The 144,179-nt window shown below is 39.7% G+C and overlaps 3 protein-coding genes across 12 annotated transcripts; 1 reads left to right on the top strand and 2 right to left on the bottom strand.

The window, feature by feature from the left end:
- Nucleotides 1–23,790: 23,790 nt before the first annotated feature.
- On the bottom strand, nucleotides 23,791–36,059 carry LOC127653263 (tumor necrosis factor ligand superfamily member 6-like). The gene is made up of 4 exons (XM_052139890.1): nucleotides 35,485–36,059; nucleotides 33,801–33,840; nucleotides 33,570–33,647; nucleotides 23,791–26,548 (listed from the first exon to the last, which is right to left on the bottom strand). Exons 1-4 carry the CDS (start codon nucleotides 35,686–35,688, stop codon nucleotides 26,157–26,159), a joined length of 714 nt encoding a protein of 237 aa, XP_051995850.1. The 5' UTR covers nucleotides 35,689–36,059; the 3' UTR covers nucleotides 23,791–26,156.
- A 17,722-nt stretch (nucleotides 36,060–53,781) lies between these two features.
- LOC127653151 (dynamin-2-like) lies at nucleotides 53,782–126,299 on the bottom strand. 10 transcript variants are annotated; one of them, XM_052139708.1, is made up of 21 exons: nucleotides 125,884–126,299; nucleotides 107,042–107,115; nucleotides 104,755–104,904; nucleotides 104,457–104,660; nucleotides 101,025–101,123; nucleotides 97,075–97,235; nucleotides 96,579–96,721; nucleotides 89,466–89,601; nucleotides 89,230–89,297; nucleotides 87,959–88,097; nucleotides 82,404–82,490; nucleotides 82,251–82,321; nucleotides 79,611–79,659; nucleotides 78,322–78,333; nucleotides 73,388–73,498; nucleotides 70,303–70,412; nucleotides 70,107–70,218; nucleotides 69,228–69,392; nucleotides 67,333–67,556; nucleotides 64,520–64,756; nucleotides 57,265–61,816 (listed from the first exon to the last, which is right to left on the bottom strand). In XM_052139708.1, the coding sequence occupies exons 1-21, from the start codon at nucleotides 126,042–126,044 to the stop codon at nucleotides 61,747–61,749; spliced, it is 2,583 nt and encodes an 860-aa protein (XP_051995668.1). In that variant the 5' UTR covers nucleotides 126,045–126,299; the 3' UTR covers nucleotides 57,265–61,746. The 10 variants fall into 10 exon arrangements, with proteins under 10 accessions (XP_051995667.1, XP_051995665.1, XP_051995663.1 ...); XM_052139712.1 differs by lacking the exon at nucleotides 78,322–78,333 and adding an exon at nucleotides 78,090–78,122; XM_052139707.1 differs by lacking the exon at nucleotides 57,265–61,816 and adding an exon at nucleotides 53,782–54,967 and having other exon boundaries at nucleotides 70,107–70,412.
- Nucleotides 126,300–128,200: 1,901 nt separating this feature from the next.
- On the top strand, nucleotides 128,201–143,381 carry LOC127653152 (queuine tRNA-ribosyltransferase catalytic subunit 1). The gene is made up of 9 exons (XM_052139715.1): nucleotides 128,201–128,480; nucleotides 128,579–128,647; nucleotides 133,750–133,888; nucleotides 134,000–134,194; nucleotides 137,174–137,312; nucleotides 139,749–139,824; nucleotides 140,126–140,235; nucleotides 142,949–143,033; nucleotides 143,140–143,381. The coding sequence occupies exons 1-9, from the start codon at nucleotides 128,244–128,246 to the stop codon at nucleotides 143,290–143,292; spliced, it is 1,203 nt and encodes a 400-aa protein (XP_051995675.1). The 5' UTR covers nucleotides 128,201–128,243; the 3' UTR covers nucleotides 143,293–143,381.
- The last annotated feature ends 798 nt before the right edge of the window (nucleotides 143,382–144,179 follow it).

Below are 144,179 nucleotides of genomic sequence, written 5' to 3'. Positions count from 1 at the left end.
GATGACCAACATCCTAATGCACATGGTTTTAAAATTAGGGTGACCATACATCCCCTTTTTCCGTGGACATGTCCTCTTTTTAGGACCTGAAAAAGCCTTGCGGCTGAAATTTTCAATTGGTCTTTGTCTTCATATTGATGTGCTCTTTACATATAGGACTGTCATATTGTCACGAATGCTGGTGAAAGCTCCCCAAGCGGCCACCGGAGATCTATCTCTCCCGAATATTGACTCAAAGACTACATTTCCCATGTGCCCACATTCCTGGTCTGATTCATCCACAGCTGTTTCCTATTATCTTCCTCTATTTAAGCCCTGTTTGTCGGTTCTCACATTGTGAAGTCTTGTTTGCCCCGGCTACATTTCTGAGCGTTATTATCTACCTGCATTACTCATCTGTGTTTTTGACCCTGCCTTGTACCTCCGATTACGTCTGATTGCCGCCTGTCTTTGTTTTGTTTTGCCTGGATCTTTACTATTGCTGTCTGCTGCCTGCCCTGAACTTTTGCCTGTCTGACTACGATTCTGCCTTGTCATTGATAACACTGTTTGCCTGGTTCTCGAACTACGCCTGTTCCACTGAGATTGTTCTTGTAATAAAACCGCATATGGATCCCAAGACTTCGCCACTTACCGATCCAGCGATCTTCGCACGTGTGTCCGAAGAACTCTCTGCACAAGCAAACTTACTGGCATCTCACCAACACCAGCTGGGCCGTCTTACGTCGCTGATGGAGGAGGTGATGAGATCCGTACAAAGTCTCCGCCTGCCCGCACCGGAACCCATACCTGCAGCGGCGCAACCCAACCCATCGCTTTGCCTCACAACACTGCAGTCACCAGCCCACGTCTAGCATTTCCAGACAAGTTTGACGGAACTTCTTCCAAATGCAAGGGCTTTCTCATGCAATGCTGAATGTTCTTTACCCAACAACCCGTGTCCTATCCTTCTGACGAAAGTAAAATTTCCCTACTGTGCTCGTTACTCACAGGAAGAGCGCTTGAATGGGCAGCAGCTGTCTGGTCTAACCAAGGATTAAACCGAACCACATTCGAAGCCTTTACTCAACGTCTGACAGAGGTTTTCGATCATTCTGAAGGAGGAAGGAGCGCCGGGGAGCAACTGCTAACACTCCATCAGGGAAACCAGACAACAGCGGATTTCGCGATATCCTTCCGCACTCTTGCAGCACAAACAGTTTGGGTAGAGGATACCCTGAAACTGCTTTTCCGCCAGGGTTTGAACGTGGAGGTACAGTCCGAGCTAGCGTGTCGTGATGAGGGCATCACTCTGGACCAATTCATTGACCTAGCCATTCGAACTGACAATCTCATTCGCTCCAGGAGACCAGGTAGATGGACCAAACCTCTCAGCCCTTTGCATCATTTCAGCGAAGACACCAAACCTATGCAAGTCGCCCGAACACATCTCTCCCAGGAGGAGCGGGAATGCCGCATTAACAACCACCTCTGTCTATATTGCGGTCAAGCGGGACATCTGAGAGCAAACTGCCCGACGCGACCCTCTCAAGCACACAAGCATGGGGTGAGTTTACCAATTCTCTCTATTCAATCCACTACCTGTCTAGAAGTACCCGTAAATATAACTTGTGCAGATGGAAATATTATCACTAAAGCTTTGTTGGATTCAGGGGCGGCCGGTAACTTCATTGACGATACATAATATTCCATGTAACCCTCCTTTGACAGTGGCAGCGTTAGATGGACGTCCCCTAGGCACCAGCCAGGTGCTTTATTCTACAACCGACCTCTCATTATGAGTTGGGGTATTATACACCGAGAACATTCGTTTTTTTTTATTCATTCTCCTCACAATCCAGTCATTCTTGGTTTACCCTGGCTGCAAGTTCATAACCCACAAGTCTCTTGGCGAGACAAACAGATCATACGATGGGGATCGGACTGTTTAAATAAATGTTTAGAACCTGTCACCCCTATTTCCGTGCGAATTACCAAGGTATTGGAAGAAACTGGCGGAACTCCACAAATACCTTCAGAATACGCAGACCTGAGTGAAGCATTCAGCAGATCCAAAGCCTCACAATTACCGCCTCATCGAGTGATTGCACTATCGATTTGATGCCCGATGCTTCACCGCCTAGATGCATAATTTTTCCCCTATCAGAACCCGAATCTAATGCCATGAAGAGGTATATCGAGGAAGAATTAGCCAAGGGATTCATCCATCCATCCACCTCACCAGCAGCAGCAGGATTCCTCTTCGTGGGTAAGAAGGACGGGGGTCTCCGTCCCTGTATTGATTATCGCAGCCTGAACGATATCACAATCAAGTTCCGATATCCATTACCTCTGGTCCTCGCAGCCTTAGAACAACTACGATCTGCTAAGAATTACACTAAGCTCGACCTACGCTGCGCTTATAACTTAATCCGCATTCGGAAGGGGGACGAGTGGAAAACAGCCTTTTCTACCACCAGCGGCCACTATGAATACTTGGTTATGCCGTTCGGCTTGTCCAACAGCCCTTCTGTGTTCCAGTCCTTCGTCAATGACGTGTTTAGAGATATGTTGAATCAGTGTCTGATAGTTTATATCGACGACATCCTGATTTATTCTAATTCACTGGAGGAGCACGTCAAACAGGTCCGGGCAGTATTAAAACGACTCATGAAACATCAGTTATATGCCAAAGCGGAGAAATGCGAGTTCCATCAGACATCAATTGCCTTCCTCGGATACATCATCAGTCCTGACGGGGTGGCTATGGATGAGAATAAAGTACACGACGTTCTTAACTGGCCTCAACCCTCTACCGTGAAAGAACTCCAACGCTTCTTAGGATTTTCCAACTTTTACAGAAGGTTCATTAGAAACTTCAGCACCGTCGCCGCTCCACTTTCTGCCATGCTAAAGGGGGGAAACACCAAGCTGCATTGGTCTACCGATGCCCTCCAGGCCTTCAGCCAGTTAAAAAAATGCTTCACCTCGGCTCCGATCCTGCATCACCCTGACCCCAACACTCCTTTTGTGGTGGAAGTTGACGCATCTAACACAGGCATTGGCACCATCCTCTCCCAACGCCAAGGTAATCCTCCTAAGCTTTTTTCATGTGCTTATTATTCGTGCAAACTTTCCTCCGCTGAACGAAATTATGACGTAGGCAATTGCGAATTACTGGCTATGAAATCAGCATTTGAAGAGTGGCGACACTGGCTGGAGGGGGCAAGACACCCGTTCCTAGTTCTCACTGACCATCGCAACTTGGAATATTTACGTTCAGCTAAAAGACTCAACCCCAGACAGGCCAGATGGGCATTATTCTTCACCCGATTTAATTTCTCTATTTCCTACCTCCCTGGATCAAAAAATGTCAAGGCTGATTCACTTTCCCGCCAACACGATTCCCCTCCTCAGAATTTTGTCTCAGAACCCATCATCTCTCCAGCACTAATTCTAGCCCTGGTTCAGTGGGATATTATGGCAGAAATCTCCCAGGCCCATACACATGACCCACCCCCATCTGGATGCCCACCCAATCGGACGTTCGTACCACCAAACCTGAGGGAGAAGGAAATTCGCTGGGTACATTCCTCCACAAACTCTGGACACCCAGGCATCACTTCCACGGTACGCTTATTAAGGAATCGATTCTGGTGAAGACTCTGCAGGCCGATGCCAACACGTTCGTGAACGGATGTCACACTTGCAACACTGCTAAAACCCCTAGACAACCTTCGGCAGGCCTGCTTCAACCTCTACCCATCCCACAATGAGCATGGTCTCACATCGCCATTGATTTTGTAACGGATCTACCAGTCTCTCAAGGTCACACCACCATTTTAACTGTCATAGATCGATTCTCCAAGGCATGTCACCTAATACCCCTGGCTAAGCTCCCGTCAGCCTTTGAAACCGTGTGTTCCGCTGTTATGGGCTTCCAGAGGACATCGTCTCTGACCGGGTTCCCCAATTCACCTCCAGGGTTTGGACAGCTTTCTTCCGATTGTTAAATGTCAACATTAGTCTCACATCAGAATACCATCCTCAATCTAATGGTCAGACGGAACGACTAAATCAGGAAATAACCAGGCCCACGTCCATCTACAACGGGCCATAAACAGGTCTAAGGAACAAGCGGCTCGCCATCAGAATCCTAAATTCTCTCCAGGACAGTGGGTGTGGCTCTCAACCCGCTTGCCCTGCAAGAAACTTAGTCCCAGGTACGTAGGTCCCTTCAAAATCCTAAAAGAAATCAACCCTGTGTCTTTTCGCCTTCAGCTACCTGCTAATTATCAGATCTCTCCTACTTTCCCTGTCTCTTTGTTGAAACCTGCCAGTGGTCCGAGGGCTGAGGAGGAAGGCGTTAACTCTGGCCCCCCTCCCATGATAGTGGATGGCGAGGAGGCGTTCCTGGTGCGAGATCTACTAGATTCCAGACGTCAGAGACGTCAGATCCAATACCTGGTAGACTGGGAGGGGTACGGTCCGGAGGAGAGATCCTGGGTCAGAGCTGATGACATCCTCGACCCCAATCTCATCTAGGAGATCCATAGGCTCAATCCGGAAAAGCCGGCCCCTCAACGCAGGGGTAGACCTCGACGTCGGATGTGTCCTCGTGTCAGGAGCCGCTCGCAGGAGGGGGGCTCTGTCACGAATGCCAGTGAAAGCTCCCCAAGCGGCCACCGGAGATCTATCTCTCCCGAATATTGACTCAAAGACTACATTTCCCATGTGCCCACATTCCTGGTCTGATTCATCCACAGCTGTTTCCTATTATCTTCCTCTATTTATGCCCTGTTTGTCAGTTCTCACATTGCGAAGTCTTGTTTGCCCCGGCTACATTTCTGAGCGTTATTATCTACCTGCATTACTCATCTGTGTTTTTGACCCTGCCTTGTACATCGGATTACGTCTGATTGCCGCCTGTCTTTGTTTTGTTTTGCCTGGGTCTTTGCTATTGCTGTCTGCTGCCTGCCCTGAACTTTTGCCTGTCTGACTACGATTCTGCCTTGTCATTGATAACACTGTTTGCCTGGTTCTCGATCTACGCCTGTTCCACTGAGATTGTCCTTATAATAAAACCGCATATGGATCCCACTCAACCTGAGTCTATGTTACACATACATTCTGATGGATGAGTGGATGGATGGATGAGTGGATGGATGGATGAGTGGATGGATGAGTGGATGGATGGATGAGTGGATGGATGAGTGGATGGATGAGTGGATGGATGGATGGATGGATGGATGGATGGATGAGTGGATGGATGGATGGATGAGTGGATGGATGGATTAATGGATGGATGGATGGATGGGTGGATGAGTGGATGGAAGGATGAATGGATGAGTGGATGGATGGATTAATGGATGGATGAGTGGATGGATTAATGAATGGATGGATGGTTGGATGGATGGATGAGTGGATGGATGTATTAATGGATGGATGGGTGGATGAGTGGAAGGATGAGTGGATGGATGGATTAATGGATGGATGGATAGATGGATTGATTGATGCGCTTGCCACATGCTTTACAGACATTTTTATCTGGAAATGTTGACTATATCTACATAAAATATACTATGTATCATGGAAAATGTAACTAATATGATGGATAAAAATTGACCATGATGGAGGTTGTATTTTTAGTCCACTAACAGTTAGGTTTAGGGTAAGAGTTTGGGTTAGGGGGTAGAGTTATTAAAATACACATTCTTGTTGACTATTACATAATTTACAATTAAAAACACACTTCAAAATATAGAGCTTCGGCCAATTCACAGACCAGTTTAAGCAGTAGAACCGAATTTAGAGTGTGATAAATCTGTTACATCGTTACTTTTTACAAAAATGTACGTGTTAGATATTTTAGCGTAAATTTTTCTCACCATCAGCAGGATGAGGTTCTCTCTGTCCAAAACGGTGGCTTGATACTACGACTTATATACAGGTAAATTTGTGTTTTATTAGGCACAAAGGCAACATAAATGTAAAGACAGGAATATAAAATGTGGAGAACCATGCATCACATTATTGAATGTAACCATTTTGACAATATGTTGCCTTTTGTGGTCTGATTTTGCTTTGAATTTCACTGGGCACAGATTGATTTCAGCAGCAAAACTTTTGACCTCCTGTCGCCAAATTCACAGTGTGATCAGTCTGTTCACAAAGATGATGCAGATGCTTTGGCGGGCCTGAACCCTGTATAGGCACCTCATGAAAATGCCAGAAGAGGTTTAAGGGAAGTTGACATATGTCTATGATCTTTTGTTTAGTCAACATCAAGATTGAGGGTTAAGAGTGTAAATGAATGTAGAGAAAGTGTGTCGTTTCTGATTATTATTTTTTGTTGTTCCCTAATTTAATTGCCATCACTACTGTAGTTCATTGTCCAGAACATTAATTTCACATCAAACTTCACCCTCAAGCTGGCATTTACAAACTTGACGTAAAAGGAACCATATATTAATAGCACAATATGTGGGCTAACACTATTGTTTCCTTTGTTATATGGTTTATAAAGGGCTGCAATAATGACTAATAATTAATGTACACATTCATGTTAAGTCATTAATATGCGGTTATAACAACATGGATTAAAGGTTGACTTTCATGGAATACCTGCCAAATTGTGAGCTAGTTTACCTCACTTGTTATAAATGCTTAATAATACTTATTCAACATAAGTAACCCCTCCTATTATTGCGAGATTAATCCTGAAGTTTAATGTCTCTGTTATAATATATTTTTGCTGCAGTTTTCAAATAATGAATAGATTGATTTATATAAGTATGAATAAGTGAATTTATTAAGCATTTACACTACCGTGCAAAAGTTTAGGGTCACTTCCTCATTCTTTATTTAATTTTTTTTTTCTTTACATTTTAGAATAATAGTAAAGTCATCACTACTATGGTATAACATAAATGGAAATATGGAAATTATGTTGTGACTAAAAAAATCCCAAATAAATCCAAACTGTGTTGTATTTTAGCATCTTCAAAGTAGTCACACTTTGTCTAGAATTTTTATCTATTATAGCGACTATAAAAGTCTGACAGCAAGTAGGAGGGCTGATCCCTCCCCAATCGAGAGGTGTTTCATATTGCTCATCACCCATGCTTTAGGGAAAGTACAATTTAGCACTCCACTAGGACATCTGCTGAGAAACCCTGAACAGGAACACAGCCACACACTCACAGAGACAGGAAGCTTGACACATTCTGAGGTTTCTCTACGGGCCAACCAGAAGTCGAGGAGAGTGGAGCAGCTCTTCCCTGCAAAACTCGCTGGTGTTTTCGACTCAGTTAGCTCACTCTTCTTTTGTGGCTGTTGGACATGATGTCTCTTTCTGCTGAGTACTACAAAGAAAAAACAGGAGTTAGGGATGGTGGTGCCTTGGTCCAGCAGAGGAGGCTGGTCTGGGGCTTACTCGTTTGGTCCACCCTGCTTACTCTTATTCTGGCTGCGTCAATAACTGTCCAGATCATCCATGGAGCATCAGCGCAGGTACCGTCACAGGTGTGGTTGAGATTTACTTCTCTATGATCTAAGACAATGTTCTGCATTTTAAATGAGATCTAGATTTGAACACACCTCATTCATTGTTAATACTGTGTTCCACATGTGAATATAATAGTGAAGTCATCAAAACTATGACATGATATAAGTGGAAGAATGGGAATTATGTAGTGACCAAAACTGTTGGACACAGGTCAGCTGCTTTAACTTCACTATCTGGTCCAACTCATCCATTTAAAAAAGTTTTGTTTAGAAATTCATACATATAGTTTATACTGTCTACAAAACATTTAGCATTTGTGCATAAGGCTTTAGATCAAAAGGTTCTTAGACTCATAAAATATTTTTTATCAAAAATGTCCAAACATTTCACTGATAGTGTTTTGTGTAAACTGTTATTGTATTATTTGTTCTATGAGGTTTTCTGGCTTTAATCCGCCCAGTATGTATTAATGTATGTATTGATATAGGTATTGAAGTGACCCCAAGACTGTCACTGTGTGCTGAGTACTAAATAGGTTGACTATATCTCATAATGAGTATGCAAAAACACACATTTGTTTACGTATCACATATTGTACCCAGTATTGGTGGGATACAGTCAGACCGCAGTGGGTTGATGACTCAGGACTGCAGCTGTTAGTAAACCCTGAAGTGTGTAAATAGCCTCATATTGACAGATAGGTAGGGGCGGAGCTAGGGGGTGGCCACCATGGGCCGAAGCCTGGCCACCCAGTTGGCCACCCCACTTTGGTAATTTTTTGTCTTCGGCACAATTTCCCCTCCAGGCTGTGGCTCAGGTGGTAGAGCGGGTTGGCCACTAATCGCAGGGTTGGTGGTTCAATTCCCGGCCCACATGACTTCACATGCTGAAGTGTCCTTGGGCAAGACACTGAACCCCAAGTTGCACCCAATGGCAGGCTAGCACCTTGCATAGCAGCTCTGCTGTCATTGGTGTATGAGTGTTTGTGTGAATAGGTGAATGAGATGCAGTGTAAAGTGCTTTGAATACCACTAAGGTTACAAAAGTGCTATATAAGTGCAGACCATTTACCAAAAAAGAAAATGAGATCCGCTTTTGATGCAATTTAATTCTAACATAATTTTGAAGTCATCGTTTTGTCAGGTGTATTATGAAACTCATTATAAAACTCATATAATTTTTCAGGTTTTGGTGGAAGAGTTTTACCTCATTATGTTAAATTAACTGGTGGTTTAATTCAAAAGTAACACCAATAAGATATGAGAAGCCAAGGCTGATGTTTGAAAATGAAATTGGTTAAGTTATGAAGTCATACTTTCTCCTTTTTTCTTTTTTTTCACAAACGCACACAAAAGGTTAGAGCGTATCAGACTAGTAAAGACAAAACAGTAACCGCAGAACAAGACATTATGACATCATTCCACTGAGGGGAAATGCCACTCTGACCTCTCCATCCTGATGATGTTTGTCATTCTGTTTATCTGTCATCAGAGCACTGCCAACTGAATTTGAAATTCTTATTTGAAAAACAAAAATACATGAACAAAAGGAGATTAAGTGTGTTCAATATCTATCTATCTATCTATCTATCTATCTATCTATCTATCTATCTATCTATCTATCTATCTATCTATCTATCTATCTATCTATCTATCTATCTATCTATCTATCTATCTATCTATCTATCTATCTATTTATCTATCTATCTATTTATCTATCCATCCATAACTGTCTGACTGTTATATACTACCCTTTATATATCTGTATAGATATTAGTAAAGTAATCAAGTATACAAGTAACCTTCAAGTCTTCAAGAATTTATCTTGCCTCAAAAGTCATTAAAGGAATAGTTCACCCAAAATTATATAATTTACTCACCCTCATGCCATCCCAGATGTGTCTTACTTTCTTTCTTCTGCTGAACACAAACAAACATTTTTAGAAGAATATCTCAGCTCTGTTGGTCCATACAATGCAAGTGAATGGAGATGTATAGTAAAAATGAATTAAATATTGATCTGTTTCTCACCCACATCATGTCACTTCTGAAGATATAGATTTAACCACTGGACACTTATGGATTACTTTTATGCAGACTTTATGTGCGTTTGGACTTTCAAAGTTCTGGTCACCATTCACTGGCATTGTATGGACCTACAGAGGTGAGATATTCCTCTAAAAACCTTTGCTTCTATTTAGCAGAATAAAGAAGTAATACACATGAGGGTGAGTAAATGGTGAGAGAATGTTTATTTTTGGGTGAAATATCCTTTTACCAAGCAATAAGTCTTGGTGAGCTTTCCTTTGTTTTCTTTATTATATGAACTGTAATTAAACAATATGAGTTAGATTAAAAGCTTTGATGTTACCAACATTTTTCTGTCCCCACAGGAGCCAATAAACTTCATACACACCCAGAATGACACTATGCCCAGTAACCCCCAATCTCCTCCAAACAGTTTAGTCACATTTCAACCTGATTGTAAGTTGAAACCTTCACCATTAAGCCACACATCTTAATGTGCTTTATGAATTACTATACATGCAATGATTTTAAACACAGTTGTTGGAAGCTTTAAATGACTTTAAATGAAAAATAATATTCTGGGTTCAAGTTAAACTCATTTGATAGCACTTGTGGCATTATATTGATTACCACAAAAATGAATTTCGACTCGTCCTTCCTTTTCTTTAAAAAAGTGAATGGGGCCAATCCATAAACAGAAAATTCTCACTATTTCAAAAGTATAACCACAAGACAATGGATATGCGGGTAAATATGATTTTAGTGTGATAAAATCACTTACTAACCTTTTCTGTGAAAAATTATAGCCAATTTTACAACTTCGTATCCATGACGATGTAATGTACACAAACCCAAAAATGACTAAAAATGACAATTTAAACAACATAACAGCTCAAATAATACACAAGTTTTAACAGAAGAATTAATGTAAGTGCTTTTATAAAATTATAAGCTTCACATTTCAGTTTTTAAACCCTCCAAAAATGATCCCCATTCACTTGCATTGTAAGTGCCTCACTGTGACCTTGATTCTTGCTTTTTTTCAAGAAAAGGAGGAACAAGTCGAAATCAACATAATGCCACAAATGCTTTCGATTGAGCTTATATTGAACCCGGAATATTCCTTAAGTTCAATATGCCAAGAGGAACATTTTATTTGCTTAGAGGTTGCTCTTTCATATCTCATGCGTCTTCATATCTCAGAATATTTTATTCAAGGATCAACTTTGTCTCAGTCGTTTTCCAAAATTCCCCAACTGGATATAGATGGACTTATGATAAAAAAATAAAATAATAATAATAACTTTTGATGTTCTATGTCTTATATTCTGTACTATGAGGTTGTCTGCTTGTTTATAAGCATCATATAAACCTAAAATGATTTATCTGCTGACCTTTCCACAGGGGAGCACATCGAACAGGTGGAGCAACTCCGATGGAAAACAAATTTGCCGGGTTTCATTGAGGGAAAGAATCTGTTGAAGATTGAGGAGGATGGACTATATTTCATATACATGCAGGTTACCCTCGACCCTCGAGAGCCAGAACAGAACTATAATGTAAAAGTACAATTGAATAACCATACAAATGAACTTATTTTAATAGCTTATGTCAATAGACCAACACTCTCAACGGGCCTCATGGGTAAAGGGACGTTTTTGACTAAAGGAGACACTTTAAATGTAATATGCACTCCTAAAGCCAAAATCAAAATCTCTGCTTTTGAAACCTACCTGGGTGTGATCAAACTATGATCAGCCTGAATCTAAGCCCTTTCAGATGAAATGGACTGATGACAGTAAGAATGTGAACTCCCTTTCCAGTATGCAGGGAAGCACTGGTCTGCTGGGTACACTGGAGGGAGTATATGACAAGCTAGTTTTTATAAAAGGTGTATTTTCTATTTATTTATTTCTTCAAGAGACATTTGCAAAGCCATATGCCTTTACTGCAATATATTTAAGCTTTTCTCCACTCTGTGTAAACAGTGTCCTGTGTCACTTTATGTGCGTCCCTCACTGCCTTGGCAGTCAAGGCGCAGTGCTGTTATGTCGTATGATCTAAAACAAATGCAGGTGAGCTTTAGAGAATCAAATGAATATCTAGTAACCACAATGATTATTTCTCATTTGAAATGCAGTCATAAGTTGAAAAAAAAAATGAAAGACTGGACATTGATTTACTAATTTACTGCTTTCGAGCACTCCTTTAGACACCATTTTTATTCTTTCACCCAACCACCAAGATTGTGGGATATCATAAGCGGCGAAGGATACATTTATGCTGCTTTCAAAAACTGACCAGATGCAGGAATCGCAATAGACAGGATATGATGTAAATATTGGATTCAGACATTCTTTGATGCCTTACTACCTCTACCGTATTTTGCTTGTGGAGGCATTTTCTAGCATTTGATTCCACCCACGTGTGGAGCAGAATTCAGATTGTTCCTAATCAAGAATGTCGATGCACTATGTGAATATTTATTACGCAGTTGCTGGTTAAAGATTATTGCAGAAGTTCAGAAAAAAGATCAAACATAATTAGTTAGTAGATGCCACTTGTTCTTAGACTCATAACATCTGCCAACATGTTTGAAATGTTGTTATCTGATGCAATGAAATGGAAACAGTATGTCTGTAATATTAGTCATTTTAACAGAAAAAGAATGTAAGAAGTATTTAATCTGTTAGCTGGTTAACTGTGTTACCTTACCATATCCAGTGAAAAAATATATTTCTCAAGATTTAATTTTACTGTAAAATACAGGAAGTAAAATGGATGAATTATCTCATCATTTACAGTGAACATCAATTTTATATTTAACAAGTCTGTACATGTGTGTAACAGGGGGTTCAAATGGGAAAGTAGGAGGCGGGAACCGGCTAAACAGTCAAAGTAATATTTCATGTAAAATTAAAGCATAAAAGCACAAACACACGCGGCAGCTGCGTGTGGCTCTCTCTCTCCCGAACTGTCGCATCCGGCTGCCTTAATCCCTCTCCTCGGCTGATTAGCCTGATTGGGGGCCGGTCATGCTTAGTAACCCCACCCTCCTCCTCGTCACACTCCTCCCTCCCTTGCCTCAGGCCGGAGACCCTCGGCATGATGTATACCCCCCTTCTGGGGTGGGTCGTTGCCCTTCTGGCTACACCTGCCGGCAGGCTTGTCCCAGCCTCTCTAGAGCTGGGGAGGGGGACAAGGGGAGGGAAAAGAAAGAGGAGAGGGAAGGACCAAGACTAGGTGGCAGTGAGAGAGAAAATATCTGGTTTGCCGCCTCCCAGATACGCTGTCGTCCGGCCCTCAGCCACTCCTCGCCCATTTGGCGGACGACAGCCCGCTCCTGCCCCGGAGGACGGTAGTGGGTCCTCCGGCCCCGGGCAGACAGTCACGCTCCTCCTCCTCTTTTCTCTTGTTCTTTTATTTTTTCTCCCTTCTTTTTTTTCCAATTGGGGGACGGCAGCGTGCCTCAGATCCTCGGAGGCCGGCAGTGAGGCTCCGTCTCCTGGCAGAAGGCTGTGGCTGCTGCTCGGTCGGCTGGTAGTGGCGAGGGCTACACGACAGCGCATCCCAACTCCTTCCCGTGTTTCGGCACCAATGTAACAGGGGGGTTAGAATGGGAAAGGATGAGGCGGGAACCGGGTGAACAGTCAAAGTAATATTTAATGTAAAATTAAAACAAAGACACAAAAGACAAACGCACACACGGCTGTTGCGTGTGGCTCTCTCTAACTGTTGCATTCCGCTGCACTTATCCCTCTCCTCGGCTGATTAGACCGATTTGGGACCAGGCGTATGTAGTCACGGCCCAGCCCCAACCTCCTCCTTGTCACAATGTGCTTTTAGGGTAAAATATTGTTGTGGACTTGCTTACTTTTGAGTACTTTATAATTTTCTGTAAAAAACATTAAAAGGACATTCCTAGAAGTCCGTGTGATGTATCACACTCTTAAAGTTTTACTTAAATAGTAGTACTTTCTGATTTATGTAATGAGTTACGTGCATTGGATTCAAGGATTTTGGGGTGTTTTTTGTTACATTTTGTGTTGTTTATTAATGTTTATTGGATTAATTTGTGTTTGTTTGTTTGTTTTTGTTTTTTATTGTTGTTGTTTTATCTTGATCTTGACACTCAGTAATGAGGGTCTTCTCTGCTTTATGGTTTTGTGCATTAAAAAGCCGACCTGCATGTTAGATCATTCCAAACTACTGATACCAACATTTCTTTTTCAAGAATTTCAGCTTTACTTTACAGTCTCTGGATTGTTACATCACTTAGACCATTTTTACTTGAAGCCCCAGAAAAAATATCAAAATGACTTTGAACTCAGAAATTGACATGATGTTCATCATGGTAGAGCTGGACCAAAATTGTTTTGTTGTAGTTTTGAATAATTGAATAAATCTGGACCAAAACACAAAAACATATGAGTGTCAAGTCACTGACCGTATAAAAGGTATATACACCAAAATGTCATCCCATAATGCCTGAAACATTGTTGTTGCATTTTTACGGTGCTTAATTGGTATCTTCTTCTTTTGACTCTCCTCTCAAATAAAGTTACTCATATTTCTGTATATCTGATATATCTGCCTAAAAAACTATTTATCTTTTCTATTTACAATCAGACTAACTTCCAACATTGTTTCAATAAACAGCTTAAACCTTAAACGTTTTGACATTCTTTCAATTCTTCTCATTTTTGTGATGACTCATTCACTCTGCTGGTAGATTGGCTGATATTTTTTGCGAGAACCAGGCAGACAATGATAAGACTTTCCATGGAGGTGGGAGTGAGGGGGCAGAACCAAAACAGCACGCTAGTGACTCATTTCCATGAATCCATCGCAGTGCTAACTGTAAGATATGCAGTTAGCTGTGGGTTTAATTGCTGACATACTTTTAGTAACAGTAAACTTATGTAATCAACGTAACAAATGTAATCTTTACAAAACACACAAATAAACTACCTCCTTTTTCCATTGGGCTTTTAGTTACGGCATACTGTAGATCTTTCTAGATCTTGGATATTGCCATGAATTTTTGTTACTGGGACTGTCATCATGCTTCAGTGAACCAAGAGCAAGACCACCTGGATATCTGAATTGAAACTGAAAGAATGTGTAAGCACCTCTTTCTCACCATAACATCACTCGGCTTTTGAGGAGCCCCTTATGACTCAGGACCACTCATCACTTTTCAATGTACAGATTTGTAGACCTAAATAGCAAATAACCATTTCATTCAAGAATATGCCTCCTCAACAAGTAATAGGAATGTATTTTTAATTCCTGCAGGTTCCGTTTGGTTCAACAAAGTTGTCAAAACTATGATATAACACATATGAAAGTATGGTCATTTTGAGCTTCTTCAAAGTAACCACTCTTTGCCTTGATCAGGGGTTTTCAAACATTTTAGCCCCCAAATGGTCCCCTAAAATATAAAGGTAGCTACATAGGTAGCCAAAGGTCAAAGGAAATTTATGGAGGATTTAGCTCTTTTGTAGAATTATTATTAATGTTGTTTTGTAACAAATCATTTTTTGGTGTAATTTCACCATTAGGATGATCCGTGTCCCCTTTGGTCAAGTTGAACCTAAATTATCCTTGTATTATGCATTACTGTTGATAAATAAGTTTAATGATTGACCTATAAATCAATTCTATTCATTTTTATTTAAGCTGTGTTATTGAGTGACCTTGTCATGATCCTGCCATTTTGGTCTGGTTTTATTCGTTATGAGGCAGGATTGTGACATTTTCCTCCACTTCTATTAGGTTGTCCATGTGCTTTTGTTTTCCTTTTCCCTCATGTTTCTCACTGTTGCTGATCACCAGTGCAATCAGCGTTGCTATGCAACACTTATTTGCTCTGCTCGTTAGTAGATCAGCAGCACCTGTCGATCTTTCCTACCCCTCTATATTTTCCCTCCTTTGTTTCGTCATCATTGTAAGATCATCTCGCTGTATTCAGTTTCCAATCAAGTCATGTTGGTTCTTGTCTATTTTGCACTGTCGGTTAGTTTTCTCTTCCTGTTGTTATGGTATCTTCCCCCATGAGAGTTTTGTAGGTTTTTGTTTCTCTAATAAAACATCTTTCATTACCATCTTGCACCTTGGGTCCCACCTCAAATATTCCGTGACCAACTTTGGACCCAACGGAGGAATGAGGGGTGTTTTATTGAATCCAGCTCCGGTCCTTGTGATATTGGTCTCCCACTGACTCGCCTGGTTGCCCGATCCCTTGGACAGCTTTCAGCACAGTCATCCTGTCGATGTCTTTGCTGAGGAGTTAGCCGAGGTGGCCTCCGAGCAGGGTATTAATGGACTGTCCTCAAGCAAATTTTTTGGTAGGTCTGGACAACCCAATCTGTCCAGAGGAGCTGGACCACCTCTGCCGGTTGGTAGAGATGGAACATCTGCTGCGAGGGTACAACAACAAATCCCCAAATTCCCCTTTGTCTGTGTCTTTGGAGAGGCCTGTTATTGTCCACCAGGAGGCGGCCAAGTCAACAGCAGCTCCTTCGGTCACCTCTCGGGATTCTCAACGCTGTCCCCAGAGGAAGCATGCTTCTGACCGCCTGAAGTCGGCTGCCGTTCCTGCTTCCGACCGCCTGAAGGCGGCTGCCATTCCCGCTGTAATTATCCCGCCATTTTGGTCTGGTTTTATTCGTTTTGAATAGTCCATTCAATTGAAATTACTGCACAGAAATAACATTTAAATAGCAAATATAAGTCTACTTGCATATAAGTAATTGCATCTAGTTACCTTAACTGAAATGGATAAGTTAATTCTATATGATCATCAAGTTAAGTGAACTTAAGTACACAAGCCATTACTCAGTTCAATTGATCAAAGTAGTTTACTTGAAAAAATTGAGTAATGTCTACTTATCAGGGTTTAGGGTTTTCCATTAGGGTCAGGCGAATGTGGGAAAGGCAGTCTTTTAATTAAAAGAGCCACTTGTTACCAAATTTACAAGACTTCTTTTTCCGATTTGATTCAATTGGTTGGCAGAACAGAACTGACTGGGCATACAATGGTAACAGCGGTTTCCCCCTACGCTAAATCACACGCACAGAGTCCTACTTAGCTGAGAAATACTGATATGTTGTTAATTTACAGTTGTTTTTATTGTAATTTTTAATTCTAGGCCCTACAGTATTTATTTTTTAGTTTTTATAATTCTCTCCAAGTTTAAAGGAGCTGTACTTGTGTGACTAGAAAATAGCTGCCCGTGGACGCTGTCAAAATGGTGCCGCATGAACTAAGTTTCTCAATCAGCTACCTAGTTCAGTAGTCGACCATTTTAAGGGCTGTCTCAATCGCAAAATCATTCCAGCGCTCTGAAACATTCGCTCCCTAAAAAATCCCAGAATGCATCCGTAAAAAACAGAATGCATTGTTGCTCACTATGTTCCCTTTATGGAAACATCGCCAGGTCTTCTGAAGTCTCTCAAGTCATCAGTAGATGAGCACAAGTGTAGCATTATGAAGTCAAAGCCTTATTTAATATGCATGAAATGCAAACAATCTTTTAAATATTAGAGATTGGCATTTTTTACATTTATTTTTCATAATAAAACTCTACGATTGAATATCTACAACAAAAATGCCTGAAAGTGTCTTTTATACAGCAATGTTTTTGGTTAATACCAGTTGTCTTGTAATCATGTCACAGGTGATTTAGTCATAAGTGTCCCAATTTTCAGTGGATGAACACCCTTGCCAGTGCCAAATTCATGTACACGATATACAGATTCACGACTCAGGGAGCTAGTGAGCAAGATGAGATGCACCCTTGCTTAACTGACTTCAAATTCACAATTGTGGATTAAATAGTAATTTTGGTCAGCACGTTATTTGATAGCCCTACGCTAAACCCCGACTGATCTCACTGTGAATTCGGCGAAACTCAGTCTCAGTCTACTGAAATTCGAAGCACTGCCCCCAGTGGTCGAAGTTTGAAGGGTTTGTGAGCAAATGGGCGAGCCCCAGTTTCCGTGTGAAATGTCCACAGATTGCCCTTTTCCACCGAAATGGCGATGGTTCATGTGCCGAGCCTGTGCTCTGCTGGTTCACGGCCGGGGCAATCTGGAGCCTTTCGTAAGTTTTTCTTCTGACTTCAGAACCGAACAGTGATGTAATGGGTCACGTTACTACTTTACCTGCCCATAAATAGACCTGGCATGTCACAACAATGTTTGTGTACAAATTTTACTCTTGTTTTTGACGTATTTAAATATACGGAGTAAAGAAGTCCAAAGTTATTACATTGCTTAACAAGATTGTCAGAGACGACATCTACGCTAAAGACGACAGGTAATGCAATTAGATTATTTTGTTTGAACTATGGCTTAACTTTGACAGTACAAAACTGTAACAGTGTTTGGCCATAGCATATAATATTAAGTTTACTTAACAGATAACCGCAATCTTCCGAAGTATGTGAGTAGCTGGTCGAAAATCCCCTTACTGAACAAAACAGTGCACACACTTTCAATTTGTTTATGATTTGATCAATTGTCTGATTGAAGCCGGCATGCATCATTTCATGCTGGATCTTCTCAAAGATTATTTTTTACCCCCTTTGCGATCTCTCTAGTTTATCTCGGATCTCTGCAAAGACCATATCGCAAGTAGAATAATCATTTCGTACACGTTGCAGGTTTTTTATAGAGTGAAGGAGACCTCGTCGCTTCAGACTGTAGCAACTGTTGTTGTTTGGGAAAAATTGGTGACAAAACATTATCTCACCCTCCGGCCTCTGATGCAATCAGTTCCTGTGTGGAGATCAGCAGGCTTTTGGGGCCGGTGTTGAACAAGGTTTTTTGGCCTCAGAACAGGCTATTCTGTGTTGGAAACACATGGAAAAGTTCAAGATTTCTCCTCGACTCAGGAACCCACCCCCGAGCCATGTCGGTGGAAAATGGCTAAAAAAAAGGAAGCTGTTTTTGGTTGAAAATAATCTAAACACATAGACAATCGGGGAAACTAGTAAAACTCCACCAACTCACATCCCGTCTTTCGGGTGCGACTTTCTCTTTGTTTCTTATTTTCATGTCACTTTTCTTCCTAGATCGGAAGAGAACAGTTATTCATCACCCTAATATTAGCTATTATTAGGTCCATGATGCTAATTTTACAGCCCACTCCATTCAGAATCAGCCGTTTTCCACCTCCACAGGATGGAGAAGACAGCACAGTAGCCGAGAAGGGGCATTTCCGCTCGATGACTGCGTCAGAGACAGGGAGGCCGTGCTTGCTTCTGTAGCTAAGGGGAATCTGTAGTTCAGTCACGCAGTTTCTTTTCAATCTCCCAATCTCTGTTTTTATGAGATCAGTTTTCAGTCTCTCAGTCTCTCTTTCCATCAGCCTTTAACGCAGCCAAAAGTGAAATATGCTAATGTTGATATACTCTTACAGTATATCTCTTAACTTGATCTGCGGTGTTAAACATATCACACGTCAGGGTTATTGTAGTTATGAATTTAGTTTTTATTTTCATTTGTGTCCATTACAATTTAGTGATTGGCGAGTTTTTTCCAGTGAATTCTATTATCAGTTCTATTAAAAGTATATTAAAAAGTTAGTGTATTAAAACTCAAAATAATTTGTGCTGATTTTAGTTTTTTAAACAAGTCATAAAAAATCTATTAGCCTTTCGAATTATGTTTTTATTTTTATTTAAGTTTTCATTTATTTATTTATTTTATAACCCGTATTTCAGCAACTGTCTTCATCATAGTCATCCGTCGCTTTCTCCCAAACAACAATAGCCTACAAGAGTTTATCTCTGATGGACCACTGATGCAGCTGACAGCTCCCATCTTACAGCAGCAGGGGGCGCTAGTTTACCTACTGATCAACACTGTGAACCGCTTGACTCTTCTGTACTGTGGAGAGAGAGACATCCAGTAACATCCGATTCCCGGAAGTACACGACCACCCGCTTGCTGCCATCTTTGCTCATGGGCACTCAGCTGGACACAGAAGGTTTTTAGCCAGTCAGAGTCCCAAGCCCTTCTATTTATTTAGTCAGAATACACTTCTACTTTTGAATGGCTGTCAATAGAGATTATTTGCACCCCAGAATAGTGTACCTACATCATCTACCTAAAGGGGCTCTCTGGCCCACTCTAATCAGCCGAACCCTGACCCATTAGGTGCTAACTAGTCAAACCCTAACCCCCTGCTGCTCCCTGGGATGTTCAGATTCAGCCTTACAATGACAAATATACTATTTATAAATAGTTCATGTCTTTCTCTGACAGAAGCTATTTTAAATTACAGTGGTAATGTTGCATTTTCCCCTATTTCAAGAGTTTCGTTTTCACTGTTATCCACATAGATAAAAAATGTTGGTTAGAATCGGATTGTTTGCTTAAGAATGGAAAATGCTGATTTGGGGGGAAATTGTTTTGTCAAATGATTCAAATGAGAGACGCAATTAGATTTTAATCAATAATAATGTTTTTGATTCATGAAATTAGCAACATTTCAGAAGTTAATCTTCAGTGTGTTTTAAGCAGAATTTCTTCACACATTTGAGAGATACTATAGTGTGGAAACTGAAAGGGCAGGAAAATCCATCAAAATAAAGGTGTAACTTTCAGTTTCAGCCCACCACGACCAGAAGAAATAATGATTATGCAAAGGGGAACACACATATCACGTTCCCACAAAGGAACTATACACAACACACACATGCACCAAATCAACAGACAAAAAAATGCACATACACCAGCATGATCACACAGAAATTGGCAGGTTGTTTCTGAAAGTTCATGTACCCTGAAATCAACCACATTCAGCTGAATTCCTGACAAGCGTCATCCCCCATTAGACATTTTTGCTTCAATTTATACATGAACACATTTGCCTCTAGCACTAATGATAGAGGTTTGGGTTAGGGAGTAGTGTTAATTATACACTCACCTAAAGGATTATTAGGAACACCATACTAATACTGTGTTTGACCCCCTTTCGCCTTCAGAATTGCCTTAATTCTACATGGCATTGATTCAACAAGGTGCTGAAAGCATTCTTTTGAAATGTTGGCCCATATTAATAGGATAGCATCTTGCAGTTGATGGAGATTTGTGGGATGCACATCCAGGGCACGAAGCTCCCGTTCCACCACATCCCAAATATGCTCTATTGGGTTGAGATCTGGTGACTGTGGGGGCCATTTTAGTACCGTGAACTCATTGTCATGTTCAAGAAACCAATTTGAAATGATTCGAGCTTTGTGACATTGTGCATTATCTTGTTGGAAGTAGCCATCAGAGGATGGGTACATGGTGGCCATAAAGGGATGGACATGGTCAGAAACAATGCTTAGGTAGGCCGTGGCATTTAAACGATGCCCAATTGGCACTAAGGGGCCCCCCACACCATTACACCACCACCACCAGCCTGCACAGTGGTAACAAGGCATGATGGATCCATGTTCTCATTCTGTTTATGCCAAATTCTGACTCTACCATCTGAATGTCTCAACAGAAATCGAGACTCATCAGACCAGGCAACATTTTTCCAGTCTTCAACTGTCCAATTTTGGTGAGGTCTTGCAAATTGTAGCCTCTTTTTCCTATTTGTAGTGGAGATGAGTGGTACCCGGTGGGGTCTTCTGCTGTTGTAGCCCATCCGCCTCAAGGTTGTGCGTGTTGTGGCTTCACAAATGCTTTGCTGCATACCTCGGTTGTAACGAGTGGTTATTTCAGGCAAAGTTGCTCTTCTATCAGCTTGAATCAGTCGGCCCATTCTCCTCTGACCTCTAGCATCAACAAGGCATTTTCGGCCACAGGACTGCCGCATACTGGATGTTTTTCCCTTTTCACACCATTCTTTGTAAACCCTAGAAATGGTTGTGTGTGAAAATCTCAGTAACTGAGCAGATTGTGAAATACTCAGACCGGCCCGGCTGGCACCAACAACCATGCCACGCTCAAAATTGCTTAAATCACCTTTCTTTCCCATTCTGACATTCAGTTTGGAGTTCAGGAGATTGTCTTGACCAGGATCACACCCCTAAATGCACTGAAGCAACTGCCATGTGATTGGTTGATTAGATAATTGCATTAATGAGAAATTGAACAGGTGTTCCTAATAATCCTTTAGGTGAGTGTATATGCATACCTGTTGACTGTATGAAGGTGTGGTCACATTTACCTTCACACGGCAAAATTCCGCTGGCATTCACCTCAATCGGAATCCATGTGATCGTGAATTTTGCACGATGGACTTCCGGTGGCAAAGAATTTCCCCTCACGAAGTTCAAGTTTGCTGAACTTTGACAGCCCATACAAATAAATCGAATATAGCTGCAAACTTGCCACAAATTTACATGAAAATTAGCTTTAGATTCACCGCAAATATTTGCCAAAAGTTTGCAGCTCTTCGTCGGTAGGGATGAACCTTCGGGAAACCTTTGGCAACAATGGACAATTTGCAAGTTTGTAACAAAGCTCATTTGCGTGTGAAAATCATCAATTGCAAATTTACGGCAAGTTTGCTGCAAATTTGCCATGAACTCTCGACTTTCTTAAGGGAGGTGAATAAACCTCTTGACTAATAGGCAGATGCTTGGTTTGGCAGTGACATCTGTGTGGGCGGTGTTTCATTTTAGCGGCAAGCTTCTTTTTAACTTCAGTCTCACAGAGTATGAAGTGCAGCATTAAAAAGAGGATTCTTGGCCATTTTTGCTAGTTGCACATGCGTTACACCTGTGGAAATTCACCCTGCAAAGTGTGGCAGAGTGAGCGAGAGACAGACACAGTGGGTGTGGCGTCAAGCCACAGAGAGTCATTTATTGGTAATAATAATAAACATAAAATGTCCAAAAGGGCTGATAAAGTCTCAAAGGGATAATAGTGTTCAGAATAAAGAGGGAGTCTGGCATCCTCGTGGTGAATGGGGCTCTGTGAAAGGGCAGGGTAGTGTCCATAGGAAGGCCCAGGCACGAGCTGGGTCAATCGGCCACTCACGCTCCCCTCCAAGGTCCACGTCACGAGGGGCGGCGGCATCACTGGTGGCTTGTCTTCCTAGGCCAAGCATGAGGGGTAGGCGGACCGGCATCTAGCCCATCGGCGGCAACGTGAACTGTTCAACCCCAGCGACTCTTCAACTCGTCTGGGGGTCCGAAGAACGGATGGTAGCAGGCCATCTGTTCGGCTCCGAACCCTCACAGCTCTGGCCAGGGCATGCGAGGATGCCAGTTTGTGCACACATGGAGATTTGAAGCCGGCTCCCCGAGAAGAGGTGCGCTATGCGTTTTAAAGGCAGCGGTGATGAAGCATTATCCCCATGAGGTGTGCTTCATTCATCGCTGACCAAACGATGCTTATTAATTATGCACCTCTTCTCGCTCTCCCGCCAAACTCCCGTCGTGAGCCTGGTGCCACTCTGTGGACATTTTACATGGAAACTGGAGCTCACACATGCCCATATGTTTAACAACACTTCCTGCTACCAGCCACTGGGTGTTTTCGGTATGTACAGATTTCAACTGTGTGATCACAGTGTTATCAGTCTCCATACTTAAAGAGTTTCCTATTCAAAATCAAACTTTTGACTTGAAGTGGATTAAATGTATCCGGCACATATGGTTTGTGCTCGTTGGAATCTTCCATCATGCCTGTTAGGGTAGACTTCAGATTCAGTAATTCAAACATATCTGAGTCAGCGAAACTTGAAAAAAAGATGTTCTCAGATATCTATGCATGTGGTCTGCGCCCCCCACCCCCACTTCCTCTTCAGTTTACTAACATGTAACCGCTCTGCTAAGAATACACAGAGCGTTGGCGTTCACAAAGGAATGCTTATGAAACACAATAAAAAGACAGTAATGGTTTGTGTTAGAAATAAATGGTACCTGATACAAATGATAAATGTTGACACGCAAGTATGTGTGCATCTGTGTGCGCAATAGGCTCAGGAAAACATCTAAAGGAAATTGAATGATTGTGCATAGCTTTAAAATGATTTACAGAAGAGTGATCTTTGTAGTGGCACACCGCACACTGATGTTACACATGCAAACAAGTAGCATCTTAAAAGACAAATGACTCACATATCTCTTCTCCAAAGAGGTTGGTTGAGTCAGAAAAGAATTTGCATTATGAATAAAAAAATCATGCAGGGTTAAAAAAAATCAAGTGTCAGTCCCATGGACGAGCAAAAAAAAGGTGAAACCACATATTTGATCTCAAATGACTAAAAGGAAATGCATGTTATAACACACATGTAATAACTTGGAGCAGGCTGAAGTGTTTCAATCATTTTATTTTGAGTGAAAAAAAATTATCAAAAATAGCCAACAACACTTAAAATGTTACAAACATTCATGTTCAATTATTTGTTCTGTTCCAGTTGAAGTTTACAACAGATTAATGATGATGATGTATAAAAGGATCAACATAGATAATGGCCACTGTGCAGTGCTTACAGCCGAAATACTGTACGTGAACACAGGACTCCCACACCTAATGTGAGATATACATGTGTATATGTAAGAAACATCTACAGAGAATTACATATAGTTTAATTAAATATCAGAATAATTTCAAATAGTAAAAAATAGCAATATAAAAGACAATACAAATCAAGGTGCAAAAGGAGCTGTAACTTCATGTTTATGTTTTCTTGATTCTGACTGCCGGCGATGCATGAGGTAATAATAGTTCCTAGTTTAAAGAATAGTTCACCTGAAGAAAAACAAAACCTTATTTTATTTATTCACCATCATGTCATATCAAACCCATATGACTTTTTTCATATGCGGAACACAAAAGGAGTGCAGCAGATTTAGCTCTAAAAACAGCTCACGTTTTCAACCTAGTTACATAGAATGAACGTTACTATAAGAGCATTTTTGCAAACTGACTTTTACGTGCCAAATTCTATGTTTCATGGCAGTTTTTCTGGTGAAATTAACACTTCAGATGCTACAACAACAGTGTGTTATATTTAAATCACAACTACAATAGCTGATTATGACTTTATAAACATATTGTTTGCTCTGTTACTCACATACTGCTATGTTATGATATCAAAAATCTTTACTTTTATGCCTCATTTGAAAAACTTTGAAAGTTTCAAAGTTTCAACTAATATGCACCTGAATACAGGTTGATTACATCTGATTACAACATCATTTCACTCGCCTTTGGAGCCCCCTGCTGGACAGTTTACTGGAAACCTGCAGTTAAACATGTAATGAAGCACATCATTTTGTTTTGCAAAAATTTTGCCACAGCCACGAAGTTCATGAGACCAGGCGGCAAGTTCTCGGGTGAACAAGCACTGTGAAAGTGCAATGGATGCCAAGATTTTCACTGAAAATCTTACAATTTTGGGCAGTTTTCACCAAAAACTATCATATGTCTTCAGAAGACTTGGAATATGTCGCACAAGCTGCAAGTACTACGTTTATAATACTTTAAAGTGAGAAATAAATTATGACCAAATCTTTCATTTTTGGGTGAACTAGTCCTTTAAGGCCATTATTAGCCGTTTTGCACTGACCTTCAACCTTGTAATATTAGATCTTGATACCTTCTAATTGTAATGCTGTTGAATGGTCACTGCACAAAATATTTTTGGAGAGAGAAATGTTTTAGGTTATTAATTGTTCTTCAAATATAATGTGTGATTCAGAACAAGGCACAATGAAAATGTGAGATGCTGCTTGAATTTACTCTGTTTTTTATATTTAAATGATAAGTACCTGTATATGAATTCCTGCGGGGACTGCAGTTCATTGCAGAGCAGCATTATTTAATAAATAAAGCAAACTAAAGGTGCTCTAAGTAATAGTTACAGTTTCAATACTCAGTAAATTATGGTGTATAGGTCTATTAAACATAAAGAGGTCTACTCTTATAATATTTCCATTCATCTCAATGGCATTTACTCGGCTGCTGCCTTAACCAATGGAATAATTTTTTATCCATAACCTGAGCTGTAACTACCATATCAATCATTAATAATTAAACTTGAAGCCACGGAAAAATGCCGTTACAGCGATGCTGATTGGCTGATGGCACCACAAGATCAGTACCAACCCTTCACTAGTGGCTATCTGGAGCTGTGACATCAAAGTCCATTTCATACTTTTAAGAGCCCTCCAAAAATCGGGCTAATATAATTAAAGATTTGCAACTGATTTTGAAATGTTGCTTCAGCACACAGTACATGGCAACTTTTGAATGATCATTAATGGAGAAATATGCTGTATGGTTCCAGCTGGTGTAGTTATAGCATCTACTGCACCAGCAGGGGCTAACTGGACCATGCATTGGAATTTTCTGGCATTTATTCTAATACCTGTCAGCATGAATGCATGAAGTTTTTGTTGATTAACTCTGTGGAGTTGCAAGGCATAGCTGTTCGTGTGATCTAAATATGCCGGGCAACATCATTGACTCTAATGTAAAATGAAATGGCTTGTTCTAAGCCTCTATTGAAGACAACTCATGTGAGTGTACACCATTTTAAAAATATAATTTAGTTTAGCTGTCATATTTATTTTTCCCAAATTACAAGTAACATAAAATGATCAAATTTAGTTTATTATCAAATCTAGCTGTGAAATTCCTACACGTTTGCCGTATTGTAACACTTTAACTCCAGAATACATCTAAATCATAAAGAGACCGAAGTAGTTAGCAGCAGAATTTGACAACACTAGTGTGCAGTTTTTAACCCTGACAAAAACAGCATCACCTTTGAACAGGTGGAACACCCCACTGAGATAGCTGTTGTCTATGGTTCCAGGCCTCTGGGGTTTAAGATGGGACCTAATGGACTGGAGAAGCAAAATTTCTCCCCCTGAGTATCGAGGTGTGATCTGGAGTACAGAATGGTTGAACATGAAGCTATCCTCCTTTAAGTAGATCTTGGAGTAGACAGAATAGAAACCTTCCTTCTCTATGATGAGCTGGCCCTCATTGACCTTGTGTTTTATATGGTAAAGGATGGATTCCTGATTTTCCGTCCACAGCAGGACTCCATGATTAGGACGCTGACCAGCTAAATGGGAAAGAACAGCATCAGTTCTTAGGCATGAGATACTGGTGTGCTGGTGTTCTTAACTTGATAAACCCCCTACTGATTTTTTTTATTTTTAAGCTTAAGTTGGTTGGCTGGTTTCATTTGAGCATTTAGCCCTATTTTTATGTTTGGGTCATTTTTGACCCATGTAAACGTTTATCTTACATGTAATAGTTTAATCTTATATTAGATACATTTTAAGTTCATTTTTATCACAGTGTTTTGGGAGGTTAGGGTTTTGCTAGGGTGTTGCTAATGCTAGCTACACTAAAAAAAGATTTTTGCTGCTTGTTTGTTAAACTAGGAAACACAATTGTAGAACATTTTGTCACAACTTGATTTCACTGTGTTCTGCACATTTAAATTTGTTTATTGGATGTTTACTTAATCAATTTAAGTTGGGACACTTGTGGTGTTAATGTAACTGTCATATTCCCTGTTGTCTTTTGTTTTTGTGCTTTTATCTTGAAATTCTTGTTTAGTTTCCTGTTTCCTGTGTTAGTTTTGTAGTCCTTGTAGTTTTATTCCTTGATTGGTTCTCCCTGATTGTTTCCCCAGGTGTTCCTTGTTTTCCCTTATGTATTTAAGCCCTTGTTCCCCGAGGGAGGGAACGACACGTTGTGTCGGAGAAGCGACACTAGGGGTCTCTCTTGAGCGCCGATATTCACCTCTGACCTATTGAAAAGGGCCAATGGGAGTTGGCAGTCAGTTTTTGCATACCCCACCCCCGGACATACAGGTATTTAAGCGGGGCAAATACGGAAGTTTAGTCAGAAAAATTTCTTCGGAGCCGATGGTCTGTCTGCAGTTTGCTGCGAGTTACACACCACTCAAACTTTCCTGTTTTCCTCTGACGATCTGCATGCTGTTGGATCTTGACGGCGCACAACAGCGGCTTTCTCCTTCTCATTGCACGGCGTGCATTGTTGCCCCTAAGCGCTTCGACAGCACAGACACATACACACACACACTGTGTATTAAAAGAGTTTTTACTAAAAGAGTAATTTCCTCTAAAAGAGCAAACACAGCGGCGTTGAACGTCCTTTTAAGGACGCGTCTTTTTCAAGATGCCTTTCCGCCCCTGTGTCGTTCCTGAATGCGGTAGAGTGCTCTCCGCTTCAGACGGCCACAGGCGCTGTCTCGTGTGTTTGGGCCGCGATCACACCGAGGCGGCGTTTGTGGATGGTTCAAGTTCTCACTGCGAGAACATGACCATGACCACGTTGCGGTCGCGGCTTGCTTTCAACAGGCTTGCTCCTTCTTGAGGACGGTGCGGTTGGCGCTGGGGGCGATTTGGGGGCGGCAGCGGGTGCAGTTTCGCCGGGTAACCCCCCTCAAACCTCCCGTTCCTCGACACGCTCGCTGGTCTCCGTCCACGCTCGCGGCGATAGCAGCTCGCCTCATGGCCTGGCTGTCTATCCTCCCGAGTCCGAAGCAGATGAGCTCGCCGCTGCATCGGAGAGTGCGGTGTCTGATGCCGAGGACTCCCCTGGACTGCCGCCTTCGGGCCAGCAGGCCCAGGCTGAGGCCGACGCTCAGATGTTCGACATGCTTGCCCGGGCCGCCTTGAGCGTGGGGTTGGATTGGAACCCTCCATCCTCCCCACAGCCTTCTCGGTTGGATGATTGGTTCCTGGGGGCAGCGCCGCTCGTGGCCTCGCGATCCCCCGGTCCCTTTCTTCCCGGAGGTGCATGATGAGCTGACGCCTACGTGGAGAGCCCCGCTCTCCGCTCGTCTAGGTGCCACCCGCTCCACTCTCTCCACCCTCGACGGCGGAGAGCCCACGGGTACGACGCGATTCCCCAGGTCGATAGGGCAGTTGCGCACCATCAATGCCCCGGTAGCCCTACCTCCTGGCGGGGTCGCCCCGTACTCCCATCCAAGCCCTGTAGGACAACATCCTCACTCAACGCGAAGGCCTACACTACGGCTGGACACGCTGCCTCCGCCCTGCATGCGATGGCCCTCCTGCAAGTCCACCAGGCCAAAGCTCTCAGAAACATGCACGGGGGTGGACCTGATCCTGATGTGCTGCAGGAACTGCGCTCAGCAACTGACCTCGCCCTGAGAGCGACGAAGGCCACAGCGCAGGCACTCGGACAGACGATGGCCACCCTAGTGGTCCAGGAACGCCATCTTTGGCTCAACCTGGTTGAGATGCGTGAGGCTGACAAGAACCGCTTCCTGGACGCACCTGTCTCCCAGATTAGCCTTTTCGGTGACACCGTCGAGGACTTCGCCCAACAGTTCTCCGCGGTGAAGAAGCAGACGGAGGCCATTTCGCACATCATGCCCCACCGCAGACCTGCCGCTACGGGCCCTGCCCTGTCTGCCCGCAGAGGGCGTCCCCCTGCGAGGAAACCAGCTCCTGCTCCGCCTCAACCCGGGCCCAGCTCTCAGCCCCAGCTCTCAGCCCCAGCGTCGAGCACTCCGCAGGCGGCGCACGCCCCCTGTCTCACGAACCCCCTCCAGGACCCGGAAGGCTCCCAAGCCGCTCCTGAGACAGCCGACCCAGAGCCGAAGACGCTAGCTCCGGAGGTGGTAAGACTGCTCCGCCCCCGGTGGAGGGCCGGGAGGAGAATCCTTTGTTTTTTCATTTGCCACACCCCTGACGGGGCTGTGGTACCCACATTCTCAATAAAAGAGATATTTCCTTTGCCTCTGGGTCACCTGGCTCGCAAATGCCGCTTTCACGGCAATGTGCTTTCAGATCACAACAGTCCCGGTACACCGGACGCCGGCGATCCCGCCTTCAGCCTGCCCACGACTGTCCTCTCGGCCGGCCGGTTCAGACGAGTCCAGAGGACGCCAACATCAGACCTCCTCCTCAGTCAAGAACCCGCCCCTGCCGGGCGCTGGAGCAAGGTAAGTGCTTTGAGTCTATTCTCAGCACCTCAGCCTCAGGCCACAACGAAGCTGCCCGACGCTGCATTACCTGTTCCGCCCGCTGCGAGGCCCCGCCGGTACGCCCAAAATACTCGCCCCTTTGGTGCCCCTAGCGCAGAGCTGGGAAGCATGGCTTTCGCTTCCCAGCGCATCACGCTGGCTGCACCGACCATTCGACTCGGTTACGCAATTCAGTTTGCCCGCTCCCGCCCCTTCAGGGGCGTCCGCTCTCGCGAGTACACGCGCGAGCATGCCAGTTCCCTGCGCGACGGAAATCGCGACCCTCTTAGCCAAGGGCGCGGTAGAGCCCGGCCCCTCCAACCGAAATGAGGAAGGGTTTCTACAGCCCTTACATCATTGTACCCAAGAAAGGCGGTGGCTTACTGACCAATCCTGGACTTGCGAAGTTTTCAATCGGGCCTTGTTAAAACTCCCGCTCAAAATGCTCACGCAGAGAAATATTCTGGCTGGCGCTCAGCATCTAGATTGGTTCGCAGCGGTAGACCTGAAGGACGCCGTACTTCCACGCCTCAATTCTGCCACGACACCGACCCTTCTTACGGTTCGCGCTCGACGCCAGGCGCTTCAGTACAAAGTCCTCCCCTTCGCCTGTCTCTGTCCCTCGCGTCTTCACGAAAGTCGCAGAGGCGGCCCTTGCCCTGCTACGAGTAGCCGGCATCCACATTCTCAACTACCTCGACGACTGGCTCATCCTAGCACACTCTCGAGAGTTACTATGCACACACAGTGACCAGGTGCTCCGGCACCTCAGCCGCTTGGGGCTTCAGGTCAACTGGGAAAAGAGCAAGCTCACTCCGGTTCAGAGCATCTCTTTTCTCGGGTTGGAGTTAGACTCAGTCTCAATGACAGCACGCCTCACGAGCGAGCGTGCTCAGTCGGTGCTGGACTGCCTCGCTTCCTTCAAGCCAGGCACAGTGGGGGTGCCGTGTGCAGCGGGCACGCAGCAGCGGGCCATTGGAAAGGGGCCCCGCTGCATTGGCACATCAATTGCCTGGAGTTGTTGACCGTCCTTCTTGCTCTCAGGAAGTTCCTCCCGTTAGTTCGGGACAAACATGTCCTCGTGAGATCGGACAGCACCACGGTGGTGGCGTACATAAATCACCAAGGCGGCGTACGCTCCCGCCACATGTCACAACTTGCCCGCCGTCTCCTCCTATGGAGCCAGCAGCGACTCAAGTCACTGCGTGCCACTCACATCCCCGGCAAGCTCAACGTCGTAGCGGATGCGCTATCACGACAACGCCTGCCCGGCGGGGAGTGGAGGCTTCACCCCCAGTCGGTCTAGCTGATTTGGGAACGGTTTGGCAAGGCCCAGGTAGACCTGTTCGCCGCCCAGGAAACCTCCCACTGCCCGCTCTGGTACGCCCTAACAGAGGCTCCCCTCGGGACAGACGCTGCTGGCACACAGCTGGCCCTCGGGGCTGCGCAAGTATGTTTTAACAACCTCCGCGTTGAGTCGGTTGCGTCTCGTGTTTTGTCAGGTCCGAGCCCGGTAGAACTCGGTAACACGTAGACCGACCGGTCGGGTGGATCGCTTGCGCCCAGCGCCCTTTTCCTGAGGTCAAGGTAAAGTAGTGCGCCTTCTTCCCAGGGCGCCCCACTCCGAGTCGGGCCCCTGGTTGATTCCTCCCCAGCCCTCCGGGTCCGCGGTTCAGCGGAGGAACTCGCCAACCCAAGCCACTGCGGGTACCTAGATGGCTACCCTGTACTGGTATAGGTGCTCCACAGGTAAGGTCTCCTGCTCGGACTCCCCCTGTGTGTAATTCCACGGTTCTGTCCCCTTACGAGCGGACCCCCGTGTCTCCCTTAGGCAGTTACAGCTGCCTCGGTCGCAGTGCTGTAGCAACTCCCCCCTTTCGAGGCTGGATCTACCACCGCACCATACTTTCCACACGAGCCCTAAGACGGCCGTGTGACGTGTCTACCACTTTTCCTCCCCAAGAAAAAGGGCAGGTGTGGTCTCCGCGAGGGTCTGGGTAAGACCCCTTCCCTATATGCATGTAAGGGCCCCGGCCGTGATTGCTCTATGCGAGAAACATAGAGAGAAAAGAGGCCCAGCCAGGCTGGCCCGTTCCCATGTTGGCAAACATCGCCTTGTTCCCCTCCCAGGGTAACTAGAAGGACTCCGATGTTCTTATGGGGCATTGGGGAAGGGTACTTGCAGCCAGGTACAGACGATGCGCGGCACTGGATGAAATCCCTGCCCGCCTCTGTATCGGCGGTTCACGTACATGGTTCAGCACATGGCAAGATTGGAATGGTCCCCTAGTGTCGCTTCTCCGACACAACGTGGAGAGAGCGACAGAAGGGGAACCTTTGGTTACGTATGTAACCTCCGTTCCCCGAGGGAGGGAACGACACGTTGTGTCTTTCCTCCGCCATGTCACTGAACCGAGCCACTGTTGTGGCCGGACCATTCCGGCTCCTCAGAAAAATCCTGACTAAACTTCCGTATTTGCCCCGCTTAAATACCCGTATGTCCGGGGCGGGGTGTGCAAATACTGACTGCCAACTCCCATTGGCCCTTTTCAATAGGTCAGAGGTGAATATCGGCGCTCAAGAGAGACCCCTAGTGTCGCTTCTCCGACACAACGTGTCGTTCCCTCCCTCGGGGAACGGAGGTTACATACGTAACCAAACGTTTTCCCAGTTTCTTCATCAGTTTTTGCAAGTTTTGTCTATGCTAGGGTCCCTGTGTTTTGTGTTTCCTTTTATTCTGAAGTTAGCGTGTTTATATTTGCAAGTTTTGTCTATGCTAGGGTCCCTGTGTTTTGTGTTTCCTTTTATTCTGAAGTTAGCGTGTTTATTTTTCAGCTTAATAAAGCTGCGTATAGATCCTCATTCCTTGCCTGCCTCGTCACAGTAACATTGATGAAACTGGACAAGGGATCTCCATTTCCCAGCATTCTTTGCACAAGACTTGATAGGGAGAGTAAATGTTAAAATTAAGTGTTATTTTATGTGATTTTGTCAAATATGAATATGATGGGGGATTCTCATTGATGTTTAATGTGCTGTTATGTTGAGTTTTAGGGGTTACCATTATGGTGAAGAGTGGAGCTTGAGCTAATGATGAGGACAGGTAAATGTTAAACATTATTGATTAATTGCTTTGAGCAATATCTATGCTAATCTTAACATAGTTACTAAACTACCCTCTGTAGTTCTTCCAACAAACATGTATTAATCATTTTGACATTCAATTTCAACTACTTAGAACATGAAGAAATAACATATGTATTTGAGTTACATTGCCACATCTAATTTTGTTGGGTTTACCCATTTTAACCAGCTTTTTCAAAACAAACACTGTGTTGAGATTACGTAGTCATTTTAAGTTAAGAAAACTAATTTTAAAAAGGGAACAACTGTCCACAATTGAAGCTCCGCCAAAGAGCTATTTTTTGTAATGTAGATGGTTGCTAGGGATTACTAAATGGTTGTTAGATGGTTGCTTATTGGCTCAAGTCAGAGGAGACCATCCCTATGAAAATCTGATCACTAGATATATGTGGGGACCTTTTCAATGGAAGTTTATGAGATTTTTCGCTAATTATTCAACCGACTAGTGGACATTTATATTCTTAAAAATATTTTTGGTCTATGACCATGATTATGCATTTGTTTTAAACAGATGCAATGTATAAATGTTATAATTATCACTTTATATCTTGAGTAAAAGAATAGTACTACCAGGAATGTCAGTGGTCATGTTTAAATCAAAGAGTTTGTGTTGAACTCTACCTGATCTTTTTTGACCCAAACAGAATGGTTGTTGGGAATTTTCTCCAAAACAGAACGGTTATACCAGCTAAGACCAGCCAACCAGATTATAGCAATACTTCCTTGGTCAACTAGTTTTACCAGAAACAAATATGCTGGCTGACCAGGTTTTGCCACTGGTGAGCAACATATGCTTATCCACCGGCCAGATCAGCACTTAAAGGAATATTTCGGGTTCATCATGAAGATTTATGCAGATCCTTTCAGCAGGGGGATTTCCACAGTAAGTCAACCAAACCAGTGTGCCCAAATGTCCTTACACACTTGTAAAATAAAGAAGAAAAAACTAATAAAACAGCTCAGAACTTACTTGTCAGATGTGCCATTGGTTTTGATGGCTTCATGACTCCATTTGGTTTTGGCTTGAAGGACACAACATCGTCTTTCTCTACGATATGTCAAAAATACATTGTAGTAGATTTAAGTGCAATGCGATATTGTTCAAATTCCATGTTGATGTTGAAGAAAGAATTGATTAAGTGCAAAAACAATGTTATTCACAGTAAACACAATACTGAATGGTAGAACATGTAATATTTACCTTGTTTTCTCATGGCAGTCTGCGGATCATTTTCAGAGGTCTGCAGAAGAAAACGGAGCATGATACATTTGTGTGTCTTTTACCTTGAGTCTATGATCACTAACATGCATTGGGAGAAAAGGCATTGAAGGAGCTGTATTTAAGTCAAATGTATTTTCAGTTGTGTATTATATATCATGCATTGCCGTTGATTGTGTAGCTTGATACAAGAAAAGCTACACAACTTTAAAAACTAATGTCATGCTACTGAAAAATGCACTCTAAAAATAATTAGTTGACCTTACTTTGTAATTTATTTATTTTTTTTAATGAAAAGCACGTCTTATACAGTATGGGAAATTATGTCTGGATCTCAGTTAGCCACACTGGATTCTCCTCGGTACTTTATTGTGCACTTAAATCTGCACTTTTGTGAAGTACAATTGAGTAAAGAAGAATGGTTAAAATTAACAGGCTCCATGTTCACCAGAGGTAACACTAATCACCCTCATGGTGACTTCACACAAATCACAACCATCAACCAACTACAACAAAACAACAACAGGAGTCATAAGAATTAAAACTATATTCATTTTGCTACACTATACACTATTTTCTACATGAGTTCTTTTGTTTTGACCAAACATACATAATATATTTAAGTGCAACGGCTTTTGTCTTTATTCCACACAGCTGCAATTTTGTACTTGATAATTTTGAGTTAGTTGTACTCAAAGCCACAGTTTAAAGAACATATATATTTGAGCTATGATTCCAAAATGTAACATTTCAAGTACTGTTTAATTAAGTCCACTTAAATGTGTTTATTAATGACAACTTTAGGATTTAGAGAGTAACGGTAACTCAATTAAAACAAATGTTTACAATTTGAAGTAACTATTAGTATTTACAGTTAGTTATTCCCAAACACTGAATATCATTAAATAATAGAACTATGGGTGTCCAATCAAGTTTGTAAAAGTAGCTTAACTTGTGTCATACTGATACTCTGTTGCAGGCTGGTTACAAACTGGTTTCTCGTAATCAGGTCTTTAAGACCAAGCTATAGGTCAGGTAACCACAGTACACCATGTGGTTTCAGCTCCGGCAGGTAGGTCCAGCTGCAATTCTGCAAACTGCAAGTAAAGGGAGGAGTCTAACAAAAACCTTGCACCTAACCAGCATATATTCATATACACATGGTGGGTCACAAAAATTCTGAGACCACAAGTGAAAATGCCTCTATTTTACATTATGTTCTAATGTAATACAACATCTTCTGTCATTTATCAAATTATATTATCATCAAACAAATTGAGTGAAAAGTGTAACTGAAAAATGATTTGATTTTTAGATTTCTTAGTATTTGTTTTAATGACAGCATGCATTTGAGCTGAAATGGAATACAAAACAGCAACTATATTAATCTTTTGATAATGCTATAAACCACAACGTGGTCATTACTTAACAAACTAAACCTTCATTTGCCACTTTTCTTTGAGTGAAAGGGAACCATTTTAAAATTCAAACCTTAATCTTAAAAGAAAACAGATGAACAAAACCATAAATATCGCCAATAAACTCTAAAGAAAAGACTAACATGAACGGGAGGGACTGATACTGATGCTGAATGAAAGTACGAGACATGGAGAACCCTTCCAATGCTCCTGTGATGCTTCTGAATGTTTGACATAATGGTACTTACTGGCTTGTCTTTGGATGAGTAAAGATGGTAGATGAAACAGGCCTCCACAGCCATTCCACATAGAGCCACAATGACCAGGACACCCAGCAGTGTGGCACCCACCCCTTGCCGCTGTCTACGGCCCGGTTTGGGGGGCAGAGGAGGGGGTCTGGCGTTGCTGTCCACCACGAATACTGAGGGATACTTAATACCACCCTGAGCCATGTCCACACCGTCTCTGGCCAAGATGACAACTTAACATCCAGAAGAGAAGAGGCTGTTCTACAGAGCGAGAAGACACGAGACCCACTTTGAGCGTATGAGATAGCTATCACTCATAAAGATCTCAGGTGGGCGGACAGTACTCCACTGAAGAGAAAAAACTCTCGGACCAGTCTCACATATAATCTGCCAGGACAAACTTCAAGAAGTGTGGCAGGAAAAATAATGAAAATCAAATCAAATAATCCAATGATCCAATTAAAAAAAAAAGAGGAAACATGTCATCAGTGATGAAAAGGAAAGCTCTTTTGTCTTCTGCATTCAGATCATGGAAGGTAATCTGTTTTGATCTGGGTAGGTGAAGTGGAATCTATATTAATGGTAATGAGTGAAAAGGATGTTAAAAAAAACGTGCATATTTATGGCCTTGCAATGAGCCCAACAATTCACACCATACTCTCCAGTCTGCATCCCCTCTCACCACTTCCCCTTCTGTTGACACCTACACTCTTTGCTACTGTGTAAAGGAACTGTTCACACAAATCTTAATTTATTTACCCTCACATTGTTCTGTGGAACACAAAAAGAATATCTCTGTACAGTGAAAGAATATAGTGGAGCAGCTGTTGGGCAGTTTTAGATGCTCAAAACTGTAGCTAGCTAAATTACTCAACAGAAAACATTTGCTACAATAGACTGAAAGTTTTCATTTAGAGATTGTGTGTGTGTGTGGTGAAAAAACAAACTGATAGTTTTGCTGTTTGTAGTGACACTACTGACGAACACAGTTGATGATTTGTGTATGACATTCCAAGTCTTCTGAAGATATCAGTGTTGGGTGTAATGCACAACTAAGTAATGCATTACTGTAATTACATTTTTCCTTGAAAAAAGTACAGTAAGGGATTACTCTTAATCTTTTACAGTTTAATTACAGTTATTTCGGATGTAATTGCTTTACAGACTATAGAACATTTCAATATAAAACGATAGTGAATTTAAAATCTAAATGCATCGTCTAATGTTAAAATGTATGTTTTTTTAATTTAGCACTGCCCCTTAAAATTCTTTGGCCTGTTTATAAATTATTTATCTGAAAGAACTAAAAGAACAATACAAGAATAGACATGAAACTGTTCATCTGGTCGAGGCTGATAATGGTTTTAGAAAGTAAATAGTAATATGTAATGCAATTACTTTTCAGACAGAGTAATTAGTATAGTAATCTAATTACACTGTAGAAGATGTAATTAGTAGTTAAGAATTCATTACTATTTTAGAGTAATTTACCCAACGCTGGAAGCCATACAATAGCTTTGTTGCACAGATTACAATTTATGTTGTTAATCACTGAAAATCTTCCCCCGTCGGTCTAATCCAATATGGTGCCTATGGTGCAGATTGGACGTCATTGATATCCATTTGATGTCAAACATGATGGCAACTTTCTGACTAACTACTATATATTTTCAGTGAGTAACGGCTTAATAATAATGGCTTATGAAAGGAATATGGCATAATGTTGATTTACACAAAAATATATTTTGACTTGTCCCCCTTTCTCTTTAAAATATAATCTGGGTTAGAGTGAGGCACTTACAGTGGAAGTGAATGGGGCCAATCTGTAAATGTTAAAATACTCTCTGTTTCAAGTATAGCCACAATAAATTTGTTAACATGATTTTAGTAAGCTAAAATCACTGACTAACATTTTCATTGAAAGTTTTTTCCAATTTTACAAATTTGTTGCCTGACAACGTAACAACGTAAACCCTGTAATCCTGAAAAACGACATTTAAACAACTTTACAGCTCAAATAATACACAAGTTTTAACAGAAGAATAAATGTTTGCTTTTGTAAAATAATAAGCTTTCTGTCTATAAAGGGATAGTTTACACAAAAACGTATATAAATGATATTTTATATAATAACAATTTATTATCATATATTACAAATCTATAAATTCTCCTCCTTGTCCAGTAGGTGGCAATATGCACGAAGAATGTGAATCGCCAAAAACAAAAGAAGAATGTAGAAGTGAAAGTGGAGATTTATTATATTAAAAAAGGACTTTAAATATTTATCTTCTCACCCACACTTATATCGCTTCTGAAGATATTGTTTGAACCAATGGATTATGGATTACTTGTATGCTGCCTTTATGTGATTTTTGGACCTTCAATGTTCTGGCCACCATTAACTTGCACTGAATGGGCAAAAAGCGCTGAAATATTATTTTAAAAATCATTGCAGAAGAAGGAAAGTCATACACATCTGGGATGCATGAGGGTGAGTTTTCATTTTTGGATGACCCATCCCCTTAAACCCTACAAAAAATGGCCCCATTCACATACATTGTAAATGCCTCACTGTAACTTTTTTTTTTTAACACTGTAACGCTGTACGAAAAAACATGGATGAGTATAAAGTCTCTTTATTTTTGTGGTAATAAACATTATATCACAATTGCTGTCAATTTAGCTTTTCTTGTATTTAACCTGGAATAACTAGTGTATTATACTTTTGTGGCACTTTGTTGTCCTTTTAGGAACTTGACAATCGTGGAATTATGAACTGCTGCTCAATGGAAATGTGCTGCGTGAACATTCTTCAAAAATTCTTCTTTTGGGTTCCACGGATGATATAACAGCATTAAGGTTTGGCACAACATGAAGATGAGTAAATGATGACCAGTGTTGGGGGTAACGTGTTAAAAATTACATGCATACCGTAATCAGATTACTTTTTCGAGTAGCAAGTAAAGTAACACAATATTTTTTAGATCATAATATTGGAGTTACTTTTTAAATAAAGTAACGTGTAGCTTTTGTACTCCACTATTGTCCCTGTATTGTGAGAAATCAGGAGTCAAAGAGAAAAAACTTCGGGGAGGAGACGTAGTGCATGATGGGCATTGTAGTTCTATACAGTGTGAGGACAGAGACTATTTAGCAGTGAGAGACAAGTCACTTCTATTTAAATTAATGGGAGTAATTGGAAAACCCAACCAAGAAGCTTTAGCACCCAACAGTCAATGGATGTAGAAAGGAAGTCCCGACTTGCAGGTAAAAACTTTTTATATACAGACATCGCCTGTCAGTGAACTCGCTAACGAGCATGCGCATTTCGCGTTTAACTTTATATAAGGTCAACATTGATTCATGTGTTAATACACACTGCATTAAAAATTCAGTAAACACGTGTAGGCAGAGGGATTATAAGACTAGTCTTCCTCTGTCCACAGCATGATATACAGGGTGAAATACTCGCTCGTTTCACTGACTTATGCAGCCGAACTGCTCTGTGATACAGCTCCCCCGTAACTGGGAGAATGGGATCAGAAAAGCTGACTGGATCAATCGATTTTACATCGATTGTGTAAGCACATAAAATGTCTTAATTTCTTAAATCATTCTACATTTTTGTTTTATTCCAAAAAAGTAGTTTGATTCATGAAACAAACCGTTTAATGACATTTTATGAGCATTAATACGATTCCATTCAAGTTGTATCAACGTGCGCCTTTGAAGTTGTGGCGTCTGTACTCACTATGGATCAACATAAAACAAGCATGCACTGAGTTTACTTCAGTCATCAGACTAATTCATTGAACATGTTAGGTTGGCATTCCCCACTTATCGAGGGAGCAAATGGGAGTCATTTAAAAAAAATTAAAAAAATGCTTTAGTTATAGAACAATGAAGAACAAGTGACATGCACAGGCTGCTTTACTACTATTTACTGTATGTAGCCGATATATTTATGTAACAGAGTCTGCACATGACAGTAAGAGAGGAGGAATACGTTGGGCTATATTCAGCCCAGACAAAACAGAATATTCACTCAAATACTCATAATATTCATTCAATCAGTCCTTATCTACTATTACATTTACTTATTGAGTTGACTATATAACATGTTTATTTACCTGCCTGTCTAAAGGTGACTTACCTTAGACCTTTATTATTTAAAAATAAAGGTCATTTCTACTGTCCACAACCCTATCCCTAAAAAATTACTTATGTTTATATATTTATGAACCACCTTTCACTTTCAAGACACCCACAGAGGAAGTTTGGTACATTATCTAACTTTAGTATGGGGACATTTTAATACTAATTTGTCCCCAGAGCAGGTTACAAATAGAGACACTTGTGCGCTCTACTAACATTAAAACATTCAATATATTTGTCTATAAAATGCTCTTATCGAAGCTGTCCATTCTGAAATAATGTGCGCTTTAATTCAAGCTGTTGAATCTTGACGACAGAAGAACACAGTTGACCAATCAAAGCCTTTGTTTATGTGCTTTGTTTATAATTAGACTCAAACATTTAAGAAGGAAAAAACACAACATATATACATTGAGACAACATTTAACCCCCCCATTATTACCCCTGGCCCTCCCGAATCACCAGCCCCACCTGACCCCCTTCGAACACACCAAAATAGAATACACAAACACACACAAATAAAAATTACACACTTTTAAATCCCCCCAAAATAAAATAATCATATATAATTAGAACTAAACCTTTCTCTCCACAGCCGCTCCCCAAGAGTCCCCCCAAAACACCAAATAACTGCCACACTTCCTAGCAAACAAATCTCGAACCCCTAGCCCTCTGCTCGACATCTCCTCAAAAGCCGACACCCTCCCCATCTCCGCACACCACTTCGGAATGAGGGAGCGCCATCTTAAAATAATCTGCCTGACATTAATAATACTGGTCAGGACCTAATTTTTTATGTGTTTGTCCCCCACATTTATGACCGCCCCATCACTCAGAATGCAGAGATTGGGGAAAAATGAAATTCGAGTGCCCAAAACATCACATATGACACTCTGAACCTTCAACCAAAATTCTTGGATCTTAACATACCCCCCAAAAAATGGGTTGTCTCCATCTTCTGATTGGCATCGCCAGCAGCTGGGTGTGTCTTTAAGACCAAGCCTATCCAATCCAGAGGGGGTCCAATAGAATCGATGTAACACTTGAATTGTATAAGGCGCACCCTTGCATCTCTAGATGTAGACTTGAAGTTTTTAGAATCCTAGCCCACACTACCTTCTCCAATACCAAGTTTAAATCTTTCTCACAATATCTCTAGAGAGAAGTTAAAGCTCCGTCCCCCAGACTCTGAATTAGCAGGAAATTTTACACTGATGCCTCAATGACCTTTTCCAAAAGCAGTAATAACCACTCCCAGAGTATCTGCTGCTTTAGGGGCGCGTGAGCTACTCCCAAAAACAATACAGAACAGGTGGCACAGCTGTAAATACCTAAAGAATTGAGATATTGGAATCCCAAAATGTTGAACCATATTCATAAAATATCTTAACACTCCACTCTTATACAGGTCACCGAGTGTAGTAACCCCCCTCACAATCCACTCTGACCAGTAGAAAGGGAAATTGTTCATATATAATTTAGGGTTCAGCCATAAGATGGAGGAAATATTTAAATAAATGTCTGAATTAAACACTCTGGACACATTTGTCCATACCAAATGCAAATGTGAGATAACAGGGAGTGACTGAATTTCTCCGGTTAGGTTGATAGAAAGGCTTTGCAATGGCGAAATAGGGGCAAGAACTTCCTGTTCAATACAAAACCAGGGAGGGGTTCTCTCAGGTGGAAGTGACCAATGAGACAAATGTCTGAGACCGAATGCATGATACTAAAACAAATTCTTGCATAGGCCTAGCCCACCTTTGCCAATCATTCTATTTAACTTATTGAAATGTAATCTGGGAAGTTTACCATTCCAAATGAAGGAATTCGATATGCTATCAAATTGCTTGAAATAAGAGAGGGGGACATCTATAGGAAGAGATTGTAGCAGGTAGTTGAATTTTGGCATACCATTAATTTTAATAGCATTAACCTTCCCAATCATAGATACATGTAATGAAGTTCACCTGCCCACATCGCTCGAAAACTTTGTCAAAATTGACTAAAATTTGCTTTGAATAAAATGCCCAAATACTTAATGCCCTGTTTAGGCCTCTGGAAGGCACCCAGCTTAAAAGTCTTTACCGGGCAGAATGTTGTCAGAGCCAAAGCTTCGGATTTAGACCAATTGACTTTGTATCCTGAGAATAATTCTCAGGCAAGGCATAGATCTAATGGGGTCAGACGAATAATAAAATATCATCTGTGTGAAGCAGAAGTTTATGCTCCACACCTCCCGCCATCACCCCTGGAAAATCATCTTCTTTTCTTATGTACCTGATCATGAAGTAGCACTTTCCTTTTTTAGATGCACGTTTGGTCAAAGTGCATTCATAAGTATCAAGCATTGAACTGATACTGACGAAATAGGGGCTATTATTCACAGGTAAGTCAATTGCATACTTAGAAGACTCCTAGATATTACACTTACAGGACATTCAACATTTGGCATTTATTGCAGTACAGTCCTCAGTGTTGTGACCGTGTCTGGGGGCTTGATTGTGGAGCCATCCTGCTTTACATTAAAAACAGGCACAGCTGCAGAACAGCTGACCCGAAGCAAAGCTCCAGAAAGATCCCTGTGTCTCAGCTTGTGCTGCATGCCACGCTTTTTCTCTTGTAACAGCACACTGGCTGCTCGTTGGACTGCTTTATCAGTCAGTAAAAAATAGAATAGAATTGAAATAGTGAGAAACAGGGCAGATATGGATAGTCAAAAAGAAAGTCTTTAGTCGGTTGCTCAGGTAAAAAAATAAGGTGAGAACTGTTAAGCGTGACATGTAGGCTTTGTTCTCAAACCTAATGAGCAGAAGATGGGTAAGAAACTATCTTTGGGCCAAATTCTAAGGAATCATCAGAACCATTTTTCTTAAAGAGAAGCCAACCCCACAATGCATTTCAACTGGCTCAACAAGAAAAACATCAAAGACTGCAGTTAAAGCAAAAAAGATATAATGTGTGAAAGTATTTAGCACATAAAGATGTTTCACAAAAACATTTGTCTTAAGATGGTTATTTTATATCTTCTATTTTAGTGTGTCAATAGGTAATGTTTCTTTTGCAAACAGAATAGAATAGAAGTAGAACACGGATTCCTGCAACAGCTGGTATGGCCCCCACAGAGCACGGATCCCAACATCATAAGGCACTTTTCCTTTGTACGTTACGATTCGACTCATCTCATCTCAACTCTACTCGCGTTACTTTTCTGAGCTTGCATTTCCACTGCAGTTTAGTGCCATCTCAACGTGGGTGGTATTATAGCCTGATCGTCATAGTTGCGCCACCTCTACTGCCATGACATCATCTTAAACAAGCCACAAACTGACCAAAACAATAACACAACTGTTAGCTGTTAGCTACTAGCTCATTGTGCTGCATAAAGCAGTTGTTGCATGGTGATTTTACACAAGTGTAACAGTTAAATTGGCCTAGTTGTTTTAGAAGCAAGCTTCCAGTAGCTGGTCAACTAAATAAAGTAAAGCTTTCAAGCAGAGTATAGAGTTAACGTAACAAAACATACCATCCTCCATCGTGACTAGTCCAGGGCACTCTCCCTCCCATTGATCGCCGGTTTAAATAGTGTCCATTTGGTCGAACCACTTCCACTTTTCCTTGATGGTTCTGTAGTCACTTTAAAAAACATTGTACTTTTCCCTACACTGTTGGTAGGTCTGGCGGTACCCGTGTGCGGCCAACAGCTGCGACACTTCCTGAGAGACTTTCACTCATCGCTAACGAGTGGACCGTCTGCACCTCGTTTATTCAACATAGTGTGGTTTTGCACACAGCCATTTCTTTTTTCACAATTCGAAAGTCGTGTGAACAAATTATACTGTTATCGCTGTTGCTTACTTTAAAACTAGCGGGTTGATGTTGCATGTCGGAAATCCAGTGACGCTGGTAGTGACGATTCTCCCTGACAAATCAGTGATCTGCAAGATTTTGACATCACATTTACTATCGGCTCGGCTCGCTTGGAACCCCAAAAAAGCGAGCAGAGTTGAGTTGAGCCGAGTTGTACCATGCAGTGGAAAAGCCCCAATAGAGTCAGTCTGGGATTTCATGAATAAATAGAAGCAATTGAGTGGCAAGTTGTCCAACATACTTGCCAACCACCTTGAAAAACTGCACAAGTGTACCTACTGTAGGTGAATTAGTGCTGATTTGAAATCATTGGATGGTCACACCAAAGATGGATTTAGCCTTTTTATTATGTTTACTACAGTTTAAATAAAGTTAAAGATGCACTAATTCATTTTTCCCTCATTTAAAAGGTTTAACGCCTGAAGACATGTTTTCTTTCCTAAAATGGAAATAATTACATTTTGACAGGAAAAGAAGTATATATAGTGTCAAATTTCAGCACTTTCAAATGTGATTAATCATGATTAACTAATAAAAAATTATGTGATTATCCCAATTAAAATATTTAATTTACTGACAGCACCGATATACATACAAATATATATTAGTGCTGTCAGTTGATTACTTTTCTTGTCAAAAATCTGATGTTATATTGATTCATTGTGCAGCCCTGAAGGATCGTGAAGTTAGTCTAATGATATGCTCTTCAGGAAACGATTAAAATAAAATAAAAACATTTGAATGGTGTTATGTATATTTTGGTGTCCCATTGGTCACACTGTTCTCTAGATATGCATGCTCAGGACTTCAAGTCACTTTGATCTCCCCCCGTGGGTACAGACTGGTCTACGACTTCAGAAAATCAGACGGTATCCACGCGTAGGATTCACATCCCAGAGTGCACAGAGCTAAACCTTCACTAATTTATTCATGCACTCATGTTAGTTTTGGACCGTCATAACCAACCTTATATAATATCCTCTGCTGCAGATTTGCGTGCTTTCAGTGCTTTTACACAGTAGCCAACTGAAAATGTGTAAATCACCAGTAAAACAGATGCATTGGTTGCCAGTAATTTACCATAAAAAATACAGTTACTTTGTTTCAGGCTTTACATTTTGACTTAAAGGGATAGTTCACCCACAAATGAAAATTCTCTCATCATTTACTCAGGCCATCCAAAATGCGTTTGACTTTATTTCTTCTGCTGAACACAAACCGAGATATTTAGAAGAATATTTCAACTCTGTATGTCCAAATAATGCAGTAATGTATTTTAATATGCATATAAAGACAGCATAAAAGTAATCAATATGACTCCAGTGGTTTAATCTACATCTTCAGAAGTGATATGATGTGGGTGAAAAACAGATCAACATTTAAGACTTTTTACTGCAAATGTTCTGCCCTGTAGATGGTGATATGCAGAAAGAATGCAAATTGGCAAAAACAAAAGAAGAAGAAAGTGAAAGTGGAGATTTAAACTTAAAAAGTTTATCAAGAGTGGTCCTTCAAGGAGCAGTAATGAATACACATGTAAACACAATGCACAGTGTTACACAAACACAAAACACCATCAGGGTAATACATTTGAAATTAAAACAATGCAATAAACATGAACTAAACAACATTATAGATAACACTGAACACCCCAAAGTACATAACTGAGTTTAAAAATAAGAAAAAACATAACTATTCCAATAAAATATAATGAAATTTGATGAGTCACGCTGGGACTTCTGGGAATGCAGATTATTATTTTCACCATAATTTTAACAATAGATTACTGTAAAAATGACATATATTCTGTTGTTGAACATAATGTTTTTCCCAATAATTATACTGTAAATCATACTTTTTACATCGAAAAAAAATACATAAATACAATATTTTACAGTAAAATTACATGTATTGTCTTGTTAAATATATGATCATTTTTAACTGTAGCCTATATGTTAAAGTAAAACTGACTCTCAAACCTTTTACCAGGCCTTTGTACCTCTTTTTGAATTTATTTATGATAGTCCTAAAGACCTTATGCAACTACATTTTTGCATTGAAAAAGCGTTTTCAAGGAAATTTTACTATATTAAAAACCAAATATAAATTTTTTTTTTTTTTTACTCTTTTATTTTGTAAACAATGGCAGAAACGCCAACTTGTGGTGTTTCTGGTCAAAAATGACCGGCCCATTAAAATATATATAAATGCACTTTATGTGTGCAAGAACACATGCACATAAGTGACTTCACAACTTTAAGCAATACCTTCAAAATCAACTGGCTCAGACAATTCTTTAACAATCCAACATCACATGAACTTTATTCCAAAATTTTCTCTAAAATCGGTGGCTTGAATTTTCTGTTATTATGCAATTATAATATTAGCAAAATCCCAATCAAACTGTCCAATTTTCATAAACACATGCTTTTGGCTTGGTCTCTCTTATTTAAACATAACTTCTCACCTTATCGTTATTACATTTGGAATAATAAAGACATTCTCTACAAAAACAAGTCTTTATTTTTTGAAAACTGGTACAGGAATAATATTGTACTTGTTGGCCAACTCTATGACACAAGTGGCAGACTGTACAGTTATTCAGATTTCTTGCGGAAATTTAAAATTCCTGTTTCAGTCAAAGAATATGCAATTGTCTTTGATGCAATTCCTTCTGGTATCAGAATGCTGATGGGAGGCATTGATTTACCATGGCCACTGATTCACAATATGGATTTATCTGATACTGCTGTGGGGAGTTTATGCTTTTCTGTGGTGCACCACATTAAAAATAAAACTATTAGGACATTATACCAGAGGGATATTGTTACTATTCCTTATATAATCCCATATTGGAACAGGATAATAGAGAATGTCCCTTGGAAAAACGTTTGGTCTTTGCCTTTCAAATATATGCTTAATAATAAAGTGAGAGAAGTTACGTTTAAATTAATTCACAGATTCTACCCAGAAAAGTGTGTGCTTAAGCGGTATAAACCAGATATTGAATCTGAATGCTCTTTCTGTAAAAGGTCAGATGAAGATATTTGCATTTATTTTGGAAATGTTCGTACACAGAAAAATTCTGGTCAGATGTCCTTGAATTTATACAAACCCTTTTCGTTACGGATTTCTCATTTTGCTTTAAAGATGTTTTCTTTGGTGTGTTCGACCTCAAGACGGACAAGGAAGGAAAGTATTTCATTATTAATCTTTTATTTCTACTCGCTAAATATCACATCCATAAATGTAAGTTCAGGGGCTCTAAACCCTTCTTTCCTTTGTTTGAGAGTGAAGTCAATGAATACTTGGACTCCATAAGATATTCAAAGAACTGTAAAGCTCTGAAGACTGTGCAGACATATTCAAATCTTGTGACATCACGTGACTGAATGAAATTGGAACTTATAACTGTAAGTGATGCTATGAATTGGACTGCTTGTTGATTAGCCTTCCTGGACTTTGCAGACCCCACTGGATATGATTTATTTATGTATGTACTTTATTTATTTATGTATAGTTTATTTATGTATGTATTTGTATGTGTTTGTAACTGCAATTGCTGTCAAGAAATAAAAAAAACACATGCACATAAGTGCTCATCAGATGATTGGCAGGCTCCTGAACACTCATATGTTTTTTTGCTAGCCCCGTCCATTTATTTCCAATGACCAATCATGTTTGACCGGGAACACAACAGGGCTGCGTTCAGCGCCGAGAAAACGTTGCACAACGTTTTTTAAACAGAAACGGTGATGCGTTGAACGCACTGTTCTGATGACGCAAGAGTTGCAACTATGGCAGCTGAGAAGGCCATTCTTTGTGAAGAATTTTCGGAGCCTGATGAAGTCGGTATAAATATGTGTTTAATACTGCAAAATATGCCCGATGTTACAGTTACTGCACTTGCCGCCCAGAACACGAGAGAACTTCCCAATCGAGTGAAGGGATTTGTGGAAACTGAAATGGAAGCACACATCTTACCTAATTCAGACTAAAACATCTATTTAGCCTCACATACTGACTTGATTTGTAGTTCATACTGTTTTAATACCCTGTATTTTCTTTCTCATTTTTAGGAAAAGCACTTAATTACCATTGTTTATTTCTATACCAAATGTCATACACTTGCAATGAAGCTAAAAATATAGCCTAAACAACTACATCATTATGTTGATATCCTATATTTACAATAAAACTTACGACAAACATGTCTTCTAATATCCTCAGTTGATGCGTAAACCGAGCTGCATCGAACACATTGTGTGAGGTCACTTTAATTCCGCGTGCTTTATATACATGTTGCTGCTGATTGGACTGCAGTTCTGACACACCCACCAAACAAGAGAAAACGCATCTCAAACCCCGTTGCACACCGGTGCACGCCGTTTCCAGGAAACATGACGTTCAACCCGGAAACCGTAGCAAAACGTTGCGCACCGTTTTGAACTTGAACGTGCCCCAGGTGTAACAAAGTTAAATAAAACCAATGAAATGTAAAGAAAATTGTCAAAATTTTTTTGTGTGTTTTTAGATACCATATGCCAACAAAGTCAAGGAATTTTATTCCAAATGGAACATTTAAATAAAAGTTTGTCCGGGTCGAAATGACTGGAACACATAATTTGAAATGTGCCGGAAAATACACTGTGGTGGGAATTTTCATGACTTCCGAAAAAATGACAGAAATCTCCTGTGGTGTATGTACATACACATTGATAGTTCTCAAATGTTTTGAGACTTTATTTTTAAGTTCAAGATGAATAAACACCTTTTTATGTTTTATTTTTACACTTGAAATAAAGAAAAATACTGAACTGATTTTTCTGAATTACAAAAGCAGTGAAGACAAGCAATTCAACCCCAAGACAACAGTCGCATGTGAAATCAGGAGTTAACGTATATACAGAATGTTATTTGCATATTTTAATACAGGTAAACTAAGTAAATAATATCAAAATAAGAGAGATAAAAATGATTTTATCCCACAGAAATACATTAGAATGCTTCACATCGACCATTTAAAGCTTTACAAGGTATCGTGTTATTCTCAACATTATTCATCATATTTTAGCTGTTGAAACAGTTCACTTAATAATCAATATTGATGTAGCATTCAGTTCACTCTTATATATTATGACGTTGGTTACATTTTACATTTAGTTATTTTGCAGGTTTAATCTGCAGGCTCTGTAGCTCCACTGGAGAGGACACTCCAGCGCCATCGCAAGATGTCGACTCAACACGGGAGGGGGCAGTTACCGGTTATAAGCTCGTCCGATTGGCGAAGGAAGCGAGCGCCAGGGGTCCCCTTTGACGGTGGGAGAGGTCATCGCGCCTCATTGGACAGCCACCGCCCGCCTTAAGCTGGGCAGCCCCCAGCCAGTAAGGTGCCGTCCCGCCATGGCTCACCTGCCCCACTGGGTGCGTGGGGATTAGAGAGGCATCTCTCGAAAAGTGGGCCACTAAACACTTGCACCAGGCAAGTCAAAGGAAGAACCAAGAAAGAAGCCTCCAGCTCTTCGTTTCGCTAGCTGGAACGTCAGGACTATGTGTCCAGGACTAACCGCAGACCTTCTGCAGATCGACGACGCTAAGGAAGACGGCCGTCATTGACAGGGAACTATCACGCTTGAACGTCGACATTGCCGCCCTACAGGAGACCCGGCTGGCTGACAACGGCACCATCAAGGAAACAAACTACACTTTCTACTGGCAGGGAAGTCCCCAGACCAACCCAGGCAACATGGTGTTGGCTTCGCTGTGAAGAACACACTTGTCAGTTTCACCGAGCTCCCCACAGCAGGCACAGAGAGGATACTCACCCTCCGGCTGTCAACGTCTTCTGGCCCAGTCAACATTCTCAGCGTGTACGCCCCAACCCTCTGCTCCACCGCCGAGGAAAAAGATGAGTTTTACCAGGCCCTAGATGAAGCGATATCCAGGTGGCCCAGCACTGAAGGCCTTTTCCTCTTAGGAGACTTCAATGCAAGAGTAGGAGCTGACCACAAGGCTTGGCCCACCTGCCTCGGAAGCTTTGGGAGGGGGAAGATAAACGAGAACGGCCAGAGACTGCTCGAGCTCTTGTGCCACCACGGCCTGTGTGTGACCAACACCTTCTTCAAGTGTAAAGAGATCCACCAGGTGTCATGGAGGCACCCCGATCCCGCCACTGGCACCAGCTTGACCTGGTCATCACCAGAAGAGCGGATATTGGTTGCGTCCTCCTCACCACGCAGTTACCACAGTGCCGACTGCGATCACGGACCACGCCCTCGTAGCAAGCAAGGTGCGCACTACACCCAAAAGGTTGTACCACTCCAAGAAGAAGGGTCGCCCACGCATAAATGCCTGCTGCGCCAGCAATCCTGAGAAAACCCAGCAGTTCATCAGCAGGCTGGAACACGCCCTCAGCGAGGAGTGTCAGCAGATGACACCATCGACTCCAAGTGGCCCCGCCTCGCGACGCTGGTTTACAACGCCGCCATTACCGCCTACGGGAAGAAGGAGCGGAAAAATGTCGACTGGTACGAGGCACACTGGGAAGAAATGGAGCCCGTGACTGAGGCAAAAGGAAAGCCCTTCTGGCCTACAAGGCCAATCCAAGCCCTAGTATCTTACAATCCCTCCGGACTGCCAGGAACAAAGCCCAGCAGACCGCCCGCCACTGCGCCAACACCTACTGGCTAGACCTCTGCAGCAGCATACAAAGAGCTGCCGAGACAGGAAACGCAAGAGGGATGTACGAGGGCATCAAGAAGGCAACAGGCCCAACCCCCTCCAAGACCGCCCCCCTCAAGTCCAAGACGGGAGAGGTTATCACCGACCAGGAAAAGCAGATGAAGCGATGGACGGAGCACTACCTTGAGCTATACGCTAACGCTGAACGTGGTGACTGACACGGCTCTCAACGCCATCCCAGACCTACCAGTCATGGAGGAGCTAGATACCCCACCAACCATGGACGAGCTCAGCAAAGCCATCGACTGCCTTGCCTGCAGGAAGGCGCCAGGGAGCGATGGAATCCCTCCCGAGGTTCTAAAGAGCGGGAAACCAGCCCTGCTAAAACCACTTCACGACCTCCTCTGTCTCTGCTGGGAACAGGGCTACATCCCCCAGGACATGCGAGACGCTAACATTGTCACCTTGTACAAGAACAAGGGAGACCGTAGTGACTGCAACAACTACCGGGGCATCTCCCTCCTCAGCATTGTAGGCAAAGTGTTCAGCCTGCGTCGCTCTGGCCCGCCTGCAGACCCTCGCCTCCAGCGTCTACCCCGAGTCCCAGTGCGGCTTCAGGGATGGCCGATCAACAGTAGACATGATCTTCTCACTACGCCAGCTGCAGGAGAAGTGTCAGGAGCAGCATATGCCACTCTACATCGCCTTCATCGACCTCACAAAGGCGTTTGATCTGGTCAGCAGAAGCGGACTCTTCAGGTTGCTGCAGAAGATTGGTTGCCCCCCGCACCTGCTTGCAGTGGTCACGTCCTTCCACGAGAATATGCACAGCACAGTATGCTACAACGGCGCAACATCCGAAGCCTTCCCAGTCAGCAGTGGAGTGAAACAAGGCTGCGTCCTTGCGCCCACACTCTTTGGTATCTTCTTCTCCATGCTCCTCCAATACGCCATCAAAGACTGCAGCGAGGGTGTCTACATCCGCGACTAGGTCGGACGGCAAGCTCTACAACATAGCCCGTCTCCGTGCCAAGACCAAAGTCACAGAGGTACTCATTCGTGAGATGCTCTTCGCTGATGACGCATCCTTGACTTCACACACGGCAGACGGACTCCAGCAGCTTGTCAACTGCCTCTCACACGCCTGCAAGGAGTTTGGATTGACCATCAGCCTGAAGAAGACCAAAGTCATGATGCAGGGAGCAGAGACCCCTCCAAACACCGCCATCGACGGGTACAGCCTGGACGTTGTTGAGAACTTCACGTACCTTGGGTCCACGATCTCAAGTTCGTTATCCATCGACCCTGAGATCAACAGCAGAATCGCCAAGGCAGCCGCAGTCATGGCCAAGTTAAATCAGCGAGTGTGGAACAACTCTAGCCTCACTGAGACGACCAGACTGCGCGTGTACCAAGCCTGCGTGCTCAGTACGCTCCTTTATGGCAGCGAGTCATGGACCACCTACGTAAGGCACGAGAAGAAACTCAACAGCTTCCACATGCGGTGCCTGCGTCGCATACTGCATATCAAGTGGCAGGACAAGATCCCCAACACCGAGGTGCTGGAACGAGCCAACATGAGCCGTTTGTATGCAACGCTCAGCGAAAGACGGCCGCGGTGGCTTGGGCATGTCAGGAGGATGGACGCAGGCCGCATCCCCAAAGACCTCCTCTACGGCGAGCTGGCTGAAGGCACCAGAACCACAGGGCGCCCAAATTGCGCTTCAAAGACGTCTGCAAAAAGGACTTGAAGCAATGCGGCATTGCCCCCAGCGCATGGGAGAGACTGGCTGATGATCGCTCCGCTTGGCGACAAGCAGTCCGGCAGGTAACAATCAAAGCAGAAGCGGCACGAAACGACACTGCCGTGGCAAAGAGAGCTAGGCGGAAGCAGCGGCAACAGCAGCCTGACCAGCCATCCCCCTTCTGCGCCCAGTGCGGCAAGGACTGCCACTCTAGAATTGGTCTGTACAGCCATTCCCGGCGGTGCAGATAGACGCACCGAGCTACACCATCGTCTCCCGAGACGGACGGTTGCCGACGACGACGACATTTTACATTTAGTTATTTTGCAGGTTTAATGTTGGTTGAAAAAATCCCATCATACAGAATTTACTCATTTATTTTACCTGTAAAAAAAGTAATAGACATGCGTTTAGAGCATTACTTATCATCTTGAAAAAATTATTGCCCTCGTGATATGAATATGCCAAGAAAATATATTTTTAGTAAAATGTTTTACTTGAAAGTTTTTGGGGAATAAGAGATTGAGCACCATTTCGAGCACGTGTGTCAGTTGATGACACGTACTGCACTAGTCGCACTGAATTGCCTCTACTGGACCAAAATACAAAGTTAAAAATGCAAGAATGTCTCCTCTCATCACACAGAAGACAATGGATGCTGTGCACAGGAACATGGAGCGAAGCGGGCAGATCCAGACGACGTTGAGGGCGTCCATGGCTCGTGATCGCGACCTGCTGGACGGTAATCTATGACGTGTTTCCTTTTTGTCCAGAGACAATTAATGTTCAGGTCGTAGATGGATCTGATGGTGCTGGCACTGTCTAGAGAAAATGTATGATTACAGCTGCTGAAGAAATAAATAAAAGTATGCACTAATGTATACAGGAAAACAAGACATTGAAGGGATAGTTCACCCAAAAATGAACTTCTTTCATAATTTTCTCACCCTCCTGTCGTTCCAAACCAATATAACTTAGTTGTTTTTCCGTTGATCATGAAAGGAGAAACTTTTAAAGAATTTTTACGCAGGTCTTGCTTTACAGCTACAGTAGATATTACCACATCTGTTAAGCTCCGAAAAGGACATGAAAAAAATGTAGTCCATACAATGAATGTGCTATATTTTAGGCTTTGGCATAAACATCCATATTCCAAATACAGATTTTGTCACTACACAATGGAGATACAATGTTGTTTTGCCATTACAGATGTTGACGTGTCCAAGGTCAAAACGTGAACTTTGACGGAGGTGAAGATTATCAGTGAATACAGACTTATATTTCTGTTACATTTTGCAGACAGAGCTGTTGTATGGCTTCAGAAAACTTGGAATATAATGCACAAGTTACATGGACTACTTTTGTGTTGTTTTTTGTCCTTTTTGGAGATCGACAGACATGGTCACTATAAACTGTTGTTGAATGGCAGGAGCTGTGTAATGATTCTTCAGACATTTCGACTGTGGTGTAGTGCAGAAAAAATAGGGTTTGATACGACATCTGGGAATCTTCATTTTTAAGAAACTCTAACATCTTTATGTCAAAAGCCTTAAAAAAAATCACTGATTTCTTTGTCATTATTTTTAATCAGATTTTGGATTGAATTTCTATTGTTAGGTGTTTATTTTTTAGAGCTCAAACACTGTTAAACACCATATTTATTTGAAGTAGAAACATTTTGATTATAGCTTGTTTGTGAATGTAATTTTTGTACAGGACTTTTAGAACATTATGGTTAAAATGATTTGTGAGATTTGTGAGAAAAATAAATAAAATTGTATTAAATTATGACTAACACATCTCTTTATTTATACATGTTCTTTATGGCAGTAAAGTAAAACTCCATGGGAACTTTTTTCTCTTAATGGTTTTATTTTACAGCACATTACCATCTGGGACAATTCACCTCATTCATTTTGCAAGCACAATTTGAATTTAAACTGACCTGTATTAGTAACATTGACTGCATTGAAAAACATAAAGATAAGCATCACATTGTTTTTTTAAATAATATTCTCTAGTCTGTAGCCTTGATTTCATATCGGTTTGTTTATGAGTTCATTTTCAATATATTTTATAAGATTAACATTTTTATTAAAATACAGAAAAGAAAAGCAGCAATACACGGAATCAACTTTAAACACCCACCACCCCTCAACAAACACCCCTGTGGTCATATGAGCACATACTAGAAAACAAATCAAAAATATATAAAAATCACACACATTAACAACTACCCCGCTCTTTCAGTAATATTTCTAACATTCTTCAATCACCCAACAACAATACACAAATATTTTTATTATAGCCAAAATAACATGTCTAGGAATTGATAATAATAATAATAATAATAAAAGCTATTTACAACCATATTTATTAAAGAGATAGTTCACCCAAAAATGACAATTATCTCATCATTTACACTTATACCATCCCAGATGTGTTTGATTTTCTTCTGTTCAACACAAATATTTTTTATATATATATAAATCTCCACTTTCACCTTCAGAATGTTAAAGTGGAGATTGATAGTTAAAAAAAAGGATTGGAATATTGATCTGTTTCTTACCCACACCTATCATGTCACTCCTGAATACTTATATTAAACCACTGGAGTCATATGGATTACTTTTATGCTGCCTTTATGTGCTTTTTGGAGCTTCAAAGTTCTGGCCACCATTCACTTGGATTGTATGGACCTACAGAGGTGAGATATTCTTCTAAAAACCTTGGTTTGTGTTCAGTAAAAAAAAAAAAAAACTTTCTGCAGGAATTTAATGTTAGGTTATTTCTTTAAATACATTGCAAGATTATCAATTTATTGGGCTTCTGTAGTGTTTTTCTTTTGAATGAATATGGTTTCAAAACCGTAAAACCAACTGGACATTTGTGTCATATTGTGTAGTTTGGATTGGAATCATGTCTCCTGTATGTTCCTGTCTGTATGCAGTACAGCAGCAGCCTCCTGGTCTTCCTCCACAGCTCTGGTTTATCTTCACCACTGGTTCTCTGGCCGACGAGGTGGTGGACGTCTGTTCAACAACAAACCCGCAACCAAACCATAGAACAGCAGTGAGAACTTCATTTATGTGCTGTACAAAGTGAAACGTGTACATTTACAGTCAACTAAATAGGTTCTGATGAGTGAAACTGGAATACACCAATTAAATAAATATTGATTTAATTAATATATATATATATATATATATATATATATATTTATACACAGGCTGAAATTTGAGTCTGTATTCATTCACTGATTACATCTCAGTACTCAGAAACCCAACCAGGATGACTTAATGCCTTGTTTTTTTTGTGTATGTGTTTTTTAGTCCACTAAAGAAACTTGATCATGACTCGTACTTTTAAAGAGGGTTTATGACCTTATTCACTGCAGCAGCATCTTTAATTTTTGATGGTAATGACAACAAGGCTGTGAGACATAGACGTACTCTCGTACTGTCTCCTCAATGGGTTATAAGTTTTTTTTTTCACCCTCATTTTGAGGGACGACTTCACCTCCCGTGCTCTCCCATCTGCCGCCTCTATCTGAAGTTATGAGGGACCACACGAGGCACGGTAGGGCAGAGAGGTAAAGATGGAAGAATCTGAGGATCTTCCCACACAGCATCCTAGCGAGTACAGTATTGATGAACTCCAGACCTCTATTGGAGATCACAGTCTGGTCACATTCGGAAACTGGTGCATGCCCTAGTCGTCTCGTATCCAGATCAGAGGAGCTGCAGTTGTAACGAAAGTGGACCATGTAGAGGAGAAGGTATATTTAACATCATTATTCAATCCATGGTCTGACAACAGGTCACTCGATCTCTGCCCATGATGAGCCTGGCACAATGCCTCCTCGTGTGGCGCGAGCAGCATCACCTTTCCCCAGAGCGACATATGTCCCGGGCTGCTTTAACTGTGGAGTAGACATGCTGTCGTGCCAGGGACGAATTGGGAAGTATTAGGGAAAGCTGAAATTGATCTATTCACCTCCGCAGAGACCGCCCACTGGCTTCTTTGGTACGCCATTACCCAAGCCCCACTGGGTGTGGACGCCTTTGCTCACAAATGGCTGGCGAAACGCAAATATGCATTTCCCCCAGTACGTCGTCTCCACTCTGTCATCTGCAAAGTCAGAGAAGACAAGGAAACGGTTCTGTTGGTCGCACCGAAATGGCTCAACCAGTCCTGGAATTGATGGAGATATTAGACGACCCTCCATGGGAAATACCACTGAGGAGGGATCTCCTCTCTCAAGTGCAGGGCACGATTTGGCATCCCCAGCCGGAGCTGTGGAACCTACAATTGTGGCCCCTGAACGGAGCACAGCCAACGAGACAGAATTGCCTCAGTCGGTAATAAACACCATTTTACAGTCTAGAGCGAAGTCCACAAGACGCCTCTCTGCACTAAAATGGCGCGTTTGCAGATTGGTGCTTCTCACGTGGCAACGACCCATTGAATTGCTCCATAGCGGAAGTTGTTAGATTCAATCAATTGCGGCTGGACACAGGTCTTACTCCATCAACGCTTAAAGTCTATGTAGCGACTATCTCTGCATTTCATGCCCCAGAGGCTGGCTCATCTAGAGGCAGACATGATCTGATCATAAAGTTCCTTGGGGAGTGAGGTGCTTGAACCTCCCCTGGAACAGTCCCAACGTGGGATTCAAATCTGATGCTGAGGGTGCTCACAAGCCCTCCGTTCGAACCATTAGAATCTGTTGAGTTGCGTGTGCTTTCTTTAAAGAACGCACTTCTGTTGGCTCTGGCCTCAGTTATCGGGTGGGTGATATACAGGCACTTTCAATTGACAGTTTATGTCTAGAATTTGGACCGGGGCTTTCATAGGTCACCATTAAACCCAAAAAGGCTGTGCCTAAGTTGCTTTCCACGCCATTTAGGCCATTACACAATTTCCTGCCGTTTAATTCGGATGAGGAGCAGTGAGCACATTTATCATGCCCTGTGTGGGCATTACACAAATATGTGGAGCACACCCGCCAGTCAGATCAGCTCTTTGTTTGTAATGGAGGACACATAAAAGGCATGTCCGTATCTAAGCAAATGCTCTCTCACTGGATCGTTGATGCGAAAGCCCTCACCTATAATTCACAGTGCGCAAAATGCCCTATTGGTGTGAAAGCACATTCAACTAGGAGGCATGGACTCTCATGGGCATGGACAAATGGTGTGTCCCTGCTGAACATAGACCTTGCAGCAGGATGGTCTTTGCAAAACATGTTTGTTTGGTTTTATAATCTAGACGTGGCATCTATCTCTTCCTGAGTCCTCTAGACTCATGAGAGCGTACTATCCGCAGCCATCTACGAGAACTCTCCAAATAATTTTTCAACAACAGAATCTGATAAAAGTTTACTGTTTGCAGTTTCTGCCACCACTGCCGTGTGTGATGTAAGCGGTGACGTTGCCAAAGGATTGGCCTATAGCTGACTGCATATTAAGCAAGTATTTCAACATTGAACAAAATTTGACACTTCACCTTTAAGAAAAGTTTCAAGGAATACAAGGTTGAAACTGTTACAGCTAAAAGTAATATTAATTTATTTAAAGACATAACACATTTTAATATGAGTTTAGCTAGACATTAAAACTTACATCAAGATGCATTTTTATAAGTTGGTAGTAGTCTTACTTCACACTCAATAGTATGGACTTTCCCATCAGAAGCTAAATATATACTTTTCGTGCACAGAAGTATGCAAATTGTGACAACAAAGTGCAGCAGTCTGGTTCCAGAAGTAAAATTCCATTCATTTTCTCCATAAGAATCTTTTTTTTTTTTAACGATAACTTATAAACCTTTAAAAACCGACCTACCGTGAGATCTTTGTTTATTGAAGCATATGAAATGTAGATAATTCAGTTGAAGATATCAGTCCAAGTTATTTCAACTTCATTTATAAAAATCATGTTTATTAGTGGAATTCCTGGTGAAGAACTACACCAATTGGAGAATCGCAGCAAACAATGTGAATCAAAAGAGCCCGCAATAGCCACCGCACTGTGACTGATGCAATCGCATCGGGCTTCATACACCCTCAAACTACTTACATAGGCTATTTGTGTAAATCTGAAAATTTGGAAATTAAATGATTTTTTTTTTATATATTTGCAACCAACAATTTTAACTCAAAACTTGTATATTTTTCTATCATTTTTATTCACTCACAGCTTTGTACTATTGTCGGAGCTGGTTGGTTTGATTCATAGCTAAGAACTCTTTCATGATGGATAATATGAAATCCCTGAGGAAAACATGAATGGGAAAAATACTTAAAAGAAAAGTGGATGGGCACTGTTGCGCTCTATTGTGTCAGATTGGAGAGACTGTGTTGGGGGCCTCTGGGAGGTGGGATTGAAAAATACTGGTTGACCCCAAAGGAGTATTATCACACTACATCCGTAACCTTTGATTTGTTTCTGAGAGTACAAAAGTGGCAGAGATGCATGCAGGGAGAGACATATTACAGTACTGTGCAAACGTTTTAGGCACTTAACATGTTTCACAAAAGCATTTGTGTTAAGATGGTTATTTATATCTTCAGCTTTATTGTGTCGATTTAGCTTTTTTTATGTTTACTGGACTTTGTATGACATTAATTGATAAATGAAAACTATTTATGTCATTATTTTTGAAGACATCCTCACTATGCAACATTTTTCACTAGTGCCTAAAACTTTTGCACAGTACTGTACATACCGTGAACAGTACTGTAAGTCATAGAGACAAGTGAGAAGACACAAGAAAACACCAACCACCAGATCTTTATTATACACATCACCTTTTATTATCTCACTTCACCATTCTCACTGTGCATTCTGCTCCAAGTCCATTTTAATTGCTACACAGACACTTGACAATGATTTGTTACTCCAAAAGCATAAAAAAGAATGCTAAATATGTCCTCAGTCCCCCTCTATTCAAAAGGAGACAGACAATGAGGGAGGAATGGGCAGAGACAGGGACAGGGTCACCATAACCTTAAAGACTACAGGGGGTCAATGGAAGCTATGGCTACAGTGATTTGAGCTTTATCCAGTCCAAAAATATTACAATTTGAAATATAATTGAAAAATGCACACAAGCTCAAGTCAAGCCTTCAAATCAGGTGAATTGTGTTTTGTGGAGAAGAGGGGCAGTCGCAATCACTGTAGCCATAAGATAAGCGAATTCAAGACCTCTGTCCGGGAAAATTGTGGAGAGGAAATCTGGAGAGATCTCAGATAGTTTTAAAGGCATAGTTCACACAAAACAATTTGTCCCATCTCCCTCTGATCAATACAAGCAAACTACAAAAATGTCAGCTGCTGCAAATCAAAACAGGATCAACAGGAAACCAGCTTGACCGTTTTCAGTCTGAATTCTTTACGCCCTTATCAGTATCGTTCAAAAGGGAAGAATGTATTGTTCTATTTAAAAAAAAGGGAAACAAACAGTTAATGAAATGCAAATCAACAAAAAGTCAAATGCCCAGGTTATAAATAATACACTCAGAAAAAAGATAACCCTTTTGCCCAAGCCACACCACCAACGTTTGTGTTAGTAAATCTAGTATGATCTCTGTTAAAGGGATAATTCACCCAAAAATAAAAATTCTGTCATTATTGACTTGCCTTAATGTCGCTCCAAACGTATGATTTACTTTCTTCCATAGAAATACAAATGGAGACATTTAGCCGAATGTTAGAGCTGCTCTTTTCCATACAATGAAAGTGAATGGTGACCAGAGGCTGTCAAGTTCCATTAAAGGTGAAAAGCACCATGAAAGTAAATATATGACGCATACTCTCTACTCCAAGTAGTAGCGTCTTCTGAAGAAACACAATAGCTTTGTGTGAGGAAAATACTGAAATTGAATCTGCTACTCACTGAAAATCTTTTCGCATAAAGTCACGCCAGGTTTGAAATCAATGATGCAATACGTCATTCATTCTTGTGTTTCGTTACAAACTGGAATATGTGCATATTCAAACCATACATGTGAAATTTGAGAGCTATGGCGGAGGGGAAGATTTTTTTTTATTGAGTAACTGCTTAAATTTCAGTCTGTTCCTAACACAAATCTATTGTAGGACTTCAGAAGACTTCTCATACAGTTATAAGTTGTATGGACAACATTTATGGAGTTTTTTTGGTATTTGTAGGAGATGAAAGCCCCTGGTCACAAGTCACTTTCATTGCATGAAAAAGAGCAGTGTGAAAATCCAACCTAACATTTATTTTGTGTTCCATAGAATAAAGAAAGTTATAAGAGTTCGGAATGACATCAGGATGAGTTAATAATAACAGAATTTTCATTTTTGTGGTAACTTTTCATTTAAAGGTTCATCATTTCGCTCTTATAGTTTCGTAATGTTCCCTGTGTCTGTCCGTATTTGCGAACAGACTGGTTCCCTGTTGCGGTCCAGTACCGAAATACCCCATGACCCAAAATACGCTTGCATATAAACGTTTCAGTGACCCTGTGTTTAAGTTGCCCAAAGTTAACATCCAGTTCATTCCCACTTTCTGTAGCGCTCTACCCCAAACCTTATCATCCATGAATGTGAAGTCAATACGACCCACAAGGTCCTGCAGATGAATTTAAGATACAATGATCAAACCAGGACTGGTATGCAGATGTAAACTATGTTAACAGATTTGGAGTGGGATGTTACCTGAGATGCTATCTTACAGAGCGTTGACGGGTCGGCCCATCATAAGTGGTTACTGTGCTTTCCAGGATTATATTTAAATACACAAATTATTACTTGTATAAACAAATCATTACAGAAATTTGCATACAAAAAAAAAACGCTACCTCCAACTATCCATGCAATTACCGTAGCTAAAAGAATAGACATGCTTTCCTGACACAATAGAAAGGCAGTTTTGGATATCATAACACCAAAAATGGCAGTGGACATCTAGGATTCTTTTGAATAATGATTGGTTAGCTGCTACCGAATCACAATTAACAGAAGTGCGGGACCAAGTGCCAATTCGGACAGCATCAAAATTGAAGAAATACCTTACTTTACACTTTTCTAATTGAGTGAATAGAGAGTTCATCAGTAATTTAGAGAGTTGCTTACACAATATGCAAAATTGAGCATGAAAAACTATTTAAAGAGAAAAAATAATATAAAAATAAACCCCAAATATCAATAATGATAACAGTGGTGGTGTCTTTTACAGCATATCCAGTTTAAGAGTTAGGGAAACACAAAATGGAGAAAATACATTAAGTGTGTCTATTACAAGAAAGTCTTTAACCACCCTTAAGTTACCCAAGAACAGGAAGAAAGCAGGCTAGTTTAACAGCAACTAGCTGGCACAGTGCTAGTGTACATTTTATCCCACATTAGATCACAAGAGGAGGCATATATCTCCAGCAAAGGAAAATGTAAATGTAATGTAAGATGCAATTTTGTTTTATCTATACAAGTTGAGTAGGATACCCCCTGGTGGTCACCTGAACTATGTGAAGGATGAAATGACTGAAAATTGGAGGCCACTACACCCTTAAGTTCACACTATATTTTAACAAAATATTATTAATAATAATAATAATTGTAATAATTATGTACTTAATTTAGAACTGTGTGCTTTAAAAACTAAGGATGTAAATAGCAGCGCTAATTACAGAACAGTTTTGGATTATTTAGGTCTATTGGTCAGGCTGTATGTGTAGACACGTTTGCACATATCAGTGCAGTTCTACAGCCTTTCCTCGCTCTCTCTCTCTCTCTCTCTCTTTCTTTGTGTGAGGCCAACAAACTATGGTGTCCAGTGCACGTGACTAGTCTAGTAGGGAGGGCTCGGCTGGGCGGATAATGGTGGGCCGGTTTGGAGCGCCAGGGGGTCTTCTGCTGCAGGAGGAGAAAAGAGTGAGAAACAGAGGTGAGGCATTCCCACAACCACAGGAGAAATTAAAGAAGAGAGGGGGGAGTATAGGAAAGGGACTAGATTTGAATAGATGAGACGAGACAAGATACAACTGGATGGGATGAGAAGAGATGAAAGGAGACAAAGTTCAGTGAAAAAATATGAGAAAAGGCAAGACTAGACAAGATGAGACTAGACGAGACAAGAAGAGTAGACAAGACAAGACTAGATGAGAAGATAAGAAAAGACAAGACAAGACTAGACATGGCAAAATGAGACTAAATGAGAAGAGACTAGACTAGATGTGGCTAGATGAGACTAGACGAGAGAAGACTAGAAAAGAAAAGATGACAAGACAAAGAGACAAGAAGACTAGGCGTGAAGTGGCTAGATGAGACTAGACAAGAGAAGACTAGAAAAGAAAGACAAGACTAAAGGAAAAGTGGCTAGATGAGACTAGACGAGAGAAGACTAGAAAAGAAAAGATGAGACTAGACAAAAAGAGACAAGAAAAGAAAAGATGAGACTAAACGAAAAGTGGCAACAAGTCTAGACGAGAGAAAACTAGAAAAGAAAAGATGAGACAAGAAGGCTAGGCGCGAAGTGGCTAGATGAGACTAGACGAGAGAAGACTAGAAGAGGCTAGACGAGAAAAGACTAGAAAAGAAAAGATGAGACTAGACAAAGAGAGACAAGAAAAGAAAAGATGAGACTAGACAAAAAGAGACAAGACTAGAAAAGACGAGACTAAACGAAAAGTGGCAACATAAGACTAGATGAGAGAAGACTAGAAAAGAAAGACGAGACTAAACGAAAAGTGGCTAGATGACACTAGACGAGAGAAGACTAGAAAAGAAAAGATGAGACTAGATAAAAAGAGACAAGACTAGAAAAGACAAGACTAAACGAAAAGTGGCTAGATGACACTAGACGAGAGAAGACTAGAAAAGAATAGATGAGACTAGACAAAGAGACAAGACTAGAAAAGATGAGACTAAACGAAAAGTGGCAACATAAGTCTAGACGAGAGAAAACTAGAAAAGAAAAGATGAGACAAGAAGGCTAGGCGCGAAGTGGCTAGATGAGACTAGACAAGAGAAGACCAGAAAAGAAAGACGAGACTAAACGAAAAGTGGCTAGATGACACTAGACGAGAGAAGACTAGAAAAGAAAAGATGAGACTAGACAAAAAGAGACAAGAAAAGATGAGACTAAACGAGAAGTGGCTAGATGAGACTAGACAAGAAAAGACTAGAAAAGAATAGATGAGACTAGACAAAGAGACAAGACTAGAAAAGATGAGACTAAACGAAAAGTGGCAACATAAGTCTAGACGAGAGAAAACTAGAAAAGAAAAGATGAGACAAGAAGGCTAGGCGCGAAGTGGCTAGATGAGACTAGACAAGAGAAGACTACAAAGAAAGAGAGACTAGACAAAGAGACAAGACTAGAAAGACAGACTAAAAAAGTGGCTAGATGACACTAGACGAGAGAAGACTACAAAAGAAAAGATGAGACTAGACAAAAAGAGACAAGACTAGAAAAGACGAGACTAAACGAAAAGTGGCAACATAAGACTAGACGAGAGAAGACTAGAAAAGAAAGACGAGACTAAACGAAAGGTGGCTACATAAGACTAGACGAGAGAAGACTAGAAAAGAAAATGAGACTAGACAAAATGAGACAAGACTAGAAAAGACTAGGTGAGAAGTGGCTGGATGAGAAGAGACTAGACTAGATAAGTAAAGATAAGACTAAACCAGAAGTGGCTAGATGAGACTAGAGGAGAGAAGACTAGAAAAGAAAATATGAGACAAAACGTGATGTAGATAGATGAAAATAGATGAGAAGAGACAAGACTAGACAAGATAAAAAAGATGAGACTAGACAAGAAAAGACAAGACTAGATTAGGCAAGAAGAGGCACGACAAGAAAAGAAAAGACAAGATTAGATTAGGCAAGATTAGACAAGAAAAGATGAGACTAGACAAGAAAAGACAAGACTGGAAAAAACAAGACTAGAAGAGAAAAGACGAGACTAGAAAAGCAGTGCCCAGATCAGACTAGACAAGAAAAAACAAGACTAGAAGAGACGTGGAGAGAAGACTAGATGATACAAGGCTGGATAAGACTAGACGAATAAAAACAGAGGCTAGAAGAGACAGAAAAAAAGAGATGAGAACAGAGAAGATATGAGGAGACTAAATGAGAATAGATGAGACAAAAAGAGGAGACAAGAGGCTAGATGAGACTTGACAAAAATAGACAAGAAAAGGCTAGATGCTAGAGGTGACCTATCAACATAAAACAACATAAAATATCAACATAACGGGAATGTATTACAATGTTTAGGAAAGGAAAATAGAATATAAGTGTGTGATGGGAGAGATGATCTGCAGGCTGCTGCTAGTGAGAAAGGGAGCTGTTGAGAGAACTGAAGAGACACAGGACTTCACACAAACAAGTCAAACCTGGCTTGTTTATCAGTTAGCTGTATCATAGAGCACAACACAAGCAAGCGCTGACACTCGCTCACATTTGCTCATTATATGTCAACTGACGTTCTACTTCTCTGAGCTTCAGAGACAAGTCACGCACACGCACACAAAGTCTGGTGGATCACGGCAGAGTGACAGACAGCAGAATACACATTTAAATGGAAGGGACACACTGGTAGCTGGTCTTACCTGGGAATGCCGGGGGGTATGCGAGCAGGGCGAGAGGGGATCTGAGGAGGAGCAGTGAAAGGATCCTGGCCACTGTTGCTAAAGGCATTAATGGGCTGGACTGGCCGATAGGGGATGGGCGGAACCACGTAGGCAGGGGTGGGGTTAAGAGTAGGCGGGCCTGGTGTGGGGCCTCTAACTGCTGGAGGCCTGTTGGGAGGAGGGGCTGTTGTCGCTGGTCTGCGCTGGGGGGTGGGGCTACAAAGAACAGGACAACAAGAAATATAGTATTAAAATGAAGTTTATAAAATATGGGATATGTACGGAATAGCACACTAACATATGGTCACAATTTCTGCAGTTTAAAAGTTTGGATTCAACATTATATCATCATGTTTTTGAAAAAAAAAATACAAATATTTTTTCACCAAGCATGCTTTAAATTGATCATAAATTACAATAAAGACATTTATTGTTGTTATTCATCTGTTGTTACAAACAGCTATTTCGATTTAAATTAATTCTTCATTCTTCATACTTTCTGTTCATCCACGAATCCTCTACTTATAGCAATGACGCCGAAGTGTTCTAGCAGTCAGTTTATCAAGACATTCAAATGAAGTTTTACCCCATGCCAGCAGTATGTTAGCATACAATTCTGAACATACTAATATTTAGTATATATATTTATGAAATGCAATGTGGTACTTAATACAAATTACAATTGTAATCAGTAATGTAATCTATTAGATTTCCATCCTATGAACGTCAAACAATGTCTACAATATCCTACATTTATTTTCATTTATGTTGAAAGCACCCTCACGCTCCTCATCACACCCACATTTACACACGCTCACACATACATACGCACGCACACACGCACTAGTGCGGCTATCCTTATGAGGACTCTCCATAGACATAATGATTTTTATACTGTACGAACGATAGATTCTATCCCCTAACCCTCACAAAAAAAACTTTATGCATTATTAAATTTTCAAGAAAACATTGCTTAGTTTAAGTGATTTTATTTATGGGGACACTAGACATGTCTTCATAAACCACATTTATAGCACAATACCCTTGTAATTACCAGTTTGTAACCCAAAACAATTTCCTCATTAACCACCCAAACCCGCCCACACACACACACCCACCCACAACCTTATTACGCCAGTAAATGCTCCAGTAAAGCAGCGCAAGCCTTGCTATCCTCCGTTGCTAGTTCTAATGTGATGTTTAGCAAAGAAGGTTTCAGCTGTATCAAAGCAATACACTGAATCCATAGCGGAAGAAAGTAGTTCCACTCACAAGAGCATTTCAGGAACGAAAACCAGAAAATGTCTTGAGATAAAACCCTGAATGATGTCTTAAATTGTGGTAACCGTGGTATTAAGCAGAATAATGGACTCCGGACCGTTGAATTAAATATATAGTATTCAACGGTCTGTTGTCAAATATTCCTTACCTAGGGCTGGGCGATAAAACGATATCGATATATATCACGATAAAGAACATCCACGATAAGCTTTTTTTTTCGATATTTGCTGCGTGTCGCTAAAACACAAGCAGTTCGGCTTTCTCAGGCTGCGTTTCCACTGGGGCGGACGAAATCCACTCAAAGGCGCTCATTGCGCTAGAAGAGAGCTTGCTCCGTACCGCTGCCAATCCTATGATCCACCTTGCGAGCATGACGCTCAGCTTTAATAGGAATTAATTGAAAACGCTCTCAGCTTCGCTCACAATGCGCCAGTGGTAACGTAGGGTCAGACTGGATGAACTTGCGAATGCTAGCTGCCTTGCTAACAATCAGGTTACGTCGGACACCGGATTGATGCCATCCACTCCACAAGACTTCATGACAACGGTTGCACCCTCTCATTGTCTCTAGTGAAGAGCGCGACAGAACAACAGTGATGTGGACAACAGCTCTGATCTTTCTGCGGTGCAATCTTGAATATTGTTCTCTAGCAACAAACATGCATAATTTCTGCCCTGTCCCGCTACGCACGTGTTGCCTCTTTTCCCTGCATGTGTGTAGACATGAAGCGCCGCATGAGTTAACATGGTTTCAAAGCACCTTTTAGACAAAAATGTTCACTTTAATGAAAATATACAAATGTTTTTTACATTTAAAAAAAACCTTTTCTACATTTTCTCTTGGGACACCCCTGAACCCACATTCAGCATCATTCCAGAGTCACAAGGGCTTATATGCCCCCATACTTGGGTATCTGAATCTAAAGGAATATACATTTTTTTTAATTTTAATGTAAAAATATTCCAACAAATACTGGACTGCTGTCACTATGCTTCAGAACAAACAGATGATCTTTTAACATTCATTTTCAATTGATAAACGGTAAAAGACGGTAAAATTAGTAAAAGATCCCGCATACCCCACTGCTTTGGCCGTCTCTGGACGCCCTGAGCAGTTTTGTAGAGACTATTTTGACTGTTTAGAATTATTTTCTCTTCTTTTCTTCCATCAACTTTGAAATAAAAAAAAAAGAAAGTGCAATGTGTAAATGTATATCGTGATAAATATCGATATCGAACAATATGAAAAAGATTATAGTGATAATTTGGGTCATATCGCCCTGCCCTGCCCTGTGAGAACAGCAACCCCTTCTAAATTTCTTTAAAATAATTTAATCCATTAAATGTTACTCAAATAAACAATTAATATTGTAATGAAATCTAATTACAAAGCACTTGATTTTGTAATCTGATTACATAATCCAGATTACATTTAGTCCATTCCTACACAACACTGTGTATACCCCCTCTCCCAGCTGGTCACCATTGTGTTGCGCATGGGCTGTTCTAACCTAGTGTCTGGCATCCAACTGTCATTGACTGGCGGAGGCACGGGGGTGGATATAGTGCTGGTGCTGATGTCACCGATGATGTGGAGTGCCTCTTTGATGGCGTGATACATGCGCAGCATCTCGTCTCTGCGCTGGGCCTGGTCTGCAGACTCCTCCATCAGACTGTTCTGATCTCCTGATGAATACAGGTATGCCAACAGCTCTGAATGGATGAAGTCTTTAGCCTGGAAAAAGAGAGCACACGAGAACAGGAAGGAAAGGAATAAAGAAAGTTGAGAAACACTCATTACTAGTCTCAGCAACATATATTCAGAGTTTTTAGAATATTTTCTGAGAAAAATCTAAAATAATGATAATCGCCTTCGGACTGTCTTGGTCATATTACACCGAAGGTGCAGTAGCCCCTATTTTATTCTGTTAATTTACTTATTATTATTCCCAAATGGGAGTTTATGGCAGCCCATAAAATTGTACATAGGAAAATGGTGAAATTTGGCACACTATAAGGGGTGGCTATCTTTCAGCACCCAGAAAGAATGTGGGGTCTCTAAAACAAACTCTATAATGACACCACTAGTTCTAATATGCACTTTTATTTTGAGCATATCTTTTTAACTGTTTTTCCTAGAAACTTAATTCTTTTTTGTCTGATTACTATCCTCCTGATGATTCAAATGTACACCTAACATTAAAACTCCACCCATTACAGTGGCCGCCATCATGGATTATGTTGTTTACAGTTTAAGCTTTTCATGTCCTTCACAATTCATCAGATTTGCCCAAACAATGGCTCAAAATAATCTCCAAACCAAGCCACACAGACATTACAAAACTGAGTTTTGCCTTTGTTTAAAAGTTACGGCACCATGAAGTTAACAATGCTAATGTAATACAGGATCTGTGGCTGTATCACGGCAATGCTTTGTCCTATCAAAACAAAACGTGGTATGCTTCATCAGGACCATGATCCAAGGGTACATGCAAAGTTTGGCAACAGCTCCACCTATGGGTCAAGAAATGTCAAAATTGCTATTTTTGCCTGTAACCTTTTAACTGAATGTCCTGACGATACCACATTGCACAACAGCGCTCATATTGCCTCTTCTCCATTTTTAAATTTTCCTATAAAGTGATGTATCATTTAAATGCTTTGTCCGATTTTACAAGAAAATAGGTATGCGTCTTCAACATCATGTCCTGAGGGTACATGAGCGCCACTCATTTGGAAACAGCGCCACATAGTGGTCAAAATTCTGAGTCAATTTATACAAAACTTTTTATATATCATTGCTTCCTTCTAAGTCTTCAGACAATGGCGAGAGAAATTACAAAAAAATTTAAAATAAATCATCAAAAACATGGATGAACAACAACAGTCTCTCAGCAATGATTTTGTGTACCGACTCAAGTTGGGTTGTCCCTTTGGTGTCTAGTTGATTGTGTGGCACAGTAGTGTGGGCTATGGTTCCAAAGAGTGTGAGTTTGAGTCCAGCAAAGGACAGTAAGCAAAATTGTACTTCTGTTGACCTTTGAGTCTTCACATTGTGCTTCCTACATTGCACAAGTCCTGCTTGAATTCAAAACCACTTAGCTCAAACTAAATTTTCTCAGTGATTGATTGTACTCTCAGCTTGGAAAATGACTCTTTTGTATCATGTAGACTTGTCAGTTGTGTGACGCAGTGTCTAAAGCTCTGGATCACCGTTCCAGAGGTCGTGGGTTTGAATGGGTTCTTATTATATTGTTATTATAGTCTTCTTCATCCCCAACGGGAACTAACACCAGTAGGCAGTGGGCAGAACCAGTAAGCAGTGGGGCAGAATATCCCAATATTCAAGTCTGGCTCTGCAAGACTCTTCTATACAATACAACAGAAACTGCTAACAAACACTTACGCTGTTGATCATAAGATGCATGATAGTCTTGGGCATGAGGTCTCTAATGGTCTTGTTGACGATACCGATGTAGGAGTCCACCAGGTTACGGATGGTTTCAACCTGCCTTTCCAGCTGAGGGTCCATGGAGAACGTGTCTGCTGGAGCTCTATCTTCTGACTCCACCTACAAACACATTTAAGCTTCTTTACAATCACTTACATTTGAGAGTTTGTTCTGAACCAGAATTTTAGGGTGTTTTCACACTTGATTCGTTTCAGAATTCAGAGCATGGTTTGCTGGATTTGTGACCCATATGTGAACATTCTAAATGATCTCAGACCTATTTAAAGCACGAACAGAGCCCCCTTTAACGAACATGCCATTTAATATTTGGACAGCTTCATTTATGTTTATCTTAATTCAGAAAAGTGTTCTGCTGAGGAAGTTTCAAAAATTTGGCTGATTTGACCTTTTATATATTTTTTATAAGAAAATGTGTTGGGACAATGCAAAAGTCACTGCTACGATGCTGTGGTTTTCTGGATGTTTATCAGGGAGTCGCTATGGGGTTGTTAGGGAGTTCTGCATGTTTGGTTATTGGCCCAAGATAAGAGCCCAAAAGAGTATTTATAATATTCTGGTCCCTAGATATGGCTCGGGTCCTTCCTTGAAATGGAAGTCTATGGGATTTCTTTCATCTGTTTTATTGTCTATCAGGCAAATTCCAATTGCTTGGAAAAGTAATAGCAATTCCCATACTTCCATTTGTGTAATTCAATTTTTTTTGATGACTTTACAGATATTCTAAGAGATGGAAAATAGTAACAATAAAGAACGAGTAGGTGTGTCCAAACTTTTGACTGGTAGTGTATATTTTTGCAGACCAAACATCTGTACCTGATCTTTCTCAGGATAAACTCCCGCTCTGAGAAAAGAGGCTTTCCAGCTGTCCATGTCCTCCTGAGCGTCGCAGGCCAGCTCGATCTGACGCAAGTCCTTATAAACATTCCTGTGAAAGCAATCGAACCCGCACATGAACCGACCGAACACTAACACAAACACACAAACACAAAGAGCTGCAGTAAGCCCTGACCTTTGCTCAGTGTTGAAGATAGCGAAAATGTGCTTGGTGGACATGAATCCTTTCTCCACATCTCTGAGCTTCAGGTTGTCCAGAGGAAGCATGTATTTCTTCTCTTTTTCCTATTAGAGGGCGCAAGGGAGGGAGAAAAGGAGTTACACAACAATCTTACAAGTCACTTGAGAGTGGTAACAAACCTTGCGACTTTCAGAGACCAGGCCAAAAATATTGTAACCATTCCTAAAGCAATACTAAAGCCCTTCCTAAAGTAATAAATGGGAAGAAATGCATTTTTGGGGGTTTGGAACAATATAAGGGAGATAATGTTCATTTTGGTGCAAACTATTCCTTTAAAGAAGGACCACCAGGTTGCCAAGCCAGAGAGGGGGATGTGAGACAGAGAGAGAAGAAAGAGCAAAGGAGGAGTCTGGGTGAGAACTACGGCTGCCAACTCGCTCTGTTGAGTGGAGAAGAAGCATCTGGAAACATTTATGTCTGAGAAAGAACTGCTACGGTCCCAACGGTTACATCACTCAGAGGAACACTTCCCTGCCCCCAACACACACATACACAATTGTATGCACACACACATACAGACACACATACAACACCCCCCAGCAACCCAGTACGATTTCCTGCAAATTCCAAAGTCGGATACCGGCTGGAACATTTCAGTCCGTATGCCACGTCACTTTGCCTCCCCTTTCGTCTCGCTCTCTCTATCTTCATCTCTCTTTTCGCCATTTAACGCTTTCTTTTTGCTTCAGGAACCATCACTGGAGGACCAATCCTTGCTGGTTTTTGTATTGCAACACTAAAGTGCGAAAACTACGATTGTACGTGATACAGAATGTGAGAAAGAAGTCATGGCGGCAAAATAGTCAGTATTTGTCATGAAGAAAACGGCAGAGGCCTGGAATACGTGTCGCCATACAGCAGTGGATATGTGAGTATACCAAATACGTCTTTATAAAAATAACGAGAAATAATGCTTGAACATTCATTTACGTTGTAGAGCTGCCTAGATTTCATACTTAGTTATACTTATAGTTCATCATATGTGATTTTGGATATGGATTGCCTTCATTCTTCAGTACGATACGTTTATTTCAAGTGAAAATATTAACAAACACTTAAAACGTAAAAACAGATTTGAATTTTTATTTAATTTTTTTTCATTTTATGGATGATATAAGTGTGTGCACATTTTAGGGTGCATCATATAAGAATGTGTCCAGCTCACATTTCACCACCAAAATCAAAAGATATTTTGTGTTAAATAAAACAAAGCCTATTTTTGCACCATTACTATTTTTTGCGTCGTGGCATTATTTTCACGACACTTAAGCACATTTCCCTCCAAAATTCTTGTTATTGAACATTGTACTTTTTAGTTTCTTGTCTAATCCCCATTATTTTCAATGGTGATTCTCATTACTGTAATACAGTATGACACAAGGACTGTAATAGAGGCTAAATAAAGGCAAAACAACAAATACTAGTATCAGACTACAAAATATATTTCATAATTTTTTATTTTACATTAATTAGATTTTTTGTATTATGGTATTGAGAATTGGGTGGAGAAATGTGCTAAATTTAGTGAAAATAATGTCACAATAAAAAAAAAGTAACTAATATATATAAATATATATATATATATATATATATATATATATATATATATATATATTTTTTTTTTTTAAAAGCAAAAAAATTATTTCTTATTTCTAACTTCTAATTTTGTGGTGCAATATGTCCTGAACATGTGCTTGACAGGTTTGTTGAGGTTATCAGTGTGCCCGTCTGATCTGTTTACTCTCTCTGCAGTGGTGTACTGTCACAGTGCAGTGACCTGCGGTCCAGCCATCCTTTTCCTCCCCCTCGCCTGCCCAGTGTTCAGACTACCTGTTCATCACGCTGAAGCTGAACAGTAGTCCGCACATTGGTTAGGCTGGGCAGGGACACACACCCGCGCTGCAAGCAACAGGACTCTACCATTCACTGCTAGATTCAGGGGGAATTGCATAAACAATCTCTCTCAGAGGGATCAAGAAAGAGAGAACGGGTGTGCTCATTTTAAACAAACACATGGGGCTCAAATCCTACTTCAATGGCGCCAGAGACTAAAGTGTAATGGGGGAGGAGACGGACAACTCATAGAAAAATGAATGGGAGATATTGCAATGCTCAATATGGTGGTCCTGCCTTTATTAAAAAGATGATTTGCTCTTTTAACTTAAAGTTATTTAAATAAATAAATAAAAAGGTTAGTTGTTTACTCTAGATGTGAAGCTTGTTTACTCTAGAACATGTATTTGGATTAACTGGACAGGTCTAAAAAAACATATATATAAAATTTTTTAATGATCTGATTTAAAAGAAGAAAAATGTATGATACCGATTTAAAATATGCTATTGAAATGTAATTTAGACAAAGAGATTGAGATTTCTGTGTTTTCCACTTCATGAAGATACAGTAGGAGCTGTTCTTGTATGCCTATAGCTTTTAAAGAAAAGTAAAACACAATAACTATACAATTTGTCAAATTTTAATTATGATGACCATAACGGCCGAAATAAGGTGATTTTTAAGTACGGTTCAAACCGAACACATTATTGTCAGTTCTCATTTTCTATTGTTTTTCTATGTGGACATGAGCTAGACGGACATCTTTGACTGTTGCAGTGCATCACATTTCTCAGGTTCCATGTCAAGTTAAAAAGAACTGTTAAAAACATTAAAACATATCGAGACACCTGCGTTCTGCTGTTTGTGGTGCTGCGTCTAGCTTTTCTTTTTTTTTAAGCACAAGAAGGTTTCGTTGTGAACAGCCCCTTAGACAATGATTTGTCCTGTGAAATGTTTGGCTTGACTGTGCTCAAAATGCGAGAGAAAGGAGAGTAAAAGTTTTAATGTGGTTTTTGTAGCTACTGCAATTTTTACTTCGCGTTTGCATTTTGCCTTTTTTTGCTGGAGAGTGAACAGACTTGGGACTTTAGTAGGGAAGGGACTTTAGTGGCGCTAGTTTTAAACATTTAAACTATGAGATGGGGAGGGATTGAAAAAGAAAAACAAAGAACAGATGGGTCTCACCTCTTCGTCCTTGTACCAGGATAGTGATTCGGCCGTCAGGATGAACCAATACTCCTTGGAACCACCCTTCATGATGCTGATGTTCAGGGTCAGCCAGCCCTTACGGATCACCTGTGGAATAGGGGAAGTAGGGGGTGGAGGGTGCAGGGCAACATTTATGAGAGCCACACATGTAAATTCTTTTTTGTTCTAGAACCTTCTACCCTAACCTAAAAAACAAAAGCCCTGTGATTTACCTGGTGGTGAAATATTTTGTGGTACCCTGCAAGGTCTATTAGTTTTATCGTAGCTAATATGAATTACTAAACAATGGTTCTCAGTAAATTAGTGGTTCTCAACCAGTGGGTCGCAACTCAAAAATGTGTAGTGGGTCTGTACTGATAGCAACGCTAAATGCAAATAATAAAAATAACCCTAAGCATATAATTGTGGATTGTTAGTATAACAAAGCCTTTAGTACTAGTCTGCATAGAGCCAGAACATAAGGCAACAATTAAAGCTTGGTCACAAATAAACTGTCTCGAAAATCCACTACAAACACTGAGTAAATACTCAAAATGCCATTGGGGAGTGTCGGTGATGTCTTGAAATAGCATAATAAAAGATCAAATGGAACAATTTGGTTGGCTTGTCTTTCTTTTCTCTACAAGAGTTTTTCCTAAAGCACAGGGCAACTTGACTGCAGATGCCATCCAGACGGACTGGCCTGTAAGAAGAACAGAGGTTAGAGGTTGGCGGTGGTATGTTAGGGTCAATTTGGTGAGTAAAAGCTAGTTTACAATGCTGCTAAACAAAACAGGGCAGTGTTAGTGATGTTAAATGGAGAAAGATGCTCAAAAGTGTGGCCAAATAGAGAAAAACTATTGAACTGGAAGAAATAATGAGAGTAGAAAAAGAAAAGGAGGTCAAACTGGTAGAGACAATTTGTTTAAAGAAGGTACAGAAGCTAGGAAAGATAGGGATGTGAAAAACATTAGTGAAGGAAACAGGGTTTAAAAAGGGAGGGGAGGTATATCTAGAGCTTTAAGCAGGATTGCAGTGCTATTTTTGGGGGTTAAAAAGGTACCTGAAATTGTGGGTACTTGGTTTTGTAAAGTCAACATGAATTCAAAATGCATCCCATTTGCTTTATTAATGTACGTTCATGGTCTGATTGTAAATTCTTTTCAACCCCTTCGCTCCAACCATCTGGCCATACATTCTGGTATGAAACGCAATTCAGTTTTTTTACGATCCAATTCCCGACTGGTAAAATCCAGCCTTGTCGAAAATTGTTTGCATTGAATATCCTGTTTTACTTGGAAATACAGGTAACACTTTACAATACGGATGTATACAATAACATTTATGCATTAGGCATCAATAAAAAACTATTATTTAAACAGCAAACAACAGAACCTACTATTGTTCATTTTAAGTTAATGCTAATCATGCATTAACTAATATTAACATACAACTTTTAATGTTATTAGAAATGTACATTAATCAAGATTTATGTTGGTTCATGTTAAAGATTGCAAACTTCGTTTCATGTTGACTTTAAACCACATCTTGTGTTCAAACATTCATATGCATGCAGTTCTATCTTGCTAGTAAATTTATCATGTTGTAATATCATACGGTATCAATGGAACTTCTTTCCTTAACAAATTAAAATATTGTACCACACACATTTTACGATACCATCCCCCCTCTCCCTTTCCCGCTTTTCCTTTTTTCTCTCTAAAGCTGGAGTGAAACTGAGAGGAGAGGGAAAAGTTAGTCAGAGACAGCCAACAGAAACAACACCGACAGAAAGCTATGGCAGACAGGCTATATAGATTGTTTGCCTTGGAGGGGAAAAGCCATCAACTTTTTTAAACCTAGAAAACTGATAACCGTCTTTGAGGGGGTGGAACAGTGTACATGAAGGGTGAAAGATAGAACATTAATGGGGTGAAAAAAAGATGACAGGATAGTACGCTTCATGCATCTCGTGCCAGAAGGTACTGTAGCTTCCAGAACGAGTTTCCATAACTGAGAGAGGGGGAAAAACTTTGTATATGTTTTCATTAGACTGAAAGCCAGCAAATATCTGTGGTCAGCGTCTGGTTGAGGCTCTGAATTCTCTTAACATGGATCCAATTTCACTAAGCCGCCCACAGCTGAAAGAAACGAGAGACTGACTCTATTTTCCGTTCGAACTTGGGATTTCTTTTTTCCTCAATGTTCTTTATCCACTATACTTACTTTCTTCATTTCACAAAGTAATTAAAATATGATCTACTGTACATGCAAAACACAAGTATCAATTAGTATAATAGAGTTGGCAAAGTATGATCAGCAATCTAATTGAAAATTTGATGACAGAAGGTGTGATTTGGAAGTAAAAGACAATATGATTCAATGATTACATGGTTGGTAATTACCCAGATAGAAATATCTAAATTGATTTTGCCCCAGAAAAGATTTCCCTAAGGTTGAGTAGCTAAACTGGAGTCTATTGAAACCAGTAAAGCCACAGTCTGGCCATTAAAAGAAGAAAATAATTAAATATCTCAACAACAACAACAAGGGACAGTTAACCTCAGACTAGGGCTGGGCAATATAGAACATAATGGACGAATATTCATGATAATTCACAATGATTTGATTGGTGAATTAAGCAACATTGAGTATATTGGAATGGTTTTAATGAGCTTTATTTATTTGTCCATTATGTTTCCTAAAGACAGCGTCATTAGATACGTTTTTGCAATCCCTCCTGACTTGCAAGTATGAGAGCGACAAGACATTTTTTTGGCATCTCTGATTTAAACTACAGTAGCAAAACTAATGTTAGAGTGTCACGGTCCTGTCACTCTGGGTTTTTGCTGACAGGACTGTGGCATCATAGTACCATATCTGTCTTGTGTTTCGTTGTCTGTCTTTGTGTGAGCACATGGTTTCGGAGGTATTCCCTGCCGTGCGCTCTTCGGTCTGTCTTGTTTCATGTCTGGAGTATGGTGTCTGTGTCCTGACTTCCTGTCTGGATCGGTTTCGGTCTGTGTTGGGATACGGACACTCATGCTACATGTCTGTCTGTTATTGACATGGGTGAATCGCGCTTATGTCATCTTGGCAGCATTCGCTCATGTCAATAGTTTACGTCTGTCACTCGCGAACACGGGTGCGCCTTGCGTCACGCTCATGTTGCGTGCCCGGATCGTGAGCTGTCTTCATGTTGTGCTGAGGTTCGGTCTATGGTGTCGGGTGTGTGTGTGGCCTAAATCTCACACAGGTGTCTTGTCGCCTGTAGCATGCATCACGATGTACGCTCAGGTTTCGTTTACTGGGAGACTGCATGGCATTGCTTTGTTTGGCGTTGCTACGCATGCTCTTGTCTTGTTTGTCGGTTGGCATGGGCGTACATTACCTTATTTTCTTGGAGATGTGCGCTCATGCCATTCGAGTGTTTTGTTGTCTTGGGAGAGCATGTGGCTTTGTTTTGTTTCTATATCGCCACGTGTCTCTCTGGCTTACGTCATACCCCGCCTCCTTGTTTTCCCATCATTCGTTTATTAGTCACACCTTCCCTGTCTTGTTAACCTGTTGATTTCTCTCCCTCTTTTAGTCTCCTTGTGTGTGCTGTCCAGTGCCAGTTCATCTTGTGTGTATTCTAGTCAGTCCTGTGTGTTTGCCCCGTTTTCCAGTCCTGCATGTTTCAGTTACCCTCTGCCCCAGCCTGGAAACCTTTTCCCCCTACGGGATTGTTTATGTTTGTTTTCCCCCTTGTGGGGGATTTGGTTGAGTTTTCCCCCTTTATTTTTGTATTATTAAATACAAATCCCTGCTTTTTGAACTCTGCGATTGGGTCCTGTCTCTGCATCCGTGACATAGAGATGGTAAATTTACTTAATCCCTGCGAATTAGTACAAACTGTGTTTCAGTGATTTGGTTTGTCTCATCACCCAAAAATGTTTATGGAAGTCTCAAAATGGCATTTGTGATTGATGCCATTTCAGAGCAAATCCACAAATATTGACACTGAATATGCAGTCATATGAATTTGTCAAAAGGATCAGAAATATCAAACTAATTTTAGATATATCGCCCAGCAATGCCTTAAACATATTGTTTGTATGATTTTTTTCAGTTGAAAATGATCTTGATTGGCTCTTCATAGCAACTTGATTACATTTTTTAGTTATTATTTCAGTCTATATGAAGGTAAAAGCAAAACCACACACCACATGTAAAACTGCTATCTTGCAGTTGAGTTTAGTTCCACAACCTGATTGGATGTGTACTTGGCCCGCCCATCCACCCCAATACCCCCAAAGTGATGGAGGCTGATTCTCCACAAGGCAAACTCTGCTTACCCAGTCCGGGTCGCCAGGACTCACATTCAGCAACAGGACAACCGAGGCCTCCGTTTCACTCGTATACAAACACACATTTCTCTTTAAAAAAACTTTTAAAAAGTCATGCAAAAAATACAGCGATTTATGATAAAAAGTGGGAACTATGAAATTATCTAAAAATAAATTGTTAGTAACACTCTCTCGTCTTGTTTAATTACAAGAATTACTAACTGTTAGGTGATGCCACTAATTACAGTGGACTTTTTATGGTGGATCTGAGGCCGGTTACTGATTACTCGTAACCGAAGTAAAAAAAATAATAATTCTAATGATTAAAATTGGTTCCAGGTTCACCATTTTAGTTTTCCTCAAGACTATACCTTCTCAGGTTCACCTTCTCTCAGGCCACCTAGCTGCAGAGTAAAAGAGAAATTGTCAGCTTATTAATGCTCGCTGTCAAGTTTAGAGTGTTTGCCACAATCCCACAAAAATCTTGCCGCCATTGCTATGCATGAGTTCTGATTGGTTGACATATACTGGCCTCAGTTCTCATGAATGGGTGAGTGCTGGTGACCTCTAACTGGGCGTGGCTTGTATGCGTGTCGTACTTACCAGTATCTCACCCTGCAGTGATAAGGAGGAATGGGGGTGGGGGCAAGTTTGGGGTAGAAGAAATGAGAAAGAGACACAAGAAACAAGCAAAGCAAGAAAGGGAGACAGTCCAAGGCAGTGGATTAGAAAGACACATGTTTTCCAAATGGAAATAGAGAGAGAGAGAGAGAGAGAAGTTGGAAAGAAATGGATGCAGACAGAGAGAGAGAGAAAGAGAAAGAGAAAGAGAGAGAGAGAATTGAGAGAGTAAAAGAACAGAGTTACATGCACTTAGATTAACACATGACATTACCACAAATCACAATTATATAAGGTTGTGCAATTGTCACAGCTGGATCCATGCACATTCTGAATTACACTCAAAATAAAGGAGGACATTTGCATTAAATTAGGGCATGACAAATAGAAACAAAAGAAAATTATGCACTGACTATTCATTTTGTTATTGTTGCGGAAGTTGCATTGCATGTGTCAGTGTTACTAGCGGCTAGTATTGCTGTGATGCAAGTGAGAGCAGTTTCTCAAACGCAATGATGGATATGAGAGGGAATGTCCCTGTCTAAACTCCCCCTTTTAAACACAATGTGCTTTTGAGATGCCCATGTAATTTTCTCGCAAATCATTTATGCGTAAGGAGGCTGTTTTTGGCTCTTTCGCCAATTTAACCATGTTACTCTTCAGTGCTGAGCAACATTTATTCATATAAAATGGTGTCCTAACCAGGTGCAATGCGACAACATTTGAGCAAAAGTAATTTGTCCACACTGAAAGTGAAAATGCTGCATGACACAGCACAATAACACCAATCTGAATATATTTGACTTATAATATATAATTATAAGAAACAGTATTTTGGACTAATGAGATTTCAGTGTAGGCGGGGCTATCTAGGACGATGCAGCAGAGAGAGAAACCAAGTGACTGACAAAATGACAGCTGGTTAGGACAAAAACAATTAATGCCAATTAATGCATGACAATTTGTTTATTTCTTTTATAGTTTTATTGAGTTATGCCTGGTTAGGACATGGGGTAAAAGGTTTAGGATAATCATGTGAATAAGTCAGAGACCTTGGGAAAATTTATCATTTAGTTTCAAATATGATAGATCATATAGGGTTAAAAGAAAGTGGTGGTATGAAAGGGGTTCGACAAGGCTCAAGGTTAGGGCCTTTTGTGTTTCGTGAAAATGGTGGAGGGGATAATGGTGTTGGAGCAAGGGATATTGAGTAAGTGAAAGTGGGATATCAGCAGGGATTCAAGCGTTTCTGGAAGCAAAGGAATCTGTACCTGGTTGGGAATGGCCCTCTTCTTGTTGACAGTGTTCCTTTGCTGGGCACTGCAGGTGGGGAAAAGATGCAGACAAACACTGATTATGCACTGATTGCATGTTGCTGTCAGTATTGTGAAAATAGCACAACAGTGAAGCAATGACTTTATAAACTTCCTTGGCGCTCTGGGTGGGAGCACTCCCAACACTTAGGGATGAGAAGAGAATGGGAGGGTAGAAAAAAAGGAGATGGGAGGCCTCCTTAAGATCTATCTGAATGTGGGTGGGTATTTCAGGGGGTGCTATCACACCTGTTGTTCCCGAACCCTGGCAGGGTACCGTCATCCATCCGTCTGAATTCAAGACTGAAAGTGACGGCACGAAAACCATTATCAGAAAGGCAGTGACAGCTAATGCCCGCAAACTCACAGCATGCGCATGGGGTCACACGCAGTTGCGAGCAGGGTCGATGCTTTATTTTGCCTTGGTCTCTTGCCAGTTCTACGTTAACTGAGCATGCCAACATTGTCCATGCAATCAGTCCTTAGTAGTAGACTTGCTGTCTGAGATGTCAAGGACATGCACTAATGATTTTAGTGCACTTGGTTATGTCTTTGATTTACCCAAAATGCACAGGCCGGGGGAATGTAACTAATCATTGTATACATTATTTTACAGGATAAAAACATGCTAAAACATACATTTTTATATAGAGAAGGTAATTCAGTATTGGGGCATCAAATTACTGGTCCTTGAGAACCTCGTCAATAAAAGAAATAAAATAAACAACACATTTTTCTTTTTAGTTTTGGTAGTACTAACTAATTTAGAAACAAGTAGATACAGGTGACATAATTAAAATGAATACATTTGCATCCGTGTGCTGCATGAATAAAAGCTGAATACTCACAGGCACAACAGAAAACATGCCGATCAGTAGTGCTACTGCAGCTGTGCTAGCACTGCCAAAGTTGTGTTTACAAGTTCACTGTTCATGAGTGCTTGCAAGGACAACCCAGTCACTTGATTTTCCAAAGTTTGCCAAGTTCCTAGCATTGAATGCTTAAGATATTAAGACTACTGTTTGAGACACTTAAGACTGGATTGCACTACATGACTTTAACACCTATTTAAGCCCCGATTTGCAGTTGGTCAAATCAGTGCTAAATGGCTCCAGTCTGAAGATTTTGGACCAGTCGAAGTTGACAAAGTCTTATAGTTTTTGATGGGTCTCCTCTGATTTCTTACCCTCCAACTACGATTCCATCTAGTCTGAGGATATCTAACATGTTACATCTTTTTGAGCTGACTATCAACAACTAAAGTCAGTGAGGAAATCACAAATTGTTTTATGTTCCAGGACTCTGGAGTCTGAAGTCATAGGGTGAGCATCCAATGGAAACTGAGCATGCAGGGTGGCAAAGCTCAAGAAATTGAAAAAAGTGGAATTTAACTTTTAACAGCACTCATCTTTAGCAGCAAGTAAACAAAGTATTGTTGTGCACAGTTGTATATTCTGCTTTGTTATAGCGTCATATAAAAAAGTGAACCATTGTTGAATGCTGCACATGTTGGTCAGATAGCCCCTATCTGTCTACATAAGTCATCTGCAATGCAGATCAGACATATACCCACAGTCCAAAGTCTGGCTAAACAAGACAGGGCAACAAGGCCAACCATAACACTCCTTGTTGACACTTGTCGATTTCCAAACAGCATTTTTGCGCCCTTCAAGGGCACTGCGTGAAGAGAACGCCACTCGAAGAGTCGTTCCAATCTAAAGTAAGAAAATGAATCTTTTCAGGGCCCTTCCACAAGACTGTTAAATGTGCTGTAAGCAATTTTAGCCATTCTGTAACTTCCATGAGACTGAGCCATTGCAATAGACACACCCCTCTTTCCAAAACCTCACCCTCTAAAGATACGTTGTACCACTAAGGTGGTCACAAAGCAGAAAAGCACCAGTGCATCATCTCAAAATAGCACCCTCAACTGATGACTGTTCGAAATCTAAATATTGCATTTAACCCGAATGATCCACTTCAACTACTACACACAGAGAATGCGAAAATTATTGACAGGCAGAAAGCACATCGTAGTCTTCTGATTGGTTAATCACTAGGTTATCGCTAGTGCTGTCACAGAAACCGGTGCGGTATTTTAGGACACTAATTTAGTGATATCTTTCAGAGAGATGGAATATGTTCTCCATACCATATCATACAAAATAAATAAATAAATATTTAAAGCACCATAAACAAAGGGTATATTCATACAGTCATGCCATGCTTGCTTTAAAGCAGTGGTTCCCAAACCTGTCCTGGAGGCACCCCAGCACTACAGATTTATCCCTCTAATCAAACACACCTGATTCAACTCATCAGCACATTAGTAGGGTAATAACATATATATATATATATATATATAATAGTGTCAAAAAAAAAGAGATGTACAAAATGTGCAGTGTTGGGGTACCCACCAGGACTGGTTTGAAACAATGCTTTAAAAGTACACACTTCAAGGGCTCTACACTTCGAAGAGAGTAGGGCATAGGGATCATCACTTTTAATTAGAATTCACCCACTATGCACTGCTGAAGGTTAGAGGTCAAGCTTTTGGTTGAGAAAGAAAAGAGTTGCTGCACTGGGTGCTGCACATACTTTGCAAATCCAATGAAGTCTTCATGATTGGTGTTGATGTAAGACAGCTCGATGTCAATCAGCAAAAGAACCTGGAGATTAGAACATTTTTGATAAATGAGCAAAAATAGGGCAAAAATCCAAAAGTGGTAAGTTCTCTCGCTGGTCTCGCACCTGGTCCTTGGTCTTGCCTTCTTGCTCCCTGACGTAAGTGGTGACAATTCTCTCGGTCTCTTCTCGCAGTCTGGGGTAAGAGCCCAGCTATGGGGAAAAACAGCACATAGATGCAGGCTACAGCATGTACACGCAATCACAGCCACATTCAATTGCATAAACACACACACACACACAGAGCTAACCACAACAATTCCTTTTCACACAGGTGGATGTATATAAAGGACTAGTTGTAGCCAAGCTACCATGCACAAGAGGAATCGATGAAAGACAGAGCATGCACGCACACACACACACACACATAGAATTGTCTATTTTAGCAAGTTGTGCTGGTAAGAGAGCATTCACTTTCAGCTAAGAAAGTACAGTGAATCAATTAATTAAATTATACGTGCAGTAAACATTCACTTTATGGATGTTGTAACTAGGGTTGGGAATTGAGTACTGGTTCTTCAGAACCGGTTCTTTCATTTTTTAAATACTGAAACTAGATGGTTTTTATGAAGCTCGGTCATGTTACATGTTCTTAAGCATTCTTCTGCCTATGCGAGTGGAACACAATACTAAAATACTCTGACAAGGTTACCTTGTGCCGATGAGAATCGTATACTTCCAGTCTGAATAATGTTGTCCTCGCTGGTTACATGCCACAATAACATGTATGTAGACACATGTTTCAGGACAAGATAACAAGATCAGGACTCATTCTTGCATTCAAACACAACTGTACGATGCACATTCCCCAGTGCAGGGGATCTGAAAACATGTTTTTCTACATTTTAAACTATGTTTAACTTGACACAGCGACCTAAAAATTGCTCGGTTTATGAAGCAATGCAACCAAAACCAAACGTGTACATCTGATGCATCCTTATTTTAAAAGTTTTGGATCCCATGGACTTCCATTGTATGGATAAAAGACACATTAAACCATATATCCTGCAAAAAAAGAAAAATCTTTGTTTTTAACTTGGTTCAAACTTTTTGGGTAGCCTTCCACAAGCTTCTCACAATAAGTTGCTGGAATTTTGGACCATTCCTCCAGACAGAACTGGTTTGAATGTAGTCAGGTTTGTAGGCCTCCTTGCTCGCACTTACTTTTTCAGTTCTGCCGACAAAGTTTCTATCAGATTGAGGTCAGGACTTTGTGATGGGCACACCAATACCTTGACTTGACTTTGATGTCCTTCAGCAAATTTGCCACAACTTTGGAGGTATGCCTTGGGGTCATTGTCCATTTGGAAGAACCATTTGCGACCAAGCTTTAACTTCCTGGCTGATGTCTTGAGATGTTGCATCAATATTTACACATGCATTTCCTTCCTCGTGATGCCATCTATTTTGTGAAATGCACCAGTACCTCCTGCAGCAAAGCACCCCCATGCTTCACGAATAGTGCTCTTTGGCTTGCAAGCCACACTCTTTTTCCTCCAAACATAACGATGGTCATTATGGCCAAAAAGCTACATTTTTGTTTCATTAGACCAGAGGACATTTCTCCAAAAAGTAGTAAGATCTTTGTCCCCATGTGCACATGCAAACTGTAGTCTGGCTATTTTTATGGCGGTTTTGGAGCAGTGACTTCTTCCTTGCTGAGCAGCCTTTCAGGGTATCTCGATATAGGACTCGTTTTACTGTGGATATAGATACTTGTCTACCTGTTTCCTCCAACATCTTCACAAGGTCCTTTGCTGTTGTTCTGGGATCGATCTGCACTTTGCGCACCAAACTACATTCATCTCTAGGAGAAAGAAGGTCTCATTTTAAATTGCTCCCAATGATGAAACAGACTTGTGGAGGTCCACAATTTATTTTTTCTGAGGTCTTGGCTGATTTCTTTTGATTTTCCCATAAGGTCAAGAAAAGAGGCACCGAGATTGAAGGTAGGCCTTAAAATGCATACACAGGCACACCTCCAATTGACTCCAATAAGCCTATCAGAAGCTAATTGGATAATTGTCTAAATGCTTGACATAATTTTCTGGAATTTACCAAGCTGCTTAAAGGCACAGTTAACTTTTGACCTGCTGGAAATATGATATAGTCAATTAAAAGTGAAAAAAAAAATAAAAATAAATAAAAATCGGTCTGTAAACAATTGTTGGAAAAATTAGTCATGTCATGCACAAAGTACACTCACCTAAAGGATTATTAGGAACACCTGTTCAATTTCTCATTAATGCAATTATCTAATCAACCAATCACATGGCAGTTGCTTCAATGCATTTAGGGGTGTGGTCCTGGTCAAGAAAATCTCCTGAACTCCAAACTGAATGTCAGAATGGGAAAGAAAGGTGATTTAAGCAATTTTGAGCGTGGCATGGTTGTTGGTGCCAGACGGGCCGGTCTGAGTATTTCACAATCTGCTCAGTTACTGGGATTTTCACGCACAACCGTTTGTAGGGTTTACAAAGAATGGTGTGAAAAGGGAAAAACATCCAGTATGCGGCAGTCCTGTGGCCGAAAATGCCTTGTTGATGCTAGAGGTCAGAGGAGAATGGGCCGACTGATTCAAGCTGATAGAAGAGCAACTTTGCCTGAAATAACCACTCGTTACAACCGAGGTATGCAGCAAAGCATTTGTGAAGCCACAACACGCACAACCTTGAGGCGGATGGGCTACAACAGCAGAAGACCCCACCGGGTACCACTCATCTCCACTACAAATAGGAAAAAGAGGCTACAATTTGCAAGACCTCACCAAAATTGGACAGTTGAAGACTGGAAAAATGTTGCCTGGTCTGATGAGTCTCGATTTCTGTTGAGACATTCAGATGGTAGAGTCAGAATTTGGCGTAAACAGAATGAGAACATGGATCCATCATGCCTTGTTACCACTGTGCAGGCTGGTGGTGGTGGTGTAATGGTGTGGGGGATGTTTTCTTGGCACACTTTAGGCCCCACGGCCTACTTGAGCATTGTTTCTGACCATGTCCATCCCTTTATGGCCACCATGTACCCATCCTCTGATGGCTATTTCCAGCAGGATAATGCACCATGTCACAAAGCTCGAATCATTTCAAATTGGTTTCTTGAACATGACAATGAGTTCACTGTACTAAAATGGCCCCCACAGTCACCAGATCTCAACCCAATAGAGCATCTTTGGGATGTGGTGGAACGGGAGCTTCGTGCCCTGGATGTGCATCCCACAAATCTCCATCAACTGCAAGATGCTATCCTATCAATATGGGCCAACATTTCTAAAGAATGCTTTCAGCACCTTGTTGAATCAATGCCACGTAGAATTAAGGCAGTTCTGAAGGCGAAAGGGGGTCAAACACAGTATAAGTATGGTGTTCCTAATAATCCTTTAGGTGAGTGTAGATGTCCTAAATTACTTTGAAAACTATAGTTTGATATGAAATCTGTGGAGTGGTTAAAAAATTAGTTTTAATGACTTCAACCTAAGTGTATGTAAACTTCTGACTTCAACTGTATACAGTCAGAAATATCAGAACAATTTGGTACCAAAATAGCTATTTTTGGTATTTTTGTAAATGGTATTAATTATTTAGGAGCAATAATTTGGTGCATCCTAAAAAAGACAAATAATTGTTTATAGAATCAGAATTAAAACCAAAATTGTTAAATTCCGTATTATTCCCAACCCTAGCTGTATTTTAAAAACGCTAAAACAAATGTCATGATACATATGTTATGAACTGCTGCAAATAACCTAAAAATATTTGACGTTAAAGTCACAAGGATACTCTTCCAGTGCTGAAAGTGATGCAGTGAAAAGATTAAAGAAAGGAAATAATGTGAAAATGGATAACATTTCATAAAGGAAAGGTGAAGTTGGGGAGGAAGGAAAGAATCAATGGCAGTTTTGTACAGAAGTTCATCCGGTGACCACAAGATGGCAGGTGAACAAATCTTTGTTGCTATGGTAACAGCAGCAGCCTTTTGTATTGGGCAGAGCTTGGGGCAATGAGCAAAAAAAATCTCTAGTTTTACAGTCAGTGTGCTGACTGATGCTCTACTAAAGCAACAAAGAGTCAGAGAAACTGGAAGGGCAACTAAAGGAGTAATTCATGATTTTTTTGCCCTCATGTCACTTTAAACATGGATGACTTTCTTATGTGGACTACAACATGAGATGTTCACCAATTTGTAAGTTTCAATCACTTTTCACTTTCACTTTCATTGCATCTTTTTTTCCCCCCATACAAAGTAAATAGTTACTGAAATGATCATTCTGTCTAACATCTTCCAAGAAAGAAAGAAAATTCATACAAGTTTGGAATGACATGAGTGTGAATACATGATGACATAATTTATATGTACATTTTTGTGAATAACCCCTTCAAAGAATGCTCGAAATGGATCTCTAAAGCTGGGAGTCATTTAAACTTGGAAACTTCCCAAGATGCCTACATTTTCCCAAGCAATCTAGAAGTTATTTGTTGGCTTCACAGGGCGTATGGAAATGTAAGGTTCATAACAGGACTGTACACCAACTCAGACATGAGGGTGACATGAATACATCCCAAAAAAACATGGGCACAGCGGAGGGGCGGGCTGATTTCATATAGATGGAAAGCTGATTGGGCAGGTGGGTGGCAGCATGTGGAAACGGTGGGAGGAGTTAGGCTATATTCATGGGACTCCACCTCTTTTATTGACTCGGGTTACCTTGTTGGCACATTTCCTGACGAGGGTGGTGAGCTCGGACACCACCAGGTCCACACATTTCAGGCTGGGTTCTTTCAGTTTGCAGACCTGTTTTTTCACTATAGTCTCAAAGGCCAGGTCAGGGGTAAACAACCCTGTTCTGAGGGGGGAAGGGGGTTGCCATTGGGCAGGGGGGAGAAGTGTTCATGTGTTAAAAGAGGACAAAAAAGAGAGAAGGCAGAGAAGACATGAAGAAGGGAAAGAATAAAAAGGAAAAATTTAGTTGATTAATCATTGCTCATCTATGAACAGATAGAAAATGAGGTCCAAAAGGGGCAGCCGCAGGTTTTCGCATCCATGATAAAAACAACACCTTGAATTATGTATTGCTGCACTACAATAAACATACTCTACAAGCCTTGTCACACCAAAACGGAATTGAATTTATCATCCAAACAATTTTAAAAAAATGATAAAATTTAGAAAGATAAGAAAAAATTGTCTTTGGATTCATTGTGAAGAAGTTTATAGAGATGCAATGTTTTAACGTTAACGGTTCTTGAAAATTCAGACTTGGTGTGAATAGGCCTCAAGAAAGCCCGAATCTTTCATCAGTGCCCTAAAGTACTTAAGCAGGATTTGAAAGAGGCCCACGACTCATCCCTTTTAAACCACAGATGACCAGAGAGAGTCTCCCTCCGCTCATCACCTTTTCACAAGACCGTCACAACACCCCAACACACGACAGCAGAGCCTGTGCACAAGGCAGCCGGAGGGCCGAAGGGGTCACACGAACATGCAAACATGCAACACACTTTCTGAAACCAACTCTCCCTCTGCGCTTTTCACTGAAAGCATCATCTGTTTGCCTCCGGTGTTGTGTGACCCCCTCGTCAAAGGAAGCCCCCCCCTGTGGCCAGGCTGGGGTACTGAAGTACCTTGTTGGCGCACTGCCTGAATGTGTTGATGAGCTCTTGAATAACCAGATCGATACATTTCAGACAGGGCTCTTTCAGCTTAATGATCTGCTTTTTCACGATGGCTTCAAACGCCAGATCTGGAGTGAACAGCCCAGTTCTGAGAACGCACAGGGACAGACAGACAGCAGGACATAAGAGGATGTTGACAGACAGAGAGACAGGAAAGAAAAAAAATAGAAAGGAGGAAGGAAATAAACAAAAAAGTAGCAAAAAATATTTATAAAATATACTAAAACAAAAATAAATAAAAGTGAATCAAATGAAATATATCATGGATAAATGTGGATAGCTCTGTTGGATAAAAAGCCAATTAGGCATTTCAAAGACATTTCAGACATCAAGGTGATTCTAAAGCACATTAGGTCATGCTCTCACTACACGTTTTTGTTTGAATTTTGTTGTTGTAGAATCTTCAAGGTCTGCGAAAAAATAAATAAAAATAAAATAAAATAAACGAATTGTAGCCAAAATCGGACAGTCCGCGTCTTTGCGTATGGAAACCGTGGAGTGCCGAGTCAAAAAGTATGAAGAAATAAATTGTCAATCTATTCATTTGAAAATAAAAACACGAATAAATCAATTTATAAATGGACCAATAAATAGACACATGTAAATGTATATTTAATTCAGATTTAAAAATGTAAATAAATTTATCAATAACATTTTGCATTAATAAATCATGCATTTAATTCATGTTTAAAATGCAATTAAACGTAACAATAAAATATCACATTAATACGTTATTTTTATACGCACCTTTTAAATTGTGTTATAAAAAAGCATTTGACAATTGGTTTTCGTCATTAATTTGCAAGTTACTTTTCTTCATCTATTGGCTTTTCTTTTTCGTTTTACTTTGGCTTTTCTTTATCCATTTAAAAATGCCATTGAACCGTTGACACGTGGAAGCAACCAATGAACCTTCGAAACACACCCTCTTACACGTCTCACTCAAAGGAGCTGTAAGACGGCCTGTCATTGGATGGTCTACGAAAATAATACGACTGGTGACATGAAAGTATGTCGCTTGTGCGTAAAGTAAGCAGTACAGCGATTCTGGAAGTCTGCCATTCTTGTTGTGAGAGCATGGCCTTATCAAAACAAACAAAGACAAAGAGTGTGTGATTAGAGTGATAGAGTGAGGGATTAGTCAGTGAACAGAGAATGGAAGAACTGGTGTGGCTTTCTGGCCACCATACGGCCAGCAAAATCAGAGGGACGCAACTTGCCTGACACCATGGACGTTCTTAATGGCGTGACTGATTTCACGCCGTAGCTCCTTCTCATCAAAAACAATCTGAAAGAGAAAGAGAGGCGTTCCAGTGCACCTGTGTGGTATAGTACTGGGGTTTCCAGGAACTTGTTGTGACTTGTTATCTCAGCATTAAAGGCGTATTTGCTGGAGTTAGCAAGACAATCTTTTAGAAACATCATATCAGCTCAAAACTGAAAGTATTGCTTTTACCTTAACCAGCTCGAAGGGGAAGCGCTCATGGAAAATGCGGTTAATCCTGGCACCTCCAGACAGCTCTGCCGTGTCCACCTGGTCTCCAGACCCCTCGATGCACTTCTCAAAGTCCACTCCAAACTGCTGGACCATCCTGAGAGTGAAATTCAGAGTTATAGATATCTGCCCCACACTCTACGTTGAAAACGGATGCAAGTGCCGTGTTGCCATGCGGCAACAGAATTGTATCGAGTATCTGAATTGTTGAAAAGTTATTTACACTGAAAGCATTCGTTTAGTTGACGGATGGCTGATACTTTTTTTGACATGATCCACAGTCACTAAAGTCACTTTTACTTTCTCAACCCATGATTTTATTAAAAAATACCAAAAGCATGATTTATTTTTTTTACAAATAAAACTTTTCTTGTCTTAAAACAAGAAGCCAACTCATGATATGTGATTTCTATCCTAAACTCTTTTGTTTTTAACTAGGCCTATATGTACTGCACACAAAATAGTAGCAATACTTACATTATGTGAGAAAATATTTGGCGAGTTAAAATAACCCATGCAATTAATGTCAGTTTCAATTAAAAATAATGTGGGGACTATATTTTCAGCTGATTGATTTGAAAGGAGTGGTTCACCTATAAATGAAAATTCATGACTTAATCATGATTTACTCACCATAACGTCGCTCCAAACCCGTATGACTTTCTTTCTTTCGTGGAACACAAAATGTGAATTTTTAAAAAGTATATACATGATTTATTTCCATAATGTAAGTGAATGGTGACTGGTCTTTCAAGCTCAAAAAAGGACAAAAACATCCTACAACCACAATAAAATTAATCTTAAGTTTTGGATATTTGAGTTAATATTTCTATTTATTATTAAATTTGTAATTTCATTTTAGTTTAGTTTTGTTTGGTTTTTACACTCACAAATCTGTTAGATTCTCTATAGAATAATCTTTTCACTGCCTGATCTGTGATTTGGTCAAAAGAAGGTCTTTTTCCCCAGTACTGAGTATTTCTTCATATTTGTTTAGACAAAGGTAGGAGACATCCTAAGCTTTCTATAAAAGTTATAATGTCATGTTGTGGGTCATTTGAATCATAATTAAAAATGTCATCAAAAGTAAAGTTTCCAAAAGTGTCCCACTTTTCCTATATTCAACCTATTTGAAAACATGTAACATTTTTACAGTCATAGTTTTTTATGTCAGTCAACACAAAATGTTTTCATTTAGTTTGTGTTAATAACACACACACTCATGCACTATATTCCAAGTCTTCTGAATATGATCACTTTGTGTGATGAACAGATACAAATTTTAGGTGTTATTCATTATTTAAATCAAATCAAATTTGAAATGGGTACTGTAGTCCAAATTGTAAATACTGGAGAGTTGTCTGCCCCGCCCCAGACTCGAAGCTTGCGCGGGTTGCCAGAATGTTGACACGCAAATTAGCCAACTCAGCATCCGTTTTAAAGTGGACTTTAAGCTGTCTCCATCTTCCAAAGACATCTCCAACATTTGTCCTTGTTTTACTACGCCTCTGGTCATGGTGGTTTTTAGATGGAATGCGAGGGTTTTTAGGTCGGGTGGAATCTGTTATCTCTGAACCAGTTTGTTTGCGGCTTCCATGTCTGCAGCACGCATTGTTGTTTGCCTGCAAACTTGTTCAAATCTGGCAACCCTACGGTGTTGAAATACTATTGGTGAGTGGATAGTGGGCAGGATCACACAGGCCAAAACATAAACAGAAATTTTGGCCAGGAGTGGAAACTTCAAAAGTAGAATATACTGGCTGTAACATTGTTATCGGAGAAGCCAGTATTTCAATTTAGCATGTTACCTAATTCAGAGCAGAGCTTGACAGACTAGAAACTATTTACTTACTTTATGGCAAATTGGGACTGGGCGATATGGCAAAAAAAGAAAAATCAAAAAATGTTTATACATAAGGATGATTTACGATTTTCGATTTTATTTTCCTATATTTAAAAAGGTATCTTTCAAAAAGTAACTCCAACATGATTCAAATAACATGTTCCTTATTAGAATGCAAACATAGGCAGAGCGTGTGTAAGGCTGGGCAGGGCTTAGCCTTCCCCTGGTCGAGGGCATGATCTTCACATTAATGATTATTAGGTATTGATTGGAAATTCCAATTTCCGCTCTGGGATAACACTGCTCGAAGTTGCACTAGTACACTGTCTGATCAGTTTCCCCACCTCATATACAAACTTTAATTATAAATTATAATCATAAAGATTATAGTAGCATTGAAACGAGTGTATCCGCATTCGTAACATTCTTTTTTTTTGCATTTTTGCAAAAAAGGTTAAGCAGTCGATTCACATACATCGTTTTGTAATTTCTATTATTTTCTATCATCGGACCACAGAACAATGTAGAAGCGGAACGCGCGTCTGTATGCGGGGTATGAATAGCTGCCTCTACCAGCATGTGGAACTGACTAGAGCGAAGCATAGGCCTAAAGAACTTAGTTTCTAAGCAAGTATACTCGTGAAATGGAGCCAGAATGTGTGAAATGTGTCAAATAAATAAGGTGTTGGAGCAACCTGGTTAAAAAAAATAAAAAATAAAATAAAATTAAAAAAAACATTTTTTTTTTCATTATAGAAAACAGGTGTGTAACAGAAATGCACAAAAAAAAGTGCATTAAATTAAAATCTAAAGTATTTAAAATAACAGAAATAATAGTATAAAATAAAAAAAACTACAAAATACCTCACAGCCAATTTAGGTATTATTTTTATCTAAATCAAGTCCATCTAGAAAGTTGTCAAGAAATCAATATCTAGAAATTTGTCATGTTTACTTAAAGTGCTTTTAGTATATCAATAAATTTGTATGTATAACCATAAACACCAGCAGATAGAGTCCAGATATCAGAAAAATGTCAGTGTAGTTGAAGATGCATGAAAAAAGCTCAGTTTAAAATAATGGTGTCAGTCAGTGGTGTGAGCATGCGGCACCATCTAGCGGTACATGCGGAGCAGAGCAGCAAAATTAAATAATATTGCCGTTTGTCAAAATGATGGCTTTGCTTCCTAAATGTTGGCTATAAATGCAGTACATTTGAAACATGTTACAAAACAAATAAATAATTAGCGATCTATCTGAATTATCATGGTAAAAGTAGATGTGGATGATTCTCCCATTTATAGCCTATCCATTATATGATTTGATATGAAGCGCCTATAACTGTCCTGCATATTCTAACTCTTTATTATAAACACATACATTTCTGTTGACATCTCAGAAAATGTAGCTTAGTGCTTCATGACTTACACAGAACATAGCGCATATTTCCACACATTTTCAGCTTATCCGATTGAGGGCGCATTATGGCTGAGCGATATGTACCAAAAATCATATCTCTGTATTTTTAGATTGAATGGCAATACATGATATACAGTACTGTGCAAAAGTCTTAGGCACATAAGATGTTTCATAAAAACATTTGTCTTAAGATTGTTTTTCATACAGTATCTTCAGCTTTAGTGTGTCAATAGGAAATATAAATGTTATACTCCCAAACATTCCTTTTGCAAATAGAATAGAATAGAAGAACAGGGAGCCCTGCAACAGATGGGATGACCCTTACAGAGCCCCCCACTGAACATCGGGTCGGTCTGGGATTACACGAAGAGACAGAAGCAATTGAAACCGCCTAAATAAATAAAAGAACTGTGGTGAATTCTCCAAGAAGCTTGGAACATCCTATCTGACAACCACCAAGAAAAACTGTGTCCAGGTGTACCTAGGAGAATTTATACAGTTTTGAAGGCAGAAGTGTTCACACCAAATATTGATTTAACTATTTATCTGTTTACTGGACTTAATTGGACTAACTGACATTAATTGATTAATGAAAACTATTTATGTAATAATTTTAAGAAATCCTCATTTTGAAAGTTTTTCCACAAGTGCCTAAAACCTTTGCGCAGTACTGTCTATCTCAATATTTTCTACAAAGTGGACTAAATGTTGTAAGTTGTAAGTCAAAGCCACATGCGAGATGGTTTCGAAGACTTATCGGGCTGCAAAGGCTTCGTGGACAGGGTTACAGCAGCAGCACGAAGTTTAACACATACTGCAGTTTATGGCACTGTTGTAAAGGGTGGAAGTAGGGCTGGGTGATAAAACGATATCAATATATATCACGATACAAAAACTCCATGATATCGACGATAAGCTTTTGAGTGATTTTCGATATTTAGCCTGTGTTCTACATCTAGACATGCGTGTCACTGAAAACGCTAGCAGTTTCCACTGGCACGTGCTGAGCGAATATGAGCGAGCACTTTCAATTCCTTCCTATGGAAGCGGAGCGTCAAGCTCACGAGGTGGATTGTATAGTTGACAGCAGCGCGGGGCAAGCGGTTCCCTAGCGTTGGGAGTGGCTTGGTGCGGATTTCTTCCGCTTCAGTGGAAACCCAGCCTTTTCCCCACATGTGAGTAAACATGAGGTGCCTGTTTCCAGAGCACCTTTAGACCCTAACGTTTTTTCTTTCTAAATTTAGTTTTATTAATCAGCATATTCCAAGCCTTTAATAATAAACAAATAGATTTCTGTTCTAATTTTGTGAAATTATTCAGATTTCATCATCTCTGACAAGGATGAAAAACAAACAATTACAAGTTTGTAGCCTAGTCTTTCTCACTTTAATGAAAACAGAAAAATGGTCCATTCAGACTTTTACATACAGAGATACCCCAGAACCCCCATACAGTATCATTCCTCAGTCACAAGGGCTTCTATGCCCCCATACTTGGATATCTGTATGTAAAGAAATATGAAAATAATTTTAATGTAAAAAAGAAAAAACTCTTTATGATTCAAAATGAAAAGATCATCTTATAACATTCACATCCAACTGCACTCAATTGATGAACTCTATAAAGTATTGTAATATTTTCATTGAAGATCCCTCAGACATCACTGCATTGGCTGTGTCTGGGCCCCCAACGCAGTTTTGTAAAGACTATTTAGACTTTTTAGGATTTAGTTTTCTCTTCTTTTTTGGAAATTCAAAAACATTTGCAATGTGCAAATGTGATTGAATATCATGATAAATATCGACATCGAATGATATGAAAAAGAATATCGTGATAATATTTTTTGCCATATCGCCCAGCCCTAGGTGGAAAAGATTTGAAGTGGATGCAACCTGTTTATGGCATTCTCTACAGATGACCTGCACATCACTCTTACATTGTGATGTGCTTCGGACAAGTAAATTGGTCTTTCACTTGTCCAAGTGCATGTATTGGTTACATGCTCAAGTAACATGTTAAGAGTTTCAGTTGTGTGTTTTCTAAAATTACGACATGGCCAAACAAATTGTATTTTACCTATGCAATCAACTAGATTCTCTGGGGGCAGAAATGTAAACTGCGCTGTGTAGGGGAGGTTATTCTTTGTTATATGTACACATGGTAGTCAAATAAATGAAAGCATCCATCACCATCATATACAGCAGGGGTGCTCACACTTAAATGAAATGAGATATCCTTTTCCATTATGTTACTGCAGCAAGATCTACCATACACAATATATACATTTATCACAATATACAAATTTCAGTAGTCTTAAGTGATATGTGATGACTTTTGATACCAGCTTCAATACCATAACAAATAAAAACACTAACTAATTTTTGTATTTTTTTTTAAACAGGCAAATATCAAAAGAAAATACAAATTAAGAAAACGTTTTAAGAGCTTTTTTAAAAATAAAAAAAATCCAGTATTTACTTAAACATTCAGAATGAATTTGACATAAAACTACTACTGGTCTTTCCTATATGAACAATACTTTAATACTTTTATTCTAGAGTTGTACAAGTAAAGTAATCCAGCAGAGAGCAGCGAGTGGTTTAGTCATTTTCTCGTTATGGTTATTTGATTACTATAATAACACACTAGACAGCGGCAGGTCTATTAGGTTACATTTAAACGTACATTTTGATACAAATCATCTTTTCCACCAATTTTTAAGTTCACTTTAAACATAACTCTCTACATGAACACCTCACCAAGACGGGCATTTTGGCAAATTTTGAAATGTATTTGACCATTGAGGCGAGAACGTTCTCAGAGCACACGTGCATGTAAAGCACGCCACACACACACACACACACACACACACACACACACACACACACACACACACACACACACACACACACACACACACACACACACACACACACACACACACACACACACACACACACACACACACACACACACACACACACACACACAAGCTGCCTGTCAAACAGCACGCAGCTGTTTTGCTGCCCATCTGAACTTTTAAATCCATCTCCAATGATTGAACCATTGTTTTTCTTTTGCGAGTAGACGCAGAGGGAGAGTGGGGGCGGGGTTGCGCGGAGCGTGTGAGAGGGGAGAGATGCAAACACGGCACAGCTTTATGGAAGAAACGTGTTATGTAACACAACATCAAACTATATCGATATAAATGGTATTGTCTAATCCTATATCTCATATGAAAATGTATAGATATACCTAAAGTCGATATACCGCCCAGCCCTAGGCGTCAAGCCAAGTGCATCAAGCCAAGTGCTGTGAACATTTGTTTTTCTCTTTTATATTCAGCCATTGGTGGATTAAAAGTGTATCCATCTACAGCGTCCCCTAATGTTTTATTCAAAACCTCAAAAAAACAAAACATTTTTTTTTTTTTAAAAAACGTAAATTTGAATTCATAGAAAATAGAAAAAGTTTTAAATTTCCCAGCTTTGTGGCAAATAAATCACATTAAGACATTTTTTTTAAATCACATTTGTGTTCTAAGGAAGAAAGTAAGTCAGATGGGTTTGGAGCGATATTAGAGTGAGTAAACAATGACAGTAGATTCATTTTTGGGTGAACTATTTCCCTTTTAGTCTAGCCTAGAGATTATGGCTGATTGGTCATTGTTAGTAAACATTCTGAGAAGACATGCAGCTTCAACTCTTCCAGTTTAGATAGCCACACAGACACAGTGCCATAGCATTGCAAGCACTCAAGTAAGAGGCTCAGGGTGTGGCAAAAACAAAAGCCACCTCAGTGTAAACACTCACTGTAGCAGGGCCTTGGTCTTTCGTGTGGGGTCATCTGGGCGGAAGTTCTTGTATTCTTCCACTTCCTTCTCCAGAGACAGAAGCTGAGACTGAAGTTTGCTTCGCAGGCCGGGCAGGGTGTCCCGGATGTGGTTGGTCAATTGCTAAAAATGAAAGAAAAAGATGTGCTATATGTGCGATATAAAAATAAATGGTGTTCCAATTCTGTAAAAGTGTGCTAAGCTTTCTGCGGAGTGCTGTCTAAAACCCGAGACAACAGGTTGATTTGCTCTCAAATTGAGGCATTGCAGGAAATCAGAGAAAAGTTAGAGGCCATATAGACGTTCACTCTTCCATTTCCAGCAGTGAGTGTGACAGACCCACAAGTGAGTAGCCAGATCTCAGCAACATCAGTCAATGGTTGTGACATTCCCTACTGTTATAGAGGTGTTTGAATTGATAAATGGGCAGCTGGCTTTAGTAAATCAATTATGTCAATGGCAGATTGTGGTCATACCTGGTTAAGGGTCCTCTGCAGGTGTGGTGTTCCCATTCTTTCAGCCAAGTGTCTGTAACTGGGGTGGGACAGGAAGAATTTCCTCTCTGCCGCCTGCGCGGCACGAATATCCTTTCTGCCATCTATATCTTTCTGACTGCGGTTCACCACGCCAATATAACCTGAGAGAGAGAAGCAGACTTAACATTGTACATTTCACAGCATAATGGAAGTAATAGGTGTGTGTGTGTGTGTGTGTGTGTGTGTGTACTGGCTGTTTTAAAAATAATTCCAAATGCAGCTAATCCAATTAGAATTTATAGTCAGAATCATGCTTTTTAAAATATTAGTTTTACTGCTTTGAGTCTGTTTTAAACTAAAGTGTGAAATAATGAGTCACTGTTTTGTATTGATGCCAAACCTATCGATTTTTAGGAACAGTCTTCAGATGCGCTCTTGCATGATTTGCATGCATTCATGACATTTAACAGAAATATAACACCATAGATCTACAGTCTATTAAGCTGGACAATAGTCTATTAAGGCAATTATTGTTATTAATTTACTTCAAAATACATTTACATTGTATTTATATAGTTATCTTTTGATGTTACTTGGTGACATTTTTTATTTTCTCTTTCCAAGAAAGGGCGGCGGGCTTGGACCAATTCTAGATCTAAGATGCTTGAATCGAAAGAAGTACCTATTCAAAATGTTAATTCAGAAATATATATTATCGCACATCTGTTCAGGGGAATGGTTTGCGTCAATAGACTTAAAGGATGCGTACATTCATGTACCAATTGCTCAGCCGATTTTGAGATTTGATGGTGTACCAATTCAAAGTCCTTCTGCTCAGATTGTTTCTGGCTCCCCGTACGTTCACGAAATGTATAGATGTAGCACTCGCCCCATTCAAGGTGAATGCAGTGCATGTATTGGAATTACCTTGACGATTGGCTATTGCTAGCCCAAACAGAGACTCTGCTGAGAGAACACAGAGACGTGTTACTTTGCCATTTGAACAACCAGCATCTGATTGTCAACTGGGAGAAAAGCAGACTTCCCACAGTCAACAAATTTCCTTCTTAGGGGTTCAGATAAACTCCGTGAGTATGCGTGTACAGCTCACAAGCGAGTGCATTCAGGCCATTTTTCGTTGTCTGTCCAAGTTCAAACTGAGGAAGACATGTCCACTTAAGTCTTTTCAGAAAATACTGGGTTTTATGGCAGCAGCATTCGCCATCATACCGTTAGATCTGTTACACACGAGAACTCTCCAACATGTACCGCAACACGCCTGGCACTACAGGCGCATGTGCATTTAAGTAACTTGCCGCTGTCTAGCTACTTTAGCACCTTGGACAGCTCCAGCATTCTATCAACAAGGGGTCATGCTGGGTCAAGTATTCAGACGAAAAGTTGTGGCCACAGATGTGTCCAACACGAGATAGGGCATAGTGTGCAATGGCCAGCCGGCTTTTGGCACCTGGACAGATGCGAGGCGCTCATGGCACATCAACCGCCTAGAACTAGTGCCTGTATTTCTAGCCCTCAAGACGTTCAATTCTGACATTGTGAATCACCACGTCCAGTTGCAACAATTGAGGAGCATGACAAAATGCCTCCTCCAATGGAGCGGGTGTCATCTCCTCTCTCTACGTGATACATATGTCCCAGGCCATCTGAATCATGGCATGGACCTGTTATCACACCAAGGAGCATTAACAGGGGAGTAAGGGATCCACCCTCAGATGATTCTTAGGATTTGGGAAATATTCGGCAAAGCAAAAGTTGACCTATTCCCCTCAACGGAGAATGCCCACTTCCCTCTTTGGTACGCCATGCCCCAAGCCCCGCTGGGGCCTCTTTGCCTGACATCATGGGAAAATCAAATGAAATCATCAAAGAACTCAGGAAAAAAATACATCCTTGGGAGCAATTTCCAAATGCCTGAAGGTTCCATGTTCATCTGTACAAACAGTAGTATGCAAGTATAAACACTATGAGACCACGCGGCCATCATTCCGCTCAGGTAGGAAACGCATTCTGTCTCCATTAGATGACTGTATTTTTGTGCGAAAAGTGCAAAATCAATCCCAGAACAATAGCAAAGGACCTTGTGAAGATGCTGGAGGAAACAGGTAGACAAGTGTCTATGTCCACAGTAAAATTAGTCCTATATCGACATAACCTTATAGGCTGCTCAGCAAGGAAGAAGCCACTGCTCCAAAACCTCCATAAAACAAATCCAGGTAGACAAGTATCTATATCCACAGTAAAACCAGTCCTATATCGACATAATCTTATAGGCTGCTCAGCAAGGAAGAATTCACTGCTCCAAAATCACCATAAAAAAGCCAGACTACAGTTTGCAAGTGCATATGGGGACAAAGATTATACTTTTTGGAGAAATGAATGAATGAAACAAAAATTGAACTGTTTGGCCATAATGACCATCATTATGTTTGGAGAAAAAAGGGTGAGCCTTTCAAGCCGAATAACACCATCCCAACCGTGAAGCATGGGGGTGTTATATTCATATTATTCTGACATTTCACATTCTTAATATAAAGTAGTGATCCTAACTGCCCTAAGACAGGGAATGTTTTCTAGGAATTTAAATGTTTTTAAAACTGAGTTTTAAATTTATGTAAACTGACTTCAACCGTATACATATTTGTATGTATACATAGATCAGCCACAACATTAAAACCACCTGCCTATTGTGGAGGTCTCCATCGTGCTGTCAAAACAGTGCCAACCCACATCTTAGAATGGCATTCTGAGATGATATGCTTCTCACCACAATTGTACAGAGCGGTTATCTGAGTTACTGTAGACTTTGTCAGTTCGAACCAGTCTGGCCTTTCTCTCTTGACCTCTCTCATCAACAAGGCGTTTCCATCCACAGAACTACCCCTCACTGGATGTTTGTTGTTTTTGGCAATCTTGTGGCAGCAGTGCAGTACATTAAATCATGCAGATACGGGTCAGGAGCTTCAGTTAATGTTCACATCAACCATCAGAAAATACGTGATCTCAGTGATTTGGACAGTGGCATGATTGTCGGTGCCAGATGGGCTGGTTTGAGTATTTCTGTAACTGCTGATGTCCAGGGATTTTCACACACAACTAAGGAAGACTCAATAGAAAAATTAGAGAGCAGCCGTTTAATCATACAAACGATCACTCTTCCATTTCCAGCAGTGAGTGTGACGGACCCACAAGTGAGTGGCCAGATCTCAGCAACATCAGTCAATGGTTGTGACATTTCCTATGTGTCTCTAAAATGTCTCTAGCATTTACTCAGAATGGTGCCAAGAAAAAAACATCCAGTGAGCGGCAGTTCTGTGGATGGAAATGCCTTGTTAAAGAGAGAGGTCAACAAAGAATGGACAGACTGGTTCGAACTGACAAAGTCTATGTTAACTCAGATAACCAATCTGTACAATTATGGTGAGGAGAATATCATCTCTGAATGCTCTTCTGGGATGCAGGTTGGTGCTGTTTTGGCGACATGAGGGGGACCTACACAATATTAGGCAGGTGGTTTTAATGTTGTTGCTAATCAGTGTACTGGTGATTGAACACCATTGCCAGTCAGAAAGATTGCTGTTATTCTAAAAGAGTTTCAACTAGGTTGTCGAGAAAAGTACCATTCCCATAACAATGTCTCGTTCCCTTCATCTCAAGGAACCGAGGTTATGTGCATTACCAGAGACTTTATTTAATATATAGTGGCCCCCAAAAGATCTCTTTCTCTAAAATAAATGTATTTTGGTGTGATTTGGTTATCCAGTGCAATGACATTCATACATTATGACGAATTGTGACTTCAGTGTCCAAATACTTTTTGGGGCTACTGTTTGAAACCATATTTTCACTCTGATTTCTATCAACATTAACTATTTAGTTTTGGTCATACTGTCCAGCCATAGAGTGTTTTTATGTCGCAACTAACTGCTCACCTCTACGAAGTGGTAAGAGTTTATTTTCTAGGATCTCTCTGGCATCCGTGCCTTCGTCCATCAAATCCAGTTTCGTGATCACACCAATGGTACGCAGTCCTGTTGACACAAAAACATGTTAAAAAAACTAAATTATCAGGGTTTGTGTCCAATCCACTTACTCTCTGTACTTTAGCTGTGATTGACCATCACAGTTAGATTTGCATGATATTTCGTTCTGTCTAGCTGTTATTAAATAAAAGATCATGTCCTGTGGTCATTAGCTCTTAAAGGAATAGTTCGCCCCAAAAATGACAATCCTCTCATTATTTACTTACCCTGATTCCATCCAAAATGTGTATGACTATCTTTCTTCTGCAGAACACAAATGAAGATTTTTAGAAGAAGATAGCGCTCGGTCAGGACCTTATAATGGAAGTACATGGGTGTCAGCACTTTGATGGTCCGAAAGTCACATTTAGGCAGCATAAAAGTAATCCATGCGACTCCAGTCGAGTGGCTTTTGAAAAACAAAAGGAGGTCCCCCCCTCCTTCTTGAAGTTACACTCAAGAGAGCAAGATATGAAGCCTTGAAATTTCAAGACTGGGTTTAATAATATTTTACCCTTTTAAATACATGGAACCAACATTGTTCTTATATTTCTAATATGTCCATCTACCTCTGAGATTGTCAGACTAACTCATGTAATGTTATCCTTGCTTTAACCACATGATTTATTCTTATTACTCTTTTAAACTCTTTTATTACCATTGCAATTACTATAATTCCCCTCGTGCTTAGTATCTATGAGGTCCATAGTTAATTTCCTGAATGTTGATGTTGGGTTCAATACAATGGAATTTACAGGATTTTTGCTATCAAAGTTTAAGACTGAAGTACCTCAGAAGAGCAGAAAACTAAAGAAAAGCATGTAGAGAATTATATGCTAATTGACATAAGGTGTGAAAAGCTGTTTATGCCCATGGTCAAGTTTTTTGGGTTGTGCCCAGTCAAAAAGGTTAAAACCTCATGACACTGAAGGAACCATTGAGTCTATGCTGAACACAGAGTCTACGCCTAATACAAGTCTAAGCTGAGCAACGAATCAGCACTGAACACAAAGTCGACGCCAAGTCCGCGTTTTTTTCTTGAGCTGTTAGCATTATCATCCAGTCTTTGTTTTCCACAAAGTCTTTCACGATAGTAGTTTACTTCGCAGCAACTGCCTTTGGCCCTTGAACGCACCGCAGCAACCTGCCTATGAATGAATCCCGGCTCATTCATCTCTTGACTCCTGATTCCCGAATGGCTTCTTTGACCACTCCATCATCTTTGGCTCTACTCCCAGACCACCAATGCAACAAAGAAAACAACCAATCAACTGACCAAGTAACCAAGTACAGCATTTCCATATCTCGCTGGTGTATTAAATAAAAAAAAAAATCGATAACGTATATTGCGGGCTAATACAAAGGTGAAATGGACAGATTGATGGTTCGTTCTGTCATGGATTGCTCAATTTCATACATTGCCATAACTCAATATTCTGCATTTCCAGTATTCCAAATCTTGTTTTCTTTACCATTTACTTTGTGCATTTGTGTGTTTGTGTGTGTCCTATATTAGTTTATGTATTAGGTTTAGAATAGTTTAATAAAGTCTTGTTTGGGGGCCTGGGTAGATCAGTGGTAAAGACGCTGACTACCACCCCTGGAGTTTGCCAGTTCGAATCCCAGGGTGTGCTGAGTGACTCTAACCATGTCTCCTACCCAACCAAATTTGTTGGGTTGCTAAGGAGGGTAGAGTCACATGGGGTAACCTCCTTGTGGTCGCTATAATGTGGTTCGTGCTGAGTTGGACGGGATGCCGCGGTGGATGGCGTGAAGCCTCCACACACGTCATGTCTCAGTGGCAACGCGCTCAACAAGCCATGTGATAAGATGCTCGGGTTGACGTCTCAGAGGCGAATCACTACGCGATCACAAGGACTAAAAAGCACATTGGGAATTGGGCATGCTAAATTGGGAGAAAAAGGGGAAAAAACTCTTATATTCAAAGAGAAGTGTCTTGTACTTCATGCTCATAAGTTTAATGTCTTAAACATGTCTGATCCTGTTACTTGCTTAAACAGTTTTTACGCTAAATTTAGGATATTATTTTGTTGGCCACAGGGTGATATTCCTTCCAGAATTGATAGAGTTTCAAAATATCGTGGACAAATACGTTGATTGGGTGTTAAATATTAATTCTGTTAGATTCCCTAGAGATTAGATCATTATTCCAATTTTAACCAATAATGATCTAAAATTCCTACACCAAGGAAATCAGAGTGGCTTTTAGCAGCCAATAATGTAATAACTACCATTAATGTAATAACTGCCAATAATGTAATACATTTTCCATACAACTTATTTAATTTTTTTATTAACGCAGCCAATAATGTAATAGCCAGCGAATACTGTAAAAACGTATTACACTATGGGCAAAAAGTTATTATGTTACTGGTTCAGACATTTTATTAAATCATTGGCAAGTTATAACATTATTGACTTTTATTACATTAAGAATGGATAATGTATTGCGTTATTGGCAGTTATTATATTAATGGTAGTAATTACATTATTGGCTTTTACATGGCTAAAGAAGCTACTCTGAAAATTGTTTTCAGCCAACGATCCTGCATCTGTGTGGAAAGGTCTAAAAAGCATTACAAAGTATAAGACACCCATCTCCCCCCCCCGCGTCATTTTGCCCAGCCCTAATGGCCGACGACTCTGTGTATGCAAAATTTCAAGAGTTTTCACACCTGTTAAGTACCCCAAAAGTACCAAAAACCTTAAAAAGAATAATAATAATAGGACCTCCGCACTTTCACTGCTTGGCCCTAATAATAATAATAACCCTTAGAAGTTGTAAATCGCCACTTCCGAATTCTAACATGAACTCGCCAACACCCTTACATCACGTGACAGCTACTGGCAGGAAGCACTTTTTAAAATTAAATAAAGTTTTAATTATCCATTTATTTTTTACACAAAAATAATCTGTTACACATCTGTTAATTGGCCAAGTGAACATGGTTATGCAATTTGACCAGCTCTAAATTATTGTATTTTAATTGTCTGAATTAGAGAAAATAAACATAGTAATCATACAAGTCATCACTTAATCAGACAATATTTGGATATTCTGCGACGTCCAAATGCATGGCATGGCCGATACGTCAGTCTATAAATAATGATTTCAGCAAATTAAAAGGCAGTAGTTAAGAGTAGGTGAAATTGCATATGGTTTAGTCTCTATTGTAAAGTCCAGATTTTAAACTTTAAAATATTAATTTTTTTTAAACGCATACATAAAATCTTACAGTTAACGGTTTAGTCTAGAACAAGCTCAGCCAAAACAGCCTTGAAATTCCATATCGGTGGATCCCAACTCCCAGCAATCCCTACCTTGAGGGTCCACCTCCTTCGCCATCTTGAGGGCATCAGAGTTGGCCAAATCAGTGTTGGCAGGGGTGACGGCCAGGATCAGACAACTCTCCTTAGTGGTGAACTGCAGAATCATGTCTCGAATCTGGTGCTCGATATCTACCGGCTGGTCTCCCACAGCAATCTTGGTCATACCCGGCAAATCGATGAGGGTCAGATTCAATACTGTCAAACAACGAGAGAAGAGTGTGAGATGGGTGACATTTTTAACAATGGCTGCCATCATTATGTTTGTCGGCTGAGTCCTATGTGGTATTACCATTTGGAGAGTAGACCCTTAGGTTTATGGGGATTGGAGAGATGCCCTTATTGGACCCTGTAATCCGGTCCGTCTCCGCTTCAATTTCCTGCCGGACTTCATCGAAGTCCACAAACTTCCTCCCTTTGCAGTGCAAGAACTCGGCATATTCTACAGACAAAGATAGAGAGGGTGTGGTTAAGGGTGATAGCAAAATGGCCAGTTGACATTTCAACATGAAACAGAACATGAAAACCATATAGCTGTACTGAAAACACATTTTTAAACTATGTTTATCTGTGATGTGACTAGTGTCACCACATGATTTATTGGTATCATTATTTATATAAATTACTGCATTAGTAATTGATTATCATCACCATATATGATTTAGGTGGACAAAAAAATAAAATTACAATATGCACAGCGTCAACGAACACTCAAGATGTAAATACAAGTCGATAACCGAAGTACAGCTAGGATTTCTGTGCCACGATAAACAAGCTGGAATCAATGTATGCTATTCCCTCACATTATTTTTCATACGGACACTGCTGATGAAGCTGGAAGCTCAGTACTGCTAGTGCAAAGCACCCAAGTCCACTGAAGATGAATGAGAAACAAGTGTTTATAAGATCCAATTATCACATTTTTTAAATCGCAATAGAGTAAAAAAAATCTCAAATTTTTCATATCGCCATCCAAACTATTTAATGGTACATCCCATTACACTTCATGCAGTTCAAGTACTGTTTGTAAACATTATGGGCACCATGTATGGACACATATAAAAGTTGTTTTTTTTTTACCATCCGTACACAATTGTTGAAGTAGTGTTCAGCTGTGCAGTGTTCATTTCGTCAATGAAATTGCTGACAATTTATTTTAAAAATGTTGTCAACGGTAATGAAGAAGAGGCGAAAAAGTCTCATCATGATGATAATCAAACCGTTTTAATAAAAGCATACTGTTGATGAAAATATGATGAGAAAAAATACTTCAACCAGGGGTGTAAAGTAACAAATTACAATTACTCTTTGTTACCTTATGTAGTTTTTTATCAGGAATTGTCCTTTATTTATCAAGTTGTTTAAAAATTGTATACTAGAGTACATTTCAAGTGCTACAACTGTACTTTTACTGCCCTACTTTCCATTTGTCTGTGTTCGCCTCATTCCTGTCCCTGTACAGTGATTAGAACATGAGGTTATCTTCTCTCTGTGCGCACACGACAGAAAGAGCGCTCATCCAAAAACTTGTAAAAACGGCACCTTTCAATGCAAAAATGAATTCCTTCTGCTGCGTTTGACTTGTTCAGTAGCTGCCCAGTGTTCTGCGTGTTCATCATTGACCATGTTTGTTGGTCTCTCACACAATCAGTCTCGCATGCAGCCAGGTGGAGCATCGCGCACACAGATAATGACATTTAAGTTCCACAATATACACTCACTTAGCACATAATTAGGAACACTATGGTCATAATAAAGTGCCCAACGTGGTCTTCTGCTGTTGTAGCCCATTCACCTCAAGGTTTGATATGTTGTGCATTCTGAGATATTATTCTGCTCACCACAATTGTACAGAGTGGTTATCGGAGTTATCGTAGCCTTTCTGTCAGCTCAAATCAGTCTGGCCCCATTCTGAGTGAACTTTATAGACTGCTGTGATTGAAAATACCAAGAGATCTGCAGTTACAGAAATACTCAAACCGGCCCATCTGGCACCAACAAACATGCCACTGTCCAAATCACTGAGATCACATTTTTCCCCATTCTAATAGTTGATGTGAACATTAACTGAATCTCCTGACCCATATCTCCGTGGTTTTATGAATTGCCCTGCTGCCACACGATTGGCTGATTATATCAATTGTATGAATAAGTATGTGTACAGGTGTTCCTAATAAAGTGCTCGGTGAGTGTAGATGGTATAGAAAAATCTCTACTGGCTGACACTTTTTACCGTCACCACGACATATACTGCCATACTGCCAAACTTCAGTATATTCATTATATGCTACTATTTCAGGAGCATATCCAACATATTAATCTTTAATATGTTTGATACATGCCTAAATAATTGTTAGAAGTTTCTACATTTTTCAAAATGTTTGATTATTTGGTAGTTTGGTCTGCGTTTTGTCATTTTGCACATTACCTTCAACTAAAATATGCTATTTTTGTCAACTACACTTATATGCCATTTTAATCAGAGTAAAACATTTCTAAAATCAATGAATGGCATGATTAAAAACAAAAATTATATAAAAATACAAACTTTTAAAATAAACAGTGTGCAATACACTCACCGGCTTTGCTGTTAACAAGCTGCAGAACGAGTGGCCTGCGAGTGACAATGCCTGAACCTCGAGGAAGGAAATCCCTGAAAACAAGAGAGAGAGAAATTGAGTATGTGCGTTGGAGAGAGTGTTTGCAATGGAGGAGGACAGACAGCCACTCTCAAGTCATTCAGAGCAATCAAGCTCAATTTTTAGGGGTGGCAAGACTGATCAAATTATTCATGAGTGAGGGGGCGAGTGTTTAGAAGCAACCTCTTTGCATTCATCTCAGAACACACACAAACACACTCTAAGACGTATCTGGCCTCTGTAGCAATGAATTTTAAAACATACCATTATCTCCTGAAGGCCCACTATTCCCAAATGGCTGCAATGCTTTTCTAACTCACAGCCAAACCGGTGTGCATTTAATAACTCTGTGGCATATTATAAACACCCTCCGAGTTCAAACTTTGGAGAGCTGGGTAAATGCAAGCCTAATACTAAAATATATCCAATTCTATTAACTACCCCAGAGACAGGAAATTACAGAGCAATTAAGGAAAGCATCTCTATTTTGATGCTCATACTTTGGGTTAGGGGTTTGTTGACATCCAAAACCCTAAGTATTAAACTTAAGAGCGACGCCACACCATTTGTGCTAAAGACGTGAAAGATACCTCAAATTATGCAATTTACTGAGAAGCGAGTCATGTTGAGACTGAAACTGCGGGAAATGCACACAAGAGGAAGTAAATGTTTCATATTATCATGCATGGTTTCCTTCTAGGGATGTGTAAGGGTGGTCGACTATATTAGCCAACTATTTTTACTGGTGGTGGTTTAAATGGGAGAAACAAATCTCAAATGTATTGATAGATGCAACTTCTTTGAGAGAGTTTTTGCAGATTATAGCTTGCTGTGCTTAACAGTGAATAACAGTCAGCACAGTAAAACCCTCTGCAAGAAGTTTCGTCTTTTATTTTCTCCCATTTTCTCCCCAATTTGGCATGCCCAATTCCCAATGCGCTCCAAGTCCTTGTGGTGGCGTAGTGACTTTCCTCAATCTGGGTGGCGGAGGACAAGTCTCAGTTGCCTACACTTCTGACAGTCATTCCATGCATCTCACGTGGCTTGTTGAGCGCTAAGCGTTACCGCGGAGACCTAGCGCGTGTGGAGGCTCACGCTATTCTCCGCTGTATCCATGCACAACTCACCATGTGCCCCACCGACAGCGAGAACCACATTATAGCGACCACAAGGAGGTTACCCCAACGTGACTCTAACCACCCTAGCAACCGAGCCAGTTGGTTGCTTAGGAAGCCTGACTGGAGTCACTCAGCATGGAAGTTACAACTCTTTAATGCTTAAGGTTTAGTCTTTATGCACTGTTGATGATGAATACATTTCAAGAATACCACTGTTGGATATGAAATCCACTCCCGTAATTGCGGATTCTGTCTGGCAATGCTTAAATAAATAGTTCAATAAAGAAAGGTTTAAACTGCTTGATGTTATGAACAATATGTGTACCCACAAATGTATCTTGCAGTTCAGCACTTTTGAATTCTAAGCGCAGATCACCCTGAAGCACTCAAGTTACACTGAAGTGTGTCATTCTGCGTTCAGGATGCGCATAAGCGGTTTCGTGCTGCTCTGTATTAGAGCCTCTTATTTATTTCTTTGATACAATGGTGTAACTGTAACATAAGATGTTACAGTTAATTAGCCTATTTATTTGTTGAATATCCGTTAGTCACCATGTTGAAGTGCTGCACTTAGCGACCCTATATCCCTCTAAAAGGGTCTGATCGGGGTCACGTGAACAAAACAGAGTCCAACTATGCATTATTTTCTTAAAACCGACTAGTCGTTCAAACAACTAACCGAACAGTCTATTATTAAAATTGGGAGTTTTAATTGCTTCACATTTGGCCAGTATGACACATCGTAGAAGCAGGGCTGACCACACTGAGCAAATAATATAAATACACACATTAATACATTTGTAAAAATACAAGAATCTAAAATTTCTATGCAACATAGTGAGAAAAAGAATTGTGATACTTCGATATGATTGTATTGACAGCCCTAAAGTGCACCAGTCTTAAGATGCAGGAGTTCCTGCATCTGGGCCTGATCAAAGCCTGTGCAGTCAGCTGTTAATCTAGTCATTTTACAGAAATCTTTCATCCCACCTAATGCACAAACCAGCAGATCCGTGAAGGGAGTGAGAGATCATGCTTTAAACAAATATAGAATAAAGGGAAGGGTCATTCACAAACAGAAGACACAAAAGTAAAGCAGAGCTTTCAAGTGTGTGTATATGAAAGGCAGCCTGTGAAGTCATCTCCATGTGGCTGTATGAAGCACTTGTCTGTATGACAAATCAACAGCCAAAGCCTGGAGGCCATCGTGGAAGAGGAAACAACAAAAACAGGCCATTGAGACACGGATGAAAATCTTCAGGCACCTCATAATTTAATTTTATTTTCAATCAGGCACAGGGCTGTAACCACCATAGACATTGAGGGGGACATGCCAATAATTCTTTAAGGAATGATTTTATACTTTAGTTCATGTGAAAAAAAATATATAATTGAAAATATTCTGCAAACCAAGACAGCTGAGAAAGTGTGCACTCTATTGTAATTCCTATGTACGCAAATGCATCCATTCCCTTTAAAGCATTTGCAATGCTCCAGACTGCATCTAAATTGTCACACTTCTGCGAATTCAGATTAACAGACATAGATAGTGTCAACATGTTCTCACCAAAAAAAAAACGACATGCTGCCTCTGAAAGGTGAACCACGACATGTAGTAAACACTTCCTCAGCTGACGTCAAATATTCTTTCATGAATGCTTGTTAGATGTTTCCCATTTGTTGTAAATTGAAGCTTATTCTTTTTGTACAGTGGAAATGCACCGTTGCATGATATACAATTGAAGTCAGAGGTTTACATGCACTTAAGTTGAAGTCAGTAAAACTAATTTTTTAACCACTCCACAGATTTCACAAGTCGCATAGGACATCTACTTTGTGCATGACACAAGTAATTTTTCCAACAATTGTTTACAGACAGACTTTTAAGCAGCTTGAAAAATTCCAGAAAATTATGTCAAGCCTTTAGACAATTAGCTTCTGATAGGAGGTGTACTGAATTGGAGATGTACCTGTGGGTGTATTTTAAGGCCTACTTTCAAACTCAGTGTCTCTTTTCTTGACATCATGGTAAAATCAAAAGAAATCAGCCAAGACTGTGAATAAAAACATTTGTGAACCTCCACAAGTCTGGTTCATCCTTGGGAGCAATTTCCAAATGTCTGAAGGTACCATGTTCACCTGTACAAACAATAGTACACAAGTATAAACACCATGGGACCACGCAGCCATCATAACACTCAGGATGGAGATGCATTCTGTCTCCAAATCCAAACAAATCCAATATCGACATTACCTTAAAGGCTAATCAGCAAGGAAGAATCCACTGCTCCAAAACTGCCATAAAAACGCAAGACTACATTTTGCAAGTGCACACGGGGACAAAGATCTTATTTTTTGGAGAAATTTTCTCTGGTCTGATGAAACAAAAAATGTAACTTGGCCATTATGACCATCGTTATGTTTGGAGGAAAAATGATGAGGCTTGCAAGCCAAAGAACACCATCCCAACCGTGAAGCATGGGGGTGGCAGTATCATGTTGTGGGGGTGCTTTGCTGCAGGAGCATAACCCTAACCTGACTCAGTTACACCAGTTCTGTCTGGAGGAATGGTCCAAAATTCCAGCAACTTATTGTGAGATGCTTGTGGAAGGCTACCCAAAATGTACTAACAAAGAATACTAACAAAGAATTCTGACCTTCTGACCCACTGGGAATGTGAAGAAAGAAATAAAAGCTGAAATAAATAATTCTCTCCACTATTATTCTGACATTTCACATTCTTAAAATAAAGTAGTGATCCTAACTGACCTAAGACAGGGAATGTTTTCTACAATGAATTGTCAGGAATCGTGAAAATCTGGGGTTTAAATGTATTTGGCCAAGGTGTATGTAAACTTCTGACTTCAACTGTGTGTATATATCAGGGTTTTTCCTGCATAGAGAATTACTAGGCGGCTGCCTCCGTCAAATTCCGTGCCACCTCCGTCTGTCTACAAATCTCTGGTGGGTGTCTTCATGGAAAACACTAACAAGCGTTGCACTTGGTGGATTGTCATTTGTAACTGCAAATCTAAGCAATAATAATAAAACACTTTCCGTTGTCGTATAGTCGCTTGATGTCATTTAACATAACTTGAGATCAGAAAACTATAACGATGACACGTGAGACGAGAGGAGCGCTGCAGCTTGAGTGTCTGATAGAAACACAGATCACAGCTTGGCAATATATCTTTATTACAACCTTAATTAAAGTTCATATAATAAGAGAGTGTGCCATGTAAATAAACACAAGCTCAAAAACTGTCATTCTCTGTGAGGTCAGAGCCACTTCAACCAGGTGCCCAATCTGAGCGTGAGTCGAGACAGGGAGATATTTAAAATTCTGCCAGCTGATGCACACTCTAACACAGAGATGCTCGGCTCTCAGCTCGCAACGTCATCATCATGAGATCATCATGATAAGATCAATGTTAAGTGACAAAAAACACTAAAATGAGTGTATATATATATATATATATATATATATATATATATATATATATATATATATATATATATATATATATATATATATACACACACACATATAGGTTTTGGATAGGCTAGATTGACAAATGCTTATCAATAATACTCTTATGGCTAAAAATGTTTACGGTGTTCAGTGACTAAAATGTCAATATGACTAAATATCTGTTTTCATTGACTAAAACTACATTAAAATGCCCAGACTTTGCCATCTAAAACTTGACAAAAAATAAATAAAATAGGATAGGGTTGACTAAATATGATAAAAACTAAAAAGGATTAAGACTAAATAAAAACACGGATGACAAAATGATCACTATTATTCAGTTGCCAGGTCATTAGGAGTGTATTAATGCAAAGCCAACATTTACGAGTTCTTAACGGCACTTTTTTTCATCATTATGGTACCATCAACGCCTCATTTTGACCCAGGAAAAACCCTGTTTACAGTGCATCCAGAAAGTATTCGCAGCGCTTCACTTTTCCACATTTTGTTATGTTACAGCCTTATTCCAAAATGGATCAAATTAATAATTTTCCTCAAATTCTACAAACAATACCCCATAATGACGTGAAAGAAGTTTATTGTTTGTAGAATCTTTAGTAAAATAATGAATTTTGGAATAAGGCTATAAAATAACAAAATGTGGAATAAGTGAAGCGCTGTGAATAATTTCCGGATGCACTGTGTGAATGTGTGTATATATATATATACACACACAATTTTTACATATTTAAAGATAACTATGTATAATTATTTCATCATTAAATATTGAATCATTGTTATATGAGGGGCTTTCTCAGCGATGCAATTGTCTGAACATGTGAGTACAGGCAGCCGGTGCCCTCTTTCTGGTGTCCCCCTAGGGAGCTGGTGCCCTATGCAGACTGCATAATATGCGAATAGGGAGTGGCGGTACTGATTACCGGCTAATAGAAACCTTGCTGCTGTCTCCAAAATTCTGTCACAGCGTTTCTGTTTGATAATGCACTAGCTAATGCAGGAGTTGGAGACATTGTTGGAACCATGCAGGTAATCTACAGTCAATAATCCATTTAATTCCACAGGTTACAATTGTGACCGGAATCTACAAGGAGTTGTCAACTTTAAATGACAGTGCAGACTGTTTCGCCTGTCTGTCAAAACTCCATAAAAAGAAGCAAGAAGTCATAATACACTTACAACTTCCATATTTTGTACATAAATTAATTGAGATGTGCTGTTTTTCTGTTGTTCAGCTCTGTTGGTTAGGTGTGTTTTGTGTGGATGACTGAAAAATACTTTTGGATGATGCACATTTTGTCCACTAATGTTTATAAAGATATTGCGGTTAATCGCAATTAAAAAACAAAAACAAAACAAAAATGGAATTATTATTAATTAACTTAACATTTTGGATTATGATTTTATTTTGTGATGGATCCAGAATAATTTGACAAAGAAACATGATGCTTCCATGAATCAACTTTTTGCTCATCTCTTTCGAGAGCTGTGTGTTGCCCTAACCCTTCATGAATGCATGCTCCTCTCTCAGACATCTACCCACAAACACAGATAAACACTCAACCAGGCAGAAAAAGATGGCTGCAAAATATGCAGAAGTGCAATGGACCAAATGTGATCTAAAATAAGAACAAATACCCACACCACCCCAAACCACATGTTAGATCGAATACAAACTAAACCCTTAACAGAGGTATTCCCAGTAATCTCGGAACCTCTTATTATTATTATTATTAACTCCTCGCTCGCCTTAGGACATGTCCTAAGAAACTTAAAAAATGCAGTTATCAAACCGCTTATTAAAAAGCCACTGCTTGATCCAAGAGAATTGGCTAATTACAGACGGATTTAAAATCTACCATTTATGTCAAAAATACTAGAAAAAATAGTGTCCTCCCAACTATGTTCATTTCTACAGAGGTAGTAACATATGAACAATTTCAGTCAGGATTTAGGCCCCATCACATTACAGAGACTGCACTTATCAGAGTTAAAAATGACTTGCTCTTATCATCTAATTAGAGCTGCATTTCTCTTCTAGATATTAGTGCTGCCTATGACACCATAGATCATGATATTCTCTTGAATAGGCTGGAGAATTATGTTGGCATTAGTGGACTTGCATTAGCATTACTGGTTAAGGAGGTTGTAGATACTACTGGTCCTAGTATTCTACCGATGATTAACAGTAGTTTTTTTTTTATATGGCACTGTACCATCAGGGTTTAAACATGCTATTAAGGAACCAAGCTTAAAGAAAATGAACTTGAATCCACAGGATTTAAAAAAATGTCAGGCCTATCTCAAAATTGCCTTTTATGAATAAGATCTTCGAGAAAGTTGTCCATAATGAACTTGTTGACTTTTTGACTGAAAATAACATAATGGATATTTACCAGTCTGGTTTTAGGACCACATATAGTACAGAATCAGCTTTATTAAAAGTTGCAAATTATATTTTGTTACGTATTGACTCCGGGAAAGGTGTTGCCTTAATGATGTTAGATTTGAGTGCAGCTTTTGATACTTTAGATCATGTAATTTTAATAGAACGTCTCAGAGATTATGTAGGGATTAATGGTGTAGCCCTTAAGTGGTTTTCTTCCAATCTGCAGGACAGGACATGCTCTGTTAAAATCGGAAATTATGTTTCTGCATCTGCGACTATCTCTTGGGGGGTTCCCCAAGGATCCATTCTTGGTCCAACTTTATTCTCTTTATACATGCTGCCTCTGGGGTAAATTTTTAGGCAATACAATATTAATTATAACATGTATGCTGATGATTTACAACTGTATTTTCCTTCGGAGAGTGATGACTGTAAAACTTTTACAAATTTTTATAAGTGCCTGATTGATGTAAAGGGATGGATTGCAAATCATTTTCTACAATTAATTGAGGATAAGACGGAGATTATTATGTTCGGGAACAAACAGTCTGGGCAAGGTTTGGTTTGATTTTCGATTCTGAAATCCACTTTGATCATAAAATTAACAGCGTTGTGAAAAATATTTTCTTTCAGATAAGGAAACTGTCTAAACTGAAACCTATCCTTTCAAATAAGGACTTGGAGATGGTTTTGCATGCTTTTATTTCCACACGGTTGGATTAATGTAATGCTCTATATCTAGGCATAAGTGAATCTCTGGTTACTCGTCTTCAGTATGATCAAAAGGCTGCAGTGAGAATCCTAACAAATACCAGAAAGCGGGATCATATAACACCTGTGTTGATATCTTTTCACTGGCTACCTGTAATACATAGGATACAATACAAGGCGTTAATGTTGGTCTACAAAGCATTGCATGATTGGGCTCCTCAGTATAATCCCAATCCCAACGTCATCTGCGCTCATCTCAGAGCATGCTCCTAACTGTCCCAAGGCCTCACTTGAGGCGTAGTTGAGATCGCACCTTTTCAATTGCGGCTCCTGCACTTTGGAATGTGTTGCCGTTATCTTTAAAATCATCGCCAAGCATGGACATTTTTAAAGGGACTTAAAGTATACTTATTTTACCAGGCTTTTGGCATCTGAGTAGGTCTGAGAAATGTGAATGATTGGTTGTATGATTTATCCTGGTGTTATGTTTTGTTGCATTTTATTTTTGTATGTTCTTCAGAGATATTTATTATTTATGGACAGCATTTTGGTTCATTTTAATGGTCATGAAAGTGCTTTATAAATTAAAGTTGACTTGAACATGGTTTAGGTCCTATTTAGCAGACCGCTACCACTTTGTGTGTGTAAACGAGGAATTATCAAATCAAATAAAAGTATGAAGTACCACAGGGATCAGTTTTAGAACCTCTGCTTTTCTCCTTATACATTCTTCCCCTGGAAAATATTATCAGGAATCATGGAATAAGATTCCACTGTTATGCCGATGATACCCAACTTTATATTTCTTCTAAACCAAATGAAAAGTCGCAATTCTCCAAATTAGCAGATTGTATGAATTATATCAAAGATTTTTATGGCCAGAAACTTCCTTCTTCAGCAAGGAACTTAGGTGTTATATTTGAAACACAAAATCACAAAATTCTGGCTTGTTAATAATTCCAAGAATATCAAATTCCACAAAAGTAGGTAGATCCTTTAGATACTTGGCTCATAAACTATTGAATAGTCTCCCACCGTTCGGGATGCAGACACCCTTACGCAGTTTAAATCTAGACTAAAAACTCATCTATTTAGCCAGGCATACACCTAATTTATCCTTCAACTCACAATTAGGCTGATTTAGTTAGGTCTACCGGAACCAGAAACATCAATCATAATCTGTAATGCATAAAATTGAATGGCACCTACGCTAATATTATTCTATTTGTTTCCATGTCTTATCCTGAGGTTACCAGAGCCTGCCAGATCCAGCTCTGTTCCTGCTTTGTGTTGGACTCAACTGCCACATGCTGCTGAGAGATGACGACAATCTACATCCAGTGCTAGCCAGAAATCACTTACGTTTTTTGACTTCAGAGGATGAACTGATGCCAACTCCAACCGAAAGACATAGGATACTTCATATGCCACAGCCTGAACCTTGGACTTAGGATGGACCCCACCAAAACTCATCGAAATGACCTGCAGGTTGAACTGCAATGCACCTCATCATTTATCTCTGCCTGCATCACCTTTGTCAGCCCTCTACATTCAGAGTAAATCAATCACTTATGCAAGTAAATTTTGCAATATGCGACCAAAAAATGTCTGTTATAAGCCACTGGCAAGTAAACATTCATATTTCACTAGTCAGTGATAGAGTTGTGTAGTGTCGAAGCACCGAGGCTCTTTTACTGAATAAAAAGCAGTTGATTGAGAAGCTGGATTTAGCCTCGTCTTTCCCTGCATGCTGTCTCATGCGCGCAGGAAAAAGCACTTGTGTCTCATTCAGTTCAACTCCGAGCATCTCACGGACGTCACAAGAGCAGCTCTCTTGAGAGCATGTGAAGATGAACTCAAGCACTCTGATGTGCACACCGTCTACAGAGGCTTGCGCCAAACTCCCACAAAAATATAAACAAGGTATAAACATATTAATTTTGTGAATGCAAAGCGCTCAAGTTTCACTTAACAGCCATGTAATGGCAAATGTCTGTGGTCATTGTGGGTTTATTGATGCATTGTTATTAACACGCAGTGAGACAGAGGAGATGCCCTGCTCTATTTCTGTGGAGTTGATAAAATCCAAGAAACAGAATCTCAAAGTCCTCCTTCACAAGAAATAAGGGCTTGAGAGTTAATCTTAAAATAATGTGTGAAAGTGTATAATATTTTATAATATAATATTTAAGCATTATCACATGAGCAAGAGTGCGATATGGCCCTACATCAGTCGTAGGTAATTACAGCTGTGCTGATTTAGGGCCATAGGGCATGATTGTGAGTGTGAGCAGAGATATTGTCAGCTTTCTGAAGATCAGCTTTCTCGATCACTACAGAAACTGCAATGTCCTCCACCATTTTAAACAGCACCCATTGTGTACTTAATCAGTCTGTTTTGTCTCTCAGCTGTGATGAGCTGCAATGCTGAATTTGTTAGTTTAAAGCCATTTAAAGCTATTTCCTAACTTTAGTAGTGTAGTTTAGACAAGCGATCACAAAGAGCTGTTTTATCAGCGATAAACTGGCTGTTGCAGATTCACTTCACGTCACCTAACTGGCTCATATTACACACAAATTATCTTTTGCCACCCCCTGCTGGTTAACATATGTAATGTCAAAAACAAAAGACAAACCATAGCTCTTAACAGATCTGCACTGCTCTTACACTTTAGTTTAGAACTGCACGAACACAAGCGGAGTGATACACACAGTGAAGCGTCCGAGTGCTGATGGTGTCAGACCATCAGTGCTCATGGATCGTCTCTCTTCCAATCAGATTCGAGGACCGTAACTAACTGTTGTATATAATAGCTATACAGGTTGGCTGAGTTATAAAAGAAGCAAAAGAAAACAAAACATTGAAAAAGTCCAAAGGATCAAAAGTAAATCAGACAAATAAGAGAGATATATTGGAGTTATTTAGACATATTTTGATAATTAAAATATTACTTTATTTTAAATTTTATATTTGACTGTCATTCATACATTTTTGAAGTGTGAAAAGGAAATTGTATACCATTATTTTATTCATTTCATATGACCCAATCTAAATATGTATAAATTAATTTGTTGTGTGCATGAAGCTCACATAGTGAGTTTGTATGGTAATTAATCATCATATTCGTGAAACAACTAAAACAGGCAATTAATCATCATAATAGCAATTATTTGTTTGACAATTGTCAGCCTAATTTTCATTATTAGGCTCCTACCTTGTGAATCCTTTTGTTAAAAATGTGTGCGAAATTTCAAACAGTGACAACAGCTTGTATCATTATTAAAAATGCGATTTCATAACATTATATAAATTGATAGAATGTGAAATTTGTACATTTTTAAAAAGCTAAAATGTGATTAAAATCATAAAGCAAAATATAAAAAAATTACATTATACTATTTTGCATAAATATATATGAAGAGGCCCTCTCTCTCTCTCAGTTTGCTTAATATATTCTTTAGTTACATTATGCTTACATGTCGTCAAAAGTCTGGCGAGTAAAAACAAATTTACTAGCCAATGACGATTCTAGGGCTGCACAATTAATCGAAAAACTAAACTTAACTTTTGTTTTGTCATGTTAATAAGTAGGCCAATGTGAATATGATTTGTACAAAATAGCAATGAATTAATTCAGTTTAACTGTTCCAAGTGTGTTTGAGGTGTAGCCAACATAAAGAATATGGCATGAATAGCATATTTCAGGAATCATCGTCATTATCACGTCTGCTCTAATAAGACCCATTTGCCACGCAGCTGGTATTAGTAGATTTAACATTTTCATGAATTGCACAAACTCTATGACTGTTTTTCATTTCCAAAGTGCAACCTCTGAAGAACAAATTTGCTTACTTTGTGACGTCACGATAATTAAAAATTGTAATCAACATTAATAATCGCGATTACAATATCAAGATCAATAATCGACAAATATGATTTTTGCTATAATAGTGCAGCCCTAGACGATTCTTTCTCCAACATGATCATAGAGGGTTGTTTGTTTACTTATGGACAACACTCTTGAAATGGAATACATAGACTATCATTTGATTGCCAAAAAAAAGCCTTCATCTGCCAACTAACAAGGACATTTGCAATTCTGCAGTTAATCCAGGATGGACTCCAGTCATTAGTCATTAATCTTACAGTTCATACAAAATCTTTGTTTTAACACTTACTTAGTTTACAAAATGTCAAACCATGGCTTTAACTATACATAAGTAATATTGGCATTATATATCATGATGTTAGCCAGAGGGGAACCGGCCCCCACAGTGAGCCTGGTTTCTCCCAAGGTTATTTTTCTCCATTAACCAACATTCCTTGTTCACTGGTACAATTATTATTTAATTAATTGTATATGCAATTTACAAATCATATTTAAACAAGCTACACAATGAAGACTTTATAGATATAACAGTTTCATTTAAAAAATTAAATAAAAAAATCTATATTTGTTAAAGCATGATTTCCTGTAAAGCTGCTTTGAAACGATATGTGTTGCGAAAAGCGCTATACAAATAAAAATGACTTGACCACAGGAAACAATATGCTATTGGACTTCAGATGGCCCATTTCTCTAGTTCCATCTCTGTTCCTCACATACGCTCACTTATTTCCAGTGCAAATAGGCAGGTGGGCGGCTGTCCATTATTCATGTACTGTAAATGATAGAGGAGGCTGAGCAGATTGTGTATCATTTCATCCATTATGCATGCAGAACTGCAAAGCGAACGCAGAGAGAGTGAAAAGAGAGAGACAAAGCTTGTCTCTCTTCAGCTACACTCGGCAGGAGTCTCAGAAACGCGGTCTTATCAGATGCTCTCATTATACAAAATATGACTGCATGACTCCAGGACACACCGCACCTCAGCAGAGTTCACTCATTGAAAGGATTTTCCTTGTTTGTTTTAAATTATGGGTTTGATGTGCCATTATAATATCATGGTATACTAAAATTGTAATCATTTAGAGCTATAATCAAAGTACAATCTGATACATTGCTGTAACATAAGCCACCTACATGGATTCAGTTTCCTCAACAAATTTGTCACAAAACCTGCTTGGTGTTATCTGCTTTTCACAAGGTTTTTCAAACTCCTCCCATAGTGAACAGAGCAAACTGAACAACAGCCCATCCTAAGGCAGCCAGCAAATGCAGATAGTGAAAGTCACGCAGAACAATGACATCAGCCCAGCACAATAAACAGCCAAGATGGGGGCGCTGGTCTCTTTCAAATCAAAGCATAAAACCACCAATCGATCTTGAAAATCCAGTTCTGCAAGATGAACTCTGACTAACAATCTCAACATTAGTCCCATGTGACTTGTCATGTTGAAAACATTAAAGGAATAGTTGGCTCATTCTATAACATTTCAAGTCAACAAAAAAGAACAAATAAAAGTGGTTTTCAATAAAGAAACTATTGGTTAAATTAATAGATTTCTTCACTGTAACATATCTATTAGTTGCAAAGATTAAGCATCAAACACCTTTTTGATATTACAAGGGAAAGGATGTTTACCCTAGTGAGTTTGTCAACTATGTCACGGGCAAACTGTATGCCATTACAGACACTGATGTGATGTAACACACAATTAAGGGTTCTTTTGTCTATTCAGCCACATGTGCAGTAATTCTTTTACAATTATTTTAAGAATTGTATGTTTTCGCAGATATTTTCAGCATGGTCACTAGTGACAGTAACATTTTTTATCATAAATATGCCTTAAATATAATTTTGGCAGCTTTAAGAGATGTATCAAAACTCTAACCTTTGTGGATGTAAAATAAACCTTGAAGGATACCAGAAGGTGCATTCTTGTTATTTGAAATGTAAAAAGGTGTAAAATCAGGTGTAACATCATTGACAGTTAAAGTGAAATGACTGAAAATGCAATATCCTGTTTGTTTGTTTTTCACAAAATACAATGACACCATTTACATAGGAAGATCTCTGTATAACTTGCAAGGAACAATATCTAGTTCATTTTGTAAAATCAATTAAATGTCCCTTATCATCAGGATTCACACGCATACACGCACACACATGCACGTGGGCACACGCACCCCGTGTCCTCTGATACATACAGGCTTAAAATAAGACAAAAAAAAACAACTGATCTATTGCCAATAATTCATCATCATTAGTTTACATCAGTGGACACAGTAGGGTGACTTCAACTATGTTACACAAGAATAGGCCATAGAGGGTAACATATCTAACATAACAGAGTTGACTCAAATTTGAGTTAAAATCATAAAAATATTGCAAACCATAACAAAGTACCCAACATAGTTGATGGTCAATTAATATGCTACTTGACAATATGCTAATGTAGTTAAAATATTGAAAAAATTTAAAGGACATTGCCATTATGTTATCAAAATGTCCCCCATAGAGGAAAATTAAATCACATGATGCTAGTCACATGGTTTTGGGATACACCATTTTTTGGTTGAAGGGTGGTGCTTTTTTCATAACATCGTTGACAGAACTTTTGTGGACATGAGTAAAATAAGATATTTTCTTTATTAAAATGTCAAACTCAATCTAAAAAAGGCTATTTTCTGAAGTGTTTAGAATTTAAAAATAAATAAAATATAGATAATGTTGACAAAAAAAAAAAAACATTATTTTGAACTTTTTAAGCAATTAAGAAACATCATGGAAATTTCAAGCAAAATGAAACATGGCATGCACAAAATGTTTGTGTGATTTATAACATGCTCTCCCTTAATGGACAAAATGGGATATTTCTGAAGAAAATAGTAAGAAAATATATAATTATCAACAAAAGGCATTGAATGTACCCTAAATTATAGAATGAGCCAGTTAACCCAATCGGTCATTATTCTCACCCATATATCTTTAATTTTCCATTGAAGACAGAATAAGAAAAAGAAACTTCAAAGTAGTCCATATTAGTGGTCGACCGATGTAGGTTTTTCAGTGGCCGATGCGGAGTTATAAAAAGCACTATTGGCCAAAAGCTGGTATAATTGCCAATAAACATAATACAATTTAACAAGAGCAAATCAGATTTACACAAATTGTTTAAAGTGAAAAAAAAAAAAAAAACACTTAGCATTTACTCAAATTTGCAAAACTTAAACTTATGTTTTGCATAAACATAAAACAGAAAGTGTTGACTATCCATTGACAAATCTATTGGTAGATTTTGGAACTGACACAAGGGAAAGTTAACACTTCTGTTAATTGTCCAAGCGAACACGGTTATCGGATTAGTTGGTTTGGCCGATATATCGTTCTATCACTAGTCTTGCGGTTTAGAGCGCACAGACAAATCTTCATGTTTGCTAGCATTTAACGGCAGATGCATTATGTCTTAAAGTAATATATTCGGTATGTATTTCTAATAAATCCCAATAATAACCAGAAAAAAATGAAGATTTGGTGCATAACACGGTACTAGGATGAGCACAAGTAGTCGAATACTCGAGTATTCGTCCTGCAATAATTATTAGAAAAGTACAAATACTATTCGAATTTCATTGTTTTGTTTTGCTGGCCATATATACAGTGATATGCATGTTAAATCCTGAACAAACAAACTAAAACTGCCAGTTAAAACAGAATGAACTGGATGGCGTGGACACAAGTTGATCACATTTGATGAGCAAACCGTTCTGTCAGTAAGTTTAGCTGGACACCAAAAAAGCGGGTTATTGTGAGAATGTGGCTTACTCCAATAAAGCTGGATACCTGTTTAAATGTACTGGATAAGCAGTGTACACTTTACTCTCATATATGTGCAACTTGTCAGAAAGCAGCGTCCCCGTAACAACATAATCCCCATGATGCTTCCGTAAACAATAAACATGGCATCCGAGAAAGACTTTGCTAGCTGAAGTAAGGGACATTCCATAATTTAATAATTTAGAGCGATATATCGATCTACCTCTAGTTTCTGCACATATTCTTATTGAGTAAAATTTGTATCCAACTCTAACGATCATATGTTTTGTTATGGGCATTTTGTTGATTTTATTAGCATCTTGTTATTTCCATCCAGCATTTTTTTTTTTGGTGATATCCCAAACTTTGCATAAAAATATGTGGATGGAAACCCAGCTATTGATGCCAAACTGGCATTGGATCTCGCATGTATAGTAACCGAACATGGCGCGTCATTTTTTCAATTCTTGAAACGAATTTGGGCTAGACGAAAGCTTCAACGCATCAGTGAATAACACTTTTAATTACAGTCTGTTCCTCACCCAAAGCTCACATTTTGCTCAAGAAGGCTTGGAATATAGTGCTGGAGTTGTATGGGCTACTTGTATGGTGTATTCATGTGGTGTTTTGTTATTTTTGGAGCTTGACATAAGTAGTCACAATTAACTGTCATTGTATGGAAAGCTGTGCTAAGAGTTCACAAAAAAGCTTACTGGGCTGAAATGACATGTAATAATGACAGAATTTTCATTTTTGAGAGAACTGTTCCTTAAAAAAACAGATGCGACATGGATTAGGCTCATTAATATGTGTAACTTACTCATGTTTACTGCAGTCAGATGTGTTTGAGAGATGAATAGTGCTTTTGTTTGTTAATTCACAGCTGTCTAAATGTTAGCATGGCAGATACAACCCTAACAGAAAGTCAGAGAATGTGTTAAATAACTAAGGTTTTTGTTATAATATTTGAACAGACACTGTTTATCTACCTCTTCCTGAATCAGTGGCTTTGTAGTCAAATTATGTGGTCATCTGCATGCATTTGATGCACACTCTCTTCCTGTCTACACATACACATCTATCTACATAATGTTCAAAATTAAACTCACCAAGTGCCAAATGAGAGTAAAAAAGTTACGCAAGTTGTCCGGTAACTTTGTAAGGTATAAGATATATTAATTTAATTATCAAGTATTTATCCATGATGCAAGTAGTACTCCCTTGTACCAGCCTTTTATTTTTGCTGATTTGAATTTTTGTTTAAATCATTGTGACAACTCTATTTTACTGTAATGCAGTAAAAAATATTTTGCTATGGTAATGAGAATCATCCTTGAAAACAATGAGAATAGTATAAGTAAAAATGTCCGGATGTCTATCCGGATTCTGAAAATGAGAATTGGGGTAAAATGTGCTTAAGTGTCCTGAAAATAATGTCACATGTTCAATACAAAAAAATCTTAATGGTCCTAAAATGTGGGCTTTATGCTAAATATTATTTAATATTTGTATGTATTTATCTGTGCTTAAATATGACCAGAAAATTTCCTTCACATGTTTCATCAGAATACCCCAATTCCATTGTCATATATACACAAATACAGGCCTATTTTTAATCAAGATAATGTAAAAAATTGTTTCATAGCTGGTGAGAAAGAGTTAAGGCTGTACATTTTCTTAATGTTTCTTAAAAACATGCCTTAAGCTTTTTTTGACCACCAAAGTTTTTTTAGGGTTTAAGCAGCACTTCTTCATCCACCCTTGTAGAACACTCAATAATAAACCTGTGTGACATCATATTACAACATCTGTGAGACACAGCACATTCCTGGAAAACCTGCCTACACACAATTCCTCTGAGCCTTACAGACTTAGAACTAAAGACCAATAAACAATGACTAGCAATAGCTAAATTAAATGGTTGGACTAAAAGTCTGTAAGTCTGTAGCGGTCCCTCCTTCCACTGTCGAGCTGTGATTATTTCTAGCGGTGTGACACCATTTTGATCTCCACAAGGACAAGCCCTACCTCCATCACTACCACAGCACCCTCATACACAAACATGTTATTTATATGTGTGTGTGTGTGTGTTTATAACCCCCTTGTTGTGACATTCATAGTCCCAACAAGGAAAAAAATGTGCGATTAATAGATAAGGATTTTTTTTGTTGTTGTCGATAATTCAAATTTAATTACAATTAGCATCAGCCGATTTTAAGGCCTCAGCGATATATCGGTCAGCTACTACCTATATTAGGTTATTGAGAATGGATGTAAAAGGAACATATCCTAAAGGTTATGTATACAAGCATGTGGATGTGTGACATGTACTGGCATTCTCCAGGCCCCTTTGCTCCTAGTTGTCATAAAAGCATAATAGAGGCGAGGAAGAAACTAATGTAACAATCACATGACAGCTAGAGGTTTTGTCATGGCTTTTATGAGGCAAAATGACTCAAGCAGCAGCAATAAGAGATGTTTATCGTTTAGCAGTTCAAATTGTAAATGCAATATTTGTCAAAATAATCTAAGCGTTTTTTACTAAATTGTGCGGCACTTATCGAATGTATTCATCTTTAGCATCTTTTGAGTTGCTAGGGTATTCTATATGGTGTCTGTAGAAAGCAAACACAAATACTCCTATCTTATGTTTGTTTAAACTTTAGTACTGGCAAAAGCAGCTCACCATCTTAATTATTGCTGCCTAAGAATGAATGTTATTGTCTGACCAATAGAAAATGAGAGGCAAATACTTGCAAAAATCATATTCTGTCCAAGTTAGACTTCCTCTCCCTGTCTGAGAATTAACAGATCTGTTTCAGTGGGACTTTAATGGCAATACCTATCAGTGTTGGAGCTTGAGGTCTGACACAGGTGTGTCAGTGACCATGAATACTGCAAAACAGGTGGTTACACCAACATTTCAGGGGGAACAGGACAGGGGGCGTTCACTCTCCCTTGTATACACACAACAAACACCAAACACCAAAAGAGGAAAGATTAAATTACTTTAATGGTGTGAAACAGCAATGGATATATTAGTTGTTTTAATTTTCCTTTTTGGTATTTTGAAGCTCTCAAGGACACTAGGGCTATGTAGTGTCTTCATGTATGCACTCACTGTGCCGTCAACTTCCCCATATTGCGCTCCCCTCTCACTTACGCCCATTTCATTATGGCGACGGGAGTCCGCTTACGTCAACTACGTAACTCGCATTCGTGAATGACACTCTAAGTAAGAGAATAGATCGCGCAGCTAGCCTAAAAGCGCAGCTGGAAACGCAACGATTGAGGCGTTTATCTCATAAATAAGTTGCATACAGATACAAGTAGCGAGGTGAGATTTTGTGAAATGTGTAACGTAGCAACCAACCTGCCGACGAAATTTTCAAGAACGGAGCTTTTTCCGGCGCTCTGTCCTCCCACCACTGCGATCTGCGGCAGGTCCAAGTTGCAGCTTTGGCCAATGGAACTGAAAGCATCTTGGAGTTTATTGATCAGGGGGATCAATTCCTCCATCCCCCGGTTGCCCATGGTTTCTGGCCGTCTCTCAGCGCGCAGGAACGGGCTCTCAGCAGCAGGGCGCTCGGGTTACTCTCAAGTGTTCAATTTCCACCCTTCAAACAATTTCAGTCCAGTCTGTCAAAGACAAATTGTTCATAAAACATTCGGTAACGGTCAGGTGATGCGTATTACGGCGCTTGTATTAAGATTCGTGTAGTGGTCAGAGGCTCAATCATTAGTAAACTCACGAAACAAAACTTCTCTCTATCATCCGGTCAGGCGACATCCGACCTCCACCTGTGACGCCAGTCCCGCCTCCTGTCAACCGCTGTCGTGACATCTGATTGGCTCTCATGAGCACTTCCTGGTGTGTTCATTCTTTTGATTGGTTCAACCTTCGTTTCGTTTCTCAAAAGGCGGAGGAGTTGCTATTGGACAGCAAAAATGTCAATATAGTTTCAATCAAAAGACTGATTTCAATAAATATTTATATATAACCATATATAAATTCACCACCATAGGCACTTCCTTATAACTTATAAAATAAATAAGGTATATAAATAAATTACTTTATAGCCCTATGAGCTATTTTTGTACATATCCAGTTCTTGAGATTCGGTATTTTGATACTAATTTACTACATTGTCAAAATGAGTTTGATTTTTTTTTTTATTTTGAGAATAACATTAAAGAAATATTCAAGGTTCAATTCAAATTAATCAGAATCCAGATCAGAATTAGCTTTATTGCCAAGTTTGCTTACACACACAAGGAAGTTGTCATGGTGAGAGAAGCTTCCAGTGCAAGAGATTGCAACATACATACAAACATAGATATTTAAACATTGATACATATAGTGACATTAAAAAATAAATAAAGTAAAAATAAGATATAACAGATAAATATAAAGAGAAATATACATTAGAGCAATAATGTTATAAGAATATTTTATATACAGATATACAGTTATGTGCAGGTGATGTAATGTATTGAAGAAGAGGTAGGATATGTTAAAGAATATAAATGAAAAATGGATATGAGTATGAATGGATGGATTGAATGTTACATGTGGTTTTATTGACAAAAGGGAAGTATTTGGGTGCAGTTTTAACTGTTCATGACGTGGATGGCTGAGGGGAAAAACTGTTCATGTTCCTGTTCTGGTCCTCAGAGCTCTGTAGCGGCCGGAGGGCAACAGTTTGAAAAGGAAGTGTGCTGGGTGAATGGGTTCAAGAATGATTTTACCAGAACTTTTTGTTACTCTGGATGTGTACAGATCTATTAAGGTGGGTAGGGGAGTCCCAATAATCCTCTTAGCAGGCCGAACTATCTTTGAAGTCTTCTTATGTCTGACTTGGTAGCTGAAACAAACCAGACAGTTATAGATTCAATGACTGGCCACAGACGTCAAAGCAATGGATCTGTAATCATTAAGTCCTGTGATTTTGGGTTTCTTTGGGACAGGGATGATGGTGGAGCCTTTGAAGCAGCATAAGCTCAATCAACACCATTTGTGGCATATTATTGATTACCAGAAAAAATCATTTTGATGTCCCTTTTCATAAAAAAAATGTTACAACGTTACAGTGAGGCACAATGGAAGTGAATGGGGCCAATTTTTGGAGGGTTTAAACAGAAATTTGAAGCTTATAATTTTATAAAAGCACTTGCATTAATTATTCTGTTAAAACATTTTTATTATTTGAGCTGTAAAGTTGTAAAATTGGCTATAACTTTACACAGAAAAGGTTATTATGTGATTTTAACAAGCTAAAATCATGTTATCATGCATATTATTTATATATTATGTCTATACTTTTGAAACAGTATTTTAACGTTCAGAAATTGAAAAACTGTAACCCAGATTTTTTTTTTTTTAAGAAAAGGAGGGACGAGTCGAAAATAATGTAATCAACATGATCCCACAAATGTTGTCGATTGAGCTTAACTTTGATTGAACCTGGAATATTAATTTAATGAGACATTGTCGGAATCTGCATTTTGTAGATATTTGTGGAATCTGAGTATACAAATTCGATCGAATATTTAATGGCAGTCCACTGAATCATGCAATATGAAAGTGATATTCAGGCGCTGATCTGGATTCGGTGCCACGGTGACGCTCGAGTCACTTCCTGTTGTAGTGACACATGGGCCTCGCGATCGATCATCATTGTGTTCAAAATGGCTGCGCCTATACCGGATAGTACACATGGGTGCAAATACAGTATGGGATCAATAAAAGCAGTATCTTCCGCTGCTCCTCTCGCTCTTCGCATTGTAGCAGAGTGTCCTGTGAGCAAAGCGAGAGCATGCAATCTTACCCTTCCCCACTGCACTGTCAATACCCCAGTGTTTATGCCGGTGGGCACTCAGGGGACCCTGAAAGGAATCACTGTGGACCAGCTGGAGGATCTGGACTGTCAGATATGCCTGGGAAACACGTATCACCTGGGTATGAGACCGGTATGTGTGGAGGAATGCTGGACATACGTAAAATTCTTACATGGTTTCATAGGAATTAATAGAGTGAACATGGTTAACTTTTTAATGTGTCCAAACAGGGTGCTGAGTTAATAGAGAAAGCCAATGGGTTGCATGGATTTATGAACTGGAAAAGAAATCTTTTAACGGTAAGTAATGTGTAATTCATAATTATTGGTACTAGATGCTAAAAATCTTGAAGTCAAGTAATTTTTATTTGTATTGTGCTTTTCACAACACACATTGTTTCAAGGCAGCTTTAGTGAAAATGATGCAGTAATGTCTTTAATGATTTAAAGTCCTCATTGAGCAGTTTAAATGGAAAATGTGATTAAAATCATGCCTTAAGAATTATTTGTCTTTAGGCCCCCACAAATAACTGTGGCAAGGAACACAAAACTCTTTAAGATGTTGGTTAATTGAGAAAATAAACCTGGGAGAAACCAGACTCAGCTGGGGGAGCCAGTTCCCCTCTGGCTATTAATATAATCCCAATATTAGATATCTATATGTAATACAAGTCATGGTAGTTGGCCATGGTTTCTAGCTTTTGTGTGTTATAATTAGCAGGCCCAAGCTGGTTTATGTGGTTGATTGGCATGATGACCATCTAGTCAACCTGGTTGGGTGATTCTAATGAAACTTATCAAGAAAATGGCAGTGTTATGTTTATTTCCAAAAAAAACACACACACACATATGTATACACATACATTATTTTATTTATTTATATATATATATATATATGTATGTATGTGTGTGTGTGTGTGTGTGTGTGTGTATTACATGCAGTTGAAGTCAAAAGTTTACATACACTTAGGTTGAAGTCACAATTTAAAGGCAATGCTACCAAATATTAACAAAGTGTATGTAAACTTCTGACCCACTGGGAATTTGATGAAAGAAATAAAAGCTGAAATAAATAATTCTCTCCTTTTATTCTGCCATTTCATATTCTTAAAATGAAGTAGTGATCCGAACTGACCTAAGAATGTGAATGTTTTCTACAATAAAATGTCAGGAACTGTGAAAAACTGAGTTTAAATGTATTTGGCTAAGGTGTATATAAACTTCAACTGTTTGTGTGTGTACAGTATCTCACAAAAGTGAGTACACCCCTCACATTTGTAAATATTTGATTATACCTTTTCATGTGACAACACTGAAGAAATGACACTTTGCTACAATGTAAAGTAGTGGGTGTACAGCTTGTATAACGGTGTAAATTTGCTGTCCCCTCAAAATAACTCAACACACAGCCATTAATGTCTAAACCGCTGGCAACAAAAGTGGGTACACCCCTAAGTGAAAATGTGCCCAATTAGCCATTTTCCTCCCTGGTGTCATGTGACTTGTTAGTGTTACAAGGTCTCAGGTGTGAATGGGGAGCAGGTGTGTTACATTTGGTGTCATCGCTCTCACACTCCCTCAACATGGCACCTCATGGCAAAGAACTCTCTGAGGATCTGAAAAAAGAATTGTTGCTCTACATAAAGATGGCCTAGGCTATAAGAAGATTGCCTAGCTGCAGCACAGTGGCCAAGACCATACAGTGGTTTAACAGGACAGGTTCCACTCAGAACAGGCCTCGCCATGGTTGACCAAAGAAGATGAGTGCACGTGCTCAGCGTCATATTCAGAGGTTGTCTTTGGGAAATAGACGTATAAGAGCTGCCAGCATTGCTGCAGAGGTTGAAGGGGTGGGGGGGTCACGGGACCTGCATCAAATTGGTCTGCGTGGCGGTCGTCCCAGAAGGAAGCCTCTTCTAAAGCTGATGCACAAGAATAGAATCCTTTATTTTATCATTATACACACAGTTTTTTGCATACCGTAATTTCCGGACTATTGAGCGCACCCGAATATAAGCCGCACCCACTGATTTTTAAATAAAATATTATTTTGAACATAAATAAGCCGCACCTGTCTATAAGCCGCAGGTGCCTACCGGTACATTGAAACAAATGAACTTTACTCAGGCTTTAACGAAACACGGCTTGTAACAAAAATAAGTAGGCTTTAACGAAACACGGTGTGGCAGCGGGGCGTGGTCAAGCGCCCGTCCGGAGAGAAAAGCTGTAAGGGCGCTTACACCTTAGCTAAATTATGTCTAACACCGGTGTCTAATTTCAGTAAGCATGGGGAGAGCGGCATAAAAAGGCAGCAGCCACAGAGCTGAGAGAGTGACACACGCCAGTCTAGTGTTGGCGCATAGAGGAATTGAGAAACTTTATAAAATTGATTGTAAACATTGCTGTGGCCATTAAAAGCCTTACCTGGAACGTCAAGTGCCCTGCTGAAAACTGTCACACTGGTGCCCGTGTGACAGTTTTCCCAAGAAGGACACGTGAAGCAGGGCACTTGAAATTAGACACCGGTGTTAGACATAATTTAGCGCAGGTGTAAGCGCCCTTACAGCTTTTCTCTCCGGACGGGCGCTTGACCACGCCCGCTGCCACACACGGCTTGTAATAAAACATTTGCAGTAAACAGTAGCCTACCAAGAAAGTCATTGGTCACTATCTTCCTCGTCCTGTGCACTGAAACCACTGAAGTCATCTCCTTCAGTGTCGGAGTTAAATAGCCTCAGATTTAGTTGTCTTTTTGCACTGAGTCAATTCCTCACGCTGCTGTTTCCAACGTCTTATCATCGACTCATTAAGACCAAGCTCCCGTGCAACAGCCAGATCAATCGTCTTCAACTTGAAAGCAGCATCATATTCGTTTCTCCATGTCTTTGCCATGGTGAGGTTGACAAAATTACTACTATAATCAGAATGATGGGAAGTTTGAGCCGTCGATTTAATCTAAACAGTAAACAAAAAAGTTGTTTTGACCTTAACCCGCTCGGCAATTTCATTGGTCTAATGAAAGCTTCACGCTGCCAAAAAACTGAGCACGTCACAGAATGTTTTTTTATATATATATATATATATATATATATATATATATATATATATATATATAAAACATTTGAAAGCGGGAAAAATCCATATATTAGCCGCGTCATTGTATAAGCCGCGAGGTTCAAAGCGTGGGAAAAAAGTTGCGGCTTATAGTCCGGAAATTACGGTATATACAGTGAAATTTATTAGTTTTCACATATCCCAGCTAAGCTGGGGTCAGAGTGCAGGGTCAGCCATGTTACGGCACCCCTGGAGCAGATAGGGTTAAGGGCCTTGCTCAAGGGCCCAACAGTGGCATCTGGGTGGTGCTGGGGCTTGAACCCCCGACCTTCTGGTAGTCATGGAGGTGTGTTTGGGGTCGTTAACATGCTGGAATACTGCCCTGTGGCCCAGTCTCCGAAGGGAGGGTATCATGCTCTGCTTCAGTATGTCACAGTACATGTTGGCATGACAGATGGTGTCAAGCGTGTGGCGGAAACCAGGTGAGGAGTACAAAGACAAGTGCGTCTTGCTTACAGTCAAGCATGGTGGTGGGAGTGTCGTGGTCTGGGGCTGCATGAGTGCTGCTGGCACTGGGGAGCTACAGTTCATTGAGGGAACCATGAATGCCAACATGTACTGTGACATACTGAAGCAGAGCATGATACCCTCCCTTCGGAGACTGGGCCGCAGGACAGTATTCCAGCATGTTAACGACCCCAAACACACCTCCATGACTACCACTGCCTTGCTAAAGAAGCTGAGGGTGAAGGTGATTGACTGGCCAAGCATGTCTCCAGACCTAAACCCTATTGAGCATCTGTGGGGTATCCTCAAACGGAAGGTGGAGGAGCACAAGGTCTCTAACATCCACCAGCTCCGTGATGTCGTCATGGATGAGTGGAAGAGGACTCCAGTGGCAACTTGAAGCTCTGGTGAACTCCATGCCCAAGAGGGTTAAAGCAGTGCTGGAAAATAATGGTGGCCACACAAAATATTGACACTTTTGGCCCAATTTGGACATTTTCACATAGGGGTGTAATCACTTTTGTTGCCAGCGGTTTAGACATTAATGGCTGTGTGTTGAGTTATTTTGATGGGACAGCAAATTTACACCGTTATACAAGCTGTACACTCACTACTTTACATTGTAGCAAAGTGTCATTTCTTCAGTGTTGTCACATGAAAAGATATAATCAAATATTTACAAAAATGTGTGGGGTGTACTCACTTTTGTGAGATACTGTGTGTGTGTATATATATATATATATATATATATATATATATATAGGCCATTAATTTGGACGTCAATTTGACACATGCCACCTACCTAAACATTGTTGCAGACCAGGTAAAAGATTAAATATATATATTCTGTCTGTACAATTGTACAGAGCGGTTATCTGAGTTACTGTAGCTTTTCTGTCAGCTCGAACCAATCTGGCTGTTCTCCGTTGACCTCTCTCGTCAGCAAGGTGTTTCCATCTGCAGAACTGCCTCACTGGATGTTTTTTGTTTTTGACACCTTTCTGAGTAAATTCTATAGGCTGTTGTGTGTGAAAATCCCAGGGGATCAGCAGTTGCAGAAATACTCAAACCAGCCCGTCATTCTTTGAAGTTTGAACATTGAAATGGGATTTTCGTCCACTACCCCGATTTTGCGTTGCATGTAAACCCCTTTACCAGCGTTCTTAATGACTTATCCAGTGTGTGTAATTTGTTGTGTGCATGCCTCTTCAAAGTTTGACATCAAAAGCAGAGAATAACTCGATTATTTCAAATCTCATGGAAACACCGGTTTCTTGCTGTGGCAGGGTGAAGGGCAGGGCCGGTCCGTGATTCTACACACCCGGCCCCTAATCAGGCTGATCAAGCCGAGAGGGAAAAAGAGAAATGCATGCCGGGCAGCTGCCCGTAACACTCTCTCTGTCGAACCGCCGTCTTCGGTCGCCTTTATCTCTCTTGGCTCTCGTTTTTTTTTTAAATAAACTGATTTTTGGGAGTTATCGGCATTTTAGTGTGCATGTAAATGTGCTGGAAAGTCATGGAAACGAGAAGAACAATCTTGAAATGTCATAGCAAAGTCTTGGAAAAATGCTCTTTGTGAATGTGTAAAGTAAAACTAAAGTAAAGTAAAATGCAAGTGTGATAACATGGTCCATGTAAGCAGTAAGTCCTGCTTACACTCTTTCACTATTAAGTATATTCAATTAAATGTATTCCAAATATTGGAATCTGACATAGAAATGGAAATTTGTAAAAGAAAAATAATTAATTGATCAAATAGTGCCATAACCCTTTAGACTTTGCTTTGTTTTTCCCTGCTCTTGATTCACCAAAATCCTCAAATTCTGTGTTTTATTTTCTAGGACAGCGGAGGATTTCAGATGGTGTCTCTAGTTGAGCTGTCTGTGGTGACTGAGGAGTGGGTCACGTTCCATTCCCCTTATGATGGAAAAGAAATCCTGCTTACACCTGAGCAATCCATTGCCATACAGAACAGCCTGGGTATGAGTGTTGCTGCAGATCATTATCTCTCAACCAGTATAAATCATACAAAAAATGCTAAGTCATGTCTTTATTCCCTCAGTGGATTGTAACTGTTAGGAATATGTGCAGGATCAGATATTATGATGCAACTGGATGATGTGGTGAGCAGTACAGTAAAGGGGCCGCGGGTGGAGGAGGCCATGCACCGCTCTGTGCGCTGGCTTGACCGTTGCATCGCTGCAAATAAGAATCCACATCGACAGAACCTGTTCGCCATTATTCAAGGAGGGCTTGATGCAAATCTGCGCAAGGCCTGCTTAGATGGTGAGTGCTGCATAACATAATGACTGCATGCCATTATTCAACATCAATTTGGCTCTGTTCCAAAACCCAGTAAACTGCCTACCAGGTAGGGATGGGAATCGTAAGGTATTTAATTATTTATTTCAGATTCCTTAACAGTTCCATAACGGTTCTTACTTTTGAGGAAGAAATCTTTGTAAATACCTCAATTTTTTTTTTTTTCTGAATTCCTTGTTTTGCAGTTTAATTCAACTGGTGTCTAACCAAATGAATTCATAAAATTAAAACATTGATCAAATATTTTATTCAGTACAACAGCACTCTTGCTTGTGAGATATTGCTTTAACATTATTATTTTACATTTATTTTATTGTGATTTCTACATTTTAGTGAATATTACATTTTTACTCTTCAATTAACATTTGTCACAAGTTGAATCAAACTTATTTTGACAGTCTTTGCTATGGAGCTAAATTTATGACTAAAGTCTTTGAAGCTTAAAAGCATGGTGAATTGCTCTAATGGAAAACATAAATGCATTGTATTTACAGTGCTTGATTTTTGGGAGGTAGAAATTTAACATGGCTGTATTTATAAGCATTGAATATTTAATTTGGAAACATCTCACAATTCATTTCATTATAAAAAAATAAATATTCACCTTCCAAAGTTATTTTTTGAAATATTCAGTTAATTTGAAAATACCATCTAGATTTCAGTTAGATTTAGTTCTCTTTCGCTAACAATATATATATATATATATATATATATATATATATATATATATATATAACTAGTTATTAAATGTTCCTTATTCTCTGATAAAGTGTGAAAATGCAAGAAAGATACATTGAAGTTGCACTTATGACTTTAAATTGGTTAAAATCCCTCGTTAATTTACAAAGATTTTACTTTACTACTTTGATGCTTTTTGGGAAACGTGCCGAAGAGATTTAGTGCTACTTTAGTGATACTAATGTTCTACTTAGGCTTTCTGGAAACCCAGCCATGGACAAATAAGTGAAATGAGACCAATACGTTTCCAATTCGGGACTGGTCACCCTTACGTAATGCCTACCTACACAGCTATCCGCTCTTCAAACATCTGAGTTATGTAGTAACCTGAACAATGTATCGGCAAGCTTTTTATAAACATTTTTAAAAGCCAATGCATCCCACATACTGGTCTGTGCTTCAGTACAACATAAATGCATCCGCTCCACGTGGTGCAGTGGATCGCGCTGTGTGCAGCTTCACCACACCTTTTGATAGAGATTTTAATGCGAGAGATAATACATAGTTGCATTAAAAGTTGAGCAGTGATGGATAATTATTCTGTTGCACGGCACTGAGGAACTGATGATGACGTGGGTTGACCAATCAGTGGAAAGGTGTGTTTCGTGCCCATCCACAAGTGCAAATAAAATAATTTATGTATCTTTTTTCTACCCATGAACAGTTTTGAAAAGCAAACTATCAAAACATACACTGCTGTTCTCTCTACCTCTAGAAATACAATGCATTTATTTTTTTCGATTAGAGCAATTCACCATGCTTTTACGCTTCAAAGACTTTAGTCATGAATTTTGCTCCATTCTTTTCAGTTTGTGTGTTTTTTTTTTTTGTTTTTTTTTTAAGGCAGCTTCACACCTCCTGGATATGCAGTTGTTTAAATGATCCAGTGTTATTATTAAAGGGCAAAATTCTTTGATTTATTTATATAAACATAGTTTGCCGGCACTACGTGTTTCACAGTGAATAAGTGCCTTGTTCTGTCATATATTACAATATGCACAATGTGTGTGATGCGCTTAATGTGGTGATTGTAGCCAGGGCTGCAACTGGCCAAGTTGATGCCCTACGCAGAGCTCTGCGATCATCAGATGAGGTGCGATGCGTGGTGCGAGAGCATGGTGCAAGCTCGAGGTGATCATTTGTGTTCCGTGACTGCTTTCGGGTCCTTGAATAATGTATAACGTGAGAGTAAGGGCAGCCGTGGGGTTTCTGGTGCCTCCCTAGGGTAACATGGTGCCCCCTAGGGAGTTGGTGCCCTACGCAGACTGTGTAATATGTGCATAGGTAGTGCCAGTACTGATTTTGGCATATGAGCTGGTTCACAGATTCACTGTAAAGCATTCAGCACATGCAGACTGAATACTTTTTTATTAAATTGCATCCTTTTTTTGGTTTAATAGTCACACTAGAACCTATTACGATTTTAATTACATTAATTGTGAATAAATGTTTTCACAAATGTCAAATTCACATGTGAGCATTTGACAGCAGTTATGTGTCAGTTTAGACTGAGTGCGGGTATCGAATTAAGTCAGTGCTCGGTACTACTGATACCAGTGTTTATGTAGTATCGTGACATAATTTTTTTTATTATTGACATAGTACCAAATTGCTGCTACATTTGACGTCCCTATGGCAATAAAGGTGCTTTAAAAATAATAAAATAAAATAAAAAATAATAAATGTATGGAAAGGTATTGAAAAAATTTCCTACTTCCTGAAAGATATCACTGAAAAAAGTGGAATGAGATATCTTGCCTACCTCTGTAACCGCACCAGACCGCAAACCAAAATGTGTCCGTAGGCTCTGATGCTTTCTGCCTGTCAATCCTTTTGTGCATTCTCAGTGTTGCTGTGTAGCGAATTATTGAGGCTTTATGACATATTCTGATTTATAATTTGTCAGTTGAGTGCACTATTTCACTAATGTTGTTTTTGACAACTGTGGGAACATGCTTTGTGTCGGTTTCAACGGTATCTGTACTGTGTTTTGGAAAGAGGGTTCGTGGCTAAATCAACAGCTCAGTGTTGTGGAAGTTAGAATGTTAAAATGGCTGTAAGTGATTTTAGCCATAGGCTTATGTAAGAATGTGGCATATTTACATATGACTGAATGTTCTACTTCTGGAGCACTGGAAGCATTCAAATTAATTGCCCTACATTTGCCACCATATTAGCATTTTTCTTGTATGTTTCTTCATTCAGAAATGACAAAGCGTGATGTACCTGGTTTTGCCATTGGTGGTTTGAGTGGGGGAGAGGAGAAGGATGACTTCTGGAAGATGGTGACTCTAAGCACAGACCACCTCCCCAGAGAAAAACCCCGCTACCTCATGGGAGTTGGGTAAGTTTCACCACTTCCCTTTAAACTGCGATTACCAATGTTTTCTCTACGCTGTGAGTATGGCCAGCCATGCACTTATGATTTAGACAAAAACCTTCTGCTTAGGACTCAAATGTGAGTTTTAAAAAGATAAAAATAATTAATTTAATTAAAATATTCTCATTATTTGCTAAAGTGCAGATAAGCAAAATATGTGCCCTGATGGGCAGGAGAAGAGACATAATAGGTTCTATAGTATTGAAATATGCCTGATCATCCAAACAAAAATTAGGAAATCATCAAAGCCAATCTGTAAGACCAATGCATGAGACCATAACTATTACAATTTGCATTAAATCATTTTGATTTGTTCTCAAATTGAAAAATCGAATGTGTCCCAGATGTTGACAGATAAAAAAAACGTGAGCCTGATCTCATGAAAACAACATGGCTGTAGCAACGTTTTTGCAAAATGATATTATGTGAAATTATGAAATTTCCTCTGATTAAAGTGAGTACATTTTCTGCCAAATGTTTTTTTTTTTTTTTTTTTTTAAGACTAATGCTCTTATCAAGATCTACAGCAACAAAACCTACCTCCTTACCCTTAACCTAAACCTAACTGGTAGTGACATAAAAACAAATGTGAGATGATAAACACAATTGCTGAAGCAACCATGTCATTTTGTGGTGCTTCTATGACACTTTCAACTCATGTGTAAATGAATAATGCCTGAACAAGCTTAAATATAGTTGGTCATGTAATGCAAACATTCAAATGTATCACCTAAGAAGTCATGCACTTATAGTAAAATTGTTTCGATGACATATGATAGCATTGTGTGAGGAACAGAGAGAAAAGTTAGTGTTTATGAACTGATAATCTGCTGTTTTACTAGTAATAATTGTTGTTGTAGCGCCTCTAGTGTTCATTTCACCAGGAAACTGCAGCGATATGTACAACAAGCATAAACATAGTAACGTGATTATATGAGACCAGGTTGTTAATTGTATTTCATCAAATATCAACCCAAGTGGCATCTGCAAACAAATTATGCTTGGGTTTTTCTTAGAACTAACTTCCCTTTTCTGAGCCATTTATAACTGCAGTAACCACAGGTGTAGTTCATCACATTTACTAGGAGCATGTGCGTCCAAATAAATGTTGTTGTGCCAAAATGTGATAAATAGCCTTAAAAAAGAAATGAACTGTTCTGCATTAAATGTTTTTATAGGATGTCTTTGTAAAGAGTAGTGAACAATGCATGAGTCAGTACATACAGGGGGTGTTTCTGCTCAGATGGATGAAGGGTCTGTCCAATATACACAGATGACAAAATATTATGACCACCTGTGTAATATGCTGTTGGTCCTCCTAGTGCCACCAAAACAGCTCTGACCCGCCGAGGCATGGACTCTACAAGACCCCTGAAGGTGTCCTGTTGTTTCTGGCACCAAGACATTAGCATCAGATCCTTAAATTCCTGTAAGGTGTGTGGTGGATCCACCGTGGATCAGACTTGTTGATCCCACAGATGCTCTATCGGATTGAGATCTGGGGAATTCTGAGGCCAGGGCAACACCTTGAACTGTTCCTCAAATCATTCCCGAAAAATGTGTAGAGTGTGACAGGGTGCATTATCCTGCTGAAAGAGACCACTGCCATCAGGGAACATTGCCCAGAACATCACACTCCCTCCACCAGCTTGTCATCTTCCCACAGTGCGTTCTGGTGCTATAACTTCACCAGGTAAACATTACACACGTACACACGGCCATCCACGTGATGTAAAAGAAACTGGACTCATCGGACCAGGCGGCCTTCTTCCATTGCTCCAAGGTCCAGTCCCGATGCTTGTTTGCCATTTGTAGGCACGTTCGAATGTGGAAGGAGGTAATCATGGGCGCTCTGACCGGTCTGCAGCTATGCAGTCCCATATGTACCAGGTTGCGATGCATTGTGTGATATGACACATTCCTCCTGAAACCATCATTATAATTTTCTGTGACTTGTGCCACAGACCTTCTGTCGGTTCGGAACAGATGGGAGAGCCTTTGTGCCCTCACACATCGATGAGACTTGGGCACCCAACACCCGGTTGCCAGTTTGTGGTTTGTCCCTCCTCGTACCCCTGTCGGTAGGTGCTCGCCACTACTGACCGGGAGCACCCCACAAGCCTTGCCATTTCAGAGATGCTCTGACCCAGTCATCTTGCCATAACAATTTGGCCCTGGTCAAAGTCGCTCAGGTCTTCTGTCCATTTCTCCTGCATTCAACACATTGACTATGATAACTGATTGTTCGCTTACCATCTAATCTACCCATGCCTTGACATGTTATTCGCTTAATTTGTGAGTGTAAAGAATTAATGGTAACATTGGCTTGTACATGTTTAATTGGTCATTTTTTGTTGTTGTTGTCAATATTTGTTTTTGATTGTCTCTTTGTGTGTTTAGCTATGCGCTAGACCTGGTGGTCTGTGTTGCCTTGGGCTGTGATATGTTTGACTGTGTTTTCCCAACTCGAACAGCTGTAAGTAATGGATTTCTCTTGACATCCCTCTCTATTTAAAATGCTTTTGGAGCTGTTGTTCCTGTTTTCTAAAAATTTGGATTGAATCAGAAGTCCTTCCACAATCCTAAAAAGCACATTATAAGCAATTCTGTTTTAGACAGATTTAGCACAGTTTTGGCCTGTCAAGAGACTACTAAAACGTATTTTTTTCAATTACTGTCCTTGAATAACTCCAGATAGAAGCTTCTTGCTGTAATCTCATCAATATTTTGTTACTTTTCATGAGGCTATATCTGATGTACATTTTGGGCTGTTTCAGAGATTTGGCTCAGCATTGGTTCCCTGGGGATCTCTGCAGCTCAAACAGAAACAGTATGCTAAAGACTTCCAGCCGATTGATCCAGACTGCCATTGTCCCACCTGCAGGAGGTACAGAATCTGTCTGTAAATTCAGTGGCTAAACTGTTGATTCAACATTAGGCTTGGGAATCAAGAACCAATACATATTCTAATATCATGACATTCAAAATAATACAAAGACAGTAAATAGACTACACATCTTTCTGTTGCATTGTCCAAATGGTTGCACAGAAATAGAAAAATACATCATGACAGAATTTAGTCTTGATTTACTAATGTATCACTTCCTTTTTACCGATCATTTATGACGGAATGATCGAGAACAAGTTTATTGAAAAAGTATAAAAAAAAGTTACCAGAAAAGTATTGTTTTTAATTTGTTTAGTGATTTATTTTTTAGTATATAGCAGGGCTGAAACGATTAGTCAACGTTATCGACAACGTCGACTATAAAATTGTCTGCAAAAAATTTAATTGTCATAGTCGTTCGATCTCATATAACATAACATGAGATCACATTAAACTATAATGATGATGCACAAGAGCAGCACTGCAGTTCACTCAAGACTGTGGAGAGGAAGAATTACACAGCTCACAGTCCAGATGCACTCTAAACTTTACAAACAGCTTCAGGTGATATAGATCACAAAGTATTGGGGAATTATACAAAAATACCAAATAAGTAAATACAGAAGTACTCTTGTTGTGGAATAAATGGAGTCAGAGCTCTTTAAAGGAAACACCCCGGCGTTACATCTTAAATACAGTTATATTTAATGCGTTTCAGCTTTATTAAAGTTCAAATTATACGGAAGCAGATCATTTAAATGACTTCAAACTCTAAAACTGGCATTTCTCTGTGCGGTCAGCACCTCTTCTATGAGTTGCACATAGTATCCTGATCTGAGGGGGGGAGATTGAAACTGCATCCGGCTGATACACACTCTGTCACGGGGACGCTCATCCCTCGAGCATGCATGCTTAATGCAGATAGATTATAACACGATGTCTCACAACTTATTAAATCATAATATATGCGTCACTGTGGATTTCTTATCGTGAAGAAAATTGGCAATACGCAGCTTTATTAATAAGAGAGAGTTTGTTTTTTATGAGTTTAAGATGGATTGAAGTGAACAGAAAGGTGAGAGAGGAAGTCTTCGCCCCATTATACATTTCAACAAAATATGTTTGATTTTAAAAATATCTTAATTTTCTTTTTAAAACAATGTACATTTACTTGAGAATGTTAAATATAATATAAAAAATACAAATATTTTAAAATATCTAAAAATCCTTTAGAAAAAGACACATTCACCTGAGAAGCAGCATATAAGATATGTACACTTGCATTTAGAGAATAGATTTTGTCTTAACTGCCCTCGCAGAAGTATAACCAAGTGAAAATACACATATATTTAAGATACATTCTCTTAAAGCAAGTCTACATATCTTACATGTTGCTTCTCAATTAAATGGATCTTGTTTTAAGGATTTATAGACCATTTTAAATGGAAAACAAGACAAAAACACTTGATAACAACTTGATAATTCTTTACTGAATTAAACTTAATACAAATATTTTTCCCCTTTATTCAGTGAATGTCATTTAGAGGTATTTTAAAAGATGATTTTGTACTCTTTATTGTTAGTAAGCATGTTTAATACAACATTTTAAGTCAGGACACAACCTGAATAATCGGTTAAGAGCTAATGATTAATCCATGCAATAATCACCAATTAGTCAAGTAATCGTTAGATTAAACGATTATCAAAAGAATCGTTAGTTGCAGCCCTAGTATATAGTTAGGATCAATTACGCTATCAAAATTGAAAAAAAAGTTAAATAATAATAATTTTGGAACCAGAGTTGTTGGATTTGGAATTAAAAGCAGAATCATTAAATTGCTTCTGATTCCCATCCCTATAAATAAATAAATTTACTGTTCTTGATCATTTTGACATGACGAAAAATTACTTGCGTTCAGTGAATATGTTAAGAATCCCTTCCGAATCCCATGAATATTCAAATTGCTGCTTGTAAAGGGATTAATGGAAAGGAGGCGGGAACCGGCTTGACATTATAAATAATAGTTTAATAATAACCTCAACCAAAATGACACAAACCCAGACGGGTAGCTGCCCTTAAATCTCTCTCTCTCTGTTGCGCTGTCATCTCCAGTCAGTCTTTATCCCTCTCGGAGGCTTAATTATCCTAATTAGGGGCTGGGTGTGTAGCATCATGACCCGGCCCCGCCCTTCGCCCTCCGCCCTGCCACACTGCTATTGCACTCTTTTATATGCTTAACGTTATTTGCCAAATAACTAAATATTCTTGCTTCAACTTTCCTATTAATACATTATAGCCCCCTAAACCTAGCCCCAAACCTTACCCTTTACATAAACCTACCCCTAAAAGCAGTGATTGGTCAATAGGAGAATGTTCCAGAACCAGCAGAGTATGTTTATCCAGAAATGTGTCCTATTTGATCCTGTGACGTATACGTCCTGTGACGTATGGAGTGGTGGTGGCGTAGTGGTTAAAGCACAGGGATGTTAATCAGAAGGTCACAGGTTCTAACCCCACGGCCACCACCATTGTGTCCTTGAGCAAGGCACTTAACTCCAGGTTGTTCCGGGTTGATTGTCCCTGTAATAATTGCACTGTAAGTCCCTTTGGATAAAAGCATCTGCCAAATGCATAAATGTAAATGTGAATGTATTACTAATGGAATCTCTGCCTCCAAGATTTAATTTATTTTTCCCCCCTTAAAAATAACAGGCACAGTCGGGCTTACCTCCACGCCCTGTTCAAGAGCGACACTGCAGCCATGCATCACATTACCATCCATAACATCTCCTACCAGGTAATTATCGACCAGGGTAACCTGTTTACTTCATGTTGTTTACATTATTATTGTTGTATTTGTTATCGCTTCATTTTAATGCTATCCACACTGTATCTTTCTTTAGCTCACGCTTATGCGTTCTGTGCATCAGAGCATCATAGAGAAGAAGTTTCCTGAGTTTGTGAAAGCTTTCATGAAGAGGTTGTTCCCATCGAGTGAACAGTATCCCAGCTGGGCTGTAGAGGCGCTACAGTCCGTAAACATCACTGTCAACTAAGTGGCTTCCATCAGGAAGGATTTGCAGTTTTTCTTGCCTTTTTTTTTTTTTATACAGGATTTATTGTTTGGTCTTTTTTAAACAGTTTTTTTATACTGTACATTTTTTTTAACAAAATATGTGAAATATCTCTTCTGTAAATAAAATATTTTATTCAAAAGGTTTTACTTTTTCAACAAATAAAATAATGCAATATGTCAGTGCTTATTTTATAGAAAAAATTCATACTTAACAAGTTACAGACAGGTAGATATGGATGATGGATTGACAGATGAAAGGATAGATATATATGGATGATGGATTGACAAACAGGTAGATGGATATATTGGTTGATAGAAAGATGTTTAGCTATCTGCCTGTCTCTCTGTCACTATCTATCTGTTTATCCATCCATTATCTATCTATCTGTCTGTCTATCACTATATGTCCATTCATCCATCTGTCTGTCTGTACAATCAGCCACAACATTAAAAGCACCTGCCTAATATTGTGTAGGTCCCCCTGATGCTGCCAAAACAATGCCAACCCAACACATTGTATAGAGTGGTTATCTGAGTTACCGTAGACTTTGTCAGTTCGAACCAGTCTGGTCATTCTCTGTTGACCTCTCTCATCAACAAGGCATTTCTGTCCACAGAACTGCCACTCACTGGATGTTATTTTTGTTTTTGGCACCATTCTGAGTAAATGCTAGAGACTGTTGTGTGTGAAAATCCCAGGAGATCAGCAGTTACAGAAATGCACCAACAATCATCCATGCGATTATCTAATCAGCAAATCGTGTGGCAGCAGTGCATAAAATCATTAATGTTCACATCAACCATCAGAATGGGGAACCGTGGCATGATTGTTGGTGCCAGATGGGTTGGTTTGAGTATTTGTGCTGA

This window comes from Xyrauchen texanus, chromosome 12, assembly GCF_025860055.1.
Source record: "Xyrauchen texanus isolate HMW12.3.18 chromosome 12, RBS_HiC_50CHRs, whole genome shotgun sequence".
NCBI classification, from domain to species: domain Eukaryota; kingdom Metazoa; phylum Chordata; class Actinopteri; order Cypriniformes; family Catostomidae; genus Xyrauchen; species Xyrauchen texanus.
This window is presented reverse-complemented; position numbering and strand designations above follow the sequence as displayed.

Coding starts and splice junctions, on each gene's coding strand:
- LOC127653263 (XM_052139890.1), bottom strand. CDS start 35,688: ATGGCTCAGGGTGGTATTAAGTATCCCTCAGTATTCGTGGTGGACAGC. Junction 33,841..35,484: donor ACTCATCCAAAGACAAGCCA/GTAAGTACCATT, acceptor TTTCTTCTGCAG/ACCTCTGAAAATGATCCGCA. Junction 26,549..33,569: donor ACCAATGGCACATCTGACAA/GTAAGTTCTGAG, acceptor TTTCCCATTTAG/CTGGTCAGCGTCCTAATCAT.
- LOC127653151 (XM_052139703.1), bottom strand. CDS start 126,044: ATGGGCAACCGGGGGATGGAGGAATTGATCCCCCTGATCAATAAACTC. Junction 101,124..104,456: donor GAAGGAGGTGGACCCTCAAG/GTAGGGATTGCT, acceptor TTGTGTCAACAG/GACTGCGTACCATTGGTGTG. Junction 96,722..97,074: donor TGCAGAGGACCCTTAACCAG/GTATGACCACAA, acceptor TTTCATTTTTAG/CAATTGACCAACCACATCCG.
- LOC127653152 (XM_052139715.1), top strand. CDS start 128,244: ATGGGATCAATAAAAGCAGTATCTTCCGCTGCTCCTCTCGCTCTTCGC. Junction 134,195..137,173: donor GCGCAAGGCCTGCTTAGATG/GTGAGTGCTGCA, acceptor TTCTTCATTCAG/AAATGACAAAGCGTGATGTA. Junction 140,236..142,948: donor CATTGTCCCACCTGCAGGAG/GTACAGAATCTG, acceptor TAAAAATAACAG/GCACAGTCGGGCTTACCTCC.